General features: G+C 55.2%; 5 protein-coding genes and 1 long non-coding RNA gene across 28 annotated transcripts; 3 read left to right on the top strand and 3 right to left on the bottom strand.

Moving 5' to 3' along the window:
* Positions 1-3,253: 3,253 nt before the first annotated feature.
* On the bottom strand, positions 3,254-9,565 carry LOC115892910. Of its 3 annotated transcripts, none has more exons than XR_004052840.1 (3): positions 9,493-9,565; positions 6,059-7,358; positions 3,254-5,963 (listed from the first exon to the last, which is right to left on the bottom strand). It is a non-coding gene; the product is annotated as an uncharacterized LOC115892910 (long non-coding RNA). The 3 variants fall into 3 exon arrangements; XR_004052841.1 differs by lacking the exon at positions 9,493-9,565 and adding an exon at positions 7,613-7,736; XR_004052842.1 differs by lacking the exon at positions 9,493-9,565 and having other exon boundaries at positions 3,254-5,106; positions 5,855-5,963; positions 6,059-7,557.
* LSM14B (LSM family member 14B) lies at positions 8,946-22,688 on the top strand. 6 transcript variants are annotated; one of them, XM_030915656.1, is made up of 10 exons: positions 8,946-9,306; positions 11,172-11,335; positions 13,513-13,612; positions 14,759-14,875; positions 16,969-17,136; positions 17,399-17,476; positions 17,709-17,870; positions 18,528-18,678; positions 20,436-20,621; positions 21,484-22,688. In XM_030915656.1, the coding sequence occupies exons 1-9, from the start codon at positions 9,180-9,182 to the stop codon at positions 20,605-20,607; spliced, it is 1,239 nt and encodes a 412-aa protein (XP_030771516.1). In that variant the 5' UTR covers positions 8,946-9,179; the 3' UTR covers positions 20,608-20,621; positions 21,484-22,688. The 6 variants fall into 6 exon arrangements, with proteins under 6 accessions (XP_030771516.1, XP_010363482.2, XP_010363481.2 ...); XM_010365179.2 differs by having other exon boundaries at positions 8,948-9,306; positions 13,477-13,612; XM_010365180.2 differs by lacking the exon at positions 17,399-17,476 and having other exon boundaries at positions 13,477-13,612.
* Positions 22,689-24,043: 1,355 nt separating this feature from the next.
* On the bottom strand, positions 24,044-30,749 carry PSMA7 (proteasome 20S subunit alpha 7). Its single transcript, XM_030915659.1, has 7 exons — positions 30,500-30,749; positions 28,151-28,277; positions 27,102-27,226; positions 26,373-26,495; positions 25,471-25,590; positions 24,667-24,729; positions 24,044-24,267 (listed from the first exon to the last, which is right to left on the bottom strand). The coding sequence occupies exons 1-7, from the start codon at positions 30,593-30,595 to the stop codon at positions 24,175-24,177; spliced, it is 747 nt and encodes a 248-aa protein (XP_030771519.1). The 5' UTR covers positions 30,596-30,749; the 3' UTR covers positions 24,044-24,174.
* Positions 30,750-30,986: 237 nt separating this feature from the next.
* On the top strand, positions 30,987-69,723 carry SS18L1 (SS18L1 subunit of BAF chromatin remodeling complex). Of its 7 annotated transcripts, XM_030915645.1 has the most exons (12): positions 30,989-31,163; positions 45,166-45,242; positions 46,221-46,305; positions 47,719-47,863; positions 49,040-49,219; positions 50,464-50,628; positions 51,118-51,219; positions 52,359-52,451; positions 59,675-59,794; positions 61,393-61,520; positions 66,164-66,338; positions 67,397-67,915. In XM_030915645.1, the coding sequence occupies exons 1-11, from the start codon at positions 31,095-31,097 to the stop codon at positions 66,188-66,190; spliced, it is 1,191 nt and encodes a 396-aa protein (XP_030771505.1). In that variant the 5' UTR covers positions 30,989-31,094; the 3' UTR covers positions 66,191-66,338; positions 67,397-67,915. The 7 variants fall into 7 exon arrangements, with proteins under 7 accessions (XP_030771501.1, XP_030771500.1, XP_030771504.1 ...); XM_030915641.1 differs by lacking the exon at positions 61,393-61,520 and having other exon boundaries at positions 30,987-31,163; XM_030915643.1 differs by lacking the exons at positions 61,393-61,520; positions 67,397-67,915 and adding an exon at positions 69,150-69,723 and having other exon boundaries at positions 30,988-31,163.
* A 524-nt stretch (positions 69,724-70,247) lies between these two features.
* Positions 70,248-89,923, top strand: MTG2 (mitochondrial ribosome associated GTPase 2). 9 transcript variants are annotated; one of them, XM_030915652.1, is made up of 9 exons: positions 75,764-75,821; positions 77,318-77,387; positions 80,343-80,410; positions 80,561-80,769; positions 82,874-83,021; positions 84,752-84,867; positions 85,535-85,753; positions 85,906-86,044; positions 87,044-89,923. In XM_030915652.1, exons 4-9 carry the CDS (start codon positions 80,566-80,568, stop codon positions 87,436-87,438), a joined length of 1,221 nt encoding a protein of 406 aa, XP_030771512.1. In that variant the 5' UTR covers positions 75,764-75,821; positions 77,318-77,387; positions 80,343-80,410; positions 80,561-80,565; the 3' UTR covers positions 87,439-89,923. The 9 variants fall into 9 exon arrangements, with proteins under 9 accessions (XP_030771511.1, XP_030771512.1, XP_030771510.1 ...); XM_030915650.1 differs by having other exon boundaries at positions 80,547-80,769; XM_030915651.1 differs by lacking the exons at positions 75,764-75,821; positions 77,318-77,387 and adding an exon at positions 70,248-70,266 and having other exon boundaries at positions 80,547-80,769.
* Positions 89,924-101,422: 11,499 nt separating this feature from the next.
* On the bottom strand, positions 101,423-106,787 carry HRH3 (histamine receptor H3). Of its 2 annotated transcripts, XM_030915457.1 has the most exons (4): positions 106,228-106,480; positions 104,985-105,151; positions 102,483-103,399; positions 101,832-101,859 (listed from the first exon to the last, which is right to left on the bottom strand). In XM_030915457.1, the coding sequence occupies exons 1-4, from the start codon at positions 106,478-106,480 to the stop codon at positions 101,832-101,834; spliced, it is 1,365 nt and encodes a 454-aa protein (XP_030771317.1). The 2 variants fall into 2 exon arrangements, with proteins under 2 accessions (XP_010363490.2, XP_030771317.1); XM_010365188.2 differs by having other exon boundaries at positions 101,423-103,399; positions 106,228-106,787.
* Positions 106,788-120,679: the final 13,892 nt, after the last annotated feature.

Below are 120,679 nucleotides of genomic sequence, written 5' to 3'. Positions count from 1 at the left end.
CCAGCCCACAGCCCTCTCACCTGGCCTTTCTTTTTAAAGTTTTTTTTTTGAGACAGGGTCTCATTCTGTCGCCCAGGCTAGCATACAGTGGCGCAATCTCGGCTCACTGTAACCTCCATCTCCCAGTCTCAAGCGATCTGCCCACCTCAGTCCTGAGCTGTGACTACAGGTAAGTGCCACCACACCTGGCTAATTTTTGTATGTGTTGTAGAGATGAGGTTTCACCATGTTGCCCAGGCCGATATTGAACTCCTGGGCTCAAGTGATCTGCCCACCTCAGCTTCCCAAGGTGCTGGGATTACAGACATGAGCCACCATGCCTGACCCAGCCTTTATTTTTATTTATTTATGTATTAATGTATTTATTTTAGAGAGAGGATCTTGCTCTGTCACCCAGGCTAGAGTACAGTGGCAAGATCACAGCTCACTGTAACCTTGAATTCCTGGGTTCAAGTGATCCTTCCACCTCAGCGTGCTGAATAGCTGGGACTACAGGCACATGCCACCATGCCCAGCTAATTTTATTTTTAGTAGAGACAGGGCCTTACCATGTTGTCCAGCTGGTCTCAAACTCCTGGCCTGAAGTGATCCTCCTGCCTTGGCCTCCCAAAGCACTGAGATTATAGGCGTAAGCCACCGCACCTGACTTCACTTGGCCTTTATTGATGACAGGCAGGAAAGTCAGACAGGATTCATTTATTCACTCAGCAAATACCTGAGTAGGATGTGTAACACCTTGCCTAAGACCATGGGTTCATCAACCTGGGTTTGTATTAGGGCTCTGCTGGGACAGTGGGCATGTTCTCTAACTGCCCTGGTCCTCAGTTCCCTGGCTATAAAATGGGGACACTCACTAAACCTGGTCCACAGTGTTGCTTTGAACATCACACACACAAACTGCTCAGCACAATGCCCAGCACACACTCAACTATTAGGAATTTTGTCTGCTGTTATTTTCAATTTCTTGGTGCATTCACTTCAAGGTTTTGGGGATATGGGGCGTACTATTCAGAAATTAGAATGCCTGGTCTGACAAGCATCAGGGGAGGGATGGTACCAAGAAGACTGAGGATTTGGAGTGGTGAGATCTGGGGGTTTCAGGGTGCATGGCTGCTATTCTCATGAACTTATATGGCTGGCTGGCTGGCAAAGCGGAAGCTGCATGTGTCGCAATCTCTGCGTCGTTCTTCCCAGGAGGGGGCTGCCGACCCCGGCCCATATAAAAGAAGCCTCTATCTGCCCTGCTCATTTGTGCCTGAGGCAGCTGCCGTCAGGCAGAGTGGACCCTTGGTTCTGAGGCACTCATCTGAGCAGGGAGATGCCTTCATCCCCGGGCGGAGGAACAGCCCCATGGAGACAGCAACATCCTTTCCCAGCCACAACCAGTGTCTTAAAAGTGAGGTTTCTGCTTCACACATGGCTCCTGTGAACAGGAAGTGGTGCAACCACTTTGGCAAACAATTTGGCAGCTTTTCACACTGTCAAACAAAGAATCACCACATGCAGGCGTGCACGGTGGCTCACACCTAATCCCAGCACTTTGGGAGGCCGAAGCGTGTGGATCATCTGAGGTTGGGAGTTCAAGACTAGCCTGAACAACATGGAGAAACCCCATCTCTACCAAAAATACAAAATTAGCCAGGCGTGGTGGTGCGTGCCTGTAATCCCAGCTACTCGGGAGACTGAGGCAGGAGAATCACTTGAACCCAGGAGGCGGAGGTTGTGGTGAGCCAAGATCACACCATTGCACTCCAGCCTGGGCAACAAGAGTGAAACTCCATCTGAAAAATAAATAGATAGATAGATAAACAAATAAGAATCACTACATAACCCTACAACTGTACTCCTGGGTATGTACCCAGGAGAAATGAAAACATATGTCCACACGAAAACATGCACAAATGTTCATAGCAGCATGATATGTAACTGCTCAAAAGTGGAAACAAGCCACATGTTCATCAGCTGGTGACAGATATGCAGCATCACACGGTGACACTGCATTTAGCCCTAACGAGTGCACCATGAAACCAAGAGACGCGCTACGTGAAGGGGCTGGGCATAGAAGGCCTGTCTACTGTATGACTCCAAGTATGGGAAATGCCCAGAAAAGGCAAATCCACCAGGACAAAAAGGAGACCAGTGGGTGCCTGGGACTAGAGGAAAAAGGATGGAGAAAGACTGTTAATGGGCATAAGGTTTCTTTTTTCTTTTCTTTCTTTCTTTTTTTTTTACAACCTCCGCCTCCCGGGTTCAAGCGATTCTCCTGCCTTAGTCTCCCAAGTACCTGGGATTACAGGTGCATGCCACCATGCCCAGCTAATTTTTGTATTTTTAATAGAAATGAGGTTTCACCATATTGGCCAGGCTGGTCTTGAACTCCTGACCTCAAGTGATCCACCTGCCTCAGCCTCCCAAAGGGCTAGGATTATAGGTGTCAGCCACCACGCCCAGCCTGGGGTTTCATTTTGGGGTGGAGGAAATATTCTCGAATTAGCGGTGGTGGCTGCACAGCTCTATGGGTATACTAAGCATCAGTGAACTGCTCTATGGGTATACTAAGCATCAGTGAACTGCTCTATGGGTATACTAAGCATCAGTGAACTGCTCTATGGGTATACTAAGCATCAGTGAACTGCTCTATGGGTATACTAAGCATCAGTGAACTGCTCTATGGGTATACTAAGCATCAGTGAACTGCTCTATGGGTATACTAAGCATCAGTGAACTGCTCTATGGGTATACTAAGCATCAGTGAACTGCTCTATGGGTATACTAAGCATCAGTGAACTGCTCTATGGGTATACTAAGCATCAGTGAACTGCTCTATGGGTATACTAAGCATCAGTGAACTGCTCTATGGGTATACTAAGCATCAGTGAACTGCTCTATGGGTATACTAAGCATCAGTGAACTGCTCTATGGGTATACTAAGCATCAGTGAACTGCTCTATGAGTATACTAAGCATCAATGAACTGCACACTTTTTTTTTTTGAGACGGAGTCTTGCCCTTTCCCCCAGTTAGAGCACAGTGGTGCGATCTCAGCTCACTACAACCTCCGCCTCCCAGGTTCAAGCGATTCCCCTGCCTCAGCCTCCTTAGTAGCTGGGACTACAGGCATGCGCCACCATGCCCAGCTAGATTTTTTTTTTTTTTTTTTTTTTTTTTTGTATTTTTAGTAGAGAGGGGTTTTCACCACATTGGTCAGACTGGTCTCAAACTCCTGACCTCAAATGATCTGCCTGCCTTGGCCTCCCAAAGTGCTGGCATTACAGGCATAAGTCACCATGCCCAGCCGGAACTGTACACTTCAAATGGGTGACTATTACAGAATGTAATAAATAAAGAACCTTAATAAAGCTGTTAGACACATACATAAATAAGGCATGAGTTCCGGTTCAACCCAGCACAGAAGGGCCAGATTCCGAGGTTCCACGGTGTGTGGGGAAGGCCATTTGTAAACACGCTCTGCCCCGAATGCAACCAGGCTCCCAGGGCTAATGGGGTTTCCATGTTCTGGTGCTTGGGAAAGACAAACACATATTCGTGTCCATCCGCGACTGCTCGTATCAACGAGATGAGCCACCAGAAATGTCTCAGGCGCCATCCTCCCCATCCAGCTCCTGGGACCTGTTGGAAAAGCCTGGGGCAACCCTGCACTGGCACGCCTTCTTCTCACCTGGCCCATGCTTTATCCCTTCTGCTGCACACACTGCCACATACCCAGTTATGGGCTTCACCGCCAGGGTCTGCCTCGGTGGGCCTGTGTGGGTGCCTGCCGGCTTCCGATGCACATAATTTCTTGCCACACAGAGCCTCAATCCAGCCTGTGCGCTCAGGGTGGTGAAGGCAGCGACATAAGGAAAGGATTACGGTGTTAACAAGTCGGAACTGAACGCGAGTAAAAATAACCACGTGCCCTGGCAGAATGCTTTCCATCTGACAGCGAGGATGTCTTGGTGCATGGACGAGGGTCCCCGGCGGCGCTGCCAGGTGAGGACAGGCTTTGGAAAGCCTGGCACACCTCTCCCGACATCTGCACTGCTCCTTTATTTACATGACCTCATTCTCGGGCTGTGGCTCTGCCCAGCAGGCGCTCATGCGGCATCAGGCAGGCGTAAAGACAAGTGCCCAGCCTGGCTGGGACGCGCCCGTAGGCCTCGAGTAACCATGGCAACTCTCTAGGACGCACCCGGCATCCTTTGGATGGAGTCAAGAGAGGATACAATGTTAAGAGGAGAGACCCTTGAAGAAGACGCTGCTTCCTTCCCTCATGCCCAGCGCCAGCCTCAGGTTGGTCTCCATCTGGACATCTGCAGAGCATGAGCTCCAAGTGCAGAAATCAAGTCTGGGCTTTGTCCCCGCCTGCCGTTCACTACCCCCGCCACCCCCAACCTGAAGGCTGAGCACAGAGGACCACCAGGGAGGAGGCCCAGACATTGAGCACCCAGGGTTAGCAGCCGGCAGACTCAGCCAAGAATCCCAGCCCTGTTATGTGCTGGCCGTATGATGCTGGCTGTCACCTAGCCCAGGCTAAGTGCCTGGTTTCCTCCTCTTGGAAGGTGCAGCACCATATCCGGAGGGCTGTGGAGGGGTTCGGGGAGGAAATGCGTGGCCGGCTTGGGTACCAGGTCTGGCACAGAGCAGTGGGACTGGACTGGTGGACACTTAGTAAGACAGTGGTGGACTGACTTAGAAGAGGCCTTTCATCATTTACTTTCTATCCAAGTAGAACACAGGGCTGGCGAATGCTGCCCCCACTCCAGCCATTCCTGAGCCCCTAAAGGCCAGGGGCCCCTCACAGTCACCGGGAGAGAAAAGCTACTGGCCTCCCGCTGACGGCCGTCTTCTGTTCCACCAGGATCTCTCAGCATTTTGTCCTGCATTCTGAGGTGGCAGTGCCAGGGCTGGCCCTATCAGAATCTGACATTTCGAAAGCTGGTGTCTGGGTCTGCCCAGGTTCTCATCAGCTCCGCCCGGCTGTCCCTCCAGCTGCACCTGGAAGTTGGGCCGAGGGTGCCCGCTAGGTGCTGGAGTTTAACACGCTCCTCTTTTATTTTCCAAGGAACTTCCCATCACACACGGTTCATCACGCCGGGAAACTCGGCTGTTGGGGTGGGAAGGGGAGAAAGGGAGGTGGAAAGGGGACAGGAGGCAGGAGGGGGAGACGGATTGGAAGAGGGAAGAGGGTCTGAGGATGCCTGAACTTCAACCCACTGGTGCTCGTCCAGCCTCCTGGGAAAACAGCCCTGCAGAGCCCCGTGCAGGAGGAAATGGATTTTAACTGGATTCAAAGAGAGCAGGTCAGACCTCCATGAGAATTTCCGATTGTGCAAGATCGACTCAGCCCTCCCTCTTCACCTTACTGTCCAACCACCCCTGTGGTTCCCTGTGCCCCGAACACCCTCCCTGGGCCTCACTGTCCCATTCCCTGCCTGGAAGGCCTCCTAGCAAAGCTGGCGCTGAGCCTCCCCACCAGGTGCACCTGTGCCCTCCTCAGCTCCCTCCCGGCTGCCACTGTTGCACCTGTGCGGTTAGAGGGTCTTCCTCAGGGGAGGGGGCCTGAGGAAGGCCTGAGGCCTGCAGGGCTTCCCTAGTCCCCTCTCCTGTGCCAGATTCTGAATGAGGGGAGGGGGACGGTTGAGTCGTGTCTCACCAGCACTCGACCATACTTCAGACCACTGACTTATTTTATCTGTGGACCACCCATCGTTAACCCCCTCAGAATTAACTCAGCTGTTTCGTGTGGCTCCTGCTGAGCAATGACACCTGGGAGACCAATGGCTGTGCCAGTCATTCCTGCTCAGGAAGACATTAGAGTCACATGATGGTTTTCTGTGGGGGGGCACCCTTACCTGCTGCAGGATGCTGGCCTGTGCCACCCCAGCTAGACGGGTGATGCAACGTAGAGCAGGGTCCTGCCTCCGTGTCTTCCCACCTGTCACTGGGGACCGCGGCAAGCTCCTACATACACAGAGCGAGAATGCAATGAGTGGCTTGTGGCTGCAGCACAAACCTCTCCAGCTGCCCCTATGGCCCTCCCAGTTCCCTCTGCACACCTAGTTCCTACATGTTCCTCCAGAGTAGCCCCTGGTTACCCTCACAGGCATGATCTTCTGGGGTCCTCAAGTACGCCAGTGAGATGGGCAGGCAAACAGAGAAACTGAGGCAGGTAGTCCAGCTGGCCCAGGGTTTCCCAGAAGCCCCAGCTTGTTCCTCTAGATCCTTGGGCTCGCTGGTCTAAAGCCTGGTGATAACCAGGTGGGTGGGCTGTTCAGACCTGTGCACAGTGAAGAGCTGCTTATAGTGGAGGAATTGGATACTCGTGCCCCAGCCTGGAAAACAAGCCATGCCAGTGAATGTCCAGGTCGACTTAGGCCTGGCACAACTGCTTGCCTTCTCAGACCTCTCCCAAGTGCCCTCCACTTTGGGCAGGACACCAAGGAATGAACGGCGGGGCCTGCATTCCTGGACCTGGGCACTACGTGTATTTTTAGCCTCTGCCTTCCTGGGCATTTGCAGGGTGGCTAATGTTCTCAGGGAGCCACCAGCTGCACACCCATGGGCTGGGCGGGCACTTGGAGGCCTCTGGGAACTGCACCCTCCCTGCTTTCAGTCCTGGGGCTCAGAAGCCAGCTCGTCTTTCAAGGTAGAACTAGCTCCTGCTAGTGAAGCATGCACCCCAGCCCCAACACAGCCAGAAGCTTGTGGCTCAGAAACTAGGAGGCGTGAAGTATAGGATCTATGACCTTGGATTTCCTTACTTGGAAAGTGGGGTGGGGTGGGGGGATAGAAGGACTTTGACTCCACAGGAGATCACCAGGCCAGGTCACTCAGGAGACCTGGTTGGCACCTCCTCCTGACAGGTGCACCCTGTATGTCCAAGTGAGGAAGGCTGTGCTATGTTGAGAAGCAGAGTCCGGGTCGTGCTTCCCAGGGCCAGATGCTCCGGTCGCTGGAGACCTCTCTTCCCAGATGTCCCAGTCACTGGAGACCTGTCTTCCCCGGGTCGTGCTTCCCAGGGCCAGATGCCCCGGTCGCTGGAGACCTCTCTTCCCAGATGTCCCAGTCACTGGAGACCTGTCTTCCCCAGGTCGCGCTTCCCAGGGCCAGGTGACCCAGTCGCTGGAGACCTATCTTCCCTCAGCTGGGCTGACTCCATGGCTTTGCTGTCTCTGTTCTCTTCCTGCACACGATGTTCCAGGAGCCAAGAAGCAATTCTGGAATGTATAGGTCAATCTTGGCAGATGAAACTGAATTTTCCCTCTTCTCTTCTGCTTCCTGTGTCCTCTTCCTTAAACCCATCACTGTTCTCTTACTGGCCATTGCTGGGCTCTGGTGGGAGCAGGCTGGCTTCACCTTTGTGAAGAGAAAAAGAGACAGTGTGATGCAGCCCCAAGCCTGTGGAGGATGCCACCAGGCCAGACTGCAACTTCCCTGTGTGTGACTCCCCGTGCTGGGCCTCTGTTTCCCCTTCTGTCAAATGGGGAATCATAGCACCTATCCTGCAGGGCAGGTAAGATCTCAGCATAGTCAGAAATATATTTTAGGTCCTTACCAAGGCCACAGTTATACAAAGAGGTGAAATAAATATTTCAAAAAATAATACTTACTTTCACCATGTAAGATACTGTTATTTTCTTTTTCTTTTTCTTTTTTTTTTTTTTTGAGACGGAGTCTCACTCTGTCGCCCAGGCTGGAGTGCAGTGGCCGGATCTCAGCTCACTGCAAGCTCCGCCTCCCAGGTTTACGCCATTCTCCTGCCTCAGCCTCCCGAGTAGCTGGGACTACAGGCGCCCGCCACCTCGCCCGGCTAGTTTTTGTATTTTTTTTTTTTAGTAGAGACGGGGTTTCACCATGTTAGCCAGGGTGGTCTCGATCTCCTGACCTCGTGATCCGCCCATCTCGGCCTCCCAAAGTGCCGGGACTACAGGCGTGAGCCACTGCGCCCAGCCTATTTCATTTTTATAGTCACCACCCACTATTTTTTTTTTCCGGGTCCCAATATTGGTCCCTGATCTGATGATATTCAGTCAAGACGGTGGCAAAAAAAAGCACACACCGCGCGCCCTCGGTCACTAATCACGCAGAGTACACGCGGGGAGGGCCCGCGGCTACGCGACTGAAGGCGGCCGAGCTTCCTCCACGACCGGGCAGGTGGGCAAGGCCTCCGGGCCGCAGCCCCGGGGACGAGCGGAGGCCTCCGAGGCCCCCGGTAGCCAGTCATAATTTATTTTAAGGGAAATGGAAAGCTGCGGCCGGCTTTGGGAGGAGGGGCAGGATTAAAAGAGAAAGTGTGCTCAGCATGTTATATTTGGAGGCTGTCACGCCGGAAGCGCCGCCTTCCCGGGAGCTGGCGCCGCGGCCGCCCCCCGCTGGCACCTGGGCACCGGGGCGGGAGTCCTGGGGCTCCCCGGGAACACCCGGCGCCCAGGGCCTCCGCCTCCCCGGTCCCCCACGAGGGTGAGAGCTAGAGGCCCATCTGGCGCAAAATAGGGGAGTCTTCCGGACCCCACTTCTGTAGGAATAGAAACTGAGGCCAAGGGGACAAAACCCCAGTGCTCGCGGCGCCCAGAGTCCGGGCCCGGGCCGGCACGCGCGGGGGCGGGGCCTGGCGCTCCTCCCCGGCCCAGTCCACAGAGCGTGCAAACCTCAGCCGCCCACCCACGCGCACGCGCGCTCCGCCCGGATCGCTTCCCACCCCTCACCCCGCCCGCCGAGTCTCGTGCTCCCAGCTCCGCCAGGCGCCCGCCGGGAGCTGTCCGAAGAGGGGCGGAGCGCCGGGGAGGCCCGCCCCCGGCCAGCGACACCTTGCTGCGCAGGCGCGGCGCGCGGGCCCGTCCCCCAGCTGCCGGCACGGCCATATTTAAAGGACGGCGGGCGCGGCGAACCAATGGGCGGCGAGCGTGAGGGGGCGGTGCGTGGCGGCGCGAGGCCCCGGATGTGGCTGCGGCGGCTCCTCCTCCCCCGCGCTCCTCTCAGAGCTCCGGCCGCGCGCCCCTCCTTCGTTCGCTCGGCGCCCGCGCAGGCCCCTCGGGCGGCGGCGACCAGGCGCCCAGGCGGAGGCGGCGGCCGGCGGAGGAGCGCAGGAACGGACGGCCAGGCCACCGCGCGGCTACGGAGCGGGCCGCGGCCCGGCGCTCGTCCCCCCCCGCGGCCCGACGCACCCCGGCCGCCGCCATGAGCGGCTCCTCGGGCACCCCGTATCTGGGCAGCAAGATCAGCCTGATCTCCAAGGCGCAGATCCGCTACGAGGGCATTCTCTACACCATCGACACCGACAACTCCACCGTGGCGCTTGCCAAAGGTAGCGGCCGCCGCCCGCCCTCGCGCCCGCCGGCCCCAACCGCCTGAGCCCGCGGAGCCCGCCGACCCCCGTCCGCCAACAGCCCCGGCCCGCGCCGCCCTCCCCGCCCCGGGGCGCCCCCAAGCCCGGCGTTGAGACTCCCGCACCACCCCGGAGCCTGGCGCCCAGACCCCGCCCGGAACCCACCCGGGGCACCCCGGGCCGAGATCTCCTGCCCGCGCCTTCACCCCGGACGCCCCCGGGGCGCCCCTCCCGCGCGCCTCCCTCCCCCAGAGCAGCCGGCCGCACAATGGTCTCCCTAGGCTCCAGGGGCGGCGTTATTGTGCGCGGGCGCCGGGCGGTGTTTGGTGAGGGGCGGGCCCGGCCCCGGCGGCGCCGCCCCCTCGGCCGCCCAGCCCACCTCTGCAGGTGCCAGCTCCGAGGGGCAGGGCGGCTCCCGTCTGCGGCCCTCCTCCCCGCCAGCCTGGGGAGATTCCTGCGGGGGAGCCTCGAGGTCGGGCGGCGGGGCCAGTGTCCCGGCCTCTCCCGAAGGCTGGGGGCGGGGTCACAACACGCGAATCCTGCAAGCGTTTCTGGAACCTATTAGACAGCTGGGGCCTTGATCCTGAACAACCGCGTCCTAATGCAGCCTCCTGCCAAGGCAGAAGCATCCGTTTGGCAGCCAGATGCCCCTGTGTAAACGGTTCTCCTGCTCTATCCTGACGTTCACACTGAGGGGCTTACCTTTTGGTGACAGCCGCCTGTGGGCGCTGATAACCCGCTGTTGCCGCTGGGAGACTTGCAGGAAAGGGGCTCTTCTCTAGAATCCGAATCTCTGAGGTTGTTGAGACAGCAGGTGGTCCAGAGTTTCTTTGTCTTCATCACCCAGAGAGGATGGGGAGTGCACTTCCCCTGCCTCTCAGAGAAAAGTGCAGGTGGAGCCATGTCTGCCTAAGCCCTCGTGTGCTGGATCTGGTGCTAGGCTCCCAGGGGTTCTTGAAGTGTCTAGACGCATCTGAAACGCTTCTTAGGTCACAGGAGCCCCATGTGTAGAAGAACTCCCTCATTCCAAACGGAGTGTCTCCTGCGTGGCTCCAGGAGCTCGTTGAGCATGCCAGGGCTGTGCACTCACTTGCAGCCATGGGACCTCACTACATACACTTACTACAGGAGAGCCCAGTTAGAGAGACAACCCAGAGTAGGCCCAGGAGTTAGTAGGAGTTGTGCTCTTACGAGTTAGAGGCTGCTGTCCCACCCAGCTCTGCCCCAGAAGCTTGCTAAAAAGAGATTTGGTAGGGCTCTGGAAGCCTGCTGGTTAGGGGTTAGTAGGCTCAGAATTCCTTATAGATGTGGAAGCCGGGGTCAGAGGTCCACAATCTTGGGACCCTGTCTCCCTTTGTTTTCTGTTACAGCTGTTCCAAGGTTTGCTGTGGATAAAAGGGTAAGGGGAACACTCATCTAGGTTCCTTTGTGAGAAAACTGCCTCCTCAGGTGCAATGTGTGGTGAGGCTTTGGGCATAAAGCAGCCAGCTGGCTGTTTGATCTACAGAGTCACACATGAACAGGGAGGCCTTGCAAAGCAAGCCTTGTTTTGCTGAGAGCTCTGTACGTTGGTGCGTTCGCACATGAGACAGTCTGTGAAATTGTTCCTTGTCATCTTTCTGATCTAGAACTGTCTGTTGTCTGGAGCTTCACCAATTGGTGCGTTATCAGCACTGTCCACTGAAAATTGGGGTGTTAAGTAGTTGTTGAAATGTGGACCTGGAGTGCTGTGTTGTGGCTCTGAGCAAGTGCGGCCGTCTTCTGGAAGACTTGGGAGCAGTGGTGTCAGGGTTGATTGAACTGGCTGAGGACAACAATAACGTTTCTCTTTCTCCACTCGTAAGTGAGGTCCTTTGGCACTGAAGACCGTCCCACAGATAGACCTGCGCCCCCCAGAGAGGAGATTTATGAGTACATCATTTTCCGGGGAAGTGACATCAAAGATATCACTGTGTGTGAACCTCCGAAAGCTCAGCACACACTCCCGCAGGATCCCGCCATTGTTCAGGTAAGTGTGCCACTTTCCCTCTGTGCACACTCTAAGAGATGCTGGTTTCCTTTTTTTTTTTTTTTTTTTGAGACGGAGTCTCGCTCTGTCGCCCAGGCTGGAGTGCAGTGGCCGGATCTCAGCTCACTGCAAGCTCCGCCTCCCGGGTTCACGCCATTCTCCTGCCTCAGCCTCCCGAGTAGCTGGGACTACAGGCGCCCGCCAGGTCGCCCGGCTAGCTTTTTGTATTTTTAGTAGAGACGGGGTTTCACCATGTTAGCCAGGATGGTCTTGATCTCCTGACCTCGTGATCCGCCCGTCTCGGCCTCCCAAAGTGCTGGGATTACAGGCTTGAGCCACCGCGCCCGGCCGAGATGCTGGTTTCCATTTGGAGCTTGGTGGCATGTTTTGTCAGAATGCTCAATATGAGGAATAATCTCTTTTTTTTTTTTTTCCTTTGAGACGGAGTCTCGCTGTGTTGCCAGGCTGCAGTGCAGTGGCGTGATCTCGGCTCATTGCACCCTCTGCTTCCTGGGTTCAAGTGATTCTCCTGCCTCAGCCTCCCGAGTAGCTGGGACTACAGGCACGCACCATCATGCCCAGCTAATTTTTGTATTTTTAGTAGAGACAGAGTTTCACCATGTTGGTCAGGATGGTCTCAATCTTTTGACCTCATGATCTGCCCGCCTTGGCCTCCCAGAGTGCTAGGATTACAGGCATAAGCCAACGCACCCGGCCTGAGGAATATCCTTTTAATGAAAAGTGGCTTAGTTTTTGTCTAGGCCATTGCTGTTCTCACGGAAGGTGTTGATTCTTATAGCACACACAGTAGGTGGTGTGTGCTGTGTCTCATGGCTCTTAAGGAAGGAGACCTGGGGAGCTGGGCGTGCGCACGTGCGTGTGTAGTGTAGTGTGAGTGGATGCTCCTGGACCTGTGATGTTTGGGGCATAGCGTTTGCCCTTAGTTTCTGGTTGGAGAAGTCTGAGCCCTGAGCAGCCGCTGTGAGTGGGGTGACATACCTGCAGGGACTGCAGGGCTTGCCCTTGGGTTATGCCCAGATGTTACATGCTGCTGTTGTACGACACCAGATTTGTAAGTCTGATGCCACATGACTGCTTATTGGGTTATGGCTTATTTTGCCCATGCTCACACCAGGGAGCCCAGATTAATATTTTCTTCACTTCTAAATTTAAATATTCACTGGCTCCTCTGGGGTTCAGACTGCACCAGGTTCCGTGCCGAGCACCCATCCTGGAAGGTGGGATCACATGGGGCAGGCTTTGGCAGCAGTGGTGAGCCATCCGATGGCTTTGAGTTAGGAGAAATTTGGGTTATAATTACATGGACAAGAAGCCTGTAATCTCAGCACTTTGGGAGGCTGAGGAGGATAGATCATCTGAAGTCAAGTGTTCAAGACCAGCCTGGCCAATGTGGCAAAACCCCATCTCTACTAAAAGTATAAAAATTAGCTGGGTGTGGTGGTGGGCATCTGTAATCTCAGGTACTCGGGAGGCTGAGGCAGGGAAAATTGCTTGAATCTGGGAGGCAGTGAGCTGAGATCCCGCTGTTGCACTCCATCCAGCCCAGGCAACAGAGCAATGTAATGTCTCAAAAAAAAAAAAAAAAAAAAAAAAAGGCCGGGCGCGGTGGCTCAAGCCTGTAATCCCAGTACTTTGGGAGGCCAAGACAGGCGGATCACGAGGTCAGGAAATCGAGACCATCCTGGCTAACACGGTGAAACCCCGTCTCTACTAAAAAATACAAGAAACTAGCCGGGCAAGGTGGCGGGCGCCTGTAGTCCCAGCTACTCGGGAGGCTGAGGCAGGAGAATGGCGTGAACCCGGGAGGCGGAGCTTGCAGTGAGCTGAGATCCGGCCACTGCACTCCAGCCTGGGCGACAGAGTGAGACTCCGTCTCAAAAAAAAAAAAAAAAGAAAAAAGAATTGCATGATTACATGGACAGGTGGAACTGGAACTGAAACGCTGTGGAAAAGGCAGCTCTCACCATACTGGAAACTGGTACCCCAAGGGCTCCTCCAGCATCTCAAGCATGCAGGCTGATGGGACAGTGCTTGTTTCCCAGCTGAACAAGCACCCTGATGCAGGCGTGTGGGGTGATGGGATGGCCTTCGCTGTTCTCACCCGGTGTCTCATTGTTCAGTCTTCCTTGGGTTCTGCCTCCGCCTCGCCCTTCCAGCCGCACGTGCCTTACAGCCCTTTCCGAGGGATGGCGCCCTACGGCCCGCTGGCGGCCAGCTCCCTGCTCAGCCAGCAGTATGCCGCCTCCCTGGGTCTAGGTGAGTGACCTGTTTCTGTCTGGTAAACTACCCTTGCGTGTAACTGTCACTGAGTGGAGCGATGGAGCCTGAGAGTGGGGACATGCATTCTTGTCACGCTCAGCTTGTAGACTGTTTTATTGCACACTTAGTAAATTACCCAGTGCAACTTCAGCTTGTGAGAGCATTTAGTAACTACTCAACTGAGAGTAAAAGAGGCAGCGGCCTGAGTGTTGGAGCAGAAGAATCAAATCAAAATTCCTTCAAAGAGTCAGGGTGGATCTAGGTGGAAGTCCTGGGCCAGGCATGGTGGCTCACGCATGGAATTCCAGCACTTTGGGAGGCCAAGGCGGGTGGATCACGAGGTCAGGAGTGCGACACCAGCCTGGCCAACATGGGGAAATCCTGTTTCTACTAGAAATACAAAAATTAGCTGGGTGTGGTGGGACACACCTGTAATCCCAGCTACTTGGAAGGTTGAGGCATGAGAATAGCTTAAACCTGGGAGGCGGATGTTGCAGTGAGCTGAGATTGCACCACTGCACTCTAGCCTGAGTGACACAGCGAGACTCTGTCTCTAAAAATAAATAGGTGGAAGTCCTGGTGTATCTGCTTCAAAGAAGAAATAGCTGATATATATGTAGTGTTACAGATGAGGTCTAGCTATTTGCACATTTATAAACCTGTAAACGTAGAAGTGAAATACAAACCCACCCATCATGTCCCTTGTTCTACTGTAAGTGCCTCGCTCAAAAATAGTTTCAACCGAGATTGAACAACCCCAGAGTATGATTCTATTCCCCATATGTAGAGAGAGATCCCACCTTGTCCTTTACCTGGACCTAGCTTTGCAGATGGGCTCAGAGTATAGAACTGGCAGGTGATCCACTGCCCTTGCTCAGAATCCAGCATGAAGTAGTGAGACAGGGAACCCTAAGTGAGGTCTGTAGGCCACTTGCTGCTACAAATCATGCTTGTCTTGGTTGTTGTTCCTAGTGTGACAGGTGGCCTTCCCAGCCCCGCTCTCTATGTTTCTAAAATACGTTTGTATGACAGAGTCCTACAAGAGGTTGCTTGGCTCTTTCCAAGCTTGCTAGACACAAGACAAGTGTATCCTGACTTATTTGTGTGCTTTCTTTTTGCTCTCTCTCCTTTATCTTCCTTTAGAGAAGTTGGTAAGCCCTCCAGCCTCAGCCGCTGCTTCCAGCCCTAGCTCTTCTCCATCTCCACAGCCCGTTTCAGAGCTTGACTTGTCCTCAGAGCCACAGCAGCTCACTGCCAAGGGTAACAGCAGTTTGGGAGAACTGCATGCTGTCTTGCAAACCATTCTGAGAGTGAGGGGTAAAGCAGCAGACAGAATGACAGTAGCTGTAGCAGATCATTTGCCAAGCCCATGCAGCCGCTGAGCTGCTTGTTTGCTTCAGCACATAGTCCTGATTTGTGAACTCTCAGTGTTAAAGAAGGGATTACAAAGAATCAGCATAGTAGTTTGTTCTCTCTCCCTGGGTCCAGGTTCTCTGTTGACCTGTACCATGACTACCACATACAAGAAACTTCACTGTTCACAGAAAGTCATTTCCCTGGGGTTTTTGCTGGGTCCTAAATGTGTTCTAGAGTGCTGCAGGGGGGACTCCCCAAAGCACCTCACATGCCCGTGCTGCTCTTTGATCTGTGTGGTGCATAGGTCACTCATTTAGGGGATTCAAAATTAGGGGCTTGGGTGACAGTTGCCAACTGTTTGGCCAGGTGGACAGTATCAGCCTGATGGCCAGTTGGCCAGTGCTGGTATACACCACCTGTGTCTGTGCTGTGGTGGCAGCGGCACCTGGGGTTTCTAGACCTTTCCTCACATTCTACTCATTTCCCCTGAAGTTCTAAAATTCACATTGACGATCTTTCATATGTTTGTGTTACACGTAGCACCCTGACAAGCTGAACCATCGCCATTACCCGGCCCTGGTCCAGGATGATGCCTGGGCTTTCCTTATGGCACACAGCTGCTGTCAGTCTGTCATTCTGCAGGTGCTGCTTTCCGAATCCTGCATGCACTCAGTGTATCTGAGTTAGAGAGTAGTCAAGTAGTCATTTTTTTTCCCCACTTAAAAATGACACAGATACTTTTATTGCTCTTAGGATCAGTTACCTAAACCTGCTCATAGGGCAAGACTTTGTTTGAACTAGTTGGTTGTGTAAAAAGCAGACAAGCCCCATATCCATGTCTCTGCAGTCACAGTATGATCAGGAAGCAGGCAATGCTGTGCTCGTCTCCCAGACATGCTGAGTGAGACAATCAGTGAGAAAGCGGCCCGGGTGCATTCCTGCCAGAGGACGCTTGCCAGACCTCTATGCGGAGCCTTTGCAACCTGCCCTTTGAGAGCTTCTCTTGATCAGATTACAAGGAATTTTTTCTACAGTGAATTTTTGTTGTTGTTTCTATTCCATAAAAACAGTAAGATGAGATGCCCAGTCTTCATGTGTGTTGGGCTGTTGCTCTAATAATAATTACCCCATGGTTAGGGCGCCTTTTCTGTTTCAGATCTCCATTCACTTACACCCAGTCCCACATTGTCCTGTTTAGAGTCCCCACAGGTCCTGGAACTTTGGAAAGGGAGGAGATGGAGAGAGGTGGGTGGTGCTTCCCTTTTTCTTCTTGGTTCAGAGGACCTAGTTTCTGAGGGTTCATCCCCTATATGCATGGGCCTCGGACTGCGGTTTCGTAGGCACAGCTCCTTGCCAAAGGCTACCTAGGAGCCCTTCGTGTCTTCATGATGAGCCTTTGCCCTTGAGAGAAGTGTAGGCTGCTTCTGTCTCACAAGTCAGCTCCTCCTCCATAATTTTTACTTTTATTGTGTCTTAAGTGGAAATGACAGTGTTCTAGAATTTAACTTCAGAATTTGATCACTGCATTTTCTAGAAAATCCCAGGCTGGGCTGGTTCTTCTCCAGTATGGACCAGAATGAAACAAATTCTCAGATCCTGAATGCACTAGGCTCTTGGGACTGCGAGCCCCTTTGGGATTGGAGCTTGTGTGATTTTAAGAAAGCTGTTTCTGCACTGCTGGGGAGGTGCCTGTTTGTAGGCACAGTGTTTTTCCTCTCCTTGAGGTTCCCTAACTTGGGGAGCTCAGGGCTTCGGGGGTGGGGAGTCCAAAGATGAACTGGCCTTGGTGCTGCCCAGTGACTTGGCCTTCTTTTGCTGTCTGGGCTAGCCTCAGAGGGAACGGCCCAGTCTGGGGGTGATTTGCCTGGATTTAGTAGAACCTCTAGGCAGTTGTCCTCCTTTCCTTCCTGACATGCCAGCTGAAGAGAAATGCCTGGAGGTGTAAGGCTTGCTTCTTTTCTCTCTGTTTTTAAACCCTCCTCCCCTCCTCAATTCAGGAGCTGGTTTTCCATCCATCCCAGTTGGCAAGAGCCCCATGGTGGAGCAGGCTGTCCAGACTGGTTCTGCTGACAACCTGAATGCTAAAAAGCTGTTACCTGGCAAGGGCACCACAGGGACGCAACTCAACGGTCGTCAGGCCCAGCCGAGCAGCAAGACAACCAGTGGTACTTGAACACATCTTTTCCTGGAGTTTGCTTGATGTTCTAGAAGTGGCACACTACTTCCCGGGCTATTTTGTTTTATTTTTATTTAAAAAAATACTACTTCCCCATCCTAAGCCCCATGTGCTTTTGCAGGGCAGGCCTGTGCAGCAGCCTCCTGCGGTGCCACCCTGGCCATGTGCCCCGTGGTGGTGGGGCCTGCTTTCGGGTTCTGGCTTCCAGCTTCTGTAGGAGCTTTGCCTTACTCTTCCCTTTTGCGCCTTAGATGTAGTCCAGCCAGCAGCTGTGCAAACTCAAGGGCAGGTGAATGATGAGAACAGAAGACCTCAGAGGAGGCGTTCAGGTAACCCTTGTTGCCACTTGATTTCTGGGGACCATGAGTGATCAGCTGAGCTGCTCTGCTTGCCCTCCTGCCTGCTTCTCTGGGTGATGGTTTCCAGGGTGCTGGTGTGATGTCGCTGCTTTTGTGCTCTGTCCCCTCTGTGGCCTTGGGGGTGTGCCTGGAAACTCCTTGTGAGGTGTTGGAGATCACCAGGTTGGTGATCTTCAGCCAGGGCTGTCCTTTGTCCTCACAGGAAACAGGCGAACAAGGAATCGCTCCAGAGGGCAAAACCGTCCAACTAACGTCAAGGAAAACACAATCAAATTTGAGGGTGACTTTGATTTCGAGAGTGCAAATGCCCAGTTCAACCGAGAGGAGCTTGACAAAGAATTTAAGAAGAAACTGAATTTTAAAGGTTTGGCTCATTATGTGAAAATTATCCTCTGCACAGGAGTACCCCTAGAGAGTGTTAGGAGTAGATGCCTGGCTGGGTGTGGTGGATCATGCCTGTAATATCAGCACTTTGGGAGGCTGAGGTGGGTGGATCACCTGAGGTCAGGAGTTCAACACCAGCCTGGCCAACACGACGAAACCCCATCTCTACTAAAAATCCAAAAATTAGCTAGGCATGGTGGTGGGTACCTGTAATCCCAGTTACTCAGGAGACTGAGACAGGAAATCATTTGAACCCAGGAGGTGGAGGTTGCAGTGGGAGTGAGCCGAGATTGTGCCACTGCACTCCAGCCTGGGCAGCAGAGCAAGACTGTCTCAAGAAAAAAGATGCCTGGAGGAACTGGGGAAGCCAGGCGGGTGGTGACCGGCAGTGAGGAATTAATGAAATGAGATGCCGGGAGGTGTGAAAATGGGTGGGATAAGGTGCAGACTGCACGGCCCAGATGGCAGAACGAGACCTGTGCTTAGAAGGTAGAAGAAGAGATCTCTGCTTTGCACAAGGCATAGTTGATGTCTCAGCCTGAGGGTGGCTCCCAAGTGAGCCTGGAGGGACCACCCTGTTAGAAGGCTATGCGCTCTGCCCCTCCTGCACCTCCACGTGTTCTGCTTCTCTTTGTAGATGACAAGGCTGAGAAGGGGGATGAGAAGGACCTGGCTGTGGTGACCCAGAGCGCTGAAGCGCCTGCCGAGGAAGACCTTCTGGGGCCCAATTGCTACTATGACAAATCCAAGTCGTTCTTTGACAACATCTCTTCTGAACTCAAGACCAGGTGAGAGGCTGAATGAATGACAGGAGGACAGTCCTCCACTCTAGAAAGGACAGGACTGAGGGCTCTCAACTTGAAGGCAGAGCTGGACTCTGAGGCTCAGGGTAGCTGTTCTAGGGTCCTGCTTGCATTTCTGCGTGATGAGCGCAGGAGTCCCAGCAGGTTACGTGTGGGAAGCCTCTTGGTGATCCTGACCTGAGGAGTTGGCTGAGGTCAAGCCCGAGAGCCATCTTGGCTTTGCTGCCCTGTCTCCACAAAGGCTGGGCTGCACTGCCCTCCCTGGCAGACCCGTGTCCACATTCAGCATACCTCACTGTGCTCTGCTTGCTGGTCCCGCTGGCCTGGCAGCCTGGGGACCTTGCTTTGCAGCCTGAGGTACGGCTAGAGCGTGCTCACACTGGCCTTCCTTCACTTCGTGGTTTGAGGCCAGGGACCATGTGGTATGTTTTATTTTTCACACCTAACAGCTGATCAGAAGTCCCACGAAGCAACCTACAGTGTGGGCCTGGCTTGGAGATTTGGGCCCATTTGTCCTGCAGATGGAGCGACAGACATGCCGCGGGGCGTTGAGGTGGCCTCAGAAGGCAGGCTGGAAAGCCCCACCTCCTCAGGCTCATGTTCTGCAGCGGAAAGATAGAACAGCATGTGGTGGAAGGCCAGGCAGTGAGGGCAATGGGATGGAGCTGTGGACTCGATGGGAAATGGATGATCAGTTCTCACAGATGGAGCAGGCTGCACAGATGAGTGCGGGAAGTGCTTCCAGACAGGCCGAGTCTGGGGGATGGGTTCCTGTAGGGTTTTGTAGGGCATGGAAGTGACTTTGGCTTTTGTTCCAAGTGCCGTGGGAAGCTATCAGAGGGTTTGGTGCTGAAGCGCATGGTGCGGTCTGATGTTTTACGGCGTCCTTGGTGAGAGTGGTTGGATGGTGGGCAAGTGTGGCTGCTGACTGGCCAGTTAGGGGGCCAGTGCTGCAGCACACGTGGCTTGGAACCAGGTGGTGGTGACAGAGGGAAGGGGTAGAGTCTAAATGTATCTTGACGGTGGCGCTAACAGAATTGGCCAACAAGAGTCCAGAATGACTCCTAAGTCTTTTGGCCTGGGCAGCTGATGGGTGGAGTTGCTGCTGCTTTGAACACGGAAGTCTGTGGGCACAGCAGGTTTCCGGCTGAAGGGGAGCTCAGGGTGGGTGTGCTGCCCTGGAGCTGCTGTCTGCGTTGGTGGGAGTGCTGGGTGGGAGTGCTGGGCGCACAGTTGGATGTGGGAACTAGTCTCCCACGAGCGGCTTGTTTGGGTGGCACGAGTGTCCATGCTGTATCCCTGTCTTCTCAACCCCCAGAGCAGAAGTGTCCCATTCCAGGGACCTTGTTCCATCTAGCCTAGCCCCCTCCTTGTCTAGGAGGGTCCACTTCATGCTCCGGTCTCGGGTCTCCTGAGCCTCCCCGGGGTTCCTCTCTGTGCCCAGCAAGCAACAGGGGTTGCCTTGGTAGCCAAGTAGTATCATTGCTTGCCTGTGGTGACAGAGATGGTAGAGATGGATCCTGAGCCCCTGCCCACTGTGGGGATAGTCCTCGTTGGAAGTGGGGCAGGGAGCACCTGCAGTGCCAGAGCTGGGGCCCAGTGCTGACGGGGCTGCCCCTTCCCTGTATACAGTGGCCCTGGTGAGTCTGTTCCCTTCTTCCCTGGGCTGCTCTGAGGACGAGGCCTGGCCAGAAGCCTGGGAGTCAGTGCCTGCTACAATCAGTATTTCTTCTATGGTTTAGCTCCAGGCGGACGACGTGGGCTGAAGAGAGGAAGCTCAACACGGAGACCTTTGGGGTGTCAGGGAGGTTTCTTCGTGGCCGCAGTTCTCGGGGTGGATTCCGAGGAGGCAGGGGCAATGGGACCACCCGTCGCAACCCCACTTCCCACAGGGCCGGGACTGGCAGGGTGTGACGGTGCAGCCAAAGGTGAGTGGATGGGCCTCCTGAATGCTTTGGTGGGAGGGTGTAGGGTCAGGCACACCTGGAGAGTTTAGGAAGGTGGGGAGTAGGCTCCGCTTCCGAGGAAGGAGAGAGGCCCAGAGGTGTCAAAGCCAAACTGAGGGCCTTGAACCTATGAGTCACCAGGGGGCTCTTGACCAACTTAAACCCGCATCTGTGGGGGCAGGACCCAGGCCCCAGCATCCTCCGAGTGAGACTGCAGGTACCGGAGGTGAGGTTATGCGGGAGTCACGTGGGCCGGGGGCTCACCACCCAAGTGAGGCCAGCGAGCGAGACCTTGCTCCAAAGCCAGTGTCTTGGCCCAACCCGGCCCTAAGTGAATCAGAGGCTTCGTTTTTTTTTTTTTTTTTTTTTTTGAGAAGGAGTCTTGCTCTGTCCAGGCTGGAGTGCAGTGGCCGGATCTCAGCTCACTGCCAACTCCGCCTCCCGGGTTTACGCCATTCTCCTGCCTCAGCCTCCCGAGTAGCTGGGACTACAGGCGCCCGCCACCTCGCCCGGCTAGTTGAGGCTTCGTTTTTAACAAGGTTCCAGTGGACTTGTGGGCAGCTTAGGGTCTGGGCAGAGCGTCCCACGTCGGGTGCCTGGTGCCGACCCCACCCCAGGACCTCAGGACAGCCAGGTGGGCCCTGGAGGGACTAGGCCTCCTGCCACTAGCTGCCTCCCTGTCCCCAGTCTATTGTACAAGTAGGATTCTCAGAGTGGGCTGTGAGAGGAAACGGGAAGCCAGCCTGACTCGGCAGGAGGGAGGCTGAGTGGCTCCTGCTTGCCAGCAGGGGCAACAGTGCCAGCTTATCCCAGCAGCTGCTTGACTTCCTGTCATCTCTTGCAGGCTCCTACTGAAGTGGCGCAGAAATGACGCTGTGTGTCAGGACGCGAGGAAAACGCTGCACTTACAGGGAGAAGTGGTCACTTTGTTTCTGGAGTTTGGAAGAGTCCCATACTGCTACTTATGTTTTGGACTTAACTGAACTTGGACATGGTCTGAGTTAGAACCACTTGTTTTGGGGAAGTATTCATGGGTAACCTCTTTGAGGTCTTTTTACCTATGTTTCCTTTTTAGTTGCGCATAGCCTAATTCTAAGGTTTTGGTATTTTGCAAAGAGGTTTCTATAGTGAAAGCTGAATCCTTACTTTGTGATTTTTTTTTTTTAATGACAGCTTTGACTTTTAAAAGTGGAACCAAATCTCATTTGGCAAGTGTGGCAGCCAATTGCATCTCTGTAACTCAGCTGACCCCTGGTGCTGCTGGCCTGGCACCCCCACCGCCAAGGGTGGGGTCTCAGGAGTCAGGGCCAGCATAGGGTGGTGTGTGTGTTGGGGGTGGGTGGGTGGAGGGCACGGAAGGGGTTGTCCCATGGATCATGTTGTATAAGTGAACCAGACCACCCTGATGGCATCCACAGTGATGTCAAGGTCGGGGCTGGCCAGGGGTGGGTGGACTAGAAACATTTGGGAGTAGTGGCCAGGGGCCCTGGACGCTAGCCATGGAGCTGCTGCACAGAGCCTGGTGTCCACAAGCTTCCAGGTCGGGGTTGGAGCCTGGGATGAGCCCCGGCAGCACCTTGGCCCTGCTGTGGTCCCTGCCAGCCTCTGACCTGGGCCGGTCAGTCATTGCTGGACTCTGGCCACACACTGGTGTTCTCATCCACTTGGAAACGAGCCAGTCTTCTGCAAGGTCAGTTGACCAAGAGCATATTTCCCCTCGGTTGTACATCCTTGTTTTGTGTTTCTGTTTTAATGGTGGGTGGAGGGAGGGCGGGGTCTACATTTGTTGCATGAGTCGATGGGTCAGAACTTTAGTATATGCATGCGTCCTCTGAGTGACAGGGTATTTTGTCAAAAATAAGCACCTTGGTAACTAAACCCCTCTGATAGCTATAAAGGCTTTAGTTCTGTATTGATTAAGTTACTGTAAAAGCTTGGGTTTATTTTTGTAGGACTTAATGGCTGAGAATTAGAACATAGCAAGGGGGCTCCTCTGTTGGAGTAATGTAAATTGTAATTATAAATAAACATGCAAACCTTTAAAATTTTCTTTTCTGATGCTCTAAGAATCCTGTTGACTCTGCTGCCCAAGTCACCTCTACATCATGTCCAGGTCTGGAGCATACTTAGGCTGGTGGAATTTGGGGAGACTTGGGCCCCATCAGGTGATGGAACAAGGCAGCTGACCCAATTGGTTGGGTGAAGTGCAGCCAGCAGACCTGGCTTCTCCCTGTGGGCCGGGCCACCCTTCTGGGATGAATGGCTCTGCTCTCAGAAAGTGGATACAAAGTCCTTTTAAAAACCCAGTTCACAGATAGCATTAGCCTGTATCAAGCAGTGGCCCCTTTGCCACCTTCCTGCTGCTTCCTCCAAGCTCCCCAGCTCAGGAACGTTCATGTTCTCAGGCACCGTAGAGCAGGTTACACAGCCATGAGCGAGCTGCACCCTGGACCCATGCAGAAAAAGATATGGCTGGTTCTAGGCTCAGAGCATCCTGTTTCAGTCTAACGGGTTTCCAGGTGACCTTAAAAGTGGTCCTCAGAGAGGATGAGGAGACACATCAGCTGCATGAGTTCTCCTTTCAGTACCTGCCTGTGGCCATTGGGTGGGGGTAATGGATATCCTTGACCAACAGAAAAATAAATCTTCTGTTATGTGTGCCAGATACTGGTGGCCACAGTCCTCACCCAGCTAGATGTCTTGGTGAAACAGGTATTGCCTCCCAGAGAATCTCAAGGTAGTCAGGTCATCGCGTACCACCTGACCTTGCTGTTAAAATGTTAATTGTTTTGACAATTGTACATTTTATGCTGAGTTCAAAATGTATCTGGGCCCCTTTACTCCTTTTTAGAAGGTATGTGCCCAAAACCAAGGACCAGAGCAAGTGGTAGCATGGGAGAAAAGGGGTGACCCGAGGACAGAAAAGCCTTCAACTGCTGCTGGACTAGAAGCCAAAATGCAGGAAAGGGCAGAGAATAGCCAGAACAGCCTTCTACAGAAAGTAGGGAGCAGACATCAAGATGTGGTCTATGAAAGTCAGACATGGAAAGCTGCTTTGAACAAAGCTGCTGCTCTACAGAGTTAACCCAGGGCTACCTGTGTTTGTGTCCTTGACATTATACATTCATTAGCGGACTAGAATGAAGGTCTAAAAGCAAATGGAAGTCATTCTGTGTCTACAACAGAGAAACGGGTCTGCTGAAGGCCAGGTTTCTCTGCAGCACCCAGGGCAGCAGCTGATTTCCCAGGGGAGGAATCTCTGTCTCACGCTGGCTTGCTGTCTTAGCCACAAGGAACAGAAAGGAAAGCTCAAACTTACGGCGGCTCAGGGTTGAAAAAGAAGGGTGAGAGATGAGAGGAATACCATGATTGCACCTAAAGATACACATTCCCTTAAAGAAAAAAGGTTAAAAAATACGGAAGTTTATTGTAGGACACTCAGTGTGAATAAACGGAATGGAAAGGCCTACACATCATTGAGACTCATCCATGATTGATTTGAATTTAAAAATTACAAGCAAAGACATTTTATTCATCATGATGCTTTCTTTTGTTTCTTCTTTTCGTTTTCTTCTTTTTCTTTTTCAATTTCAGCAACATACTTCTCAATTTCTTCAGGATTTAAAATCTATCAAAAAAAACTTCATGGTTACCTAAGCCAAACAAGGTGCCAGGGAACCAGCGCCCTCTCCTGGGGAGGGTAGCCAGGCTTTGGCACTGCTGCTCATACAGCCTCTTTGGAGAGGGACCTCGAGGAAAACAAGAGGATGCTGGCCTGACCTAGACAAGTATTAAGCAGCAGCAGCAAATCTGACTGGCAGCTGCTCAGCATGCCCAGAGAACATGCGTGGACCATCTAATCAGAGGAAGATGGGAATCTTCTCTTTGACGTATGGGGAGCCTCAGAAAAACATTTTCCTAATGGTAAAACCACAGAACGACCCCATGATGTTTCCTTCTGGACTGGTACTGCCCTGATCATGGAGAAAACTCACAGGTGAAGAAAGCAGACAAACTTGGTGATTACCTTGAGGGGTTGATCTCGCCTCATGACAGCAAGTTCAATGTTTTTGCCACCTGACTGAACCACCTTGAAGGGATAGAAGACAGGAGCATTAGCCACCTTTCCCTATTCAAGACAAAAGCAGCTCTCAGGAGTACCGTAAATAGGTGTGTACCCAAACCCAGCACAGTCCCAGGAATGGAGGTCCCAGCCCCCAAAACCTGTGTCTTTCTCCTAAATGCATTTGTGAAGTCTACTTGGGATGCCTGCACACCCTCCTTTCTCCCAGCACTGGGACTCCTCTCTATTGCACAGCAGCTGTGCTCGAGGCCCTCCCCTTGACATAGCAGTCACCACCAGGAATCCTGATGCCTATGCTCCAGCCTGGCCTTCCAGCTAGTCCCTCTCTGGTTTCACCTGCTAGCACTTCAAGGTCTTGACAAAGCCCAACCATATCTCCAGTTCTCTAATCCCGACTTTAGCAACAGTTCAAGCCTCTGGAAGGCCTAGTGATGGCATAAGGAGAACAGATTCCACAGCTGGACAGCTGGGTTCACATCCTGCCTCTGGTTCTCATGCTGTGTGCCCCCTGCACAACCCTCAGCTGTCCCAGCTGGATAAAGGCACTAATGATCACACCTTGTGTGGCTATTTCAAGGAACACAGCCGTTAGGATACACCATAGACCAGAGCAGTGCCTGGCACATAGCAGTCATTAGGCATTACTGTTGGATCCTTGCCACCTTCCTTGCTGCCCCATCTACCTACCAGTCACCACCAAAACGTGGTATCTTCACCACCTTGCCTGGATTCCAAATGCAAACTTACTTCCAGGAGCGCCTTGATCACCAGCTTAATGGTCAAATCATCTGTTTCAATGGCTTCATCCGTATAGTTCTTTTCCAGGAACTCGCGTACTGACTTGGCACCCCGGCCTATGGCATTGGCCTAAAACAGACACGTATGTTGTCATGTGGCATAGGGCATGACAACCCAGGGCCAGCCCTGGAACACAGCTGCCCGACATGGGCCGCCCAGTCAGTGGTGGTGGCAGGAGGCAAGCTGGAGTGCTGGACGGCAGCCCTGGACACAGGCCCTGCCTGTGGCTTCTTTTTGCAAAAAGCTCTTTAGAATTGGTGCTAATCCTTACCAAAAATGGGATTATACCTTTTATTCCATTATCAAGAGGCAATGGGAGATTTTTCTTTTTTTCTTTTTTTTTTTTTTGAGATGGAGTTTTGCTCTTGTTGCCCAGGCTGGAGTGTAGTGGTGTGATCTCAGCTCACTGCAACCTCTTCCTCGGGGTTCAAGCAATTTTCCTGCCTCAGTCTCCTGAGTAGCCAGGATTACAGGCATGTGCCACCATGCCCAGCTAATTTCTTTTGTATTTTTAGTGGAGACAGGGTTCTGCCATGTTGGCCACGCTGGTCTCGAACACCTGACCTCAGGTGATCCACCTGCCTCAGCCTCCCAAAGTGCTGAGATTACAAGCGTGAACCACCACACCCACCTGAGGATTTTAATTTATGTGGTCTGTCCTTACAGCTTGCTGCCCTTTGATTTTCTTCCAAACAGCAATGTTTAATAATCTCGCTCTCGTAGGACTAGGTAAACTTAAACTGACTCATTCACTGATACAGGCCTACAGCAGGAAGCCCAGGACCTCCCACCCCTCAGAGCCTGTTTCTGGCAAGATTGTCCAAAGCCCCTTTGTTTTGTCACGAACTCACCTTCCAGGCATGGTATGTGCCCGATGGATCAGTCTGATAGAGCCTAGGAGTGCCATCAAAGTCGAAACCCACAATGAGAGCAGAGATGCCAAACGGCCTGCGCCCATTGCTCTGCGTATAACGCTAGCAAGAAAAGAAGCAGGTCAGTACCATCCAACTAAGAAATTGCACGTGAGGAAAGAACCGTACTTAGTGAAAGTATGAACATTTTAAATCATGCCTAAGCCCCCTCAGGTTATTAGCAGTTCAAATGATATATTAGCCAATAGCTTTCAACATCCTTTTCTGCATTTTCATCCCAGAAAGACTCACCTAGCACCAGAATTGTACCATGGAGCACAACTCAGGTTACTGGAAATTACTTTGACAGGTAGACATGTATTCTGCTTACACGTTAATGGCATTTCCTCATAGGGTGGCTTCTAGCCCCTTTCAACTGCTTGGTGACTGGTAACTCAGAATGGCAAGACAAAAGCTATCATTTCCCTCTAGACACAGGAATTTGGAATATCCCAGGAACTGAGAACAGAACGGTGTTACTCAAATTGGTGAGCTAGGTCAAGTTACACTTGTGCAAGTCAAGATCAGGATCATGGAATAAATCAGTTTTCTGATTCACCTGAAGTGACATGCAAATCCACATGAAGTGACATAGCAGGACGACCCTCCTTGGCGGAGCAGTGACTGCCCTGCTGCCAGAAGTGAGCATGCGATCAGGCAGGCACCCACCTGCTTCAGGCTGGCGATGTAGCGGGTGATGTACTCCACAGTGACCGGGTCCTCCACAGTCAGCCGGTGGCTCTGGCACTCCACCCGGGCCCTGTTGATGACTATCCTTGCATCGGCGGTGAGGCCTGCAAGGAGAGCAGAGAGGCTTCTGCTAGAGAGACAGCACAAACTACAGGCTGGGGGATGGACATGATGATCCAGCATTTAACCTTCCACAGACCCCCAAACCGGCAGCAAGGCTATTCTAAGTGACTGGCAGTGGAACCTGTCAGCCCCTGGGAACTTCTAAGAAATTGGGTACAGATGCTTCTCGATGTGCAGTGGGGTGGTATCCCACTAAGCTCATCGTAAGTCGAAAATACCCAGCTGAAAATGCATTGACTACCCCATAAACCCATTGTAAATAAAAAAATGTTGGCTGTTGTGCAGAATCTGGATTTTTAAAAACATTGTAGATCGAACCATACTAAGTCAGGGACTGTCTGTATATGAAGAATTGTGTGCCTCGGACCATACTTAAACACGGTACCTGAGTCCTCTAGGGAATCTTAGAAATTGAGTTAATCCCTAATTTCATTACATAAATTGAGATCTTCCTAGACTGGATCTGCTGAGGAGAAATGAGCAAGACCAAAACAGCGCTGAGAACGTGCCGAGGCATGGCCTGCATCCACCAATGCGGTCTTTGTTACTGCTGGGGATGGCAGGACGTGGTTCTGTCCTCTCCATGCCACAGACGCAGTTAGCTCTAGAAAGTCCAGCCTTTCTCTAGATTGTAACTGACTGATACAGAAAAATAACAGTGGAGGTCAAACTGCACAGCAGTCAGAAGTGTTTTCATCCATTTAGCCATTTCTCTTTCACCCGCTATGGCAGAGAGGCCACCAAAGAAACTGGCCAACTTAAAAGTCCAAATTCATTTCTTTTAAATGATTTTCATTTACTCAGTTTATATGGCTCACAATAGCCCACACACCAAGTTAATCTCCAAAGCCCTGTTCTTCGCTGAGACTCGAGAGAGTAAGACGGCGCTCCCCACCGACTTGTACCTGCAAAGGCCATGCAGACGTTGTCATCCAAGGCACAGATCTTCCGTACCGTTCTTTCATCCTGCAGCTTGGCCACTGACTTCTTCTCCACACCAAGAACAACAATGTCTCTTCCTCGAACACCAACCTTTAATTAAGATCCACGAACCACATAAGAAAGTGATACGAGTGCTGGGTGCAGTGGCTCATGCCTGTAATTCCAGCACTTTTGGAGGCTGAGGTGGGTGGATGACTTGAGTTCAAGAGTTCGAGACCAGCATGGACAACATGGCAAAACCCTGTCTCTAAAAAAAAAGTACAAAAAATAGCCAGGCGTGGTGGCTCAAGCCTGCAGTCCCAGCTACTCTGGAGGCTGGAAGGTGGAGGCTGCAGTGAGCCATGACAGCTGGGAGACAGAGACAGCAAGACCCTGTCCCCTCACCCCACCCCATCCTCCCAAAAAAAGTGACACATGGTTCTACTGCCAGGCAGTGAGCACTAGGAGCAGATTTGAACCTCGGTCCTGGGGGATACGTACTCTGGGTAGCAGCTCCCACTGGAAGGTGTGTTCACCCACACCCCTTTCTCCTCCACTTGTCTGTCACTGTGGTTGGCACCACGTCCTGCAAACCCAGGGGCATTCATCTACTGCTGGTAGAGCTAGCCCAGGCATGCTCACCTAGGTGCCCAACTTGCGCCTTTCAAATGCTGAGGTGTAGTTTTAGTTACAGCATAGCTAGTAAGTAACCATTATATACCATTATATAATCGGCATGTTTCCTTTCAACCCAATGAATGAAACAGCAGCATGCAAAGCCTGGAAGCCTGAGACTTGCACACTCGAGTCTGGTGTTCTGAAGGCAGTGTTTCTGTAGTAGTGAAATTATATTGAGCCACAATGCACTGTTTCCTGCACTGTGACATACTCATGTGACAGCCGTGGGAAGAGGCCTGATTTGCTGCCAGTGGACAAGGTGTCAACTGTTAATCCCAAATTGTTTATGGCTGATACCAGAGAAGGATGTAGCTGTTACTAAAAGCACCGACAATCACTGACAGTCAACCCCGAGTCAAGCCAGAAACAAAGGGAACCATCATTGGGATAAACAGCGGCTCCTGGTTTAGAGCAGGGACTTCTCCCGCTCAGCACTGTGAGCACCTGGGCAGGCTGATCTCACTGTTCCTGCCGCCCTGAGCACGGGTGGGATATTGAGCAGTGTCCCTGGCCTCTACCCTCTAAATGCCAGGAGCACCTCTGCGAGGTCTTGGACCACTAGAAAAGTAGCCACACACTGCCAGTGGCCCCTGTGGGCACAAAACCATCCCTGGCTGAGAAGTTCTGGTCTCAAGTGTTTGGGTTTTCCGGGAGCTTTCTCAGGTACTGACTCACTTGACCTTCAACTGACTCGAGGCCCAGAGAAGCTACATGGATTTGTTAAAGCCAGGTGCAGCCAACTGGCGGAGGTGGCAGTATTGGGGTCGAAGGCAGGGGTCAGCCGACTCCTAGTGCTCTTGAAGCTGACTTAGATCACCTGATAAATAACTGGGCCTTCATTTCAAAACAAAGATTCAGAAAATGAAAAAATTTACAGAACCGTGTGTGCTGCTTTCTCTGCCTGCTCAAACTTCTGAATACCAGGTGATAAAAGAATAACGATCTCTCAGGCTGACCAGTAAAACTGACACGTCTTGATGTTACGAATTTAAGTTTCAAACAATGTCACTAAGGTCAATGTACAGTAGCCCTCGTCAAAACTGAAACGGCCGTGTTCAGACCAGTCCTGACCCGGGCGGCTGCAGCCCGGCCCCGGGAAGGCTCCTTCCGGCAGGGTGCGGAGATCCCGGAGGCGCCCGCCACCGGCCAGACCAGCGAGCCGCTTTGTTCCCGAAGCCCACCTGGGCCTAGAGAACAAGTGTTGCCTGGGGCGGGTGGGGGTCCCTGTAACGGGGGACTGAGCAGTTCGCTCCCCAGCCACCCGGCTGCGTGAACAGCCCCCAGCGAGCGCACAGTCGATCCCCCGCGGCCTGCAGCGGCCCTCGCCCGGCCTCTGCAAACCGGGTCGGCGATGCGACCCACGCGCCCAGCCGGGGCCAGGGGTGCCCAAGATGGCGTCGCCACGGTCCCGCGTGCCCGGTGCCCCACGCGAGGCTGGGCCCCAAGCGAGGCTCCGGGTGGGGAGAACGGGCGCTCGCGGCTCACGCCAAATGCCGTCTCTGCAGGCACTCGTGGAGACCGGCAACGGGGCCCGCGCTGCCCACGCCGCTGCCCCGCGCGCGCCCACAGCTCCGCGCCAGGCCCTGACCCTCTCTCGGCTCCCCAGACCCACTTCCGCCCGCGTCCCCAGCCCCGCGCAGGCCCCGGCGCCTCACCGCGGTCGAGCCCTTCTTGACGGCCTCCTGCGCGTATTCCACTTGGAAGAGATGGCCGTCGGGCGAAAAGACGGTGATGGCGCGGTCGTAGCTCATGCCGGCGGGGCGGCGACCGGGCTCCTTCCGCCGCGACTCTCAAAAGCGCACACTCACGGCCCGCGCGCACCCGCGACTCCCGGCGCCACTGCGCCCGCGCCCCGCCCTCGGCGCCGTGACCTGCGCTGCCGGCGACGGGCGGCGTCAGGCGGCGTCGGGCGGACGTACGGCCGCGCGCCGGGGCGGGGCCAGGCCGAACCACCGGTGGCCGGGGGTGGGAGGCGGTGCTCCGGCGGAGGGCCGGGCGCTGGGTGCGAGGGGGCCGCCGGGGGCCCCCGTTCGGCACTGGGCCGCAGACCCTTCTGCAGGGCGGAGCGGCGGCGCCGCGGGCCCGGAGGCTCGGCGACGGCGACGGGGCGGACGAGCCCACGACGCGGCGCCCCCCGCGCCCCCGCCCCCTGCCCCCCCGCCGCTACTGCGGATAATGAGCGCCTCGGGCCGCCGAGCGCAGCCGGAGTATCCACCCCGATGACCACGGGCTGAGTCCCGCGCAGCCACCATGTCCGTGGCCTTCGCGTCCGCCCGGCCAAGAGGCAAAGGGGAGGTCACGCAGCAAACCATCCAGAAGGTGGGCCGGGCCGGGGCGGTGGCGCCGGGCGGCGGGGCTGAGGGCTGGCGCTCGCGGGGCCGGGGCGCGGGCAGCTGGCGGGCGCAGGGCGCGAACAAAGCCGGGGCGCAGCCGGGCGGCCGTGAACCCCGACGGCGGCCCGGTACCCGTCCCCGTGTCCCACGCCTGCGCGCCAGCGGGCACCGGGCCGTGTGGGGGGCGCTCCCCGGAGAGCCTGCGCCAACTTTGTTGGGGCGGCGGGTCCCTCGGGCCGGGGCACGGGGCGCTGGGGGCCGGGCGGACGCTGGAGGGTGCCGGCCCCGGAGCGCGCTGTCCTCCGAGTCCGCGGCGCGCGCTGGGAACCGTCCTGGGCCGTGCCGGGCGCACGGGGACCCCTCGGGGCCGGGGCCGCGGCGAGGGCTCGTCGCGCTCCGCAGCCAGCCTCGGTGGCGAAGGCGGGCGGCGGGCGACACTCGCTTTCTGCGCTCAGCTTGGCGTGTGGAGAAGGGCGCGGGCCGGCCTCCGGGCGCACGGAGATGGCGGGGCCCGCGGCCGGGGCTGCCCCTTCTGCCGCTGGAGCGAGGTGCGGACGATGGAGGCACAGAGGGACGCGTCCCAATGCCCATTTGGGGGGCATCGTTAGACAGCCCGGCCCCGTAGGGAGCACACCGCCCGCCCGTATCCTCGCGGCCTTGCCGCGTTTCAGCGTGACACCCTCCCCCGCCGCCTCGCCTAACAAACTTGATGGATTCGCTCCACAACCTTTCCTCTAGCTCCGTAAGTTCGGCCTTGTGGATTTCAAGAGACAGCGTTTACAGGGGTTTGGGACACCGTTATCCAAAGCCCTAAGTTTTGAAATTGAGACTTTGCATTTTCTGCTGTTTTTCTGTAGAAGACAAATTCGGAAGAAAATCGGCATTAGCCATTCCCGTTTCAGTTGTCACAACATCTTTTGGAGTGGCATTGGTTTTTTCCTAAACTCCGACTCCGTCTTCACCCTGGTGGGATTGCAGGGATAAACAGTGGTATTCCTAGGTTCCCAGGAGCGCTTGTCTCCCTAAGGGGGTTCACCTTGACCTTGACTGTGGCTCTTATTCCTTGATGACATACCAGTCTCCTGTGGAAGTTGTCCTAAATCTATCGCCTATTTTGAGACTACTCTTGCTGTTGCTAGTTTTAGAAATTTGATGGTCTTAACAAATGAGAACCTTGGCCAACTCTGAACAGGACAGATTGAGAATAGCAGAAACACAGATTTACAAGTGTGGCATTTTAATTAATGTAGTAAACTCTTATGTGTGCTTACTGTATCCCAGACACTATTCTAGGGGTTTTATAAATTTTAGTTCATCCAATTCTTCATAGAAGCTACTGGCATCCCATTTAATAGCTAAGGAGGCTGAGGTCTGGGGAGGCTGTGCCTTGCTGGTAAGTGGACGCTGAAGCCTGGGGGGGCTGAGTGCCTTGCTGGTAAGTGGCACAGCCAGGTGTTGAACCCATACTGTGGCTCCAGGGTCTGCTGTGTTGGTACCCCTTAATCTGGGAACATTTGGCCAGGCGGAGGTCAAGCTCTAGGCTCAGAGGCAAATGTTGGAACCCAGAGCATCTCCTGGCACTCTGGTTTTTTGGACCTTGGCATTCATTGTTCCTGAAGTTACCTTTGTCTTCAACGTTCGTCCCGTTATTTGCACTGCGCACACATTTCCATTGAAGCTCCCCAAATTCGCCAGGTAAAAGTGTATATTGAGGTGCTGTCCCAAACATCAGATCAGAAAAGAAGAAATGCACCTGGGGACTGTGTGTCCCAGGGCAGAAACTCAGCCTGCTGACCATTGGAAATGGATCTTTAGTTTAGGCTGCTGACTTGGCCTGGTAGGGCCAGCAGGCTGCGTGTTGGGCTTGGTGTTTTGACAGTGAATATATTTACCCAGGGATCTTTTACTGGGAGGTGTGAGAAGGCTGAGAAAGGTGTGAGAGGTGCGTGTTCTATGCCTAAAACGTGTGCTGTGTCCACAGTGTGTGCTAGTAGTCTCATGCCGAGAGCATTAAGAGAAGCCAGGAACCCCTCTGAAACCTGCTTGGTAGTGAAGGGGAAGGAAGAATACAACTTGTCCTTAACAACATTGTGTGTGGGTGGGGATCTTTCAGGCCAACTTCTACTCAACCTTCAAAGCCTCACTCAAATGTTCCCTGTCTCATGCTCCCTCAGCCATCATGTGGCCCATGTAGCACTTGCTTGGGCTCCTGAGTTCAGCATGTGACTGACGAATTCTTTGCTGATCCCCAGCCTCTCCTTGTGTCTGAGCACAGTTAGTGCTGAGCACGTGCCGGTGCATCTGTGACTCTGGTTCCATCAGTGGAAGTGTTTTGAAATAAGCAGATGTGTTAGTGTCCTGTGACTTCCTTGACACATTACCACAACCCAGGTGGCTTCAAACGACAGAAATCTATTCCCTCACAGTTTTGGAGGCCAGAAGTCCCAAGTCCAGGGATCAGTTCCCTGCTCTTCTCTTGGCTTCTGATGGCTGTGGGCAGCCCTTGGTGTTCTGTAGCTTGTAGGTGCATCCAGCCAGTCTCTGCTTTCATCATCATCTTTTTTTTTCTTTTTTCTTTTTTTTTTTTTTTTTTGAGATGGAGTTTCGCTCTTGTTGCCCAGGCTAGAGTGCAATGGCACCATCTCGGGCTCACAACCTCCGTCCCCCACCCGCCCATGTTCAAACAATTCTCCTGCCTCAGCCTCCTGATAGCTGGGATTACAGACGCCTGCCACCACATCCAGCTAATTTTGTGTTTTTTAGTACAGATGGGGTTTCTCCATGTTAGCCAGGCTGGTCTTGAACTCCCGACCTCAGGTGATCTGCCCCCACCCCCACCCCCCTTGACCTCCCAAAGTGCTGGGATTACAGACGTGAGCCATCGTGCCTGGCCTCAATTTCCCAGTTTTTATAAGGACTCTTTTATTGGTTTTAGGGCCTACGTTAGTCCAGCCAGACCCCATCTTTATTTCATTTTCAAAAAGCTTGTTTCCAGTACCTCCCATGCGCAGGGACCAGGGGTCCGGGCACAGTTCAGCCCACAAGAGTGCATTTGTGGTGAGGGCTATCCCAGAGAAGGAGCCGTGAGACAGAGGCCGAGAGCCACAGAGGGTCCCAAACCTGGCCTGCATGGAGCAAGTATTGGGGCACCCGAAGTGGAAGGGCGGGGAGTGCTGGGCTGATGTGGGGAGGGTAGCTGGTGGTGACCAGGCAGCAGTGCATGGGTGAGATGGTCAGAACCACTCTGTGGCAAGCACCACAAGGGACATGACTGTGCTGGGGAACCCTGTGTTGGGGCTGGGCCATGTCACCACAGTGGCCCCTGGGCCTGGCTGGCTGTTCTCTGGCCACCAGCTGGAAACTGTAATGTCCTACTGTCCAGTGTGTGCTTCTTACGCTGCTGTTGGGGCTGGGGCTGCAGTGGTCACCACGGACCATATGGCCAGACTTGACCCCTGGGTTGCCTCCTTGCTGCTTGGCATACAGAAAGTGGTCAATAAATGTGTTACTGTTTCTGTTAGTATTGGTTTTCTCATTGGTTTCCTTGGCCGGATAATAGCAGTGGTGTCTGCCGGTCTGCTGGGTGTCTGGATCCCCAGTGCCTGTTGCAGGGCAGGGTTGGGGAAAAGCTCTGAGGGAATGGGACAGAGCTGGAAGGAGGTGGGCCCCTGGGTCTGCCTGCTGAGTGGGTTTGGTGTGGGAAGACAAGACCTTTGTGGAGTGGGTTGGTGCCATGCCCAGGGTACGAGAGCCAGGGAGTGGTTGAACCTGGACCAGCCCTATCCCATGCCCTTGGTACCCAGGTGCGGGGGTGGGGCATGGGCAAGGGGCACACTTCTGGGTGGGGATGAGCTGTGGAGGATGGGGTGCACACCCAGCAGACAGTGGGCACCTTGTGTGCTCCCTCAGACCTGGAACTTGCTGTCTGAAGGAACGCAAGCTAACTTGGCTAGGAGTGTTTGTAAGGTGAGAGCTGTCCTGTGACTGAATGGCTTAGGGATGCCAAGCCTCCCTTGCATGTGGCTGATTGACAGCATTCTTCCTGCTATCAGAGGCTCCCCCCACCTGAGAAGGGGAGCACGGGGGCCTGTCTTTATATCCCCAGGGATGAGGGGTGGGGTCCCCTCATTCTGGAGCCTGGGCTCAGCCCTGGGGAGGGACCCCGCAGCCACAGGCCTTGCTTGGCCTCCTTGCTGTCTTAGGTCAGGTGAGGGTGGTGCTCTGCAAGGCCCTTGAGCCTGAGCGCTGTGGGCAAGGCAGGCAGGAGAAAGACATTGTCCCGGAGGGAGCAGCCGCAGCCTGGCCTCTGTCCCCTCTGTCTGTAAAGCCTGGCCATACACCCTCTTGCTGGGCGCTCCTGAAGGTGCTCTTCCCAGTCCTGTTCAGCTGGGAGGGTGAGGAAGCATTTGGATAAAGACAGTGCCTGCCCACTGCCCTTTACCCCTGACCTTTCCAAGGCTGATGGGTCTCCAGAGTCCCTGTCTGCCATCCAGTCGCTGGGTGTGGAGTCTGGAGGCAGCAGCCGAAGGCAGCCCAGGTCTTGCCCAGGTGGCGCTCGCTAGCCAGTGGTCCCGGATGTTCTTGAGGCTCCTGGCCTTTGCACCGTCTGTGCCCCAGGCCAGTGGGTTGGAGCCTGGGCACCTGCCCCTGTGTGCTTGGAGTCCGAGGACAGATTTCCTGGAATCCCCAGGCTGCAGATGGTGGAAGAGTCACGCCCACCCCCAGTGGATGCAGAGGTCACGCCCTGTGGCGTGATACGGGGGATGCAGGAATAAACAGGCCCTGGGTGCTGAGCAGTTAGCGGGCCGGCACTGATGGCCCGTAAGGCCTGTGGGGCCTGGGAAGAGGAAGCGCAGGTCTTCTCCTCTGGTCCAGGCAGGCACCTCCACTGCCTCCCTGCCGTGTGATCACAAGAGGAATCCAAAAGGTTGGGAGAAGGTGCCATGGACGATTGTGGGAAGGAGGCACCTGTGATGCTGGTCCGAGTCTAATTGGCCACCACAGTTGCTGTGCACAATGGGGACGGAAGTGGCCTATTTATATCCTCCTCAAATTGGAAATAAGTGTGGGAAGCAGGCAGGTCCTTGGTGTTACCAGGATGAGGATGGGGGCCGTGGAACTGCGGGAGGGCAGGGTGGGGCAGGCCGGACTTCCTGGGCTCACATTCTTATCCCGCTGATGGTGATGTGTGCTTCACCTTTCTGTGGCCTAGTTTCCTTGTCTTTAGCAAGAGGACAGGGCTGTGGCCTCCCTCCTAGCCTGTGTGTATGGGTAAGGCAATGCCTGGCAGCCTTGTAATTGGTCAGCTTTAGCCTTTGATCAGGCACACAACCAGCAAGGAATGGCCGGAATTTATCCGTGGCATTCGGAAAGGGAGGTAAGGACTCCATTCCATACTGCAGGAAACCATCGCAAGTCCAGGGTCGTGTCAAAAAGAAAAGGCAGTGTCAGCACATGGATGAGACGCACACGGACATCATGTGTCGCTAGTGCAGTAAGCACGTCTTCAGCTTGGAAACTGTCAGGAGCAAAGCGACTTTGTTGTGCTGTGCTGTGAGACGCCCCGGAGCACCATGAGACCGAAAGTGATTGCCAAGGCGTGTGCAGATGCGGCTGCTGTTGTGTGTGTTAAGCACGTCTTCTCGTGTTCTTAGAGTCTTTGAAATTGCACACGCATGTCAAACACACAGTGGCAGGGCCATGAGGCAGCAGCCAGCTCCCCCCAAGGAGACTGCACGTGTAAATTTGGGGGCTCTTCTGAAGCCCACAGACCGACTTCACATATTCCACAGTTGGGGGAATGTTCGGAGGGTCCCATTGGCTTCCATCAATGGAGTCTGTAGTGTCGGCTTGCTGACCTTGGGGGCAAGGACGGAGCAGCTCAGGCTGGGCTCAGGGAAGGAGAGCTGATGGGTCAGCGATGTCTGCCCCGAGAACAGGAGTGGCAGGTGCTAGCACAGGTGCCATCGCCAGCTTAGCCACCTGCTGATGCTCAACCAGCAATCCGCTTGGCCAGGCTGGTCCCTCTCACACCTTGATGACTCCTAGGAGTTGATCCTGTGTCTGTGTCCACGCCATGCGTGGGGAGTGCGTGGCAGCCCTGCGTGTAGTGGCAGAAGACAGGGAACAATTTCAATGTCTGTCCAAGGAGACTGAGTACTACGTTGTGTCCATGTTGTGGAATTCTCTGGAGCGTAGGAAACATTGAGGTTTTTTTTTTTGTTTGTTTGTTGTTTTTTTTTTTTTTTTTAAAAAGACAGCCTCTTGCTCCTTTGCCTAGGCTGAGGTGCACTGACGTGATCACAGTTCATGCAGCCTCGTCCTCCTGGGCTCAAGGGTCAGGTGGGGTCTCTGTGCTAACAGAGGACAGTCTCCAAGATATTTGAGAGGAAAGGAAACTGTGGAACAGCAGAGCGGAACGTTATCAGGTGTGTGCAGAGTCGGGAGGGGAGTGCATGGACTCCATGCGAGACGCTTCCAGAAGGAGCAGAGCTGGCCTCTGGGTGGGAGGAGCCAAGGGTTCCTCCTAGAAAATTAAAAAGGTTCCAAAAGTCTTTGTAATTAGAAAGGACAACCACGAGGACACTGGAGGTGTTTCTGCCCAGTGTGGGCAGTGAGCCTCAGAGCCCCAGGCCTCCTCTGTGTCCAGCTTCCAGGGCCCCACACAGGTTCGTCACTGGAGAGAGACGGTTCTGCTGAGAGCCCCTCACCCAGGTTTTTGCCTGGCAGCCCCAGCCCTTCCCCTACTCTCTGTGGGCTCTGGGACCCCAGTTGCTCTCCATCCCCAGTTCTCATCCTCACTCCCTCACCTACCCAGTCAGGACCCCACAGCGGGGCTTCAGCAGTTCCAGGCCCCATCCTTCATGCCAGGCTGTGCCTTGGGCCCTCCAAGCCACACCCTGTATCCCCCGTCAGTCCCTGCCTGCCAAATCCGGTTTCTCTGCTCACCCGCATGGTCCATGGCCATGGCCACAGCTTCTGTGCCCCTTGGGTTCCTCTCCCTGTGGGTGCTGGGCTTGGCCCTGGGCGTCAGCCAGCCTGACCAACAGAGACACGTTGGGGCCGCCCCTCAGAACCTGAGAGCACAGGGGTGACAATGCCGAGAGGGAGTGGGAGGCCCGGGTGTCCCAGCTGCCCCAGTGGCGAGCCCAGCCAAGCCCAGCAGAAGATCCTCCCAGCTGGCCCAGAATCATGAGAATTAAGAAATCATGTTTGGACCACGCGGCTCAGGGAGGTTTGTTGCACATTGGGTGATGGATGTACCCAGCCGCGTTGGGATCTTGGTCCAGCCAGCCTTTGCAGTGAGCACAGGCTTCAGTTGAGAAAGTAACCCCTGCGATGGGCACAGGACTCCTGTCCCCCAGCAGTCCCCGTTCCCCTCTTCTCCAGCTCCTCAGAGCTGGCCTCCGTTCCTGGACACGCCCCATAGCCTTTGCACACGCCTGTTTCCTCCATCGGGCCGCCCTTCCCCCACCTCACCCATGTGCTCCTGCCCAGCCTCCAGCCCAGCTGGAGGTCAACCCCAGAAGCGTGGGGCTCCGCTGCCTCATGGCCTTGAGCAGATGCTCACCCACGTTGGTCTCCACCTGTCCGGCCACCCACGCCTACTCCACCATAAGAAGAGCGGGTCGCACCTCCTCACTGTCACCTCCACTCACCCAGGCCTAGGATGGGCACGTCGATGAAGCATGCTGAGAGATGGGGTCTCACCACCCCTCCTTACTGCGGCCCCCGATGCCAGCCTCTAGCTCCTCCGGATGGAGTTGCCACCTCATCTCTGTCTCCAGCACCCTCACCTCAGGAGGCCTCAGGCTACCAGCTGCAGTGCTTTGCCGGAAACGTCTCTGACACAGGTTTACTCCTGAACTTGTAGAAACTCAGCTTCTCTGGAAAGGGTGGGGAGAACTGTGTCTCACGATGCAGAAAAACACACAAGTGCACATCAGGAAGCTGGGAAGCAGTGTCTGCAGAAGACAGCAGTAAATGCAGAAAATGTTTAACGCTCCGGGCCATGTGCATGGCTTCTTTGTTCAGCCTAGTGTTAGAGGTACAGCCAGGTGGAGGAGACTCAGGTGGGCCTGTCACCAGCCCTGGCAACCCCAGACTCACTTCAGGTCCTCTTTAAGGTCATTTTGCAGATGATACCGTGAGTAAATGTCTTAGAGATTTTCATAAACACAGACATGTAAGAAACTAGAGATCGACACGCTCCAGAGCGGGGGCCGCAGCTGCCTGTCCGTGTGTTTCCCTCCTGTCGGGGTCTTTTGCTTTGGATTTTGTGCTCACCAAAGCCACGCAGGCACATGAGGAGTCAAGACGTGCCGTGGGCGTGTGTGTTCGCTGTTCTCTCACACGGCTATGAAGAAAACCTGAGACTGGCTAATTTATGAAGGAAAGAGGCTTAATTAACTCACAGTTCCGCAGGGCTGGGGAGGCCTCAGGAAACTCAGAATCATGGCAGAAGGGGAAGCAAGCAAGGCACCTTCTTCACAAGGCGGCAGGAAGGAGACACGCAAGCAGGGGAAATGCCAGGCGCTTGTAAAACCAGCAGATCTCGTGAGAACTCACTCACCATCACGAGAACTGCATGGGGGAGGCGGCTCCCATCCATCCAGTTGCTTCCCACCGGTTTCCTCCCACGACGCGTGGGGCTTGTGGGAACTACAGTTCAAGATGAGATTTGGGTGGGGACACGGCCAGACCAGATCAGGGTGTGAGTAACCTCAGGAGTAATGCCTCCCACCTCCCAGAAGCGCCCTCTTGCCCTTCTCAAGGCCAAACCAGGTGGCCACTTTGGAACAGGTTTAGGGCTGCTGACCTTACCTGTTGACCAGGGAGAACGGGTCACCACGTAATGTCTGCCCTCCCTGCTGCACACCTGCGCTTCCCACTCATACCTGTCAGAGTGGCTTTCGCGAGTTGGATCTGCCTCTGCTGTTGATGGGGTGACGATAGACACCTTGCTCACTGCTGAACCACACAGGATCGTGTGACTGCTTTTCCTACCTGGCTTTTGTTTTCCCTGGAGTCGTTGATTGTTTTTCTTTTTGATCACTTGTCACTAGTGTCTCTCCTCCTTCGCTCAGGTATTCTTCTGGGTTTCAGTCTCGGGGCTGCTCTCCATGGGCCTCCCACCATTGGCCAAATTCCTTTGGCTTCTCTTGGGTTGGGTCTTGGATCTTCTCCTGGGATTTGCTCCCTTGGTTTGGGGAGGGAGGCGCATCATGTTATGGCCTCCTGAGAACAGGTGTTTGGGATGTGCCCCTTTAAACAGAATTCCCACACTCCTCTCATCTGACTGCCCGCATGTTAACGCCACCTCATTTGCTGTCCCCTCCCCTCTTCTGTGGACACGTTACTTTTGCCCTGACAATTTGAGAATGAGTTGTAGACTTGGTGCCCCTTTACTCCCAAATACTTGAGCGTGACTTTGCGGCCAGCAAGGACATAATACTGTACAGAGATTGAAATGGGGGAGCTGATGAGACAGCAGCACGGCCGTCTGCTCCGACTCACTCTGACTTCCCCGTTGTCCCGGTAATGGCCTTTGTAGAACATCATTCAGGATTATTGGAAGGACCCCGGGACCATGTCTGTTGAGTCTCTCCTGGTTGAGAACCACTCGTCCATCTTCGTTATCTTTGATGACTGGCAGTTTTCGGAGAATGCCAGCCAGTCATCGAGTGCCTTTGGTTTGGGTACAGGGTACGTTTTCCTAACTTGCGGGTCTGAAAGTGCGTCCATTCTCCCTTCACTCCTGGTTGGGGTTTCGGCTGACAATCTCTGTGCAGAAGTCTCCCTCAGGATCAGACCATAGCCCTTCTGGAAGCCTCCGTGGTGAGTTCATCTCTCCTCCAGAGCCTCCCTCAGGCCAGGCCATCGCCCCCCCCCCCCCCCCCCCGAGGTCTCCGTTGGGACTGGGTCCTTGCCCCTCAGAGGGTGTCCCTTGGTATGGAGCACAGCTCCTCCGGAAGTCTCCTTGGGATCGTCACCCCCTGCGGGCCCACGTAGGAGGCTCCATGCCGCCGGAATTCACTGTCCTTCACGTGGAACCTGCTTTTCTCTCCTGTCATGTTTAGGATCTTTCTTTGTCCCTCGTCTTTTTGGCAGACTGGTCACCTGAGAGCCCTTCCGACGGGGAAATGCATCCTTCAGCTCTGATTGAAGGATTTGGGGGTGATTTCCTCGCTGCTCCTATCTCTGCGGCTCCTGGAGGGCCGCGCTGGTCCACTCCTCTCTTCGTGATCTTTGTTTTCTCTTTGGTCGATCTGTCCTGCTTTCTGGGACTCTTCTTCAACTTCATGTTCTGCTCCTCTGTTGAGTTGTGTTGTGGCTAACAGGCTTTCACCTCCAGAGCTCTTCCCTCTGTTGTTTCTAACCAGCATCGTCTTTTGTGAGGCTCCGGTAACCTGCATCACTGCACCAGCTGTCTTCGTGAGGATGTTAATGATAGGTTTTGTTGGATTTTTTTAAAAAAATTTCAGGCCAGACGCGATGGTTCACGTCTGTAATGAGCACTTGGGGAGGCCGAGGCGGGCGGATCACTTGAACCTAGGAGTTCGAGACCAGCCTGGGCAACACAGGGAGACCCTGTCTCTACCAAAAAAAAAAAAAAGCATTTAGCCAGGCATGGTGGCACATGCCTGTATTCTCAGCTACTCGGGAGGCTGAGGTAGGAGGATCACTTGAGCCTGGGAGGTGGAGGTTGCAGGGAGCCAAGATCACGCCACTGTGTTCCAGCGTGGGTGACAGAGCAAGACCCTGTCTCAGAAGAAAAGCAAATAGAAAAAAAGGTTCCGTCTTGCGTAACCTTCGTCTCTGGATTTTGGCTTCTGTGGCTGGTTTTGGCCTTTGTCTTTGGCACTGTTGTGGCTTCTGGGGATTGGAGGTCGGAGCGCCGCCTGCTGTGCTCAGGCAGGCGTGTGTTCGGTCTGTGGTTTGCTCTGAGGTGCACATTCCCTTCAGTGCCAAGTGTCTTTTCTCCAGGCTGGTCGCTTTCCTAGAGACGCCCCCCTCATCCAGTCCCATCTCCTACCCGCAGATCCTGGGCGACCCTGAAAGGTGCCGGAATCTTAACATTCCTGAGCCTTGTGGGGCTTCGCAGCACAGTGTGGCTCAGGCCAGGCGCCCTGGGGCACTGATTTGGTTGTCACTGGTCCATGTGCTCTTCAGCTTCAAACTCCCGTGGCTGCCGTCTTGTGCCCTCCCCTTTCTGTCCGTAGAAGGCTGTACCTGTTCCATTCTCAGTTGCCGGCCGGGGCCTGGGGCTTGGGGTGTCCAGTCTGCCACCTTTCGTTCCACCTGTCCTGCCCTTTTTGAAATAAGTATGTGTGTAACATACGTGAGAAAGTTCTCTGTATCCGGTTTTTAAAAAACGCACACCAGTACTGTGTTTTGTCGTGCGTGCATAAACTCCGCGGCACTGCCCTGGCCAGTGCACAACCGCGGGGCTCTGTTTAATGAAGTCGGCGGCTTGTGCCCCCCGGCCCATCCCAGCCCCGTGCTGGGAGTGATGCTGAAATGCCGTGTCTAGTTCGTGTCTCTGGAGACAATCTCTGCCTGGGGGTTAGGAGTCGAGAAGGGGAAGCACTGAAAGGGAAAGCAAGAAAGCCCATAGTTGTCCCCTTCCTTCAGTTCATCTAGAGGCAGAGCCATCTGGAATGCCAGCGCCTGGCAGGTGGGCTCACCCTCACCTGCCCACAGGTAAGCCTGGCCCGCAGCGCCCCCTGGCGGCGCCCCCATCTTAGGATGGCTCCTCGGCCCCATTGGGCTCAGCTGAGGGCAGGGCACCTTGTCCCCAGCAGGGAGAAAAGTGGTAAAGAGTGGAAAGGGGGAAGGTATAACTTAAGGAAAAAATAGAGCAGGATAAACCAACCCTGAAGTTGTGGAGACGGGCGGAGGAGGAAGCTGAGTCGAGGGCAGTCACTTAGCTGGGGCTGTGGGTCCGGGCTCTGCTCTGCTAGGTGGCCTGGCTGGGCTCTCTCCGCCCTGGACTCCGGAGTCTCTGCCTGTGGATGGGTTTGGGCCCCAAGGTCAGACTCCAGTTAAAGGGGCCACGTTGCAGGGTGGAGGCACAGCTGGGTGGCCCCAGGTCCCCAGGCAGGCAGGTGAGCTCCTCCTCCCCTTGCCCTAGGGGTCCCCTGCTCCAGAGGCCTGTTGAGCTCCTGCTGGGAGCAGCCTCATAGGGCTGAGATGACCCAGCACGCTGTGGTGGAGCGAAAAGGCACGGCTTTTTCTTGGGGTGCTAGCCTCTGAGCAAAGGCCTTTTTATGGAAAGCAGCAGGTGTGGTGGGCTCAGTCCTGTGCTTCCCTGCAGGTGGAGGCGGCCGGTCACAGGGCGGGTGTCCGCTCTCTTCAGTCTCCTCCCACGCCCCTCCCTCCTCTTTCACCTCCTGTTGGGTCTCCATGGACCACCCAGTGCTGCCCCCAGGTGGACACCTTGGAAGAGCCGGCTCTTTTGTGCCTGCTCTCCATGGCCCGTGGGCATCCTGTGTGGTGTCTGCAGGATGCCGCCTGGCCCCAGTCCCTATTCCTCTGCTGCCACCCACCCCTCCCCACTTCTACCAACCACGAGACTCAGCACATCCTGAGCACGTGCAGGTGTGTGGACATAAGGCCTTGGACCGCTTGATTTGGGAGTGCTCCAGTACCCCCCTGGGGCCACACGAGCACGTTCAGGAGGCCCTTTGGGAAGGAAACCTGGGGCATCTGTGGGCCCAGCCCCCTGCTGCTCAGGTGCAGCCAGGCACACGGGTCACCAGGTCACAGACAGGCTGAGCCCCTGCATCTGACAGGTTCCTGGCAGTGCCCATCTTGAACGTGGAGCGTGCTTGGCGGAGTGTGTGCCTGGCTGTCCCTGAACCAGAAGCCTCCATTTTGCCGGTTCTAGGAGCACGTGGTGCCTGCACAGAGACCCCGGCCCAGCTCTGGGAGGCTCACATCTGGCCGTTCACCTGAGTCACTTGAGACTGGTTTAATCTGGGTTTGGAGTCATGACCCTGTCTGTACACACACACTTTATGTGTAAGATACAGAAGGTTCAAGACAGGACCGGCCTTCCCTGTGTGGCCTGTGGCCCATCCTGCTGTTCTGCTGCATTTCAGCACCCCAGGGGTGAGGGCTGCGGGTCGCCAGCCCCAGGTCCAGGTCATGCCCGGTTCCGCAGTGTCACCCACCTTTTCTGCCCCCCCGCCGGCCTGTGTTGTGTGTGGTTTCTTCTATCCTTGGTGCTGTCCCTGCCCCTCCCAGACCCTTTCCTTCCCTCCCGCACCCCGGTTGGTGGCAGCCCCTGCAGGAAGTCTTGATGCCACCCACCTAGGAGTGCCCTGGACCCCTGCTGATCCTGAGGGGGGCAGCTACCTGTGTCCCACCCTGTGTGGTTGTGATTTGAGGCTGTCCCCTCCAGCTGGGGGCTCCAGGGCCTCTTGTGGGGTGCCCACGGGGTCCTGACATCCTTGCTGTCGACTTGGCTGACCCTTGCTGCACAGATGCTCTGCCGTCAAGGGCCCTGGAAGCTGGAGGGTCCTTCAGGGTGGGGGCTGCTAGAGACACAGGGCCTCCATGTTTTCATCTGTGGGCTGAGATGGCCCTGCCGCTTACGGGTGAAGTCCTTAGCACAGGGATGTGTGAGTGTTTGGTCTGTGGTGGCTGAGGCCATGCATGTAACGACAGCTTCATACACAGAACGGGCGTAGCATCCCAAATCTGGAAATTTGAAGTGCTCCAAAATCTAGAACTTTTTGAGTGCCAACATGAGGCTCAAAGGAAATGCTCATTGGAGCATTTTGGATTTCAGATTTTCAGATTAGGGATGCCAAACCGGTGGGTCTAAAACAGATATCTCCAAATCTGGAAAAATCTGAAATGTGACACGTTTCACGTAAGGGCCACTCAACCTATATGAAAACTAGATGCGTGGCGGTGGCGGTTCTTCCCGAGGGCCAGCGGCAGCCCCGCGTCGGCAGCGCCTGCTCACGCTCTCTCCGCAGATGCTGGACGAGAACCACCACCTGATCCAGTGCATCCTGGAGTACCAGAGCAAGGGCAAGACAGCCGAGTGCACGCAGTGAGTGCCCGCCCGCCATCCATGGGAACACTTTGGGGGGTCATGCAGACTCTAAGCATGGAGGCCAGATATATCCCGAGAGCCCCCCAGCATGGAGGCCAGATATGTCCCGAGAGTCCCCCAGTGCGGAGGCCAGATATGTCCCAAGAGTCCCCAGCACAGCTGCGAAGCGTTGCTGCCAGAACTGGGGTAGTTCCGAGGGAGGCGGGAGGAAAGAGCAGTGTGGGGAGGCCTGGGCCAGCCTCTGTGGGCAGCTCTGCAGCCAACAGCCAGTGAGCCAGGAGACAGCACCTCCTCCAGGTGGGACCTCCTGTGACCCTGTGACCCTAGGGCCTGACACAGAGGAGGGGTGCATGGCCAGTCTGCCACCCTCCAAGTGGCTGTCCAAGTGGCCATCAGACTGACCTGGAGGTGGGAAGTAGGTGAATGGCCTCAGACACCCCTGGGTGTGAGTGGGGTGAGGGGACTGGGGCCCCACTGGTGCGATGTGTACGAGGGGCCTTCCCTGGCAGAACTGTGCTTCCCCATTTCTTTCCAGGACTTTCTCAGGGTCGCTGGCTCTGTGGAGTCCGCCTACTGCCTGGTTCAGCTGGACAAGAGCTCTGTCTCTCTGTCACCTTCAGGCCCCTGCCTCCTCGTGGCCGCCCCCATTTCCATTCTCTGAACAGACCAGTGCCAGCTCCCATGTAGCTGCTACCTTAGAGTCTTTGCATAGTTTTTGGCATGGGATGGGAGCCTGCTCAGGGTTTGGGGTGGAGGCTGCCCTGCCGTCCCCACCTAGACCCCAGCGCCCTGCCACCTGCCTGTGTCCAGCTGGGCAACCAGCTGGCATGTCCCTGGGTGTCCTCTGGGGTCCGTGTCCTCATGGGGTTTGGCTGGTTGTCAGACTGTGTTGTTCACACTTCACTTCTGCCTTGGATCCACTTGGGGACTCCGTGGTCCCGTCCTCCTGCCTCATGCATGCCCCCTCTCCTGCAGGTACCAGCAAATCCTGCACCGGAACCTGGTATACCTGGCCACGATCGCAGACTCCAACCAGAACATGCAGTCCCTGCTTCCCGCCGTGAGTACCCGCTGAGGGTGGCCCCTTTCCCCAGCAAGGGCTCCGACACTGCTCCCCGTGAGTACCCGCTGAGGGTGGCCCCTTCCCCAGCAAGGGCTCCGACACTGCTCCCCGTGAGTACCCGCTGAGGGTGGTCCCCTTACCCAGCAAGGACTCCGACACTGCCTAAAATCGGGAGTTGTGGGCATGTCACCTCAGGTAACAAAGATGACTCAGAGAAACCAAAAATACCACTAGAGTCACCAGAAATGGGAGTGTGGGCGGTGCTGACCAACCCTTCCTGACAGACTTAGGGTAACGACAGCATCTGAGGTGGCCGGGTTGGAACTGTGGTTCAGCCTCTTGATGTATTGAAGGGAGGGAAGCCCCGGAAGAACCACTGTAGGAACAGCCGCGGCTCTCGGGTCGGGGGTGGGGAGAGATGGGGTGGGGGCCCTGCATCTCCCTGGAACCTCTCCGGGTGCTTTGAGCAGTTGTGAACCATGCACATGCGCTGCTGTGGGTGAAAACAGAACTTAAAAGAAAACATGCCCAGCACAGTAACTTCTCCCAATGATAGTTCAAATATTTTATTTTGTTTGATTTTTTAAAATGCATTTTTCCAAAATTAAATTGTCGCCGGGAGCGCCGTGTCTGCTAGTGACCCTTAGTCCTCGGCAAGTGATGACGTAAATGCCAGGATGCGTTTCGTGAGTAAAAACGTTAAACCCACCTCCATTGACCTGTCACATTGCAGTTCTTCACCGTGCAGACACCCGCAGGTCCTGGTGGAAATTTCCTTTTTTTGGCCAGCTGTAGACAGCGTGTGTGCGCACACCTCCAGAGCTGCTGTTCGACCTTGATCTGGGAGAGTGCTGAGGGTCACTTCACACTCCCTTCTGTGTGGTGTGATCCCAGGTGGGCATGGGGTGGGGGGAGTGAGTGAGGGGAAGGGGCACTCGCAGCAGGAGCATGGGAAACAGGAGAGGGATCCCGCCTGTGGCAAGGCCCTCAGCTTGGAGGGGTCATGGACGGGGAGCACAGAGGCGCCGGCCAGCTGCGCCCGAGAAGGACAGGGTGCATTGAGGTGGACAGGGGAAAGGGTTCCCTGCTGTCCCAGGAGAAGGAGGTCCAGCTTTTCAAACCCAGGCATGTGTGGATGAACTCGATACTCAATAGAGTTCCGAACGCTCACCCAGACGCTCACTGTGCCATCTCCATCTGGGCCTGGTGCTCTGCGGTCACCTGTGGCTGTTCTGGGCCTGGTGCTCTGCGGTCACCTGGCTGTGACGATGGCTGTTGATTACGAACATGGGCCAGGTGGCCATGACATGTGGCAGCAAATCTCAGGCGCCCTCTCATCCCTGGCCTGGCTTGTGGAGGTCGCTCTCCGTGAATTAACCGTTTTCCCTCAAAACTTCCTGTTGCCTGCAGCCGCCCACGCAGAACATGAACCTGGGCCCTGGAGCCCTGACTCAGAGTGGCTCCAGCCAGGGCCTGCACTCCCAGGGCAGCCTGAGTGACGCCATCAGCACAGGCCTGCCACCCTCCTCCCTCCTGCAGGGCCAGATTGGCAACGGTGAGTGCGGTGGGCGGGGAGGGCATTCCTGGTCACAAGGCCACCAAGGCAGCACTTGGGCAGGCAGCTGCCATGGTGGGGCACCCCACCCGTCACAGGGCTGGGCATGGGGACCCACTCTTCCTGGGGTAGCCACAGGTCAGCTGCCATCGCCCAGGCTCAGGGCCGCAGCAAGCTTGCCATGCGGCTGGGATGAGCCCTTGCTCCAGATCGCCTGCTCTTTCTGACACTGTCATATTCCATTCATTTCAAATGCAAGTTGCTGGGTTCCAGGTAGATTGTGTAATAAGAATGGAATGCTCCTGTCTTTGAATTAAGAGGCATGAGTAACATTTGGAGACTATTAATAGTAATATAACAGGCTGGGCATGGTGGCTCAGACCTTTAATCCCAACCCTTTGTAAGGCCTAAACCAGCAGATTGCTTGAGGCCAGGAGTTTGAGACCAGCCTGGGCAATATGGCAAAACCTCGTCTCTATAAAAAATAAAAATATTAGCTGGGTGTGATGGTGCCCACTCGTGGTCCAAACTGCTTAATATTTGGGAGGCCGAGGAGGGAGGGTCACTTGAGCTTGGGAGGGTGAGGCTGAAGTGAGCCGTGTTCATGCCACTGCCCTGCAGCCTGGGTGACAGAGCCAGACCCTGTCTCAGAAAATAACAAAATAACAACAAATAAACGGTGCATCCTGTACTTTGTTAGCATGTATGCTTCTCTCCTTTCTTTTTTTTTTTTTGTTTTGAGACAGAGTCTCGCTCTAGTCGGCCAGGCTAGAGTGCAATGGGCATGATCTTGGCTCTCTGCAACCTTCGCTTCCTGGGTTAAAGCATTCTCCTGCCTCAGCCTCCCGAGTAGCTGGGATTATAGGCACCTGCCACCACACCTGGCTAATTTTTTTGTATTTTTAGTAGAGACGGGCTTTCACCATGTTGTCCAGGCTGGTTTCGAACTCTTGACCTCAGGTGATCCACCCACCTCAGCCTCCCAGAGTGCTGGGATTACAGGCATGAGCCACTGCACCAGGCCACTTACTTCTTTTTTAGTCACTTAATCATTAATAGTGATGTTGATAGAATCTCTTCCCAAAATCATTTGAAGGGAAATTGGGGCGTCTTCACCTTCAGAAGTGGTGACCTGGCTCCCCAGCGCCTGACACCACTCGCTGCTCCCCCTGCCAGGGCCGAGCCATGTGTCCATGCAGCAGACAGCACCTAACACGCTGCCCACCACCTCCATGAGCATCTCGGGGCCCGGCTACAGCCACGCGGGGCCCGCCTCACAGGGCGTCCCCATGCAGGGGCAAGGCACCATCGGCAACTACGTGTCTCGGACCAACATCAACATGCAGTCCAACCCAGGTACCGCCTCTGCCTTTGCAACCCCGGGGGCCCTGGGCCTGCCTCCAAGACCCTTGACACATGCATGTTGGATATGTGGTCCCCGGGGAGCTGCCCTCTTGCTGGGTGCTGGGGGAGAGGGGCCCGTGAATCAGGGCTGGCCGCAGCCTCTGAGAGCTTCCGGAGGGACGGGCACCGGCGGGTGCACAGCCAACCCCTCCTGTCCCCCAGCTTTGCGAGGGGTTGGGGTGTTTCCCATGGAGTCTCAGGGAATGCTTCAGGGAGTGGGGGCCGCCGGCCTTGCGTCTGGACAGAGCCCTGGGCTCTCAGAGGTGGGGTAGAGCTGTTCCCCAGGGAGGGAACAGCCTGGCTAGAGGCACCTCAGTGGAGAAGACAAGGGGCCGGAAGCGCTGGGCCAGAGGCCCCAGCCTTTCTGCAGGGCCGCAGGAGCCCGAGAGTGGGGCCATCCGCCATGGTGGCCACGTGGGGTGTTGGGCAGTTGAGAAGCAGCAGGTCCCCGTCGCGTTCCACGAGCATCGGCCCCGGTCGCGTTTCGTGGGCGTCGGTCCTGGTTGAGTTTCTTGAGTGTTGGAGACACATGGACTTCAGAAGCTTAGTGCCAAAAAAGGGTGCCGAGGACCTCCTTAGGATTTTCTCACAATAACTGAATATTAAGCATTTGTTTTGGACATACTGACTCAAATAAAATGCATGATTAAAATGGATTTCACCTGTTTGTTTTTACTTTTTTGATGTGGTTACTAGAAACTTTAAGAAGTGTGGCTCGTGTCATTTCTGTTGGACGGGGCTTCGCTAGGGGCTTCTGAGCAGGGGACATGTTCGACAGGCCAATGTGAAGGGCCGCGAGGTTGCACAGGTGCTAAGGAGGGGACAGTGTGACCCCTGAGGCCAGCTTGAGGGACCAGGGAGAATAGGACTCGAGCCACGGCGCAAGTGGGATTGTCACGGGAGCTGTGTGTCCGAGGAGAGGTGGAAAGGTGGTGGTCGGCTGTGGAAGCCACTGGATCTTCCTACCCAGGGGCTCTCCCTGTTTTCTGCACGTCGGCACATTTTCAAATAGTCGGTGTGAGCAGTGGGTCTAAGCATACAGAGCGTCAGTGCAGGCCTTTCAGGGGAGGGTGACGTTCTCGTGCGGAGCACAGGAAAATAACGAGGAACCTGCCCGGGTGCAGGAGGTAGTTGCGTGTGGGAGGGAGGGAGGGAGGCTTCCCGGGGTAATGTGGGGCCTCTGTCCTGTCATGCAGTCTCCATGATGCAGCAGCAGGCGGCCACGTCGCACTACAGCTCGGCTCAGGGCGGCAGCCAGCACTACCAGGGCCAGTCGTCCATCGCCATGATGGGGCAGGGCAGCCAGGGGAGCAGCATGATGGGGCAGCGGCCTATGGCGCCCTACCGGCCCTCCCAGCAAGGTAACGCCCAGCCAGGCCAGGTCTCAGGCACAGCTGACCGCCCCAGGTGGTGAAGTGCCAGCTGTGTGTGCTTGTCTGCAGGGAGCCTGGGGGAGTAAGGCTTGGGGCCTTGGTGGGGACACTGGGGGTGAGGGCTGGGGTATGGCTCGCAGAGGGTCTCCTGTCCCCGAGGAGTCAGGGTTGGGGGCAGGGGCGGCAGTTGTCATTAAGAGTGTCACAGGCTGGGCTCATGCCTGTAGTCCCAGCACTTTGAGAGGCCGAGGTGGGCAGATCACCTGAGGCCAGGTGTTCGAGACCAACCTGGCCACATGGTGAAACCTTGTCTCTCCTAAAAATACAAAAAATAAGTTGGATATGGTGACAGCGTGGGGTGTTCTCCTGGGGTGAGTGAGGCCACTTAGCGAGGCCTTGGCTTCCCCAGCGAGCGAGGAGGTCCTCCAAGGGAGGAGGGTGCGGCCCGTACTGGTGCTGAATGTGGTTCCCCTGCAGGATCTTCCCAGCAGTACCTGGGCCAGGAGGAGTACTATGGCGAGCAGTACAGCCACAGCCAGGGCGCCGGAGAGCCCATGGGCCAGCAGTACTACCCCGACGGTGAGCACTGGCGGTGGCCTGACCCCGCCCAGGACAGCAGAGCAGCTGCAGGGGCAAGGAGGGCAAGGAGGGTGTGGCCACTGCAGTGCGTCCCCAGTCGCTCTAGCTCAGGCCTGGGCTACAGGCAGAGCGGCCAGATGCCCTGCAGGAGCGAGGCGAGGCAGGGCACAGGGTGAGCTGGACTGGCAGTGGTGCCTGGCCTCTGCAGAGAGAAGCTGAGGCACACACCGCTGCGCTCGCCTCCACGCAGCCTCGCCTCTTCTTCCTGAAAGGATGTGGGAGTTGGAGGTGGAGAATTGCAGCCCCCAGCTGTAGATAGGTGGAAATGTTCAAGAAGAAGCCTCCCAGCTTCCCAGAGAATGCCCTGAAGGTGACGGCTCCACCTGCAGCACCCCCTCCTGCCCCTTCTCATCTCTGCATTTTACGTTCGTCACCTTTCAGTCTTTCATAGCCCCAGGGCTTGTGGAGGGGATACTGAAAGTGGCTTGGCTGAGCACACTGGTTCACACCTGTCATTCTGGCACTTCGGGAGGCTGAGGCAGGAGGATCGCTTCAGCCCAGGAGGCAGAAGCTGCATTGAGCCATGATTGCGCCACTGCACTCCGGCCTTGGTGACAGAGCAAGACCCTGTCTCTAAAGTGAAAATAAGAATAAAATAAAGTGGTCTTAAAGGCTTGGTTGATCCCTGGGAGGCATCCAGGCAGGGAGCTGGCCTCAGCCAGCAAGGGGCAGGTGCACAGGCAGGTGGGCACGTGGCAGCAGGGCAAGCCACCTTGCAACGAAGGCCTCGGTGAGGGTTGGACACCCCTGCCTGTGTCCTCCCAGGAGCTAGCAGTGGGGAGGAGAAGGCGGTCGGGTCACTAGCGTGGCCGTGTGGTGGGCACTGAGAGCACTGATCCTCTGCATAAATCCCCAGGTAGCTTCACAGTCGCCCCAAGAAGGAGGCATTGATGTCTGCGTTTCAGTGAGGAGGTCGAGGCTTAGGAGATTGGGGCATGGTCTCAGGGGACACGGGTCCTGCTGGCTCTGGGTGCCTCCCTGGCCCAACAGCATCTCCCCAGCCTGGGTCTCAGTTGCTTCCTCCGGGACCTGTCCAGTGCGCAGCTTCTGCTGACTGTCGCCGTCTCCGTTTCACACAGGCCACGGCGATTATGCCTACCAGCAGTCATCCTACACAGAGCAGAGCTACGACCGGTCATTCGAGGAGTCCGCACAGCACTACTACGAGGGGGGTAAGGAGAACAGCCGCGTGCTGGGCTCGAGTGTAAGCGCCACACGCAGCAGAGTTAAGAGGCTGCACCCTTAGGAGCACGCAGTGCCTGCCTTCAGTGAGTCCCTTAAATCCCAGCGCAGTGCATGGGATGGGAGACTGTGTTCAGGAACTGGAGATTCAGGCTGTGTCGGGAGCCCCGCTTGCCTTATGTGTGTGTTCGTGAGACAGGAAAGGATTCAGCCGGCCATGCTGGGGTTGGGGGCACAGACTCTGTTATTGGGTCCGGCCAGGGAGCGTGGGGCCTGCGAGCCACTCTCAGGGCTTCCTCAGCCAGAGGCCAGCAGTGGCTGCGTTGGGTGTGGCCTTGTGCTTCTTCAGACACCTGCAGGCCAGGAAATACACACCTGTGGCTTGGGGCTTGCTGCCCTTCGTGGCGGTCCTGGGCAGTGCTGCGCTGGGGGCTGTGTGTCGGTTGGACTTGCCCCTTTCTGTGGTGTCTGTGTCTCCACCCTGGCTGCCCTGAAACCCCAATAGAACGTCCCGGAATGTGGAGTTGGGAAGAGGTACACACAGCCAGTTCCAACCCCACCCCGGGATAAAGGTGGCCCCCAGAGAAGAGTCGATGATCGCCTGCGGGATTGCACAACCTCGTCTGGGAGGGAAGGTGGGCCTGCAGTGCCTGGGGTGAGGTGCCTGGTGGCTGCTGACACTGACCGGCAGGCAGCAGTGGCTGAGGCCTTCCCACTGCAGGGCTGCGATTTATCAAGAGGTAACAGTGTCAGTGAGGCTTCACCAGGTACACAAAGCAGGCGGGCTCTAAACAGCTACAGATTTCCTTGTTTGGGTTACTTCTTAAAGAATTCGATGTGTAAAAGTTTTGCTTCTGAGCTTACACATCTCAGCCTGCTGTGAAGAAATAAAACACACAAGTGTAGGCACATATAGAAACATCACTGTGTACGCTACGAGTGCCTACATTTAAATGTCAGTTACACCTTCATAAACCTGGGGGAACAAGAAGTACATGAATACGTAATGGAAGTTTAAAAGAAGAAAGCCTGGATGCAGTGACTCATACCTGTAATCCCAGCACTTTAGGAGGCCAAGGCAGGTGGATCACTTGAGGCCAGGAATTTGAGACCAGCCTGACCAACATGGCAAGACCCCATCTCTACTAAAAAATACAAATATTAGCTGGCCGTGTGATGGTGCATGCCTGTGGTCCCAGTTACTGAGGCAGAGGTGGGAGAATCGCTTAAACCTGGGAGGCGGAGGTTGCAGTGAGCCGAGATCGCGCCACTGCACTCCAGCCTCACGACACAATAAGACACTGTCACCGAAAAAAAGAAATTGGCCGGGCGCCGTGGCTCACACCTGTAATCCCAGCACTTTGGGACGCCGAGGTGGGCGGATCACCTGAGGTCAGGAGTTTGATACCAGCTTGGCCAACATGGTGAAACCCCCCGTCTCTACTAAAAATACAAAAATTAGTTGGACACGGTAGCATGTGCCTGTAATCCCAGCTGCTCGGGAGGCTGAGGCAGAAGAATCACTTGAACCCAGGAGGTGTAGGTTGCAGTGAGTCGAGATCACGCCACTGCACTCCAGCCTGGGCAACAAAAGTGAAACTCTGTCTCAAAAAAAATAAAAATAAATAAAGAAATGGCCAGGCATGGTGACTTATGCCTGTAATCCCAGCACTTTGGGAGGCCAATGCAGGAAGATTGCTTGAGCTCAGGAGTTTGAGGCCAGCATGGGCAACATGGCAAAACCCTGTCTCTCCTGAAAAAAAAAACAAAAAGTTAGCCCGGCGTGGTGGCGGGTACCTGTAATCCCAGCTACTCAGGAGGCTGAGGTGGGAGAATTGCTTGAAAGAGGCAGAGGTTGCAGTGAGTTGAGATTGTGCCATAGCACTGCAGCCTGGGTGACCGAGCCAGACCCTATCTCAAAAAAAACAATGCCAGGAGGCCATCTTCTGGCATATTGGCTGCAGTGGTGCCTCCATAAGCCCTGGGAGCCGGCAGGATCTCTGCCATCATGGGCCTGGCCCTGTCCCTTCCAGCTGGGGCACAGGGTTCAGCCTTGTCCATGGCGAGGCGTCCACATGCATCTGCCCAAGGCTGACACACTTTATCCCAAAAACAAACATAGGATGTGCTGCTCAGCCTTGTAATGTCTGATGTAGCTTTTTTTTTTTTTTTTTTTTTTTAAAGAGACAGGGTCTTGCCTTGTCACCTAGGCTGGAGTGCAGTAGCATGATCGTGGCACACTGCAGCCTTGAAATCCCAGGCTCAAGTGATCCTCCTGCTTCAGCCTCTCAAATTGCTGGGACTACAGGCATGCACCACCAGGCCTGGCTTTTTTTTTTTTTTTTTTTTTTTTTTTTTTTTTTTTTTTTTGTAGAGATAAGGTCTTGCCATGTTGCCCAGGCTGGTTTTGAACTCCTGGGCTCAAGTGCCATCTCATCCTCCTACAGTGGGGGGCTCCAGCTGTGCACCGTCGTGCCTGGCTGATATGTACTTCTGTAGCTTGTCGTGGGTTACATACTCTTGCTTTCCATCATTGATGAGAAATTTGCTAAAAAGCTTAGTAACCTCTTAAGAACAGGAAGAGAGACGGCGTGGTTTCCTCCTTGATTTAGAAGCATTTTATTCCATCTGCTTGTTGATTAGACTCTGACACGAGGAGTACACATGTGTAGGTGACACTTTACCATACAGCAGGTGGAACTGTGAAGTCTTGCAGGGGTGAGAGGCCTGGGGCTGCTTTGCTTTGAAGAGACTGGTGGACATGTCATAGCCACCTTCAAACACAGTTGTGGCCCATGGTGCAGTGGAGAGGCTGGGGGAGACGTTAGGAGGAATGGGTCAAAGGCACCATAAAGAACTTTCCAGGCTGGGTACAGTGGCTCCCACCTGTGATCCCAGCATCAGGCCGGGTGCGGTGGCTCCCATGTGTGATCCCAGCATTGTAGGGGCCAAGGCAGAGGATCACGTGAGCCTGAGAGGTTGAGACCAGCCTAGGCAACATAGTAAGACCCCCTCTCTACTAAAAATCAAAAACATTGGCCAGGTGTGGTAGCATGCGCCTGTTGTCCCAGCTACTTGGGAGTCTGAGGCAGGAGCATAGCTTGAGCCCGGGAGGTCGAGGCTGCAGTTAACTATGATCACACCACTGCGCTCCAGCCTTGGCAACAGAATAAAAAGAATTTTCCAACTTTGAGTCATCCCACAGCAGGATGAGTGGGACAGGCTGGTGCTGGAATTGTTCTGGTGATGGCATCAGTTAGGAGCCTGCAGAATCTGATAAAACAAGAGCGTGCTCATGTGCAGGGCACCAGTAATAGGAGGGGACCAGAGTGGAGCCGACCAAACCAGGAGGGGACAGCGGAGGCCATGGGGTCACTCGTGCTGGGCAGGAGCGTCGGGATGTGGTGCTCGGTGGGGGAGGGGCCAGGTGAGGGGTGCGAGTTCCACACTTGTATCACAGTGAGGTTTGCAGTGGCGCAGACTGGACAGAGCCCAGCCCCTCGCGACCTGGCATCTGGGCGTCATTGCCGCTAGGAGAGACCGCCCATGAGCTGCAAAAGCCAGGTATGGAGCTGGGTGTGTGGGATGTGCCTCTGTGAAAATGCAGGCAAGATGAGACTGTACCTTTGCACACACGCACACTCACACCATCAGCCAATGGGCAAACACCAACACAGCCAACAGAAATGCTTATGGGTAGGAGATGGGGTTAGGGCTCAGGCAGTCCAGAGCAGGGGTGGAAGTGGCCACCTTCCCAGCACCTCTTGAAGGTATGGGTCTGTATCTGTTTACCTTTGAATCATGGAGAGGTATTGGCAGCTTCAGAAGTTAAATTAAACATCACTGGGGCCGGGCACAGTGGCTCGGGCCTATCATCTCAGTGCTTTGGGAGGCTGAGGTGGGTGGATCACTTGAGGTCAGGAGTTCGAGACCAGCATGGCCAACATGGTGAAACCCCGTCTCTACCAAAAATATAAAAATTAGCGGGGCATGGTGGCACATGTCTGTAATTCCAGCTACTTGTGAGGCTGAGGGATGAGAATCACTTGAACCCAGGAGGCAGAGGTTGCAGTGAGCCAAAATGACGCAACTGCACTCTAGCCTAGGGCAGCAGAGCGAGACTCCATCTCAAAAAAGGAACATCGTTGGCTGTCACAGAAACTGAAAGGACCTCACTTCAGGGCTGTCCACACCATCCACGCCTCCTGGAGTCCCGAGCATGGCTGGCGTGTCGTGTGCATTTCTCAGGCTCTCGCCAGGTGGTGACCAGCGTGTCCCAGGAGTGGACGACAGGGTGGTGTGACCGGGGCCTGCGGGACACATCTTCCCCAGGCAGCGCTCAGGCCTCCTTGGCTGCATCCTCGTGTGGATCACTGTGTTTTTAGGTGACACGGCTTTGAGCGTCGTTCTCTTGTTCCTCGTGGCCGATTGCTCCTTCTGTGCTCTGGCCTCTTGTTTCACGGATGCGCCAGGCTGCCCGGCACCTTCTCACGGATGCGCCAGGCTGCCCGGCACCTTCTCACGGATGCGCCAGGCTGCCCGGCACCTTCTCACGGGCACCTTGCAGAATGCCAGAGGGTTCTTAGAATAGAGAAAGAAAAGAGCCGGGCGCGGTGGCCCACGCCTGTAATCCCAGCACTTTGGGAGGCCGAGATGGGCAGATCACAAGGTCAGGAGATCGAGACCATCCTGGCTAACCCAGTGAAACCCCGTCTCTACTAAAAATACAAAAAAATTAGCCGGGCGTGGTAGTGGGCGCCTGCAGTCCCACCTACTCAGGAGGCTGAGGCAGGAGAATGGCATGAACCCTGGAGGTGGAGCTTGCATTGAGCCGAGATCGCTCCACTGCACTCCAGCCTGGGTGACAGCGAGACTCCGTCTCGAAAAGAAAAGAAAGAACCCTGGAGTACTTGCTGGTTATGGAAGGCCCCACATCTGCCCGCCCCGTTGCCTGGGCTCCCCGCCGGCCCTGCAGATTTCATGAAACACGTCTGAAAACAGCGAAGGCCTTTTCTACAGAAGTTGTGCCCCCTTTCCCTGTAGAGTTATCTCAGCAGCCCCCTTTCTTAGGGGATAGGGCGGCTGCTGCCAGTTCACACTAGATCACTTGAGTACCCACTGGGGTGTGAGAGCCAGGCCTGGTCCCTGTGTGCTGGGGCTGGTTGTTCTGAGCTGGTACTCACACTGCTGTTGCATACCTGCTGTGTGCCAGGGCAAAGCTGGCCCGTGTCCTACAAACTGACTCCTTTATTTATTTATTTATTTATTTATTTATTTATTTATGAGATGGAGTCTCTATCGCCCAGGAGTGCAGTGGCTCGAGCTCCACTCACTGCAACCTCCTCCTCCTGGGTTCACACCATTCTCCTGCTTCAGCCTCCCAAGTAGCTGGGACTACAGGCGCCCACCACCACGCCTGGCTAATTTTTTGTATTTTTAGTAGAGACAGGGTTTCACCATGTTAGCCAGGATGGTCTCGATCTCCTGACCTTGTGATCCGTCTGCCTTGGCCTCCCAAAGTGCTGGGATTACAGGCGTGAGCCACCGCACCCAGCCGAAAACTGGCTCCTTTATTATGTAAAGAATAAAGTGGACTATAAAACATGAGAATATGCAGGCTGACTCTGACACCCTTGAAAACCCACCCACCATGTCTCAGACGGCTTTCATGGGGGCAGGATAAAGGACAGTGGCCTTAAGCCTTCTCCCGTGATGGTGGCAGCTCGTTTGCTGGCTGTTACTGGAACTGCCCCTGGATTTTGAGGAAGGCGTGGAAGTTCAGGACTCAAGATATTTCCTGGATAGAGAATAACTGGAAAGGCTCAAGTAAGTTTTTCTAAAGCTCTCGCCTTAGGAGGAGTTCAGCCTGGAATAAGAGCATGTGTTAGTTTTGTCAACCCATCTAACTACAGATTGAATTACCCTGATAGGTTTTTAAGCCATTCCAATGTGCATTATCTCAATAAAGCTGTTATTTAAAAAAATACTAGATTGCAGTTTTAAAATACTTAAATTTTATAGCTTCTAAAAAAGGAAAGTTATTTCCAACCAGAAAAGTGAAGTAGAAAAATGAATTCTTTGCATGGAGCATGGTGATTTATGCCTGTGATCCCAGCACTTTGGGAGGCTGAGGCGAGGGGATCACAAGGTCAGGAGATTGAGACCATCCTGGCTAACACAGTGAAACCCCATCTCTACTAAAAATACAAAAAATTAGCCTGGCGTTGTGGCTAGGCGTTGTGGGTGTGGTGGTGGGGGCCTGTAGTCTCAGCTACTCAGGAGCCTGAGGCAGGAGAATGGCGCGAACCCGGGGGGCGGAACTTGCACTGAGCCGAGATCGCACCACTGCACTCCAGCCTGGGCGACCCAGTGAGACTCTGTCTCAAAAAAAAAAAAGGTTATCTGGGCACACTGGCACACACTGTAGTCCTAGCTATTTGGGAGACTGAAGTGAGCGGAACACTTGAGCCAGGGAGATGGAGGCTGCAGTGAGCTCTGATTGCACCACTGCACTCCAGCCTGGGTGCCAGAAGGAGGCCCTGTCTCTGAAAAAAGAAGAAAAAAAAATTGTATGTGCAAAGACCCTATGTCCAAATAAGGTCCTGTTCACAGGCACTTGCAGTTAGGACTTCAGCGTCTCTCTGGGGAGCAGTTCGCCCTGCGGCGCTGGCGTTCATCTCTGGCTTAGTCACCGCGTTAGGCGTTTTGTTTCTTAGCTTTCCATGTGTATTTCTATAAGAAAAATGGGCCGGGCGCGGTGGCTCACGCCTGTAATCCCAGCACTTTGGGAGGCCGAGGCGAGTGGATCACGAGGTCAGGAGATCGAGACCATCCTGGCCAACACGGTGAAACCCTGTCTCTACTAAAAATACAAAAAAATTAGCCGGGCGTGGTGGTGGGCGCCTGCAGTCGCAGCTACTCGGGAGGCTGAGGCAGGAGAATGGCGTGAACCCGGGAGGCGGAGCTTGCAGTGAGCTGGGATCGCACCACCGCACTCCAGCCTGGGCGACAGAACAAGACTCCATCTCAAAAAAAAAAAAAAAAAAAAACGGAGAAGGTGTAATATAGTATTTGAAACGTTGTGAAAAAATAAACACGCCGAAGCAATGGATTTGGTTTTGGGATTCCAAAGTTACCGTGTCGTGAGTGGGCCACAGAATGAGCCCCCTTAGCCCAGGTGGAAAGTCATTTCCGTGTCTCCTCCTCCCTCCAGGAAACTCCCAGTACAGCCAGCAGCAGGCTGGGTACCAGCAGGGTGCCGCGCAGCAGCAGACCTACTCCCAGCAACAGTACCCCAGCCAGCAGAGCTACCCCGGGCAGCAGCAGGGCTACGGTAAGAGGGGAGCACGTTCCTCGGGGCCCCCCAGCGCCCACCCCTGCTGCACATGGGTACATGCACAGTGACCCTGGTGTGCAGGCAAAAGTGTAATAAACTTATTTTGGATACCTTTAGGTTTCCAGAAAAGTTGGAAACATAAATGCATGTAGACCTGAAACATCTTATTTTTAACTTAAACATAAATTCATTGCCCACGTGGCCTGTGACGGGAGCCAGTGTCCCGTCTGTCCGCCATCTGCACGCCTCATGCCCAGCTTCGACCTCTTTGACAGAGCAGGTCAAAGCCTGTGGGTCTCAGCCTTCACTGCGGCTTAGAATCACCCAGGAAACTTCCGACAAGTAAGTTCTGGGCTGCCCCAGGTCTTTTGTTGGAGCAAAATCTCAGTTCTCAGGATGAGCTACACACACATGGTTTCTTATGAGGCTCGTGCCTGATTCTGCTCTGCTTGTTCAGCCCTTTACAGCAATTGCTAATTAAATAGTATAAAAATTACTTGAGGAGGCCAGGCGCAGTGGCTCACGCCTGTAATCCCAGCGCTTTGGGAAGCCGAGGTGGTTGGATGACCTGAGGTCAGGAGTTCAAGACCAGCCTGACCAATATGGTGAAACCTCGTCTCTACTAAAAATACAAAAATTAGCTGGGCATGGTGGTGCGGGCCTGTAGTCCCAGCTACTCAGGAGATGAAACAGGAGAATTGCTTGAACCAGGAGGTAGAGGTCGCAGTGAACCAAGATCACACTACTGCGCTTCGGCCTAGGTGACAGAGTGAGACGACTCCTCAAAAAATAAAAATAAAAAAAATATTACTTGAGGCTCAGTGTGGTGGCTCATGTCTGTAATCCCAGCACTTTGGGAGGCTGAGGCAGGAGGATTGCTTGAGCCCAGGAATTCGAGACCAGCCTGGGTGACATAGTGAGATCATCTCTACAAAAAATACAAAAATTAGCTGGGCATGGTGGCACACTCCTGTGGTCTCAGCTACTTGGGAGGCTGAGGCAGGAGAATCGCTTGAGCCTGGGAGGTGGAGGTTGCGGTGAGCCAAGATCATGCCACTGCACTCCAGCCTCGCCTGGGTGACAGAGTGTGACCTTGTCTTTAAAAAAAAAAGGGGGGGCCTCTATCAGTTCTTTCTGGAGCCTTTGACTTAGGCTTCCTAGAGACGATGCCTCTGTCTCACCTGCCTGCAGGTGTTCAGCAGCTCCTGGGATAGTTAAGTTCCAAGTTACAGCAGCCAGTGTGACTGGCGCCAGTGGGTTCCGGAGGGCTCTCCTGCCCTCAAGTAGCAGCAGCTCGGGGGAGATGGAAAGAGCCCATCAGCCCTCCCCATGCTGGTGGGGGGCCTGGGGCACAGTCCTGGGACCTCACAGGACTGGAGGGCTGGTGAGTCCGTTGTGTGGTGCTCTTGCTGTACAGAGTTAACGAGGAGCACGTGCAGGTGCCAGGTGTTCCGGAGACTGACAAAAGGCTGATGCATTGAGACAGGAATTTTTTAAGGAAAAGAGGAAGAAGTTTTTAAAAAATTTTTAAGTTAAGATAAAAAATAAAGATGCGCCCGTTTTGGCTGGCCTCACAGTTCCTGGTGTTTTCTCAGGGCCTGCCCAGGGAGCCCCGTCACAGTACCCCAGCTACCAGCAAGGCCAAGGCCAGCAGTACGGAAGCTACCGAGCACCGCAGACAGCGCCGTCTGCCCAGCAGCAGCGGCCCTACGGCTATGAACAGGCAAGCTTTCTGGATGTTTCCAGATGTGCCCATCCACCGCGCCTGTCGAGACACAATGAAGATTTCTCTTATGGCCATGAGGAATAATGAGCTGGAACTAACTGGCTTCCAGGGTTCCTTCCAGAATGTTAAGTCTCTGAGCCTGTAAGGTTTTTCAGAATTCCTTCTGTGTATACGCTCACCTCAGCCATCCAGCTGGCTTTTCATACCCTGACCTCACCGTTAGATCTGCATGCCTGGTTCTCACATTCGTTCACTCTGCCAATGTTTTGTTGCGTACTGAGCACATGTCCGGTCTCTGCTGGGTGCTTGGCGTGTGGCTGCGCCACGAACCCTGCGCTTTTAGAGCTTATGTCTCGCTACGGAGACATAAGGTTGTCCCACAGGCCAGACCGTGCTGAGATCAGAGCGGGGGGCCCTGAGTGGAGCCCGCCTTCCAGGTGGGGGCACAGGCGGCTGCATTTGGCCCCTGTGGACAATTCCAGGACGAAGACACAGCGGGGAGTGGCTGGCAGCCCCAGGCTCAGCCCAGGAGGGGGAAGCCCTTTTTGCCCAGAAACAGCGAGCAGGGCTTTGAAGGAGCTGAGGAAAGAGCAGCTTGGAAGATGGAAGAGCAGGAGCTCTTGGGACAGTGAGGAGCCCGGCTTGGCAGGAGGTGACAGGGACAGGTGGGCCTGGGGGCCTCCATAAAGCAGGCATCGCCTTCCCTCTGAGTGGGATGGGGCCCCTGGAGGAGGACAGGGTCTGTGTGGTGGGAGCACTGCAGGAGCAAGGGCCTCCTAGAGGAGAATGAGCCACACGAAGAGGGCGTGCCAAGGTCCCGAGGCACTGGGAGGTTTGTCCCAGTGAAGGCAGCCCGAAGGAGGCTCAGTGGCTGGAGCACAGGGCATACGAAGGAGAATGGTCTTGGACATTTTTTGGAGCCTCCTTTGAGAGAGTCCTTAGCAGGAAGTGGCTCTGTGTTGGTGACTCTGAGCTGGCCAGAGGTGTTAGGGACACTTTACACTGCCAGTGAAATTTCAAAGCACTACGTCGATCAAGGTTGTTTTTCTCAGGAAATTGGGTAGGTAAGAGGCTGAATACTATTTTTTAAATGCTTCTCGTCTTCCTCCCTCAAGAGGGCAAAGGGTCACCAGGTAGATGTAGAAAAGCCTAAAGATCATGTAACACAGGCCCCCTGCCAGGGCACAGTACTCAGAAGGTCATGCCTGGGAAGGGCACACCGATGAGGCATTTACACAGACGTTAGGAGTCCTCCTGGTGTGCTCTCAGGACACCGCGAGGCCACTGCAGCCGATGCCAGGGGCCACCTTTCCCCAATGTGTGCTGGACGCCAGTCAGCGGGGAGCAGGCCCCAGCTTGGCCCTCTAGGTTTGCACAGGAGCGTCATGCTGGGGTCTGGAAGGACAGCAGTCTGCATCCAAATTAGAGCAGCTTGGAAGATGGAAGAGCAGGAGCTCTTGGGACAGTGAGGAGGCCGGCTTGGCAGGAGGTGACAGGGACAGGTGGGCGTGGGGGCCTCCATAAAGCAGGCATCGCCTTTCTTCTGAGTGGGATGGGGCCCCTGGAGGAGGACAGGGTCTGTGTGGTGGGAGCACTGCAGGAGCAAGGGCCTCCTAGAGGAGAATGATGAGACACTATACCTCCTTCATACAGTCCTGAAAATAACTTATTTGGATTTTGTGAAATAAGTGAATGTCCTAACTTAATTATAAGACTGAACCAGAGGACATATAACTTTATGCCACCTATGAAAGGACCGTGACCGGCTGTGGTGGCCCATACCTGTAATTCCAGCACTTTGGGAGGCCAAGGCAGGAGGATTGCTAGAGCCCAGGAGTTTTAGACCAGCCTGGGCAACATAGCGAGACCTGTCTCTACAGAAAATAAAAAAAGTAGTCGGGCATGGTAGTGCATACCTGTAATCCCAGCTACTTGGAAAGCTGATGCAGGAGGATCCCTTGAGCCCAGGAGGTCGAGGCTGTAGTGAGCCATGATTGCACCATTACACTCCAGCCTGGACTATAGACAGCAAGACTTTCTCTTACAAAAATGAAAAAGAAAGGCCAGGTACGGTGGCTTACACCTGTAATCCCAGCACTTTGGGAAGCTGAGGCTGGTAGATCACCTGCAGTCAGGAGTTTGAGACCAGCCTGGCCAGCATGGTAAAACCCCATCTCTGCTAAAAATACAAAAATTAGCAGGGTGCCTGTAAGCCCAGCTACTCGGGAAGCTGAGGTGGGAGAATCGCTTGAACCGGGAAGGCAGAGGTGAGCTGAGATCGTGCCACTGCACTCCAGCCTGGGTGACAGAGTGAGACTCCATCTCAAAACAAAGAAAAGAAAAATACAAAGAGCAATGGAGAAGATAGAGAATTTCACATTTAGGGGGAAATGTGTCCATCTAACTGCAAAACACTAACCTAACCTAGTCTTTAGTCAGAATCAAGTGTAACTGGCTATGGCGTTCTGGCACAGCGCTGCCGGCGCTGGGCGCCTCCTAGGGGCCGTTGTGCACATGATGTTATGTTTGCAGCACCCCGGCCTCCACCCACGATGCCAGTAGCACCCCCGTTGCCCAGTCTGACAATTTAAAATGGCTCCAGACATTGCCAGATGCCCCCAGGGCAAAATTGTCTCCATTTGAGAACCACTGGGCTACACTTAAAAATGTGCTGAGGTGGCCAGGCGCGGTGGCTCACGCCTATAATCACAGCATTTTGGGAAGCCGAGGTGGGCGGGAGCGGACGGAGACAAGATCGCGCCATTGCACTCCAGCCTGGGCAACAAGAGCGAAACTCCCGTCTCAAAAAAAAAAAAAAAACACTGAAGTGCTGAGGCGTTGGGGCTGCCTGTGGTTTTACAGGGCTCGAGGGCTGCCATGCCTTCAGCTGAGCAGCTCTGGATTTGAGGCTTTCCGTCTTACCCAATGGTGCAGGGGCAGAAAGACATCAGAACGGACTCCTGCTAACTAGGATCATCACAGGCGGCTCTGGGAATGAAAATGTGACAGGCTGTGTTCATCAGGAACGTTATGTGGACTGGATTCTTGGTCAGGCCGGAACAGCTTTCCTCCCTCCCCGACTTCCTTGCTGCGGGCACTCAGGAAATCTCATCATTAACTAGCTGGGGGCACAGGGAGACTTAGGCATGCGATGATCCATTGTCTTCCTCTGTGGCAGTCACCCGAGCGGCTTTTACCACAGATCCGATGCTCCGTTTCGCTGCTCAAGGAATTCTCTGTCTTGTGGCCTTGTGGGGCACGGGCTGTCTAGTTCTCTCTTCATGCTGTTTTTTGTTTTCGTCTGTTGTTGTTGTTGTGTGAGACGGAGTCTTGCTCTGTTGTCCAGGCTGGAGTGCAGTGGCGCGATCTTGCTCACTGCAGCCTCCGCCTCCCGGGTTCTAGCGATTCTCCTGCCTCGGCATCCTGAGTAGCTGGGATTACAAGCACGTGCCACCACACCCAGCTAATCTTTGTATTTTTAGTAGAGACGGGGTTTTGCCATGTTGGCCAGGCTGGTCTCGAGCTCCTGACCTCAGGCGATCCTCCCACCTCAGCCTCCCAAAGTGCTGGGATTACAGGTATGAGCCACCATGCCTGGCTTTTTTTTTTTTTTAAGACAGGGTCTCACTCTGTCGCCAGGCTGGAACACAGTGGCATGATCTCAGTTCACTGCATCCTCCACCTCTCAGGCTCGAGTGATTCTCCTGCCTCAGCCTCCTAAGCAGCTGGGATTACAGGCACATGCCACTACCACTTGGCTATTTTTTTTGTTGTTGTTGTTTTTGTATTTTTAGTAGAGACGGGGTTTCACTGTGTTGGCCAGGCTTGTCTTGAACTCCTGACCTCAAGTAATCTGCCCACCTTGGCCTCCCAAAGTGCTGGGATTGCAGGCGTGAGCTACTGTGCCTGGCTGAGGCTGCTTTTTTCCATTTTTTTGTAGAGATGGTGTCTTGCTGTGCTGCGCAGGCTGGTCTCAAACTCCTGGGCTCAAGCAGTCCTCCTACCTCAGCCTCCAAATTCAGATTTTTTTTTTTTTGGAAATAGGGTCTCACCCAGACTAGAGTGCAGTGGCATAATCATGGCTCACTGCAGCCTTGACCTCCTGGGCTCAAGCCATCCTCCCACCTCACCCTTCAAGTAGCTGGGACTATTGGCACACGCCACCACACCCGGCTAAGTTTTGGATTTTTGTAGAGATGGATTCTGGCCATGTTGCCCAGGCTGGGTCTTCAGATTTTTTTATAGATTGAAACGCATTACCCTGGTCGTCCCCGCTCCCATTTTCTTACTTTAGCGGGCTGGGGGACAGATGGTGTTTGCATCAGCTCCCAGGGGGCCAACTTGGAGGAGAGCTTTCCTGCATAGCAGGCCCAGCATAAGGCTCTGATGCCAGGCCTGGCACAGGCCCAGCCGCAGCAATGCCAGTGTGACTAAACGAATGAGCCTTTGGCCCTCTCTACATTGTTAGCCCCAGGCTTGGCCGGTGGCTTCTGGAAAGCCGTTCGCTGCCCGCCTGAGATGTGGGCAGAGGTTGTTTGCTTGCCATTGTCCCTCCTACCCCCTGTCCTGGCTGGGGTGGACGTCTGTCTTCCTTTGACTTGTGACTATAGGGGTGTAATCTGTGTCTTGATCTCTTTTAGGGCCAGTATGGAAATTACCAGCAGTAAGGGATACACGTTCTGGCTGGAGCCCTTGTGGTGGCGTGTTCATCCAGGGGCCGGAGGGGCTGGCGGCAGCTCTGCTGAATTGTGACATGTTGGTTACCCTTTCGCCCAGTGCCACGTCTGCATGTGAAGCGTGCTCATTTCATGCTGGGTATGACGCCGAGCGCGCACCCCTGGCGCAAGACAGCGCTTGGTGGTGTGATACTTTTGGTGCTGTGTATAGTATTGTATGTCGGTACATGGAGAGGTATCCTTTTTTTGTCCCTCTGCCCCCTTCTCAATGTTTCTAGCTAGCTTTGGGGGTCATTTTGTCATCAGAGCATTCTGTACCCAGGGACGGGACAGATCTTGAGGACACCACAGTCCACCTGTTCCCGTCAACAGACCTTAGGTCTCATTTCCCTCCTCATACAGTGTTGTCGTGTGGGTTGTCAACTTTAACTGGCTACACCACAGCTGGACACACATACAGCCCCTGGAGGGCAGCCTCTTCCTGTGCCTCGATGGGGTGGGTGGGAGGGCATCTTCTGTGTGTTGGGTCAGTTTCTGTCACATAACGAAAAAGATAAGCATCTCCCACGGGGTAGGCCACAGATGGCCACATCTCCCACGGGAGAGGCCACAGATGGCCACATCTCCCACGGGAGAGGCCACAGATGGCCACATCTCCCACGGGAGCGGTCACAGATGGCCACTTCTTCCACGGGAGAGGTCACAGATGGCCACGTCTTCCACGGGAGAGGCCACAGATGGCCACGTCTTCCACGGGAGAGGCCACAGATGGCCACGTCTTCCACGGGAGAGGCCATAGATGGCCACGTCTTCCACGGGAGAGGCCACAGATGGCCACTTCCAGAGCTTGCTCATTGCCTGTCTCTCGCCAATTCTGTTTATCCAAAAAGGTACATATTTTTGAATTAAAAAGTAAACAGGGATCAATGACTGTATTCCAAACAAATATGGATCCCTAAGGGCCGTGGACAAATTGCCTAACCCCGGGCCAGCGGTATTGCTGAAGGAAAGAGAGGCAGCTCTCTGGGAAGTGGGCCCTCAGAGATTACTCTGGCTTTGACCCTTGTTCAGCTGATGGTCATTTCTGGGATTGGAATAGTTAATATGCCCAATTCTAAGTTGATAGGTAATATAAAATATTCAAATCAAATTTTCCAAACAGTTGGCAAGTTGTTTATTTTATATTATTTCTTCCAGGACCTACTTGCTCAGATCTCCAAGCAAGCATTTCTTTTCTTTTAGGGATGTCTGAAAGTCACATCCACTAACATTAGTGTGTTCTTTCTAATGAAAAGTAAAGGTTTTATATAGAGAAACTTGAGTAATTTTTACATTTCTAGGACATTAAATCCCATTTAAATTCTGTGTGAACATTAAAGACAGCACACTTGCAAAAGTATGGTCAAAGGAAAAAAAAATCCCACATTTCCATTAATAAGTAGCATGGACTTTTGATCAACCTTTACGTGGAATAATAATATTCATATTTGCCATTAATCCTTTTAAAAAAATCTTTGGATAAATGCTGATGAATTTCCAAGAACTACCAAGAAAATACAAAAGATAGCCAATGCTTGATATATGAGGCCTACTAATAATGATATTTCTCTTCAATTGATGTTTTGTTTTAAAAGTTAAAATTCTTGGCCGGGCACAGTGGCTCACACCTGTAATCCCAGCACTTTGAGAGGCTGAAGCAGGCAGATCACCTGAGGTTGGGAGTTCAAGACCAGCCTGACCAACATGGAGAAACCCCGTCCCTACTAAAAATACAAAATTAGCCAGGCGTGGTGGCGCATGCCTGTAATCCCAGTTACTCGGGAACTTGAGGCAGCAGAAATGGCTTGAACCCGGCAGGTGGAGGTTGCAGTGAGCCGAGATTGCACCATTGCACTCCAGCCTGGACAACAAGAGTGAAACTCTGTCTCAAAACACACACACACACACACACACACACACACACACACACACACACACACACACACACACACACACACACACACACACACACACACACACAGTTAAAAGTAATTATCCAGAGTTGCTTTAGAATTTACAAGTCACTTACGTGTTTTGCCTGAATTAATCCTGACAGCCCCTGTGAGGAAATCTGGGGTAGCAGTTCCCATGTTAGAGATGAAGAACTGAAGCACAGATTAAAGGACTTGTCTGAGTTGAATACCAGTCCTGTTCTAGGACATTCTCCCCTCCTCTACGAGACAGATATGACACACAAATGGGGATAGAAGTGTTTATTTTATAGGCGTAAGGGTTTTTAAAACCCTTAACACTGGTAAGGGCTTAAAAATAAATGTATATGTTCATATTAAATTACTGAAATGAGAGTTCTTAATTGCTAATTGACAAAAGTATTAGCAGTTTCAGTTAGGGAGTCATCTCCCTTGATTTTGTTCTTTTCCTGTCGATTTTCATAGAACTAATTTGCAAACTCAATCGGGGACTAAAATTTCCCACTGAAAATGTTAAACATTTTAGATAACTGTGAAAAGTTTATTTTTATTCCTTACCAATCTGGGAATATGCCTTTTATGTGTGTTTGTGTGTTTTTTTAAGTGCTGTATTAATAATACTTTCTGGAAGAAAAGGACACTTATCCCAAAACTTCAATCTGAAATGTCTTACATTAAGAATATCTTGAATGTTGTGTATATATTTTAAAAAGCACTTTGCAAAATAGTTTGTACATTTATTTCCTAATTTATACATGATTTTTGGTGTTAATATATTTAATGATGAATAACAGAATGTTTATTTAATGTGTTGTCCATTTTTATGTAATATTGTGATGGAAAGTGATGCCAGCAATTCCTTCTCATTAACTTATTCTATCTTCTGTCCTATGAATGTTGAGAAAAGCTTAGGCTAACATGAATTGTTTGTGAAGTGTGGTTGATGGCGCTTTGTTTTTTTCTCACCACTTCTATGGAAGGCCAGTGAAGCAGCAAAGGAAGATGTGAGAATTGACGCTCATTCTTCTTGTTCCCTGACATCCAGCAAATTGTGAATTTGAAAAATGATGACCACAGTTTTCAGAAGGGCTGACAAATTCGTATTGGTATGCAAAAGCTCATCGCCCATGAGGGCTTGTTGTTGAATCAGCAGTACTTAGCATATTAGAACAGTACATCGGAACTCATGCCAAGAGTCTTTATGAATGGGATTAAGGTGGACAAGATCTCCTAAGATCTGAAAAGAAACCTTAATACACTCACATGGTTGGAGTCTTAAGTGAACCTCTGATTTTGTCAGAGTTTTTCTACGTATAGGCTTGAATAGGGGCATCCCTTCAAAACTGTACAAAGAAGAAGACTGTTTTCCATTTAAAAATTTTTAGCCACTTCATTTCTATTTATTGAACAGGTCAAATTTGTCTTGTTATTTGTGAGTACAGTACATTTAAAAAACATCCTTATCGGTTAATTTTTTTTTTCAGCCGGATATTGACGTATAAATTGTTCATGCTTTTGGTGTAATCTCTTAATAAACTGGTTCTTCAAAAATCATCCTATAAAGTGGGTTTTCATGAAGTTAATGGGATTTTGGTGTGATTTGTTTTGCAAATACTTACTACCAAGACCCGGTAGATTGTCACCTCGGCTCCTGGGCAGTCCCCGTGCGGCGGAGCCAGGGATAGGGCGGTGTGGACGGCGTCCCGGGGCTGCCCTGCGGTCCCCACTGCCTGCTCTGCGTTGCCCAGTAGCCTCCTCGGGCAAGGGCGGTGTCCTCATCAGACCTGGGAGGCTCCGCAAACGCCGGAGGGGTTGGAGGAGCTGGGGGTCCCTGGGCACCGGGTGGAACGGGCGGGGCGGCTGTCCTTGTGTTCGGGCAGCGAGGGCGCCGGCGAAAAGCGCGGGTGCAGCTGAGCGCTCCGCAGCCTTCCCGCTGTTCCTCCTGCTCCCGCTCCTAGGGACAAGGTCCCTTCTCGGTTCCGCCGGCGTGTTTTCTGCACCTGCGCACTAGGCGAGCCTTGGGGCTGCCCAAGCCGAGAGGCCCCGGAAGTGGTCGGTGCTTGCGACGCCCCGGAAGTGACGTGCCCTCCCGAGCCGGTGAGTGCGGGAGTGGGGCGCTTGGTCCCCGGGGGTGGTTGCGGCCCGCGTGCGAGGAGGGGCCTCGGGTTTGGCCGCCGGGTACCGGGGACGCTGGGAGCGGGAGAGGCCCCGGCCTAGGAGCTGAGAGGCCTGGAGGGCTGCCGGGCTGCGAACCGCGGTGGGGAGCGGCGCCTTGCTCCCCAGTCTTGCCCCACTCTCTCCGCAGAGCCGCGTTTGGGGGTCGGAAGTCTTGTCAGCCACCCGCGTGGTTCTCTGTCACAGGAATGGGTGCCGCGTGTGAGTTCCGAGTCAAGTTGTTTAGGAATTTGCCTAAGTATTTGCCTAATACTTAGGGCTCTAAGTATTAAACATTTTCTTCTGGAATTTTAAAGTGATGATTGGTAGTGTACAGTTGCACAAAACAACATAAATACATGCACATTTGGATGATAAAAATAAAGTTTTGTATTGTAAACGCTCCTCAAGGAGACGCATTGCCAGATAGTTCACTGTCCGTGTGTGGCTTTTGCCCTGTGAGAGCCAGTTATCCGTCTGTTCCCGTTTACGTTCTCATAGCTGTAGATACCGAGGAATGGTGTTCGCGCAGACCTGTAGATGGGAATCAGAGGAGTTGTTGGGCAATGTCGCTGGAGAAATACCTTTCTTTTGTAAAGGGGTGGACCCATTTAAAAAAAATAGGAAAGGATAACTCATATTGTTTTAAACGCAAGTTCGTCCTCAGGCAGTTCTGTTTTAGCAGAGAGAACGTAGCAAAACTTGAGAAAATGGATTCCTTTGAAATTATCCTGGCCTTAGTCCCTTGGGAAGTCTATGTGTACGCGAACCTCAGTGGGAAGATTCCTGTGGTAAAATGCAGGTGTCAGCAACATGCCAGGGAGGCCAGAGGATACTGTGTGACTTTGGGCAAGTGATTTAACCTCTCTGAGTCTCAGCCTCCACTGCTTTAGATGGGCATAAAAAATGTAAAGTCAAGAATCAGGTTTCTGCTGAGTGCGGTGGCTCACACCTGTAATCCCAGAACTTTGGGAGGCCAAGTCGAGCAGATCATGAGGTCAGGAGTTCAAGATCAGCCTGGCCAACATGGTGAAACCCCATATCTACTAAAAATACAAAAAAGTAGCCGGGCGTGGTGGCAGGCACCTGTAATCCCAACAACTTGGGAAACCGAGGCAGGAGAATCGCTTGAACCTGGGAGGTGGAGGTTGCAGTGAGCCGAGACTGCACCACTATGCTCCAGCCTAGGCAACAGCGCGAGACTCTTTCTCAAATACATTAAAAAAAAAAAAAAATCATTTCATGCTCACAGGAGGATTTGAGGAGGGTTTATAAAGGGACCGTTTGCAAAGAGAGTATAGGTTAAATGACGGTTGGTCCTTTATCCTGGAACTGTGTCAGTGGAGTTTCTACTCCTGGACTCCAAAAGATCAGAGAAGACAGCAGTACCAGGAGAGGGAAGAGTCACTGGGAAGGGCTTCTTGGACTGGAGGTGTAAGCCTCAATCTGAGTGGGCAAGGAGGTCCGTGTCCCAGCCTCCTGCTCCTGCCTCCGGTCTCTGGTAGAGAGCCAGGTCCCAGTAGGTTTTCCTAAGGGGCAGGCTCAGGCTCCTGACACACAGCACAGGGCAGGGCGGAAAGCTGGTCTGGAAAAGCAAGTGGAAGATAGCTTGGCATGCAGTATTACCCCTCACAGGGTATTATTGTTAGGAATACATTTAAAAGTGGATATATTGGTCGGGCGCGGTGGCTCACGCCTGTAATCCCAGCACTTTGGGAGGCCGAGGCAGGTGGATCACCTGAGGTCGGGAGTTCGAGACCAGCCTGGCCAACATGGTGAAACCCTGCCTCTGTTAAAAATACAAAATGAGCTGGGTGTGGTGGTGGGTGCGTGGGGGTGGATACTCGGGAGGCTGAGGCGGGTGGATCACTTGAACCCACGAGACGGAGGTTACAGTGAACCGAGATCCCACCATTGCTCTCCAACCTGGGCTACAAGAGCGAAACTCTGCCTCGAGAAAAAAAAAAAAAAAAATTGCCAGGCGCGGTGGCTCACGCCTGTAATCCCAGCACTTTGGGAGGCCGAGGTTGGAGGATCATGAGATCAGGAGTTCAAGACCAGCCTGGCCAACATGGTGAAACCCTGTCTCTACTAAAAATACAAAAATTTGCCAGGCGTGGTGGCACGTGGCTATAATCCCACCTACTCCGGAGGTTGATGCAGGAGAATCCCTTGAACCCGGGAGGGGGAGGTTGCAGGGATCTGAGATCACACCACTGCACTCCAGCCTGGGTGACAGAGCGAGACTCCGTCTCCAAAAAAAAAAAAAAAAATATATATATATATATATATATATATACACACACACAAACACATATATATATACACACACACACACACAAATTAGCTGGGCGTGGTGATGGGTGCCTGTAATCCCAGCTTCTTGGGAGGCTGAGGCATGAAAATTGCTTGAACCCAGGAGGCGAAGGTTGCAGTGAGGTGAGATCATGCCATTGCACTCCAACCTGGGTGACAGAGTGAGACTCCTGTCTCAAAAAAACTTTCTGTGATGAGGGCAGTGTTCTAATCTGTGCTGTCCCATATGGTACCCACTCGCGATGTGACCATGAGCACTTAGATGTTGCCTGAGGGACTGAGTTTTTACATTTTAGTTAATTTTAGCCAAATGGCCACATTTGGCCAGTGGGGACTGTACTGGACAGGTCAAGGACAGCCTTGTTGGAAGGAAGATAAAGACACCAAACAGCGGCGTGAAACAGTGGGATTTGTTCATCCAGCAAGGGAGAGCCACAGCACTCAGCGGACCTCCAAAGAAAAATTGAAAGGGCAAACAGGAGGAAGCAAATTAGGCAAGATTCTGAGTTCAGGTCTCTGGTTGGCTTTGCAGCCTTCTCTGCGGTTGATCTTCAGGTTCCGTGTCACCAGCGTCAGGAAGTCTGGTTTCCAGAATATCCGGGCTGGATGGTGTAACGTTCCAGCAGGCTGAGCTGTGACTGTGCTTGTGTTGATGAGCCCGAGTCGTTTTTCCCCGGCCTGTTTTTATGGCCCACCCCTGACCCTTCCCATCTGATAGCTCTGGGTTAAGTCTTTTCACCTGTCTGCCTCAGTTTCCGCAACTTTAAAATGAAGATGATGAAAGACTTCACAGTTTTACAAGGACTGAATGAGTTAATCCCTGAAAAATACTTAGAACAGTATTTTGCAAGTAATGAGGTAGAGGTCTTGAAGGTTTATTGTTAAATTATTTTCAGGTACTTTTTGTATTTGGCACTGCCATAAATGGGGTTTTTTCTTAATTTTAATTTACAGTTGTTTGCAGCTGGTATTTAAGAATACAATTGATTTTTTTATATTAGCCTGATAACCTGCCATCTTGCTCAGTTACCTTATTGCCTTCTTGTAGACTTCCTGGGGCTTTTTTTTTTTTTTTTTTTTTTGAGATGGAGTCTCGCTCTGTTACCCAGGCTGGAGTGCAGTGACGTGATCTCGGCTCAGTGCAACCTCTGCCTCCCAGGTTCAAGCGATTCTCATGTCTCAGCCTACCGAGTAGCCGGGACTACAGGCGCCCGCCATCACACCCGGCTAATTTTTATATTTTTGGTAGAGATGGGGTTTCACCATGTTGGCCAGGCTGGTCTCGAACTCCTGATCTCAAATGATCTGCCCACCTCGGCCTCCCAAAGTGCTGGGATTACAGGCGTGAGCCACGGCACCCGGCCTTCCCTGGGATTCTCTATGGAACTCTGTCCTCTCTTCTGTAAACAGGGACAGTTTTATTTCTTCCTTTTTTCCTTTCTTTTTTTTTCCCTTTATTTCAGTGTGTGAAAGGACATTGTTGCATAGGAATGGTGCATGTGGAGGCCCTTTTTCTCCATCGTGGGAGGTAACCGTTCAGTCTTTCTTCATTAAGTGTGATTAGCTATAGGCCCCATGTAGTGCCCTTATCAGGGCGAAGATGTTCCCGTCTGTTCCCAGTTTGCTGAGATGTTTTGTTTTCCTCCTCATGAGTGGGTGTTGAGACGGTGGTACCACCTGTTGATACAGAGAAGTGCCTGGGCTGAGTTTTGACTGCTTGATGTGGCCTTGTGTTGAGATGACCACTACTAGGTCTTGATGTGTGATCCTTTCTGAACTGCTGGATTCAATTGGGTGATATTTTGTTAAGAGTTATTTGCATCTATGTTCATGAGGGGTGTGGTCTATAATTTTATTTTTTCATAGTGTCAGTTTTTGGTACTAGCCTCATAGGATGAGTTGGATAGTGATCTGACTTCCTCTATTTTCCAAAAAAGCTTGTGTAAGGTTGGCATTGTTTCTTCCTGGAATGTTACATGGAATTTACCAGGAAAACAAGCCGAGCTAGAGTTTTCCTTTGAGGAGTGTTCTTTTATAACAAATTTAACTTCTTGAGTAGATACAGGGCTGTTTTAGATTGTTTATTCTTGTGTTTCTTTAATAAGTTGCCTTGTTCAAGAAATGTGTCCATTTCATGTAAGTTGAATTTGTTCCTGAATTTGCTGGCGTAAAGTTGTTTCTAGCATTCTCTTGCCCTTCTGCTGTCTGTAAGGTGTGTGCTGATAACCCGTTGAACATTCCTGACAGTGGAGATTTGTGCTCTCTCGTTTTCTGGATCAGGCTGGCTAGAGGTGTGTTAGCTTGTCTTTTCAGTGAGCCTGTTTTTTCCGTTACGTCTCATTGTTGTCTCTTTGTTTTTTTCTGCTTTGTGTGATTCTCCTCCTTCTGCTCCATGCTTACTTTGTTCTTTCTGGTTTCTTGATTTGGAGCCTTAGGGTACTGATTGTAGATCTTTCTGCTTTACCAAGGTAACCATCAGAACTGTAAGTTTCCTTCTAAACACTGCTTTAGCTGCATCTCTTAAATTCTGGTATTTCATGGTGGCGGCGCCTGCAGGCCCAGCTACTCGAGAGGCTGAGGCAGGAGAATGGCGTGAACCTGGGAGGCGGAGCTTGCAGTGAGCTGAGATTGTGGCACTGCACTCAAGCCTGGGTGACAGAGCGAGACTCTGTCTCAAAAAAAAAAAAAAGAAAATTCTGGTATTTTGCATTTTCATTATCATTCAGTTCAAAACATTTTCCAGTTTCTCTTTTGATTTCTTCTCTGACCTGTGGATTATTTAGAAGAAGCTTGTTTAATTTGCAGGTTTCCTAGATATTTTCTAGCTATTGACTTCCAATTTAATTCTGAGAATATTCCCTGTGGTTGGCATTCATATACTTCCCACCCCCTCCAAAGCCACAGGAGCTCTGTCACCCATGCTGGACTGCAGTGGTGTAATCACAGTTCACTGCAGCCTCCAACTCTTGGGCTTAAGTGACCCTCCCACCTTAGCCTCCTAAGTAGCTGGTATTATAGGCATGCACCACCATGTCCAGCTAATGAGCTAATTTTCTTTTTTTTTTTTTTTTTTTAGTGGACACAAGGTCTCACTATTTTGCCCAGGCTGTTCTCGAATTCCTGGCCTCAAGTTATCCAAGTTATCCTCCCGCCTTGGGCCTCCCAAACTGCTGGGATTACAGGTATGAGCCACTGCACCCGGCCTTTCTGTATACTTTAAATAATCTCTAGATTATTTATAGTACAATACAATGTAAATGCTATGTAAATAGCTGTTATACTTTATTTTTTAAATGTAAAAAAATTGTATTGTTACTGTTTTGTTTGTTTTCCGGATATTTTTGACCTGAGGTTTGTTGACTCCACAAATACGGAGGGCTGACTGTATACGATTTCTTTTAAATGTATTGAGACTTCTTTATGACACATCTTATGGTCAGTTTTGGTGAATATTCCACCTGCACCTGAAAATAGTGTGTATTTCACAGTTGTTGGATGTACTGTTATATAAATGTCAACTAGATAAGTATTTTGATAGTATTGTTCAGATTTTGTATCTGTACTGTTTTTCTATTTTTAGACATAGGGTCTCAGGCCAGGTGTGGTGCTTGTAATCTCATGCTTGTAATCTCAGCACTTTGGAGGCCAAGACAGGAGGATCGCTTGAGACCAGGCTGGGTAACTGGGAGACCCGGTCTCTGCAAAAAAATTTTAGAAGTTAGGCACAGTGGCACTTACCTGTAGCCCCAGCTACTCGGGAGGCTGAGGCAGGAGGATCTCTTTAGTACAGGAAGTCAAGGCTGTAATGAGCTGTGATTACGTCACTGCACTCCAGCTTGGGTGACAGAGTGAGACCTTGTCTCAAAAAAAAAAAAAAAAAAAAAGGGTCTCGTTCTCTTATTATTGCTCAGGCTGGAGTGCGGTAGCGTATTCACAGCTCACAGCAGCTTTGAATTCTTGGGCTCAAGTGATCCTCCCGCCTCAGCCTCCCAAGGAGCTAGGTCTACAGGGGTGCGCCACCATGCCCAGCTAATTCCTTCAGTAGAGACAGAGGTCTTGCTATTTTGCCCAGGCTGGTCTCGAACTCATGGCTTCAAGAGTTCTTCCCGCCTTGGCCTCCCACAGTTCTGGGATTACAGCCAGGAACCTCTGTGCCCAGCTGGCTCTTTTTAATCTACTTTGTCAGCCTCTGCCTTTTAATTAGAATTTGTACACATGAACATTTAATAAAATGATGTATATGGTTAGATTTAGATGCACTTTTATTATTGCTTTCCTGTTTGTCCCCTCTGTTTTTTGTTGTTTGTTCTTTTTCTTCTGAATTGTTGGGCACGTTCTGAGCATTTCATTTATCTGTCGGCTTCTCGGATCTGTGTCTTTGTGTTGTGTCTTAGGCATTGCCCTGGAGGTTCCAGTCTGCGCACCTCTTAGCCTTCACTGTCTGCTCAGAGTTCATACTGTGCCCCTCACAGAAACGTGGGGACCTTGCCGTCGTCTGGGTCCCTTGAATCCCCTCGTGACCTTTCTGTTGCCTTTCATGTGTATTACCTCTATGCGTGTTGGAAGCCCACTACACAATATTTTTTTGTCTACAGTCTTACATATTTAAGAACTCCTAAGAGGAAAACGATAGTATTTTATATTTACCATTTCTGTTGCTCTCCCTTCCCTCCTCAAGATCCAGGCTTCCCTCTGGTATCATTTTCCTTCAACCCGAGGAACTTTCTTGAGCGTTCCTCATACAGCAGGTATGTTAGTGACAAACTGTGTTCGTTTTCTGCCATCTGAGAATCTTTATTGCACCTTCCTTTCTGAAAGATATTTTCCCTGCATATAGAATGCATCCATGCCTCTTTTCTTCAAGCACTTAAAAATATCCCTGGCCGGGCGCGGTGGCTCAAGCCTGTAATCCCAGCACTTTGGGAGGCCGAGACGGGTGGATCACAAGGTCAGGAGATCGAGACCATCCTGGCTAACACCGTGAAACCCCGTCTCTACTAAAAAATACAAAAAAAAAACTAGATGGGCGAGGTGGCGGGCGACTGTACTCCCAGCTACTCGGGAGCCTGAGGCAGGAGAATGGCGTAAACCCGGGAGGCGGAGCTTGCAGTGAGCTGAGATCCGGCCACTGCACTCCAGCCCGGGCCACAGAGCGAGACTCCGTCTCAAAAAAAAAAAAAAAAAATCCCTACATAATGGTTAAAAGCAGGGTGGATCCTGGCCTGGACCCTGGAACAGAAGGACACTCTTGGGAAACTGCTGAGCCCCGAGCCCCACCTGGAGCTCAGTTAGTAGCAGTGCACCAGTGGAGGCCACACAGGCGCGACTGTGGGGGACACTGGGAGGAAGTCCGTGGGGCTGCCTTTGCACTTGTCCACAAATCTAAAACCATCTCAAAATCAGTGGTCCTTTAAAATATATTTACAGGAAGGATATCAAGGGGAGGGTGTCCCATGGACAGGTGGGCCAGCATGGGAACTCAGCCAGTCGGGGAACAGAGACGCGCTGAAGAATGGGGAGCTCTGGGAGCAGGCAGGGAGGTGGAACTGTGGGCAGGTCCCAGTAGGGGTAGAGCAGCTCCATAAGTATCTTAAAGAGCATGGAGGCTCAGTTTCTTACAGTCGGAGAATGGAGTTACCAGGACCACAAGAGAAAATTAGAATGAGCCCAGAGTGCTGAACTGGGAACGAGGACGTCCTGCTCACAGCTGGCCTGCCGCCTCCTGTGTCAGGGCCGGCCCGGGAGTCAGGAGAGGCTGAGGAAGCCGGGATTGGGACGTAGACTCTCCTGAGGGGAGTGGCGCTGCTGGGACTGGGGCCCACGTGGGAGGGTATAGGGAGGGGCTGTTGGTCATGGCCAGTCTCCATGGCACCCTGGTTCTGGAGGGGACACCATTGTCTGTGGGAAACACACATGGAATGTTCTGGGTGTAGGGAAGTCCAGTCGGCGACTGACTCAAGTGATTCAGGAGGAAGTTCTTTGTACTCTTCTTCCAACTTTTCTGGGATTGCCTCAGAATTAAAGCAGAATGGTCAAGGACTCCGCAGAGGTAGTGACCCCCCAAAGGAGGTGGCACCTTTTTGGAGGAGTGAGGCCCAGGAGAGGGAGGCGTCCGAGGCACTGCGAGGGAGGAGGCGGGCGGTGTCCCCTCGTTGTGCTCCCGCGCTGGCCTCGTGTTGAGTTTTCAGCCATCTCCTTCTGTACACACCTCACGTAGTCAGGACGGGGAGCGCCTTGTAAGGTCCCTCCTGTGGGACCTGCTGAAGAATGGGGAGCTCTGAAAGCAGGAGGGCATTTGTGCTCATGGTGAAGGGAGGGACTGTCCTCTCCTGGAGGGCAGGGTCAGTGACTTCCTCACTGTGCCCTTGGCACCTGCAAGGTAGCTGGCTGTCATAAGCGGTGGAGTGAGTGACGGCTTAAATGAGGCTTTGAGAGTGACAGTAGCTGGCACTTAGAGTCTGCAGCTGTGCTGACCCTGTCACCCCAGGGGTGTTTCCACCCACACCACACATCAGGCACCAAATGTGTGGGTTTTCCACACCAACAATTGGCCAGTCCTCTGCAGACACCAGCCAGGCATCCTGTAATTCAGTTCACTCTGACCCTGCCGTGGTGATCACGGACCCCGGGGTTAGGGGCTCAGTCACACCAACCTGCCCCCCACTTCAGATGTTGACCGCAAGTAGTGGGTCCCTGGGGTACCCACACTTCTGTCCATCTTGCTACACATTGGGGGTTCCTATGACCCCTTCAGGTTTGATGATTTGCGGGAGTGGCTCACAGAACTCAGGAAGGCACTTGGTTTGCATTGCCAGTTTACTATAAAGGATGCCACAGCGGGCACAGGTGGGCAGCTGGGTGAGGAGGGGCACGGGCGAGGCCCAGAGGGTCCTGAGCACAGGAGCCTTTGTACCCAGCGAGTTCTGTGGCTGCCCTCACAGCACAGGGATGAGTTCACCAAACTGAAAGCTTTCCCAAGCCCCTCGTTCAAGGATTTCCATGGAGGCCTCATCATGGAGACATGATCAATTATGAACTCAGCCTCCAGCCCCTCTCCCGTTTTTGGATGGTGGGGGTGGGGCTGAAAGGCCCAGGCTTCTCATCATGGCTTGGTCTTTATGATGACCAGCCCCTCCCAAGGCCATCCAGGAGCCCACCAAGAGGTGCCTCATTAGAACAGAAGACTGTCCTGTCACCCAGGAAGTCCAAGGGCTTTAGGAGCTCTGTGCCAGGCACCCCTATCACCGCTGTCACTCAGGAAATTACCAGTGTTCTGAGAGCTGTGTGTCAGGAGCCAGGAGCAGAGGCCAAGTGTATGCTTCTCATTCTATCAGTGCCACAGCCAGGGCTGCTGTTGTGCAGCCATGTGGATCAGCTCAGCCCGTCCTCACCCAGCCCTGTCCTTACAAGTGAGGAGGCTGAGGCCACACAGGTGCGTGGCCTTCCCTTAGAGTTGCTTTCCAGAGCCTGGGTGCTTAGCCGCTATGCTCCATGTTTAATATTCTTGTGTTCCAATATAACAACTTGAAAATTACACAAGATAACACACTTGATAACATTTGAATAAATGGGTGTTTTTCAAGAAATTTTGACTTGCACTTCAGATTTCCTTTTTAATATTTTCGTTGAGCGGATACTTGCTATTCCATAAGAGGATATGTCCAGTGTTGTGGAAGATTTAATGTTTTAAATCCTTTGTACAGAAATCCTGCTCCCAAGTCACGGATAGGCTGACGGGTCAGAGGACAAGACGTGACTGCGGGCCGAGAGGGTGAGTGGCCAGGAAAGTCAGACCCATCAGTTTACTGGTTTGTTTGAGAAACATGCATGGAGACCTGCTGCATGAGATCCTCCTCTTCCGTGTCTGTTTCATGCCCAGGATTAAACCAAGTATCTCATTTTGCCAGTCTGACTTCTGTAGGGGCCATGACACCTGCAAGGCTTTTCTCAGCAAGATTGAGGACCGTGTTTGAGGACGTGGGGCATTGGGCTTTGTCCACATGGGCTGGCCTCAAGCCCAGCCGGCGACTGCCACAGCAGGCTTCTCCCAGGCTACTCTCGGTCGGCCATGCGGACCACGCCAAGCATCAGGAACTCCCGGGGAAGAAGCCGCTCTCTGAGAAAAAGCTGGTGAGACTTCTAGAGTTAGAGCAGCTTGCCTGTCTCCTCCTCAGAAGGCACAGGGTGTGGTTTTGGGTCCTCTTGATCTCATCTCTGTGATCTTAGTGACGGGGCACGTGGAGCTTGAAAATGATGGGGTGAAACGCAGGCCTGTGTGCGAAATCCCACACTCAGCAGATCCCAGCAGGCTGGGAGAGGCGCTGGGTGCTTGGAAAGCTGTGATACAGGCTGCTCATTTTACCATGAGCCTGTGTATCTTACATGTATGTTACATATATCCTTTAATATGTGGGGCTATTTCTTAAAAAAATGTGGGGGCTGGGTGTGGTGGCTCATGCCTGTTATCCCAACACTTTGGGAGGCTGAGGCAGGCGGATCACTTGAGGTCAGGAGTTCGAGACCAGCCTGGCCAACATGGTGAAGCCCTGTCTCTACTAAAAAAAAAAAAAAAAAAAAAAAAAAAAAAAAAAAATTTAAATAAATAAATAAATAAAAATAAAACAAGTCGGGGCAATAGACCCTGCATTTTATGGTTCTTTAAGCCTTACAAGTTTTTCTTGTTCTGTTTACCAAAACCTCCTATTTAAAACATGAATTATCTCTAATAAATTCAAGAAAATGCACCTTGATGACTCCCTTCCTTTCCTCCTGGATGGAGGGGCTTCAGATAAGCATTCCTGGGACAAACGGCACTTCCAGTGGAAAAGCTGCTTTGGTGGGATGTGTGCTCAAATAGCTGAATGTCTGCACAGGCTTGTCTCATCCCCAGGAGAGAAAGTGAGTCGAGGTTTTGTCCTCCGTGTAGTGCTCACCAGTGGGGCTCTCTTCCCTGTCTGGTGGGTTTTGCTTGCGTTGGCACATGACGGCGTTACACGTTGAGATTTGGAAATAGCAGTTCATGATTTTTCCACATGGTGGTGCCAAAGAATCTTAAAATGTTTGTGTATTTTCTTTTGAAAGAAAAAAAAAAAGCTGCATTTAAGGAGTATTAGATGGGAGTGCAGAGGCAGCAGCCCTGGGTGGTGTCAGAGCCAGGGTGCGTCTGTCTGTGCATGTGGGCAGAAGCCAGGCGTCCTCCCTAGGGTGTGGTGAGGTTGCGGCACCCTGGGCCGCAGGAGCTGACCCTCTTGTGGTAGGAGCTGTTGTGTGTTGAACAGTAACCTGGTTGGTTCTCTCTCTTTATCCAGATTGTACCTACCTTAGTGACCTAAAGAACAGCTTTCCTGGCCGGGCGCGGTGGCTCACGCCTGTAATCCCAGCACTTTGGGAGGCCGAGGCGGGTGGATCACGAGGTCAGGAGATCGAGACCACCCTGGCTAACATGATGAAACCCCATCTCTACTAAAAATACAAAACATTAGCCGGGTGTGGTGGCGGCGCTTGTAGTCCCAGCTACTCAGGAGGCTGAGGTGGGAGAATGGCGTGAACCCAGGAGGCGGAGCTTGCAGTGAGAGATCACGCCACTGCACTCCAGCCTGGGCGACAGAGCGAGACTCTGCCAAAAAAAAAAAAAAAAAAACTTTTCCTCCAGCAAGGGGCTCAGTTTGCATCACTACATTTTTTATATGAGCCCTGTTTTCATCAGGCCCCAGAAAATACTCTTTCTTCCGAGTCGAAAGCCTGGTCATTGTCCAGGAACGACTCTGACTCCCTGTTTCCCTAGTGCATCCTGGGAAACTGGAACTTTCCAAGAATAAAGATCTATGATTTCAGGAATGGTTTTTTGTTTTGTTTTGTTTTTTAATGGAAAAACACATTGTTTAAGGAATATTTCCTAAACAAGATGTGGGTTTTTTAGGTTAAAAATGCTGATTTTTGTTGTTGGTTTTAAATCAGTCTCACCCAGAATAAGAAATGCTGAATTTTTGAAGTGTAGGTTCACACAGAATACTTACATCTGCATTGTGGGTTTACCTTGGTCTACAAATGCTACTGACTTGTGGGAACTGTTTTTTTTCTTTGGATTTTAGAAGCAATTAGCAGTATTAGTGTCATTAACCTGTAATTGTAATAGGCTGTCGTAAATGGAAGAGGCACATCTCAAATGGATATATGGTCTTGTGAAAGGACCTCGGAGTGTTGAGATGACGTGGGATACTTGTGCTCTCTGTAGAAAAGGTATTTTGTGGACTGTCGGAAAGTGCTTGTCTGTGGAGGAAACGGAGGCGCCGGGGCAAGCTGCTTCCACAGTGAGCCCCGCAAGGAGTTTGGAGGCCCTGATGGAGGGGACGGAGGCAACGGCGGACACGTCATTCTGAGAGGCAGGTGCCCTGGGGCAGTGCGGGCTGGTCTAGGGAGAGGCTGAGGCAGGAGGATCACTTGAGCCTGTAAGTTCAAGGCCAGCCTGGACAATATAGCAAGACCGTGTCTTTTTTTTTTTTTTTTTGGTCTCAAGGTTTGTGGATCTACAAAAAATTTTTGAAAAAATTAGCCAGACGTGATAGCGTCCACCTGTGGTCCCAGCTACTCAGGAGGATTACTGGAACCTAGAAGTTCAAGGCTGCAGTGAGTCGTGATCACACCACTGCATTCCAGCATGGGTGACAGAGCCTGTCTAAAAAAAAAAGTAAAAAATTTTAAAACCCAGTTAGGCGCAGTGGCTTATGCCTGTAATCCCAGCACTTTGAGAGGCCAAGGTGGGGGATCACTTGAGCCTAGGCGTTTGAGACCAGGCTGGGCAACACAGTGAGACCCTGTCTCTTAAAAAATAATAATAATAACCAGATGTGGTGGCACACACTGATAGTCCCAGCTACTCGGGGCTGAAGCAGGAGGATGGCTTGAGCCTAGGAGGTCGAGGCTACAGTGAGCTCTGATTATGCCACTGCACTCCAGCCTGGCCAACAGAGGAAGACCCTGTCTCAAAAAAATAAACCAACAAAAAAAAAAACCCTGGTGTATGGATATCATTTTTATAAATTATAAGGATATTCAGCCAGACACGGTGGCTCATAGCTGTAATCCCAGCACTTTGGGAGGCCGAGGTGGGGGTATCGCCTGAGGTCAGGAGTTCGAGACCAATCTGGCCAACATGGTGAAACCCCGTCTCTACTAAAAATACAAAAAAACAAATTAGCTGGGTGTGGTGGCGGGCACGTGTAATCCCAGCTGCTCAGGAGGCTGAGGCAGGAGAATTGCTTGAGCCTGGGAGACGGATGTTGCAGTGAGCCAAGATCATGCCACTGCACTCCTGCCTGGCCGATAGAGCAAGACTCTGTCTAAAAAAAAAAAAAAGAAAAGAAAAAGCAACTTTGAACGTGTCTTTTTCTGTTTGTTTTTTTTTTTTTTTTGAGACGGAATCTTGCTCTGTCGCCCAGGTTCGAGTGCAGTGGTGTGATCTCCACTCACTGCAAGCTCCGCCTCCCGGGTTCACGCCATTCTCCTGCCTCAGCCTCCTGAGTAGCTGGGACTACAGGCGCCCGCCACCACGCCCAGCTAATTTTTGTATTTTTAGTAGAGACGGGGTTTCACCGTGTTAGTCAGGATGGTCTCGATCTCCTGACCTCGTGATCCACCCGTCTCGGCCTCCCAAAGTGCTGGGATTACAGGCGTGAGCCACTGCGCCCGGCCTTGTTTTGTTTTTTAATTTTAGGAGCCCAGAGTTTCCTGTCAGGGAACCTGACGTGCCGGTCACGTGAAAGCACGAGGCCTGTGCGGGGTCTCAGTGTTGCTGCCAGCTGTTGGTTTTATTCACACTCACTCAGCACAGACGCAGAGCGAGCTGGGAACAAAGCATTCACAACAAAATCATAGAATATAACTACTTTAAAAAATGAGAAATTTAAACATTTTCAGAAATGATAGCACTTTTTGAAGGAAAATAAGAATTTCACTTTAAAAAAATGACACTGCTGGTTCTGTAACTTCTGCTGCAGCCTCACTCCTCGCTTCCATACATATTTTTAAGGTTCTTAAACTGGACCCAGAGACGTCAGCAATAGGCCGTGGTTGCCGTAACACAAAGGGACTGAGATTCTTGTTCTCGCTCTAGTTGACCAGCAAGTCAAGTCCCTGTCTTCAGTCCTGTCGCGGTACCAGGGTTTCAGTGGAGAAGACGGCGGCAGTAAAAACTGCTTCGGGCGCAGTGGCGCCGTCCTCTACGTCCAGGTGAGCCAAGACTGCCAGAGCTGGCCCTGTCCCTGTTGTTCTGGACCATCCGGCTCCTGGGGGCCACTGTGTGACCCACGGGGCCCCTGTGACTTGACACCCACAGCCAGGAAGCAGCACAGTGGAAACAGAGGCTGGCAGACAGCGGGAAAGCAGCCCCGCCCCTCGAAGCAACCCAGACAGGCATTAGTAGCAGGGTCGCACCACGAGCGCGTCTAGTGAAAGACTCAGGAAGTGATCCTGTTTTACGAAGAGGGCCCCTGGCACGCACACTTCCTCTGCCTCTGGCCCCATGAGTCGCCCTCTGACTGAGGGAGGCCACCGGCACCCAGCGGGCCGCATCTCCTTTGTGAACTGAGCTCACTCTTCTCTTAGATTCTCTTAGATTCGCTGCTTTCCGGTTGCTTCAGTTCACCCTAATGTTTTAGAAACACGATTTGAAAAAGCACTTTGTGCAGTCAGAAGGGTGTGTACCCAGCCCCTTGAAACCTCTGGAGCTCTGGGACCTTTTCCTTGTACTCCAGAGCTGTTAGCAGAGGTGAGTGGGGCGGGCAGCCACCCGGCACAGTCCGCTCCTCTTTCCTTAGCACTTGCTTCAGGAATGGGTTAAGGCCACCTGTCCTCACTGCTCATAGAGCTCAGCTGATGAGTGCCTGCTGTTTCCCAGGTCCCCGTGGGCACGCTGGTGAAGGAGGGAGGCAGAGTCGTGGCTGACTTGTCTTGCGTGGGAGACGAGTACATCGCCGCACGGGGCGGGGCAGGAGGGAAAGGCAACCGCTTCTTCCTGGCCAATGACAACCGTGCCCCTGTGACCTGTACCCCTGGACAGCCAGGACAGCAGCGAGTTCTCCACCTAGAGCTCAAGACGGTGGCCCACGCCGGGATGGTAGGTGTCCCCACTGCCAACAGCATCTGCACACACTGAACTCTAGAAAATCCACTGTTCTCGATGGGGATTTGCCAGTGGCCTAGAAGAGAACAGGTGTGCGGCTCACCTTTTTCCCACCCATACACTGCTGACTTCCCTCTTTCCCCCAGGTGGGATTTCCCAATGCCGGGAAGTCCTCACTGCTCCGGGCCATTTCAAACGCCAGACCTGCCGTGGCTTCCTACCCGTTCACCACCCTGAAGCCCCACGTCGGGATCGTCCACTATGAAGGCCACCAACAAATAGCAGGTAGAACTTCCAGAATTCTCCCAAAGGTTACATTTAAATGACATAATTCAGAAAAATAATTATGTAACTCTTAAATTTAGCTTTCTGTTTAAAATGTAGCATTGTTGACCGGGCGCGGTGGCTCACGCCTGTAATCCCAGCACTTTGGGAGGCCAAGGTGGGTGGATCACGAGGTCAGGAGATCGAGACCATCCTGGCTAACACGGTGAAACCTCGTCTCTACTAAAAATATTCTACTAAAAATACAAAAAACTAGCCGGGCGAGGTGGCGGGCACCTGTAGTCCCAGCTACTCAGGAGGCTGAGGCAGGAGAATGGCGTGAACCTGGGAGGTGGAGCTTGCAGTGAGTCGAGATCACGCCACTGCACTCCAGCCTGGGCGACAGAGCGAGACTCCGTCTCAAAAAAAAAAGAAAGGAATTCCAGCCCTGAGGACAGTATTTCTTCCCACTCTGTCTGTGCCCGTCTTTCATCTGTGGAAGCTCAGCAGCATCACAACATGTGACTTAAAAGCTTTCCTTGTGCCGTTTGAGAGAATAAACCTTTTTCCCAGAAGACGATGTACCCATTAAAAATAGTAAGCCTGCTGGTAAGGTTATTTGGACGGCACTTTTCATGTGCAGAGTACTCTACAATAATCTCTGTCAGTAATCAGATTACTAGTAGAGTACAGGCAGCCATTTTCCTCTTTTTTGAATCCTATTTGAAGCAGAAAGAGAAGGTATTAAATGTTCCCTACTAGATGGACCCATCGCCATCCCAGTCTCCCAAACGTCTCCAAGCCCTGAATTCCTCCGGTGTCAGTTGGCCCAATGAATCACCCAGGTGCTAAATCAAATGGCTTCAGTTCAAGGTGATCCTTGAAAGGAAAGTGTTAGAACTCAGGAAATCCAGCCTCCGCAGTGGGCTCCAGGCCTTCCCTCCCAGACTCGAGGTGGAAGGCACTCTTGGTGCTGGCTAGGCCGAGTGGTCACCTCGTGTGCCCCTGTCTTCCCTGCAGTGGCCGACATCCCTGGCATCATACGAGGCGCCCACCAGAACAGGGGTCTGGGGTCCGCCTTCCTCAGGCACATCGAGCGCTGCCGCTTTCTCTTGTTCGTGGTGGATCTTTCTCAGCGTGAGCCGTGGACTCAAGTTGACGATTTAAAATATGAACTGGAGATGTATGAAGAGGGCCTGTCTGAGAGGCCCCACGCAATCATCGCAAATAAGATTGACCTCCCTGAAGCCCGAGCCAATCTGTCCCAGCTCCGGGATCACTTGGGACGGGAGGTCATTGCGCTGTCAGCGCTGACTGGCGAAAACCTGGAACAGCTGCTGCTGTACCTGAAGGTGCTGCATGACGCCTACGTGGAGGCCGAGCTGGGCCAGGGCCGCCAGCCGCTCAGGTGGTAGCCGCGCCAGAGCGGGGTCGCCTCTGGGCCTCCGTCTGAGCAAACCTGGGTGTGAACGCGGTGGCTTTGAATGCATAAAGAAAGTGCCTCGTGGACACATGGGAATTGTGGTGCTTCTGGGTCTCCGGGGCCCCGCCTGCTGGCCTGGGATGCCCTCAGGTGGGGGAGCATTCTGTGCCCCCAGCCCGCCTGCCCTCCGTATTGCCTGCGTCTGTCAGCGTGTGCCGACTGATTAGCCAGTTGGCTCGTTTGTGCTGATTAACACCCCTAATGAGGGGTTGGGTTGCCCGTGACGGGGTAGCCCTGCCGCTGACTCGGGTCTCCGCCGTGCATGCATGGACTCTTGGGTGAGCTCAGCAGAACCGCACAGTCAGAGCCCCAGGTCAGAGGTGCAGACCCCGGTTCTTAGCACAATGCCCATCATGCTTCCATGGCTTGCTACGGAGAGAGACCTCTGGATCCACATTGGGGTTGGGTCTGGCCCGTTGTCCAGCAGCCCTATGGTACAGCAAGCCCAGGCACCAGTGTCTCACTCAGCGAGGCTCACTCTTGCCCAAGGGGTGGGGCCGAGGACGCAAGTCCAGGCAGAGCAGCGCAGGCAGCTGTGTCCTTTTCTCCATCAGCCGTCTGAGAAGAGCAGTGAGGCCAGCTTCTTCCTGTCCTTCAGAACGCTGCACTGTGCTCGGTGGGAGCCAGGAAGCCTCAGGCTTCACGACTGAATGCACCCAATATCCGACCTGGCTGTGTGTTTCTGGCTGGGCTGCTGTGTGCACAGCAAGTTAACTAAAGGGGGTGTGGGCCATGGAACTGTCAGCGTTATTCCCGGAAGGCAGCCGTGGCCTGAGCAGGGTGTAGTGAGGAGTGGAAGGAGACGTGCCTAGAAATGTGGGGCAGAATTTCCACTCGGCTCTGTTTGCTGGGGATTTAAAGAGAATCTTGTGCTGCACCAGGCAGTTGCCAAGCCGAAGGGAGACCATGGGCATCCCTCGGTGGGACGGGAGCTAAGGGAGCCTTGCGTTTGCCCCTCGAGGCTGCCGCATCACCTTTTCTGTCCATGGTTTAAGTCTTTGCAGTCAGGTATTGATGCATCTGAGCCAGGCCCATGTCTGGTGTCTCCCTGACTGCAGAGGGGCCACAGGGCAAGGACAGCTCAGCTGCTGGCAGCCTGCCTGTCCCATAGACGCCCCCCAAGTAGTCTCTGACCTCTGACATGTCCCTGAGGGACCCCTAAGAAAGAAAGTGGAGAGGACACTCCAGAGGCTGACATGGGAGGATCGCGTGAGTCTGAGAGGTCGAGGCTGCAGTGAGCTGTGATTGCACCACTGCACCCCAGCCTGGGTGACACAGCGAGACCCTGTCTCAAAAAAAAAGAAAAAGAAAAACAGAGCATCCTGGGCGCAGTGATTCACGCCTGTAATCCCAGCACTTTGGGAGGCCGAGGCGGATGGATCACGAGGTCAGGAGATCGAGACCATCCCGACTAACACGGTGAAACCCCGTCTCTACTAAAAATACAAAAAATTAGCCGGCCATGGTGGCGGCGCCTGTATTCCCAGCTACTGGGGAGGCTTAGGCAGGAGAATGGCGTGAACCCAGGAGGTGGAGCTTGCAGTGAGCCGAGATCGCGCCACTGCACTCCAGCCTGGGTGACAGAGCGAGACTCCGTCTCAAAAAAAACAACAACAAAGTGGAGAGGACAAAAAAGCAGAGAAGGATGATCAGAGGGGGACCCTCAGCCCTTCGAGGACAGACAGCAGCCTCAGGTGAGATTAGCCACAAGGGTCCTGGGCCGCTTCTCTGCACGCTGGGGTGGGGCGCACCTTGCACAGTAGGCCAGCGCCTGGGCTTTCAAGAAGAGCAATTCCGTTTTGATCTCACATCAAATCTGCAGCTAGAACATGACAGTCCTTTTACCTGAAGCTTTATTTTAATGTCTTATAATTTCAAAGGTCCTTCTATCCTAGAAACCAGAGATGGGTTTTGCATCTATTTGCTTTTTCTTTCAGGCCACCACAAAGGATTTTGTGGAGTCAACCCAGGCCTGAGAGCGTTAATTATCCCTGGCTTTCATCTTTATGCTCTTGCAGGGGGTTGCTCAAAATGCCTCGTGGCTCGACCTCTGCACGGAGCCCCTAGCCCAGCCTCCCCATGGGTTGAAACCTTGATCTAGGCCTGACTCTGGGTGCTCTGGGGACAAGCCCTCGTCCTTGCTGAAGCTGAGGCTCCAGAGGGGGAGTCACCGCCACGAAGGTTGCCCAGAACTTTCCTTGCTGCAGAAAGCCCCAAGACTTCTCCCTGCCCCACACACAGCTTTTGCCGTCGCGTTCTAGAAGCTGACAGCTTTCTCTCCAACGCTGTTCTCCCTGGGTATGGTAAAGCTACACTTGGCCCCCCAGGAGCTTCCTGCCTAGAAACAAATTTTTGCCACTCTGCTTTTCAAATGGGATATATGATTCATATACCATAAAATTCACCACTTTATATAATTCAGTGGTGTTTCATATGTTCAGAAGGTTGTGCAACTGTCACTGCTATTTCCAGAACATTTTCATCACCCCAAAAACCGACCCAGTCCCTGTAAGCATCAACCCCCTCTTCCCCCTCCTCCGGGCACCCACCCATCTACCTTCTGTCCACAGGGACCTGCCTTCCAGACAGATCCTGTAGTTGGAGTGTACACTATGTGGCCGTCTGTGCCCGTCTGTGCAGGTCTTTAGTAGTCATGCCTGAGGCGGCCGACAGTGTGGTCCTTAGTTACAGAAGGGACCACGGGTGAAGGTCAACCCCCAACGTCAGCATGTGTGGGCTGCCTCGGACACAGGGTCTTTGTGTATTCCCAGCAGCCTCAGAACACCTGACCCAGAGACAGCGTCAGTAAGTGCTGGCAGGTGCACAGAGGATGGTGCTAGCACGAGGAGCCTTTAGGCTGCTCTTAGTTTGAAACTATTATTATTATTATTATTTTGAGACGGAGTCTCGCTCTGTCACTCAGGCTGGAGTGCAGTGGCCGGATCTCAGCTCACTGCAAGCTCCGCCTCCCAGGTTTATGCCATTCTCCTGCCTAAGCCTCCTGAGTAGCTGGGACTACAGGCGCCCACTACCTCGCCCAGCTAGTTTTTTGTATTTTTTAGTAGAGACAGGGTTTCACCGGGTTAGCCAGGATGGTCTCGATCTCCTGACCTCATGATCCACCCTTCTCGGCCTCCCAAAGTGCTGGGATTACAGGCTTGAGCCACTGCGCCCGACCTAACTATTATTATTTTTAAGACAGAGCCTCACTCTGTTGCCCAGGCTGGAGTGCAGTGGCGTGATCTCGGCTTACTGCAACCTCTGCCTCCTGGGTTCAAGCGATTCTCCTGCCTCAGCCTCCCAAGTAGGTGGGATTACCGGCCTGCACGACCACACCCAGCTAATTTTTGTATTTTTAGTAGAGACGAGGCTTTACCATGTTGGCCAGGCTAGTGTCGAACTCCTGACCTCAGGTGATCCACCCACCTTGGCCTCCCAAAGTGCTGGGATTATAGGCGTGAGCCACTGCACCTGGCCTGAAATTGTGTGTGTGTGTGTGTGTGAGAGAGAGCGAGAGAAAGAGAGAGATGGGAGTCTCACTCTGTCACCCAGGCTGGAGTGCAGTGGCGCGATCTCCACTCACTGCAACCTGCGACTCGTGGGTTCAAGCAGTTTTCCTGCAGCTGTCCGGGTGGGGTCTGGATGCCCTGGGGCCCTGCCACCCTCCACTTGGACATGGGCAAGGAGGAGTTTGCCCCGAGCGTCCCCTGTAGAAGCCCGGTTCCGTGGCAGCACTGTGGGAAAACGTAGTGTATCCATTTGAAGATAAAATTTCATCTATTCCTTATCAGTCTCCTGGGGCTGCTGAGACCAAGTGCCACAAACCAGGGGACTTAACAGAAGTTGGCCGGGCATGGGGGCTTACGCCTGTCATCTAGCACTGTGGGAGGCCGAGGCGGGTGATCACCTGGGGTCAGGAGTTTGGGACCAGCCTGGCCAACATGGTGGGACCCATCTCTGCTAAAAAACATATAGAAATTAACTGGGGATGGTGGTCCACACCTTTAGTCCCAGCTGCCCAGGAGGCCGAGGCAGGAGAATCGCTTGAACCCCTGATCACGAGCCGAGATCACACCACTGCACTCCAGCTTGGGTGACAGAGTGAGACCCTGTCTCAAAAACAAAAAAACAAAACAAAACAAAAACCCTAAGTGGATTCTGCACGTGGGACGTGTGGCCTCTCAAGGCCAGGGAGGTTGTTCCTGCCCCGTCCTCGGCTGGCAGTGGCAAGGCTCCCGCCCCTGCCCCGTCTTCATGTAACTTCACCCCGTATGTGTCCTCTTATCTTCTGGACCCAGTTGTGGGATCTGGGCCTCTCTAAACCCAGGATGGCCCCATCTTGAGATCTTCAGTTACATCTGCACAGACCCCATTTCCAATAGTGATATTCTGAGGTTCTGTGGATGTGGATGGGGGGCACGTTGCTCGATCCCAAGCCACGTCCCTTTCCATCCTTTTTTTTGACGGCAGTGGGTGGGGTGCAGAGTCTTGCTCTGTCACACAGGCTGGAGTGCAGTGACGCAATTTCGACTCACTGCAACCTCCACCTCCCAGGTTCAAGCAATTCTCCTGCCTCAGCCTCCTGAATAGCTGGGATTACAGGCGCGTAGCACCACACCCGGCTAGTTTTTGTATTTTTAGTAGAGACAGGGTTTCACCATGTTGGCCAGGCTGGTCTGGAGCTCCTGAGCTCAGGTGACTCGCCCGCCTCGGCCTCCCACAGTGCTGGGATTGCAGGTGTGAGCCTCCACGCCCGGCCCCCCTTTCCAACTTGCTGTCGTGTGTGCTTCCCGGCGCACATGCTATGCTGAGTTCAGTCTCCCGCAGGGCCTCGGCCTCCTCACCTCGCCAGTGCAGCGGCTCTGCCCTCGGCTCCACCCCAGGTCCCGCCATGCCTGTCACCTCCACCCCTGCCCTGGACAATGGCAGTGGCCTGCTAACGGCTCCCCTACTTGGTGCCCGGGCCCCTCAGTCTTCCCACGTGGCTGTGCCACGGAGCCAGGCCCCTCACTGGGAGTCCCTGGTGCCCACAGCACTGGCCCCACCCCCCCTTCCTGTGTCTTGGCCACGCTGAGGCTGCTCCCCAGTGTTGCTGATCCCTGTGACCCCTTTCCCTGCCCAGATACCCCGTGAAATGTCCTCTAATCAAAAAGCCAAAGACAGCCACACCCACTCTGCACAGCTGGGCCCACCACCCTCTGTATGTGCACTTTCCACGCTATTCGTGTTAGCCACCATCCCCCACCCTCCCGCCTGTCCTGAGCTCCTGGAGAACAGAGAACTTGTTTGTGCCCGGTGCCCAGGTTGGCGCTGGCCCCAGGAGGGAGTCCTGAAGGGCAGACATGCTGAGGCAACTGGAGTTTCTCGTCAGTGAACGCACGGGCCAGGAACCTGTCCTGGTGCCACTAAAAAGGCAGCAGAGCCGTGGGGTGCAGCAGCACTTGGCGGGGGCGGGGGCAGCTCTGCAAGCATGGCGTCCACCTGGGGACCGCAGGTGTCAGGCCAGGGAGAGCCAGTGCTGGGAGGTCACACGTGATGGTTCCCTCTACAGAGTGTTCCAGAAACAACAACGAGGAGAATGGATTGGTGGTCCTCAGGGGCTGAGGAGGGTGGCAGGGTGGAGGTAGCCATGGACAGAAAAGGGCTGCGCCAGGGTCCTCGGACTGTCATACTGTGTGTGGGTGGTAGGGCCACGAGTCTGCACATGGGAAAGAATCCTATTGGCTTAGTGTTTGAGGCTGGGAGGATGACCAGCTCTGGAGGTGGAGAGTGGTGATGGGCACGCGGCAGGGGGAGAGCCACTGAACCACACCCTTCAGGTAGCTCAAGTGGTCAACTTCATGTTTATCACCACGATAAACAATATGACATACGGCCGGGCGCGGGGGCTCACGCCTGTAATCCCAGCACTTTGGGAGGCCGAGACGGGCGGATCACGAGGTCATGAGATCGAGACCATCCTGGCTAACACAGTGAAACCCCGTCTCTACTAAAAAATACAAAAAACTAGCCGGGCGAGGTGGCGGGCGCCTGTAGTCCCAGCTACTCGGGAGGCTGAGGCAGGAGAATGGCGTGAACCCGGGAGGCGGAGCTTGCAGTGAGCTGAGATCCGGCCACTGCACTCCAGCCTGGGCGACAGAGCCAGACTCCGTCTCAAAAAAATATATATATATGACATAAAACGAAACATACACAGCACGCACGAGTGCAGGGGAGTGGGAACCCGCATGCGGCTATGGCGTGTGTGCTGTGGTCTCGGAGGGTGGCTCACCCAAGCTCCCCTGTGGGGGAAGCCGATAAAGGGTACATGGGGTCTCTGTAGTGTTGCATCCAACGGCCTGGAATCTACGACAACCCGAAAGAGGAAAGTCAAGACGTCGGGAGCCCACTGCCCTCTGGCGAGCCCCTGGAGGCTCCGTGGAATGTTCGGGCTGCATCCTCCCCAGCCCTCCTGGGACTGCCCCTCCTGGTGCTCTTGCTCGGTCTCTGCTGGAAGAAGGCAGCGTGAGGTCAGCTGAACACAAAAGCAAACTTTTCCGCAGTCTGCACACCCGTTGGCATTAGGCTTCTGCAGGAAACATCCCTCTTGGGCTCTGCCACTGCCGAGGGTCCTGGATCTGGGGACATCTCCAGCAGCACCACCAGGCAGAGGCCGTGCGGAGGGCACACAGCAGGCCCAACCCTGCCTGCTATTCAAATAGTTCATATTCTTACCGCTAGGACTGGCTCCACCAACAGCCCCACCCCCAGGCCAGGGTCTCCACTTCTGAAAGGAGCCAGTCAGAGAGGACCCTAGGCTCCTGCATGTGACGTGGGGGTAGCCACACAGGCAAGACAGAGGCGGAGTCCCTGGATGTGGCCTTAATGACCTGATGAACCTGTGAGGTGCGAGGCAGGTCTGCGTGGGAACCACCACCCCTCCCCAGGAGTGGGTGCTGGAGACAGGGCTCGGGAGAGACAGGGCTACCTGATCGTTTTTTCTTTCTTGTAATCGTCTGGTTCCTTAGAAAAAAAAATTGCTTCTTCACAAAAAATCAGTGGGTCCCAGTGGATCCATGATGTTCCCCAGAGCCAGAAAATCGTTCTGCCATGGCCTCCAGGGGACAGGCCTGGCCGTGGCCCGGCTGGGTGTTGAGGGTGGGGACCAAGTGTCTCACTCCCTCTACCGTGTTCCCTCCTCAGGCCAGTGGAGATAACAAGACCCAGTGAATGAGCCAAGGCCATGCCTTCCCCTCCTGTGCTTGGAGCAGGCTCCCTTCACCCTGCCTGGGCACAGATGGGCACCTTCCCTGTTCAGGATCCTCTGGGCTCACAGGGGCCCTGGGTGTCACCTGGGATCCCCAGCCAAGGGTGGAACAGAGCCTCATGGGTCTGGTGGCTAGGCCCCCCACCCACCGTGTGCTGGGCAAGCCACGCCCCCAATGCCCAGCCTGCCAGGTCCCAGGAAGCCACTCCCTCAGTCCCCCACCCAACCCCAGCCCTGGCGCTTTCTCTTCCTTGCCAAAGAACTTCGTGGCTCCTTAAAACTGAGTGCCCCGGCTGGGTGCGGTGGCTCACACCTGTAATCCCTGCACTTTGGGAGGCCGAGGCGGGCGGATCACAAGGTCAGGAGATCGAGACCATCCTGGCTAACACGGTGAAACCCCGTCTCTACTAAAAATACAAAAAATTAGCCGGGCGTGGTGGGGCGCCTGTAGTCCCAGCTATTCGGGAGGCTGAGCCAGGAGAATGGCGTGAACCCGGAAGGCGGAGCTTGCAGTGAGCTGAAATTGCGCCACTGCACTCCAGCCTGGGTGACAGAGCGAGACTCCGTCTCAAAAAAAAAAAAAAAAACTGAGCGCCCCACCCCGCCCGCAGTGTCCCTGTCAGTGGAGGGAGGGCCTTGGAGGGAGAGAAAAGGGAGTGGGCAGGTTTGCTTAGGCAGGCACAGCCCACGCCGCTGGAGTGGAATCTGGGATTTACAATGAAGAGTGCACTGCATGGGAGGTGCGTACTGAAACATTATTCGTCCTGACAGTGAAGTTCAGATTTTGAAGTTCAGGGTCCCACATCTTATCTGGTGACCATAAGGAAAGGAGGTGGTGACCCAAGCGAGGAGGAGGTGGTGACAGGGAGAGTGGCTTTGACACTGATTTTCCTTAGTGGTGCCTGCCGGGGGGGCAGTGCTGGGAGATGGGGCCACCTGGGGGAGAGGACGGCCAGGGGTTTGGGGGAACAAGGTACACCCTTCCCTGAAGCCTCCCCTGCCTTCTTCCAGCCCCTGAGGGAGTGGTCTGGAGGGGCTGTGGGCAGGGGCCGAAGGCTCTCCCTGCTGGGGCCACTCAAGGCAGGCCACCTAGGTGAGACCTCTCGTGGATGCCTCCTGTTGACAGAAAGGATGGCACCCTTCTCTCTCCAGAGCCTGCTGTGTTGGAAGATGCCTTTCCTGCTGGCGACCATAACAAACAACATGTTAGTATCTACCAAAAAATAATCTAACTTCCCCACTTTTCATTAATCAGAGCCACAGACCTCTTGTGGGTAGGAGTGACCTGTTCTCCCATGAGATAGAGGATGCCAGCCTGGACAGAGTCTCACCAGGATGCCAACCTGGACAGAGTCTCACCCGGCAGGATTTTTCCCACTCCAACTATAAAAACGCGTCTTATATGGGCTTTAGGAAAGAAGGTGGACTTGGTAACTTGTAAAACATTAAGCCCCAGGGCTAGCTTCAGGCAGGGCTGGATCCAGGTGCTCAGACGACAGCATGGGGAATCCGCCTGCCCCAGCTCTCAGCTTGGTTTTCCTCCGTGTTGTCTGCTCCAGGCAGGCTCCCTCCACCAGGCAGCCTCGGCGAGGGTAGCCTTGAAGGCAGCCAGGGTGGCTGTTCCAGCTGGAGAGGGCACCTCCTTCCCAGGTTCCCAGCCAGAGTCCCAGGACTGCCACCCACTGGCGGGGCTGGGGATGTGATGTGTGTCACCCCAGACCCATTGTGGTAATGGTGCTGAGCCATGCCTGAGACTCACATGAACCCTGGAGCCCAGCGGTGGAGTTGGCCCTACCGAGCCCACCAGAGTGAGGGGGGGAGTGGTTCCCCAGGGAAAACTGCATCTCCTGAGCAGGTGCCTGAGGCATCCCCGAGAGCTGAGGGTTTGGGAAAATGGTCCCCGGTTATCTGCATGATGTTGACCAGGCCAGTTAACCAACGAGATGGGTTTAGCTGAGGAAAGGGCTCAGAGCGGTAGTGCTGTGGGCCGGGAGCCATTCTTGTTACTATGGTCTGAGCGCGTCACATGTGCCTGGCAGCAAGATGATTCCTCCCAGGCGGACGCCAGAAAGGGACCCCTGAACCTTGGCCCTGCCCCTCCCTGCTCCAGCCCTGCTGGGCTTCTACCCTGCAGCGGACCCCTGTGTGTCCTCAAAGGGAAACTGAGGCCCCTCTGGAGCTTGATCCTTGACCCTGCCTCCTGTTCTAGGATCCGAAGACCCTGGATGTTCCCCCCAGCGCCAGTCCCTGGATGTGCCATCAGGTCCAGCGAGGGCTTTGGCCCCTGAGGGCATTGGGAGCAAGACATCCCTCCATCCTTACCAGACTTCAATGGGGTGGGGGTGGGGGGCTGTTTGGTCCACAGGGGCTGAGGGACCTGTCTGAGGTCACACCACTGAGAAGTGGCCCCAGTCAGACCGACCTTCCAGTTCAGCCGACTCCAGACCCTGTGCTCATTTCCAGCCCGTGAGAAAGGAAGGGGGGGGGGGTGGGGAGAAGGTGACCCTCCAGGGACCTTGGCGACCTCCCCCAGCCTCCTCCAGCCGGCCACCTCCAGCCCTGCCTGCCGAGAGGCCCAACGCTTAATGACGTTAGCACGGCACTATCCACTGCGTGCAGGTGTGTGCATCACCAACAATGGAGCAATTTTTGGTAATGATGGGGAGGCCTGCAGCGGGCGCCAGAGCCGCTTCCTGCCCGCGAGGGCAAGGGGCCTGCTGAGCTGCAGCCAGGCAGGGAGAGTGGTGCCAACTGGATTTGGAGGGCCAGGCAGAGGCTACTCAGCAACCGCTGCTCCATCTGCCCCCGAGCATGGCCAACCATTCTGCAGGGGAAAAAGCTGAGGCCCAGGGAGCCCCGGCCTGGCCTCTTAGATGGACAGGGATGGGAAGGCACAGGGCTGGCATCCTCCCAGGAAGTCTGGATTCTAGTCCCAGCTTTAATGCAGACCTGCTGGGTGGGCTGGGGCAGTCCCCGTCCTCCAGGCCTCAGTTTCCCCTCCAGACACGCTTTCTGCCTGACATGGGCAACTGGGACCTCGGGCTCCACAGCCTACCCCTTGCTTCTCCCTTTTCTTTCCCCCAATACCTGCCCCAGCTCGGCTGAGTGGGGTCTTGTGCCCGGCACAATGGAGGGACCCCAGTGGCACTCCATGGATGCTTCCTGTGAAGATCGGCAGAGCTGAGGTACGGTTCTGAGGCCCACAGAGGCTTCCTGGATGCCCCACTCTGCTCTCCATCCCGGGGGTACCCCCACCAGCAACCACAAACCGTGTCCCCCAAGAGGGCACAGTCCACGGGAGCAGGGGAGCTGCTTACACCTGCCACACCATGGTGCCCAGAACACAGCAGGCACTCAGGGACAGCGTGATGGAGCCAAAAGAGCATGGGCTTCAGAGTCACACCTGGCGTCCAGTCCTGGCTGCACCCCTGACTGCCAAGTGTGGCGTGGGACCGAGGTGTCACCAGCCTCCCAAACCCTGGTTCTCACATCTGTAGAACGAAGAGCATCTGTGCCTCCCAAGGTGGCTTCAAGGGCATAGGGTTCCCCACCTGGACCTGGCACCCAAGGGAGTGCCAGTAAATGTTGGACGAAAGGCTCTTCATACCTCCAGACCCGGCTATAAGCACTGGTTGGGCTAGGGGCCCAGAGAAACAGGGCCAGGCAGCCATGTGTCCCCCAGGTCAGGGCTCCAGAAGCCTTGCCTGGGGCCCCCGTTGTCCCTTGCCGTGGTGCTGGCTCACCAGTAACTGGGACTTTCCTACAGGACGGAAGTGGGGTTGCCTGCTGGGCACCCTGAGAGCTCGGGGGCTTCATCCCAAGCTGGGAAGGATCCTCACCCAGCACGTGCCCAGAACCTGTCCCAGGGACACCCCAGAGCCAGCACGAGGCAGGTGAGGTGGCCAGACACACAGCCAGTGGCAGCCTCTGAGGGCCTGGGCTGGGGAGACCCTGCTGGCCTGAGCCCCTATTTCCTGAGGACCACTCAGGGCCTGGCTGCAGCCCTGTCTTCTGCAACAGATGGGCCGAGAGTGTCCCCCCTAGGTGGCTAGGCCGCCCACATGCACCAGGGCATCCCCCTGTGTCCCCGGCACGCCCTGTTCCTCAGGGACCAAGGCTGGCTGTTGGTCCAATTCACAGAAGCTCAGGGACCACGTGTGTGCTTGCCCTGTGCAGCCCACTCCCCAACACCATGCCTGGCATACAGTAGGTGCTCAGTAAACAGCAGTGGCCTGGGTGGGCAGACACCCAGGCGGCAGCTCCAGCTCGGGGCCCGCAGGCTCTGTCCCCTCCCAGATGCTCACTCACGGAGAGAGGCCCCCTGTGTGTGTGTGTTTGTGTGTGTGTGTGCGCGTGTGCGTGTGCGTGTGTGTGTGCGTGTGTGTGCGTGTGCGTGTGTGTGCGTGTGTTTGTGTGTGTGTGCGTGTGTGTGCGTGTGCGTGTGTGTGCGTGTGTGTGTGTTTGTGTGTGTGTGCGCGTGTGTGTGCGCGTGTGTGTGCGTGTGTGCGTGTGTGTGTGTGTGTGTTTGTGTGTGTGTGTGTGTGTGTGTGTGTGTGTGTTTGTGTGTGTGTGTGTGTGTGTGTGTGTGTGTGTGTGTGTGTGTGTGTGTGTGTGTGTGTGTGTGTGTGTTGTGTGTGTGTGTGTGTGTGTGTGTGTGCTTGTTTGTTGCAGAACTTGGGCCCAATAGGCTCAGTGTCTTTCTTCTCTCCTCCTCCATCCCGCACAGGAGCTCCAGGGAGCAGCAGTTTCCAGAGATTGAAGGCAAAATTGCTTGAAAGCCTGTGCTTTTATCCTCCAATTTGTAGCCATTTAGCAGGGCCGGGTGGAGGGGCAGCCAGGGCTCTGCTGGGCTGTCGGCACAGAAGCGCCCATCATTGCAGAGAATGGTTTTTTGTCCTTTCCCAGACAGCTCTCGGCTACGGGACCAACACCCCCTGCGGGGCCAGGCTGGGTGGTGGGGTCCCGCAGGGGAGGCCAATGGCCAGTCTGCTGGAGGAGCCTCAGGGCCTCCCAGAGGCAGGAGGGGCACCCCACTCTGAAAGTGACATCTGCCATCATGGTTCCAGCTCCACTTGGGACTGTGCCCAGTCCCGGGGCAGAGGTGCACACGGGCTGGGACAAGAATTATGAAGGAAGGCCCAGGTGTCCCCAGTCTTGTCTCTCCCTCTGTCACTAAGAGGGGTCTTGTGCGGCTTCTGCCCAGGAAGAGGAGCCTGCTCAGAGGGATCACTTTGGTGTCTGGGAGGCAGAGTCAGAGGTCCGTGAGCGGGAAGGAGAGCGGGGATGGTGGGAGAAGGAGAGCAGGGATGGGGGGAAGAGAGGGGGGATGGGGGGAGGAGAGCGGGGATGGTGGGGAGGAGAGCGGGGACGGTGGGGGGGGGAGGAGAGTGGGGAGGAGGGCAAGGAGAGCGGAGATGGGGTAAGGAGAGCGGGGATGGGGGGAAGGAGAGTGGGGCGGGGGAGGAGGGGTTGTGGAGGTTCAGATTCTGGGGGAAGTTTCCAGGGAGTTTGGAAAACAAAAGTGCAGGTCTGCTTCCAGCTTCGGGGCGTGAGAAAAAGTCTGGAGGTGAGGCATTTTGCTGTTAGTTTCCCCTCTGCAGTACTGAGAACTGGAGTGGCTGGGAAGCAGTGCTTTGAGGGGGAGATGCAGGTCTCCCTGCCCAGGTGGACCCCCCACCCCACCCCCAGCACTGGCTGTGAGAGTAGCCAGAAAATGGCAAGATTCTCTCCCTGAGGTAGGAAGGAACAATGTGAGTGGAAGCGTGCCCAGCAAGGCTGCACTATTGGAAATACAGTGGGCTCAGAGATGTCAGGGCCCTCGAGGCTGGAGCTGGGGGAGGGGATGTTGGGGAAGGTGGTACCTGGCCCACCCAGTTTGCATCTCACCTAGGTTGGGCTTTTCTGGTTTCCAAGTGGCCTCTGAGTACCTGGTGTGGTCCGGTGTCTGCCTCCCTCTCCTGGGGCCCGTGGAGCAGGTGCAGCTGCCTTCGGGATTGAGGCTCACGAGGCTCACAAGCCGCAGCCGAGGGCACCACATTCCCTCCCTCCGTCTTCCCCCAAGTGTCCCCATCCTGCACCTTCAGTACCACCTCCAGGCCTTTGCCCAGGACAGCTCCTCTCCCAAAGATGCCTCCGCTCTGGGGCTTATCCCTTCTAGCAACCCCTCCAGCCTAGCTCCAGTGGGCAGGCCCAGACCCTCCCCTCTGGTCACTGCAGTCCCTCTGCCACCCAGCCCCTGCACACGTTGGGCATGGCCATGATCCTCCCTGGGCTCCGAGTCTTGCTGGGGTGCAACCCTGCTCCTGACCAAGAAAGATGAGGCACCTGTCCTGGGGGCAGGAAGGCTGCACAGGGCAGGGGCTGCATGTCTGTGTGTTCAGCACCAGAGCAGGCCCCTCCTGAGCAGGGCGTGGGGTGCATCTCCTCACCCGCCAGCCAGGTCTTGAGAAGTGCAGGGGTCTGGCAGTAGGGCATATGAAGTCCTTGTTGGGATTATACCCTGGTGTAGCAGGCTGGTCTTTCATCACCACTGCAGCCCCCCACACTTAGAAGAAAACACAGAGACCTCAGCCTCACGCATGTCTCTCAGTGGTTTCTTATCTCCCTGGAGTCTCTCCTCAAAGCACGAAGGCTCTGATCACCCCACAAAGTCCTCAGGAATCAGCACCAATAAAAAAATACACTTTATTGTGACCTCACAGTTTGCAGGGCAGCGCAGCAGGCACAGGCAGAGGAGCATGCAGAGCGCGTGGCACGGGTGCACAGGACATGGCGAAGCGGCCCCTGCCTGGGCACCTCCTCTGGACCACCCCTGCATGCCTTGGGACCCTCAGGCCCGGCCAGGCCCCCTCCTCCCAACAACCCCCAGAGGTCCTGGCCGAGCAAACAGAGTGGCCAGGGCAGGCTTGGCCGCCAGGGCCAGCATGAGCCCAAAGGCGGGGTGGGCAGAAGCAGCTGGCACAGCTCAGCCGGAAGCCTTAGCAGAGGGAGGAGGGCGTGGGAGCCCACACCTGCCAATCCAGCCCTGAGCTCCTCAGCAATTTTGTCTCTCTTGATTAAACATCCCAGGAACATCAAGTTCACAGACATGTTTTCTTCTTCATCTTTCTGAAAACACCCAGAATGGAAAAGCAGAGAACAGCTTCGAGGTTCCTAGGGCCCCTTGACACTTTTGGGGGCAGAGAGAGTTGGTGGGAAGACAGGTGAAAGGGCCAGGCCCCAGGCTTATGCAGGAGACAGAAGGCAGCAAAGGCAGTGTCCTGGGCTTGTCCGGGGAGAGGGACAGTGTGCAGGGGTGTGCAGGGGTGTGCAGGTGTGTGCAGGTGTGTGCATGTGCAGAGCAAACTGCTAGGGCAGGAGGCCTGGAGCACACCCAGGCGCTTGCTTTGGGAAGAACACCAGTAACTGTGAAGGGTGGACACCGGCGGGGGGTGGGCAGCATGTCTGAGACCTCCAGACTGTCCCTCCCGGTGGAGCCAGAGTGTTGGGGGCAGGGCCGGCCACCCAGCCTCCAGTCCAGCCAGTGAGGGGCCCTCTGGCCAATCCAGGAAGGTGCCTCCATAGCGGGGCGGGTGGCCTAAGAGAGGCTGCCGTGGCATTAAGAGAGGGCCACAGACACGGCGGGGCTCACCCCTGGGGGAACGAGCCAGGTGGGGGGCAGCGGGGCCAGCTGCCCAGGAGACCTGGGCTGAGAGGGGCGTGGCTGAGGGAGGCTCTGGCAGACCGCTCACTTCCAGCACTGCTCCAGGGAGCTGTGGGGCTGGATTTTGAGCTTCTGGGGGCAGAGCAGCTTGGTGAAGGCTCGGCGGAAGCTGTGATGGCACAGCGGGTAGAGGACAGGGTTGACTGCCGAGTTGGCCCACAGGAGCCAGAAGGATGTTTCGTACCAGTAGTCAGGGACGCAGTGGCCGTGGCAGGCGGCCCGGATGATCATCAGCAGCGTGTACGGGGCCCAGCAGAGCCCAAAGATGCTCACGATGACGGCCAGCGACTTGGCCACTTTCCTGTCTCGAGACAGCCGGAAGCGCTGGGTGAAGCTCTGGGACACCATCTTCATGCGCTTCTCCAGTGAGGCCGAGGATGCCGACGGCTTGGAGCCCCTCTTGAGTGAGCGCGGCCTCTCAGTGCCCCTCGAGGAGCTGCCAGAGCTGGAGGTGGGTGAGGCTGCGGAGCCGCCCCCACCGCCACCCCCGAGGGCTGCCTCCCCAGCCTCAGCGCCCGCGGCCGCCTCACCCACCCCGTACCGATGCAGCGGCATGGCCTCCCCGTGCCCCTTCTGCCAGCAGCCCCAGCAGCCAGGCGGTGGGGGTGGCGAGGGCTGGGCCTCAGGCGGGGGCTCGGGGCCACCTGCCTCTCGAGCCCCATCCAGCCGGAGGCGGGTGCGCCTCTGGATGTTCAGGTAGATGCTGAGATTAAAGAAGGTGACGCTGAGGAAGGGCGTGAAGAACTCCAGGGTGGAGGCCGTGATGAGGAAGTACCAGTTGTAGAAGAACTCAGCGTAGCAGTGGCCCTCGGGGATGGAGCTGCCCCCGGACAGGTACTCCCAGCTCAGGATGGCCGGCCCGTACAGCAGGAAGGCCAGCACCCACACCAGCAGCATCTTCCGCACCGCTCGTCGCGTGTTGCCCTGCTGGGCCCGGTATGAGACCTACAGACAGGCAGGCTGGTCAGGGGCGGGGCGGAAGGAATATTGGACTGGGTGTGCCCCTGCAGCCTGTGGGACCCTGTGTGGGCCATTCCCTCAGCAGGATGCTCCTCCCTTCCCCTCCTGTCCTCCCTCCCTCCCTCTTTCCCCTCCCTTCCCCTAACCCTCCCCACTGGGGTCCCAGGCTAGTGCCCTGCCACACTCAGTGAGAGTCTCAGAAGCTCCCTGGGACCAACCCAAAACCACCCCCCTACCAGCTGTGAGCTCCCTGGGGGTCCTGTCCTTGCCCCTGCACCCCTGGGACCAGACTCAGCATAGGCCCCAGACCACACGCGCACACAGCTGTTTCTGACATGATGCATCCTGATCCTGCAAAGGCCTGAGCCATCTCCAGAGGTTGGGGTGGGAGGTCCAGCCCCACTCCCGCGCAGGTGCTTTCACCCCTGGGAGCTGGAAGTGCAGGAATGAAGCCACAAGCTGGCCCACTGCTGGGAGACATCCCCCGCCCCGCCACAGAACAAAGCATCCCAGAGCGACATCAGGGCCTCTGGGGAAGAACAGGGAGGGAGGGCAGGGCCGTCCCCAGGGCAGAGAGCAATCAGCTGGTGGGGGCAGGGGGCGGGAGGGCCAAGGGATCCCACTGAGGGGTCCCAGGTAGGACAGCTGGAGGAGGAGGACCTGAGAGCCCCTGCCAACCTCCCCCACAAGCCTGATGGCGTTTACCCTGGTGAGAGCGGGAGCAATGTTCACAGCTATTGCTAATGAGAGGTGGGCAGAGCACCCCCATGCCAGGCTCTCTGCTTGGTCGCTTTACCCTTCATGGCAGTTCTCCTTGTGCCCCATGCCTGGTGGCTCCAGGAAAAGAGGGAGAGACCACAGGGGGATGGGCTCAAGAGGACCCCAAACCCATGCTCTTTGCACCCTGTCTCTTGGCCTTTCTAGGCTAGAACGAAACAGCCTGCCCTCAGTCCTGCAGAGGCCCCCATAAAGCCCTGTGGAGGTGAGCTGCCAAGGAGATGAGAAGGGGAAGGAGTGACTTCAGCAGCGGCTCCATGGGCTGCATGGCCCTGAGGCAGGAGCCCGGGTGGGGCAGAGTCCCTGACCCAGGTGGCCGCTCCCACAAAGGGAAATCTGTGGAGTCAGGATCTGCCGCCTGCCTTCCCAGGGCCTGTGTGTGTGTGCACGCTTGCACACGCATGTGTGAGGGATGTCACCCAGGGTCTCTGGCCCCAGATCCTCCCTTAACTCTGGAGACTGTGGTCACCCAGGGCCTCTGGCCCCAGGTCCTCCCTTAACTCTGGGGACTGCGGACCTGCCCCAGGGCGGGGGCTGCAGTGACAGCCCTGCCTTCAGGAACATCTGCATCCAGATTCCCTGCCTCCTGCCTGGGCCAGGACAGTCTGGCTGCATCCATGGCCCAGAGTGGGCAGCTGGCCATCGAGTGGCCCATGTGTCAGCAGCAAAATCAGTGGGACCAAGCCCACTTCTGCCCACAACTCAGAAGCGGCCGTCCCCACCCCGATGCCTCCCATGGGCGTCCCGACTGTCCCTGCAGGAGTGAGCAGGGGCTCCGCAGCCCGGGACTCACGGCTCGGGTGACCGACAGGAAGCGGTCGTAGCTGATGAGCACGATGTTGAAGGCGGAGGAGGTGCACAGCAGGTAGTCCACCACCAGCCACAGCTTGCAGAGGCCCCGACCGAAGGTCCAGCGGCCCGTCAACACATAGGGCACATACAGTGGGATGCAGAAGGCACCTGTGCGGATACAATGGGATGCAGAAGGCGCCTGTGGGGAGTAGGGCCACAGTGGGACCATGCAGCCAGGGGACGGGGGGCAGACCGACCTAAGCACAGACACCGCGGAACCTAGGCTGCTTTTCTGGGACCAGCCATCCTCATCTTACCGCCCCCTTCACCTGGTGTCAGCCACAAACTCTGCCCTGCCACCAGCCTTCACCCCCACATAGCTCCCAGCACCACCGGTGTCCCCTGGGCCTGGGAGCAGGAGAGACGATCCAGGTATGGGGAACTCTGGCCACCACAAGACCCCAAGAGCCTGGAGTCGGACTCCCTGGATTTCTGTCCAGCCCTCCCAGTCCTCAAAGGAGGAAAGAAGACAATTTCCTTCTCCCCTCCCCCCGCTGGACTCCAGCCCCTACCCTGGCGTTGGACAGCCCTCCCTCTCAGCTTAGACAACAAGAAAGCCTTTCCCCCGGCTGAAAGGGCACTTGGTTGCAGCCGCCAGCCGCTACTACTACTGCCAAGCAGGCTTGGAGAGTCTGGGAGACGCACCTCGCAGCCCCAACAGGTGTCTGGCACTCCAGCCCCCTCCGCGTGCCCCGCCCCCCCCAGCCGGCAGCAGAGCCTGGACACGTGAGAGCGCGCTCCTTCCAGCGTCTCCCCCAACCCCCACCTTCCCCACGGTCCCCTCCCCCAACACAGCTCTAAAAATCCCCCTTCCATGTCCCCTCCCCCAGATCTTCTCTAAACCGCCCCACTGCGCCCTCCGCGCCCTAAGTCCGCAGCAGCCTTTGTTTGGCTATAGCGCAGGAACCAGGGCTGCACCCGCTGCCTTTGCGCCTTGCGCCTCGCCCAGTGCCTGTGTCCCTTCCCGGGGACATCTCTCTCCAGCCCTTGTCCCGAGGCCCTGAGTGGCAAGGAACTTCGCCTGTGCCCCCCACACCATGGGCTCCGGACGCCCCCTTCCCAGGCCGGGTCCCCTGGTGGGGCGTGTGCCTGCGGGAGCCACCCAGGTCCGTGCTCCAGTCCCCGCTGGCCCGGCCACGCTGGGCGCCCCTGGGTCCCACGGCGGCCGGGGGCTGGGGATTTACCCACGAGGAAGTCGGAGATGGCGAGGTTGAGCAGGAAGAAGTTGTTCTGAGTGCGGAGGCTCGAGTCGGCCACGAAGGCGAGCATGACCAGCGCGTTGCCCAGCACCGTGGCCACGATGAGCAGCGCCATGAGCGCGGCCAGCACCGCGGTCCAGGCTGCCGAGAAGCCGCGCGCCCCGCCCGCCGCCGCCGCCGCCTCGCCCGCCAGCGCCCCCGAAGCGTTCAGCGGCCCGTCGGGCGGCGCGCGCTCCATGGCCCCGCAGGCTCACGCGGCTCCGGGACGCGGGGCAGGGCGCCAGCCGAGAGCTGGGCGGCCGGAGGGTCCCCGGCCCGGGAGCCTCGTCTTTGCGGGCCCTTGGCCGGGTGGGGTTCCCCGGTGGGCGCCCAGCGCATGGTCCGGGGGGCTGGGGCCGGGGCCAGGGCGAGCGGTGCCGAGGGGGCCGGGGCCGGATCCGAGCCCAGTGGGGCCAGCAGCGCTGCTGCTGCAGCGGGAGAGGAGCCGGAGCCTGAGCCGCTGCCGGCGCGACCGTGCACCCGGAGCGCAACGCGCAGCCGAGTGCGCCCCGCGCCCAGCCCACCGCCCCGCGCGCCCCGCGCAGCACCCCCGCCATTGGCTGCCGCCCTCGCCCCGCCCCCGCCCCGCCCCCGCCCCGCCCGGCGCCGGCAGCACCACGGACAGCGCCGCGTGCCCGCCAGGCAGGCTGGAGCCCAGCCCCTGCGCTCACCGCAGCTGGCTGGGAGCCCGGCCGGGACTTGACCGGGTCTGGGGGCTCGCCTGCGGTCAGCCAGCCCGCGCACTCGGAGCCGGGGTCTGAGTTGCTCGGCCTTTCCCGTGCCCTCGGCCCTGGGGACCCCTACCCAGTCATCATGGGGAGCCCTGGCGCCTGTGGGGACCCGGAGTGGGGGTGGGGGAAACGCCTGCACCCGCGCTCCGGGGAACTTGCCCTGCAGGGCATTTCCTCGGTGCATGTTTTGGGAATGTGGGTCTCCCGGGGAAGGAACGTCTGGAGGAGAAGGGATGGGGAGGAGGGGGTCTTGGAAAGCCGGTGCCCAGACCAGGGGTCCGCTCCACCTCCCGTTTGCACGGACCCTGGGTGCCAGCCTCCCTGTGGACAGGGCCCAGTGCAGGGTCCAGAGTGACCTGCAAGGCGCAGGCAGATGTGGAGTTACATAAGGGAAGATGAGGCGCCGGGCGGACCCAGCCGGAGGGGAGCGCGTCTAGCCCGGGTTCCGGCGGCCTCAGGCTGAGGAGGGAGCAGCAAGCCGCTTGGAGCCCAGCCACGGACCCCCGTGGACAGCGGGGCAGTCGCCACTGCAGCGGACAGACGAGGTCACTGTGCTCAGGGCGCAGGTGGTGGCTGTGTCAGCGCCTGTGGGAAGGGATGGGGGAGGAGAGGAGAGGTGGCAGGAGGGAGCGCCCCCACTACCAGACACATGCGCTCAGATACACCGGGTCAAGGACAGATTCCGCCTGAAACACTCAGGGCAGACAGACATGCCCACACTCAGATACACAGACACCCACAGGCCAGGGAAGCAGCCTCCAGAGCCAGGCTGGGGACCCACCAACAGTGAGACACACATCAGACAGCAGGCAGGGAGGGAGCTGCGCCCCAGGAGAGGGAAGCAGCAACTCTGCTCTGTTGCCAGCCGAAGGCATCCCTGGTGCCTCAAAGAGGGCAGAGTGTGCGTGTCTGGGGGAGGGGCTGCAGGGGGGACCCCAGGCACTGACATACACCGTCACTCCCCTACTTAAGCAGCTTCCCCATCCTGTGGGGACCTACTCCTTCCCCTCACCCCAAGTGGCGCTTTACAAACTTTGGGGAGAGAGGGGCTGGGATTCCTCTGTTGCCACCTCAGGGCTGACTGCAGAGAGGAACCCCCAGACCAGTGGCCCCAGCCAGCCCACTATTCCACGGCTTCTAAGAGTCTGCTCTGACGGGAGGGGTTCGGCTTCCCTCTCTGACTACCCGATTGTACTCATCCCACTCCACCTGCAAGCCCTACTCCTCATACTGGCTCCCCCAGGTTCCCTGCACCCCACCCTAACTCACCCAGTGAGGAGGGGCTGTGCCTGGACCAGGGAAAAGTTTTCAAGGGGAAAAGTTCATGGAACTGGGCAGCAAGGGGCTGTGGGGCCACCAGAGTTGCCACCCAGCCCCGCTGCAGCCCTTGACTCACTGTCCCCACCCAAACCAGCAACTTCTTGTTGAGTGAACTCCTCCCCAAGCCCTTCTCCTCCACAAGTACCCACTGAGGCTGCAGGAGATGGCATTGGGTGGGGGTTAAGAGGGGGCCCTGGCTCTCTCCTTCACTGGCTGAAGCCTCAGTGTCCCCATCTTGGAATGGGGAATATAAATTGGAGCCCCAAACAACCAAGGATGAAGGGGTCTGGAGGCTGGCCCAGTCAGTCTCCCTCCCCACCCCTCCTCCCCCGTCATCCACAGCTGCCCAGGCTTCCCCGTGAACTGACTAGCCCTGGAGAGCCTGGGCAGTGCCGGCCTGGGCCAGACGACCCAGACAGAAGGGGCTTTCATGGTGTTTTGTCTGCCACACAGCCTCAGGGGGAACAGCTCAGCTCACACCTGCCCCACAGCTGTTCTGAAACCCCCGCAGAGCCTGCACCAAGACCCAGGGGCCATGGAATCTGGACCCACAGGCGGGGAATCCCACACAGCATGGCATCGGCCAGGGGACCCATTTCTGCAGCCCATCACCACAGTGGTGACACATATCCATCACATGCCTGTCGGTCACCTCAGGGCACCCTCGCGGGAAGTCAGAAGGAGGCCCCGGGGTTCAACTCCCGTCAGTGGGGACCCAGCTGTGTGACCCCGGGTGAGTTACCAAACTTCTCTGAGCTGCTGTAAATGGAGGCTGCCTGGAGAGGAGAGGGCCTGGCTTGGCCCCTAGGTCTGATAATGACCGGGTCTGGCGGCTGTGAACGCCCCCTATCGACCAGACTCGGTGGGAGTGCTTGGTACCTGACCTCACCAGCCCCTGCAAGGCCATAAAGTTGGGCAGGACTTGCCACCCTGTAGCGCTGGTGAGCCCCCTGCCCGAGGTCACACAGGCCTACCCCCTCCATGGCCACATGTCCAGCCCAACCTGAGGTCAGCAAGCGCACCAGGGTGACCAGCAGCCATGCGAGAGGCCCATGTCCTTGCCCAAACAGGAGGCCAGTGTCCTCTGGCCTGGAGCCTGATGCGGCCACGACAATGCAGAGTGCATGGGGCTGGTCCCTGTGTAGCCTGTCTAGCCCTGGGAGGCTCTGTCCCAGGGAGTGGCTATGTTGTGTACCTTGTGATGAAAAAAGAAAGTGGCAGGGGAGACCATCCCTGGATTCACGGGTAGAGGCCAATGTCCCGCAGGCTGGTCTGGGCAGGGGAGAAAAAGGACTAGAGATGGAGACAGGAGCTCTGGGTCAGAGCCATGTGGATGGCCAAGTGACTATGGGCCTAGCTTGTTGGTTTCGTATCACAAGCAAACACCCACCAGAGGCCAGCCACCCTGAAGACATGACATTAGCAAGCCGCTGTTATTGGCCACCCTCGAACTGGGATGTTCAAGGTGAGTGAGTGCAGTGAGGCCCCATTGAGTGCAGTGGCCACCCTGGAGCACCCAAGGGCACCGACTCCCACCTCCCAAGGCCCATCTGCTGCTGCTGCCTCTGAATATCTGACCGCCAACAAGTGTTCAACACCCAGCCCCAAGTAGGGGACACTCTCTGAGGACAGCAATAGCTGCTGGCGAGCTGGCTCCATGGGTCCTCTTCCTCAGTCCTCATGGGCCACAGACCTGCTCTGGGTGTCGGTCGGCCTCTCTTGCCTGTTGAGCCTACACTGTGTAATCCAGGGGCCTATGGACTCCAGATCCACAGGCAGAGACTCCTACAGTGTGGCATCTGGCCAGGGGACCCTCTTCCCATGAAGTCGGAGCCAGCATGGCCCCCTGGCCATGGGCCCACCAGGGTCTGGCCTGCCACACCACCCAGGAGCAGCCTCCGGAGGCACACCAGCCTGGGGTACTCACCTTTGAGGCTGGCGCTGCCCTGCAGACAAGGATGACAGAGCAGAGACCTTTCCATGGCGCCACGTCTGCCAACAAGAAGACTATAGACCTTCAGGATCAGGGAAGGAGCAGGAGGGGCCCGCCTGGCATCCATCAGGGGAATCTGTGCTTTCCAAACTCTGGGCTCTGCAGGGCTCAAGCTTCTCATCTCTGAGGGACACTGGGGACACACTGGGGATGGCTCACTGGCGATGGACCTGCTCATTGGGGACACACTGGGGATGGCTCACTGGAGATGGACCTGCTCACTGGGGATACAGCTGTGGATGGCTCACTGGGGATGGACCTGCTCACTGGGGACACACTGGGGATGGCTCACTGGGGATGGACCTGCTCACTGGGGATACAGCTGTGGATGGCTCACTGGGGATGGACCTGCTCACTGGGGACACACTGGGGATGGCTCACTGGGGATGGACCTGCTCACTGGGGATACACTGGGGATGGCTCACTGGGGATGGACCTGCTCACTGGGGACACACTGGGGACACACTGCGGACACACTGCGAACACACTGGGGACACACTGCGGACACACTGGGGACACACTGCGGACACACTGGGGACACACTGGGGACACACTGGGGATGGCTCACTGGGGATGGACCTGCTCACTGGGGATGGACCTGCTCACTGGGGACACACTGGGGACACACTGGGGATGGCTCACTGGGGATGGGCCTGCTCACTGGGGATACAGCTGTGGATGGCTCACTGGGGATGGGCCTGCTCACTGGGGACACACTGGGGACACACTGGGGACACACTGCGGACACACTAGGGACACACTGGGGACACACTGCGGACACACTGGGGACACACTGGGGATGGACCTGCTCACTGGGGACACACTGGGGATGGCTCACTGGGGATGGACCTGCTCACTGGGGACACACTGGGGATGGCTCACTGGGGATGGACCTGCTCACTGGGGATGGACCTGTTCACTGGGGACACACTGGGGACACACTGGGGACACACTGGGGATGGCTCACTGGGGATGGACCTGCTCACTGGGGATGGGCCTGCTCACTGGGGACACACTGGGGACACACTGGGGACACACTGGGGATGGCTCACTGGGGACACACTGGGGACACACTGGGGTGGCTCCCAGGCACTTTGAGCTCCTGAGCTCCAGCAGACAAGACAAGGAGCCACCTTTCTGTCAGGGTGAGTGGCCCTGATCAGCAGGAGGAGGTGGGGCTACTGTTTTCAGAAGAGGAGGGGTGGGAGGGGCTGAGTGTGAGACTCAGGGCCCTCTTGGGCGCCATGGCACCCCTTGGCCCGATCGTTTCTGTGCGTGGACAAGTGCGGCCACCCCAGCCTGAGAAAGTCCAGTGGCCAGGGTGCAGGGAAGGAGCATGAGCCTTCAGGACCAGCAGTGGCCACAGCCGAGGTGGGAGAGTGCAGGAGGGAGGGAATGCATGCCAGGTGGGGCCCCAGTTCAGCTGCCCCTGTGCCCTGACCCCCTATCCTTCACAGGCCTCACCCCAACACATCCCTCTACCTCCCGTGCTGTCTCAGCATCTGCTTCCTGGAGGACCCACCTTGACACAGCCCAGGTTCCAATTTTGAAAGGGTGGTCAGGGAGCTTCCACTGAGGAGACACATGAGCAAAGTGGGAAGAGAGGGAGGTGGATATTGGAGGGAGCAGAGTTCCAGGAAGGGGAACAGCAGGAGTGAAGGGCAAGGGGTGGACCACGTTCGTGTTCCAGGGACAAAGAGGAAGCTCATGCGGCTGGAGCTCAGGCAGGGGCATGGGAAGTGCATTCCAGGGGCAGGTCTTGTAGCGCCTTGAGCTGCTACAAGGATGCTGGTGTTTTCTTGGACGGGTGCTCCAGGAGGGCCTGGGGAACACTTTTACGGGATCCCCTGACTGCACTGGAGAGTGCTCTCTAGGTGGATGAGGGCAGAGAGACCAGAGGTGAGGCGATGGTGGCGGCGGCAGTGGGGGACAGGCAGACCTGGGCAGATTCTGACATGGGTTGGCAGGTGAGGTTGGCATGAAGGGCAGAGGAGGCGAGGGGCCCAGCCCAACTCCATGATTTGAGCTCAAACGCCTCAAAGGCAGTGCTGACAATGAACCAGAGGGAGGGGTTTGGGGGACGAAGAGGTGCCCTGTTGAGGGTGTCGAGGTTGAGCTGCCAAGTGGATGTTCAAGAGATGAGACTGGTCAAATGGGCAGTCAGGGGCTGGGAGGAGAGGAGCTCTGGGCTGGTGGCCATGCTGGTGTCACAGCAGCGGACAGCAGGATGCTGTCCCATCACCCTGTGCCATCAGGAGAGCAGCTCTGCCACCAGCATCTCTGGTGCCCAGAAAAGACCTTTCTCTTTGGAGCCGGTGGTGTGCCCAGGTGCTGTTCCTGCAGTGCTCTGTCTCTGCTGCATGGGGACACAGCTGCTGGTGAGTAATATGGGGGTGAGGAGCAGGGCCGCCAGGGCCAGTGCAGGACAATTGTCCTGCTGGTTACAGCCAAGGCACCTGTGGGGGTCTGGGGCCAGCGCTGTGCCGCCTCTTCCAAGGAACCCATATTTGCTTTCTCTCTGTCTGCAGGAGCTCATTTGAATTTGGGAATGTAAATTTTTCTTTTTTTGTTCCATGCCTTTTTTTCCCCCGTGACATTCTGAGCCAGCTCCGGGTGCATCCTGACGAGCTCAGGGCCTGGGTGTGACAAGAATGGCGTCTGAGGCCACTGACTTGGAATAAAAAGTTGAGTCTGGTTTACCTGCCTTTGCAGACCAGATAGAACTGGGCCCAAGGCTTCGGTGGTGGGAAGGACAGAGAGGACGGGAGAGCCAGGTATTAGTTGCTATAGTTTGGTTGAAAGTGACAGAGCCCAACTCCAAAGGGCCTCAGGACAAGGAGCATGTGCTGTTTCCTGTGCCCACGAAGTCCAGGGCGGTGAGTTTCAGGCACAGCTGCATCCTGGCTCAAGTACAGCTGCTCCCTCCATCTCGTCTTATCCTGTGTGCGCTTCAACCTCAGGCAGGGAGTATCTTCCTTGAGGTCTCTCCCTGCAGCTCCAAGTGACTCCCCTGTCCCCTCCTCCATCCCCAGGCAAGAAAGGAGGCTGCCTTTCAGCTAACAGAACCCCAGGATCAGCCACTTTGGCCTGGCATTGGCCTGACTCAGGCAATCGTGATGCCTGAGCTCACAACAGAGGAGTCAAACCCTGGCTGAGGATGCATGAGAAGTGGAGGGGGAGTAGTGGTGGTCATCCCTGCAGCTGCCTTGGGGTCCCTGCGAGGAGCCCCTGCTTAATCCCCTAGCAATGCCTCAGGGGTCCAAGTGCCATCCTGCTGGGACAGGGGGCCTGGGCACAGAGAGCCTGGCCGTGGTGGGGGTGGTGGGGAAAGTGTGACTGCAGAGATGACCTTCTCTCAGGGCATCTGTGTCTCTTGGCTGCCTGGCTCCTGTGAGAAGTGAGGCTGAGAAAGCAGGCAGAGGGGCAGTGATGGGTGATGGCAGCTTGGCAGATCTCAAGGGGCCCAGGCAGGATGGCTGTAGAGCCACCCGTGGTCCATCCGTAGGAAGGAAGCCTGCAGGCCCCTCGGGGTCTGCTCCCTGCTCACCCAGGGCTGATACAGCCAGCTTAAGGGACAAGGTCGCAGGCTGGGCGTGGAGGCTCATGCCTGTAATCCCAACACTTCGGGAGGCCAAGGCAGGAGGATCGCTTGAAGCCAGGAGCCCAAGACCAGCCTGGGCAACATAGAGAGACCCCGTCTCTACAAAAAATAAAGAAAGAGGCAAGGTCACACCCACACCACAGGCCAGGACAACGGCCCCCAGAAAACCAAGCTCCAATTACACCACAGCTCTTCCTGCTGAGCCCGGGGGCCTGCTGAGCCCTGGAGCCTGGGTCCGAGGGCAGAGGTTGGGGCAGGGAGAGTGAAGAACTGAATGGAGCCTGACCCAGCACTCTTCCCTCCTAAGGATGGTGCCTGGTGGAGACATCAAGCACAAGAGAAGGGGTGATCCTAGGAGGGCTCCCTGGAGGAGGTGCTGCCTGCAGGAGGTCTTGAGACCCAGGTCTGATTCGAGGGTCAATAGCCCGGTGAGTGCCGAGGCTGCCGGAGAAACTGGAGGAATGAAAAATCTTTGCCTGAGGAAAGGGGCTCCTGCCTCCCCAGAAAGTCCCTCCGTGGGAACCAGACTGTTGCTGGCGCGCAGTGTGCACCTCCCAGGGCTGGCTGAGAAGTATTTGCTGAATGAATGGAACAGATTGCATCTGTGCAGCCTCCCTCCGTGGGCTAAGAATGAAGACGTGATAGAGAAAACAGAAAAGAAGACAGAAAGCAGAACGGTCTCCACTGTGCTTTTCCAGAACCCTCTGAAGGGCCGAGAGGGCTCCAGGACATCTGGGACCTGGCCCCAAACCCAAGTCCAGCTGTGGGGGGCCCAGCCACAGCCCAGGAGCCCTCACGCCATCCCTAAGAGCATTTGGTGGGACCTCTTGTGGCTATGATCCAGCAGAGCAGCACTGCCTGGGGGTCTCCGAGCTAAACCCAGGCCATGAGCCCCCATCCCTGCCAGTGCCTGGGGTTGAATCAGGCCCTGAACAGTGGTAAGCATCAAGCCAGGGGGCCGCTGGGCCAGGCCAGAAGTAGGGACAGGCCCTGGGGGAGGGGGATGTCTGGAACCTCAAACTGGTTGGCATCCAGCTCCTCCTGCTTCCCATGCCAGGGTGCCCTGAAACCCTGCCAGTGTCTCCCCTGAACACCTTGCCCACCCCCTCAGCCTACATCCCAGCAGTGGGGACCAGGCTTGGTGACCCCGGTCCATCCTGCAGACCCGTAGCCAGGGCGCAAGGCTGGGCAGGCCGGCCAGGGGCCATGTGCTCCCGGCTACTCCACACACGGGCCGGTGGGGCCCTCCCCTCCAGCAGCTGAGGTCAACACAGGCGGGTGCCTCGTGGATCTAGTGGAGGGCGACAGACAAGAACGTGGGGCGTGTGGCCAGCACACACTGCCCAGGGCTGCTGGAGGACTAGCCCCATCTCTGTCCACCCCCTGCCTCCCGCCTGGGTGGGGAGTCTGTCTGGGGAGGAAGCAAGGATGGCCACAGGGCGGGCACACTGGAGGCCTGGGGTGAGTACTGGGCAGGCCAGCCCCCATCCAGCTGCTGCCTGGATCCACTCTCGGTGTAAGGCTGAGAGGCTGGCTTTACCTTGGAACCTGAAGCCTGGTGGGGAGGTGGCCCCTCCTCCTCCCTCTGTCCCCGCCTCCTGTACCTCCATGCCCCTCCCCAGACACACGCCCCTCAGGCTCTGCCCCACCTGGCACTTGCCCCCGTGGGTGCCTCCTCCCAGAAGCCTTCAGGGTTACTCCAGGTCTTCCCATTGCCTGTGCTATTCCCAGAGCTGCTGACCGTTGTTCCAGGTAGTGTATGCTCTCACCCCTAGGGCAAACACAGAGTCCTGACCCCTCCTGGAGCCCTGGGCCCTCTTCCCCTGCAGAAGGTCGGAAAGAGGCGCCTGGTGGAGGGGCTGAGCGGTGCAGGTGGGCTCAGGGAGCCTAGTCCTGGAGGAGGAGTCTGGGCCCTACGAGGACGACGACGGAGATGGGGACGGGGATGGGGACGGCCCTCTCTGTTGACTCCCTGGAGTCCTCCAGATCCAGGGCAGCTCCTGGGGAACTGGTGCCTGCTGGAAAAACTAACCCAGATTTGATCAGTGCTGGGGCTGGGATCCAGTGAATATGGGCGCACCCCTGTGTCCCGGGTGAGGAAAGATGGGGGCTCCCAAGAAGCAGGCAAGGGATGCATGCGTGTGCGTGCGTGGGTCTATGTGCCTGTCAATGTACACGTCTGTGTGCATCCGGGTATGTCTGTGCGTGTCTCTCTGGGCTATGTGTGTATGCACATGCATCTGTGGGTCTGTGGCTGTGTCTGAGAGTGTTTGGTGCGAGCTGTGAGAGAGGTGTTAGGAGGAAACTGACACTGTCCCCTTCCGCCCTGCAAGGGACAGGTCAGGGTGGGAGAAACAGTCCCTGCCTCCACAAAGCCCTGAGCCAGGGCAGGGGTCGAGAATTGCTCTACAGGCAGACCCCCCTTCCCCTGGGTCTGGGCACGAATCACTGTCACTTGCTGCCCGCACGCCTTTCATACACACTCACTCACACACCCACACTCGCACTCACGCACACATTCAACAGTCATTCCACACACACACATCCCCCCACACACACACTCAACACATCCCACACACACATGCACACACTCAACACATCCTCCACACACTCACACATTCATCCCAAACACTCTCAAATACTCATCCCACTCAAATACACGCTCATCCCACACACACACACACTCATCCCATGCACTCAACACTCACACACTCATCCCCCTCACACACTCAGCCCACACACACACTCACACTCAACACTCACATACACACTCATCCTATGCACACACACACTCATCACACACAAACACACGCTCATCCCCCACAAACTCACACACTCATCCCACACACTCAACACTCACACACTCATTCCACACACACACTCATCCCACACATACACTCACACACTCAACACTCATCCCACACACACACACTCATCCCACACACACTGAGCACTCACATTCATCCCACGCACACACACACTCATCACACACTCATCACACACAAAGACACGCTCATCCCCCCCACACTCATCCCACACACACACACTCATCCTCCAAACACACTCATCCCACACAGACTCAACACTCACACATTCATCCCATACACACATACTCATCTCACACACACTCACACACTCAACACACCACACACTCATCCCATACACACTCACACACTCATCCCACACACACTCATCCCACACACACTCATCCCACAAACACACACACTCAAAGACTCACACTCACATTCAAACATACTTCCCTCCATTCCACACACACACACACTCAAACACATACACACTTCCCTTCAATTCAACACACACACTCAAACACGTAGACACTTCCCCCATTCCACACACACACATTCTCCTCAGTTCCATACACACATACACACTTCCCCATTCCACACACACACTCTCACACACACACACCCAATTCCACACACAAAACACTTCCCCCATTCCACACACACACTCACAAACACGTACACACTTCCCCATTCCACACACACACTCACTCGCACACACACTTCTCCTTCAATTCCACACTCTTCCACTCACACACTCACACAAACTCACTTCTACACCCACACTCTCACACCCATACGCACACACACTCCCAATTCCACACACTCTTCCACTCACACACTCACACTCATTTCCACTCACACACACGAACACTTCCACACTCACTCTCATACACACACTGCCAATTCCACACTCTTCCATTCACACACACATTCATTCACACTTCCACACACACTCCCACAATTCCACACACACGACACATTCACGGGCACATTCTCACCCACACACACTGTGCCATACACACTTCCACTCACACACACACAAAACCAGAAAACAAGGGAACAAGCTGTCCCGCCTGGGCTGTCCCCTGGGGAGCAGGGGAGAGTGCCTGGGACCGAAAAGCTTTGTAGGGCCTCATGTAGCTTTCCTTGGAACCCACCAATGTGGCAGGGGGTGCGTCCCGGCTGCAGCTGGGAATCCGAGGTCCCGGGCCAGACCAAGGGCATGAGCAGGGGGCAGCTGGGGCCAGACCCGGGCCTTGATGGAGGATGATGGAGGCACAGCTCCTAGACCCAGGCCAGAGGCTGCCTTTGCAGGACATGGTGGGGCCAGCTGGGCTCTCCCCATGGCCCTGGGGAAGGGCTGTCCACATCCCCGGGGTGCTTGTTACCCTGGTGCTTCCCCCTGCCCCTGCCCTACACTGGCCAGCCTCACCTAGATCTGCCTCTTCCTGGTGTCCCATCATCCTTTCACTTTTTCTGAAGTTGCTTAACTGATCCAAGCAGAGATGGGAGTGCCCAAGGGATGTGCGGTGAGGTCACTGGGCAACTCCTCCGTCCCCTGGGCTCTGTGTCCCACCTGTGCAGCACTGGATGAGCCAGTGGCACAAAGACCCTGGTGGAAATATCTGGGGCTCCTTGGTGTGCATCTTGAGTGCCCAGCTGTGTGCTCTTCTGAAGGGTGACCCCAGCCCGGAATGCCCTGATGAGGAGAGGAGGGAGTCAGAGACCGGTTGGGACAGGTGGCCGTCCTTTCCCTGTGTGGCGAGGTGGGCAGATAGCTCAGGATGCTTCATTTACCAGGATGGAAACCTTGCCTGCATCTGAGAGTACACTGGTGGTGCTATCTCCTTCAGGCATGGCTGGATCCAGGAGCCCAATGGCTACCATCAGAACGGGTGTCCCCACCCTGGGCTCAGCCTGCCGTCCTCTCAGGCAGCACTTACCCTTGGCATGGCACCTCCAGGCTGACATCCCAGCTCAGACCTGGGGTCCATGAAGGGCCCGAGTATGATCTGACTGATTATGGCTAGGGGATGAGTGATGCCCAGGCAATGAGTGTTGCCCAGGTCCCAGTGACATGCCCTATCTGGGGCAAGAGATGGGCTCAGCTTAGTACCAACCTATGGGTAGTTCCCAAAGGAGGATTCAGGGCTGTTCCTAGGAGATATGGTGGATGCTGGGCAGAGCCCTGGCAATGCTCGCATGCCCTCCAAACAGCTTTCCCTTGCTCTGCCTCCTTTGAGCCTCACCAAGCCCCCAGGAAGTTGAGGCTCAGAGTGCCTCTGTGGCCCACTTAGGACCTCCATCAGCAAAGGCCGGGTATAGACCCCTGTGGGCTCCAGGTTCCACCCCAACTCCCAGCCATCTGCCCAGACCGACCCATGCCCACCTCCTGCATATGCCCTGGGTGTTATTGAACCCCTATTTCCTGAAGCCAGCCAGAGGGTGGGAGCACCAGCCAGCATGGTCCTCCCTGGCCCCAGGGATCTCCCAGCCCTGGGGCATGGGACTCCTGGGCAGACTGCCTTCCCCCAGCTTGTGCAGGCTGGCACCAGGCACAGGAGCCCAGCACAGGGCATCTTATCAGCTCCTCCATCTCTTCCCCAGAACAGGCCCAGCCTGCTCGCCCGGCCTGTCACCAAGCCTGGCAGGGATGGCATCTCCTGGCTGACTGCATGCAACTGCTGAAACCCCATGGGCCCTGCTTCCAGGGCCGCACCCTCCTTGCCCAGGATGGCTGCAGAATTTACCAGGTACCCCGCGGACCCTGCTTCCTGGGCCGCACCCTCCTCGCCCAGGATGGCTGCAGGGCTCACCAGGTCCTCCGCACAGTGAAAATGTGGGCTCCTTGCCCCAAGATGATGAAGAATTTCAAGACGGGAATGGTAGAGTGGTAAATTAACCTCAGGTGCCATGGGACAGCACAGGGTGGGTGCTGTGAGCCCTGCATGAAGCTCCTGGTGGGTATAGCTCCGTCTCATGGGTCACCCCTCTCTACCATGACCATGAGGACTGGGCTGGGCATGCAGTGCCCTGCTGTGACCCCTGACACACAGACCGCTAGCCATCTCCTCCACCCACTCCCTGACCTCCTCTCCCAGGGATGCAACTGGGGGAGTAACCCATCCCCAGAAGAATCTCAAATCTCTGGCTGGCTGTCTCTTACTCAACTCCCCTCCCCAGCTCCAGCTGAGGGGCGAGCGTGCTGCTGGGCTGTTTCCGAGGAAAAGCCCATGGTGCCACCCTCAGGCCCCGGGCAGCTCCTCAACCTGGGCCCCATCTCTGCCCCCATCTTGGCTCCCCAGGCATATTTAAACTTTGCCCCTCCCACCCCCGTGCCTGGCGGATCCCCTGGCACTGAGGCCCAGCCAGTGGCTCCAGCCAACGCACTTGGCTCCCGCAGCAAGTTAAATCTAACCCAGCCCAGCTGTCTCTCCTCCGGCTCCCACCTGCCCCTCCCATTCCCTGCAGGGATGTGCCCACACCCTGCCCACCCTACACAGGCCCTCAGGAAGGGTGCAGAGGTTCCCTAGGGTCCCCTGCTTTCCCACACTAGGAAAGCCCTTTGCCTAGCAGCCTCTGGGGTGAGTGCCCTACTTCTGGAGGTACCCAGCACCCAGGGTGGGGCCAGCAGAGTGCAGCAGGATTTCAACAGGTATTTCCAGAAGGAGCAGGAACCCACTTCCCATCAGTCAGGGCGCAGCCAGGAAGAAGGAAACTCCAGGGCCAACACTGGAGTGGCCACTGCAGCACCACGCTGGGGCATGGAGTCGGAGCACAGCCCTCGTGCCACAGGTATGCCAGGGAATGTGTACCAGGCGCTCTGTCTTGCATCTGGGGCTGTCGGTTCTTCTGAGGCAGGACAGTTATGGGTCACTTCTGGAGATGTCCACATTTCTGGGCCTGGGACGGTCTAGGCCTGGCTGTGGGGCCATCTGTAACCTGC

Source organism: Rhinopithecus roxellana, chromosome 13, assembly GCF_007565055.1.
Source record: "Rhinopithecus roxellana isolate Shanxi Qingling chromosome 13, ASM756505v1, whole genome shotgun sequence".
In the NCBI taxonomy this organism is placed as follows: Eukaryota; Metazoa; Chordata; class Mammalia; order Primates; family Cercopithecidae; genus Rhinopithecus; species Rhinopithecus roxellana.
Note: the sequence above shows the minus strand (reverse complement) of the source record. Positions and strands in the feature narration are given on the sequence as shown.

Excerpts from the sequence above, each read along its gene's own strand:
- LSM14B (XM_010365179.2), top strand. The coding sequence starts at position 9,180 with ATGAGCGGCTCCTCGGGCACCCCGTATCTGGGCAGCAAGATCAGCCTG. Across the intron at positions 17,137-17,398 it reads GAGCAGCAAGACAACCAGTG|ATGTAGTCCAGCCAGCAGCT; the intron begins GTACTTGAACAC and ends TTTGCGCCTTAG. Across the intron at positions 18,679-20,435 it reads TCTTCTGAACTCAAGACCAG|CTCCAGGCGGACGACGTGGG; the intron begins GTGAGAGGCTGA and ends TCTATGGTTTAG.
- PSMA7 (XM_030915659.1), bottom strand. The coding sequence starts at position 30,595 with ATGAGCTACGACCGCGCCATCACCGTCTTTTCGCCCGACGGCCATCTC. Across the intron at positions 27,227-28,150 it reads CGTCTGCATGGCCTTTGCAG|GCCTCACCGCCGATGCAAGG; the intron begins GTACAAGTCGGT and ends CTCTCCTTGCAG. Across the intron at positions 24,268-24,666 it reads GGCGAGATCAACCCCTCAAG|ATTTTAAATCCTGAAGAAAT; the intron begins GTAATCACCAAG and ends TTTTTTTGATAG.
- SS18L1 (XM_030915640.1), top strand. The coding sequence starts at position 31,095 with ATGTCCGTGGCCTTCGCGTCCGCCCGGCCAAGAGGCAAAGGGGAGGTC. Across the intron at positions 51,220-52,358 it reads CCAGCAGTACTACCCCGACG|GCCACGGCGATTATGCCTAC; the intron begins GTGAGCACTGGC and ends CGTTTCACACAG. Across the intron at positions 59,795-66,163 it reads CGGGCAGCAGCAGGGCTACG|GGCCAGTATGGAAATTACCA; the intron begins GTAAGAGGGGAG and ends GATCTCTTTTAG.
- MTG2 (XM_030915647.1), top strand. The coding sequence starts at position 80,467 with ATGGAGACCTGCTGCATGAGATCCTCCTCTTCCGTGTCTGTTTCATGC. Across the intron at positions 84,868-85,534 it reads GCGCCGTCCTCTACGTCCAG|GTCCCCGTGGGCACGCTGGT; the intron begins GTGAGCCAAGAC and ends GCTGTTTCCCAG. Across the intron at positions 86,045-87,043 it reads AGGCCACCAACAAATAGCAG|TGGCCGACATCCCTGGCATC; the intron begins GTAGAACTTCCA and ends TCTTCCCTGCAG.
- HRH3 (XM_030915457.1), bottom strand. The coding sequence starts at position 106,480 with ATGGAGCGCGCGCCGCCCGACGGGCCGCTGAACGCTTCGGGGGCGCTG. Across the intron at positions 103,400-104,984 it reads TCCTGTCGGTCACCCGAGCC|GTCTCATACCGGGCCCAGCA; the intron begins GTGAGTCCCGGG and ends GCCTGTCTGTAG. Across the intron at positions 101,860-102,482 it reads TCCCTGGAGCAGTGCTGGAA|AAAGATGAAGAAGAAAACAT; the intron begins GTGAGCGGTCTG and ends GGGTGTTTTCAG.